The sequence below is a fragment of the Neolamprologus multifasciatus genome, chromosome 9 (genome assembly GCF_963576455.1).
Source record: "Neolamprologus multifasciatus chromosome 9, fNeoMul1.2, whole genome shotgun sequence".
NCBI classification, from domain to species: Eukaryota; Metazoa; Chordata; class Actinopteri; order Cichliformes; family Cichlidae; genus Neolamprologus; species Neolamprologus multifasciatus.
In genome coordinates, this window is record NC_140447.1 from 24,261,728 (window position 1) to 24,375,028 (window position 113,301).

At 39.9% G+C, this 113,301-nt stretch overlaps 3 protein-coding genes across 12 annotated transcripts; 1 reads left to right on the forward strand and 2 right to left on the reverse strand.

Moving 5' to 3' along the window:
• The first annotated feature begins 321 nt into the window (after positions 1 to 321).
• On the forward strand, positions 322 to 15,027 carry nell3 (NELL (neural EGFL like) family member 3). Of its 2 annotated transcripts, XM_085173562.1 has the most exons (5): positions 322 to 533; positions 700 to 1,372; positions 1,966 to 2,525; positions 2,856 to 2,922; positions 3,101 to 15,027. In XM_085173562.1, exons 2-5 carry the CDS (start codon positions 730 to 732, stop codon positions 4,630 to 4,632), a joined length of 2,802 nt encoding a protein of 933 aa, XP_085029688.1. In that variant the 5' UTR covers positions 322 to 533; positions 700 to 729; the 3' UTR covers positions 4,633 to 15,027. The 2 variants fall into 2 exon arrangements, with proteins under 2 accessions (XP_085029688.1, XP_085029689.1); XM_085173563.1 differs by lacking the exon at positions 322 to 533 and having other exon boundaries at positions 562 to 1,372.
• Positions 15,028 to 22,210: 7,183 nt separating this feature from the next.
• Positions 22,211 to 42,070, reverse strand: gad2 (glutamate decarboxylase 2). 2 transcript variants are annotated; one of them, XM_085173576.1, is made up of 16 exons: positions 41,900 to 42,070; positions 40,744 to 40,806; positions 40,454 to 40,597; positions 39,584 to 39,817; positions 38,222 to 38,312; positions 37,158 to 37,270; positions 36,445 to 36,560; positions 35,939 to 36,018; positions 34,706 to 34,760; positions 34,417 to 34,533; positions 32,542 to 32,606; positions 32,346 to 32,424; positions 32,107 to 32,256; positions 30,839 to 30,946; positions 29,467 to 29,556; positions 22,211 to 26,722 (listed from the first exon to the last, which is right to left on the reverse strand). In XM_085173576.1, the coding sequence occupies exons 1-16, from the start codon at positions 41,904 to 41,906 to the stop codon at positions 26,549 to 26,551; spliced, it is 1,686 nt and encodes a 561-aa protein (XP_085029702.1). In that variant the 5' UTR covers positions 41,907 to 42,070; the 3' UTR covers positions 22,211 to 26,548. The 2 variants fall into 2 exon arrangements, with proteins under 2 accessions (XP_085029702.1, XP_085029701.1); XM_085173575.1 differs by lacking the exon at positions 41,900 to 42,070 and adding an exon at positions 41,115 to 41,893.
• A 598-nt stretch (positions 42,071 to 42,668) lies between these two features.
• On the reverse strand, positions 42,669 to 110,478 carry myo3a (myosin IIIA). 8 transcript variants are annotated; one of them, XM_085173555.1, is made up of 38 exons: positions 110,360 to 110,478; positions 107,722 to 107,905; positions 104,105 to 104,239; positions 93,581 to 93,685; positions 93,372 to 93,471; positions 87,006 to 87,082; positions 83,641 to 83,786; positions 79,779 to 79,844; positions 79,486 to 79,641; positions 79,071 to 79,112; positions 77,463 to 77,556; positions 75,672 to 75,788; positions 75,152 to 75,256; positions 74,180 to 74,263; positions 73,534 to 73,736; positions 72,322 to 72,420; positions 72,101 to 72,215; positions 69,919 to 70,045; positions 69,265 to 69,472; positions 66,920 to 67,067; positions 65,192 to 65,345; positions 64,602 to 64,690; positions 64,382 to 64,511; positions 63,762 to 63,844; positions 63,451 to 63,492; positions 61,390 to 61,431; positions 61,089 to 61,169; positions 60,422 to 60,627; positions 60,216 to 60,327; positions 58,874 to 59,036; positions 58,697 to 58,783; positions 58,488 to 58,611; positions 57,194 to 58,400; positions 56,951 to 57,101; positions 53,537 to 53,628; positions 51,901 to 51,941; positions 46,934 to 47,245; positions 42,669 to 43,881 (listed from the first exon to the last, which is right to left on the reverse strand). In XM_085173555.1, the coding sequence occupies exons 2-38, from the start codon at positions 107,887 to 107,889 to the stop codon at positions 43,767 to 43,769; spliced, it is 5,526 nt and encodes a 1,841-aa protein (XP_085029681.1). In that variant the 5' UTR covers positions 107,890 to 107,905; positions 110,360 to 110,478; the 3' UTR covers positions 42,669 to 43,766. The 8 variants fall into 8 exon arrangements, with proteins under 8 accessions (XP_085029681.1, XP_085029687.1, XP_085029679.1 ...); XM_085173553.1 differs by lacking the exon at positions 110,360 to 110,478 and adding an exon at positions 108,833 to 109,084 and having other exon boundaries at positions 42,670 to 43,881; XM_085173557.1 differs by lacking the exons at positions 79,071 to 79,112; positions 110,360 to 110,478 and adding an exon at positions 108,833 to 109,084 and having other exon boundaries at positions 42,670 to 43,881.
• Between the last annotated feature and the right edge of the window lie 2,823 nt (positions 110,479 to 113,301).

Below are 113,301 nucleotides of genomic sequence, written 5' to 3' on the forward strand. Positions count from 1 at the left end.
TTTGTCTATAAAAAGGGTTGACAAGGCCAGCGCTAAAGCATGAAGGACGCTGGGTTGAGGACCAGCAGCTGTCTCAACATTCAGGGTGTGCTAAACAAAAAGTACTGTATGTTTTTGCAACTCAGAGGGCCACAGGGTCAAAGAAAAGTCAACAGTGAGCAAAGTGAAAAGTGAAAAGATGAGATGTAATTAAAATGCATGTCATTTTTTCCCCCTTTCGTTTATTTGTTTCAGGTTGAAATTAAGGATGTTTCAGTTTCAGGCATCAAAAATGTTATTTTATTCTTGTTCTTTCAAAACCTTTTAGTTCAGAGGGGAACTCAAGGGAGAGGAGAGGGTGAAGGGTTAATTTGTAGCTGGGGAAACCTGATGCTAATTAAGTCTCAGGAATGCCACATACACTGACATTATAGTGCAGAAGCCCTCAGAGTGGATCAGGCATGGAGAGAGCCGGCAGTAATGCGTGAGTCCAGTGTTTTTACTCCTTTGTGACGGTCGGGAAAAGCCAGCCTCACCAAACCCTGGAGCTGAAGGTAATGTGCACAGATGAGCTGCCAAGTCTGTAAAGTTTGTTTCAGTTGTGTGAGAGGTGGGTTTAATCCAAAAGGAGATCGGTGATGGCTTGAGTTATCACCTTTGAGGTTTTTTCCTCCAGGTTTTCCATTTGGGACTCTTACCTCGCGTTTCCTTCTTTTGCAGGCAGAGTAAGCCCACATATTAGATGCGAAAATGCTTTTACTGGCATCTCTGCTGTTGCTGCAACTCTCCTGGGCATCGCTGCACAACGCCGCGCAAGCTGTAGCGGAGATTTGCCGGGGGACGCACTGCTATGGCGGAGACACCGGCGATCCAAGACCGTGCACCGGGGCGCACTGTCCGGGGAGCCGATCTTCCAGACCCCCGCGGCAGTTTAACCCGTCAACGCAGGGGAAAACGGCTCATGTAGCCGCCAGCCAACACCGCGTGTACCCGAGCTCTCCAAGAGCGGCATCGGAGACTTTTCCAGGCGCCCAGCTGCTACTGCGCGGGCGGCACAGCGACGGCAGCACTCGGAGGAGTGCGCCTGAAGTTTTACCTGCAGGATGCACCGATGCGGAGTGCGCTGTTCATGTGAGGCAATTTCAACCCAGCAATGACACCAGAGACTGTAAAGGGATCGAGTGCAGACTGCCGCTGAGGATACGGCCAAAAGCTCGAGCAGTGGCTTGTGTGGGAGAAGGATGTCTGGCCGGTTCAGAGGAGAGCGTGCCTCCTGTACATCTGTCGGACAGAGCCGCGCAGTTTCTGGGGGATTTTCCGGAGTTTGGATATCCATCGTCGGAACTTGGCGCAGCGCCTTTAGGTGTCCAGCTTACATGTGATATCAAGCCAGGTCTGCTATGTTCATCAACATTATTATATATTATTTATTTATTTATTTATTTATTTATCTATTTAACATTATATTATAAGTTCCTGCATGCCACCAACTAAAAAAAAAAAAGCAGACTGTGCACATTGTGACTCTTGACAATTTCCTTAAAAGTGATATGCCGTTACTAAAAGGTGGGTGTATATAAATAACTCAAATGCATGCTGCCCTTTACTGACTTACAATCTCTCACTAATGATCAGCACAAGAGTGTTCTGGAGACAAATGACAACTTTGTTGACCTTCAGCCTCCCCCCACAAAAAAGAAAGAAAGAAAAAAAGATACCTGCAGGGCAAAGAGTAGCTGGACTGGAAAAATGTCTCAGAGTCAATTGCCCAGAAAATTTTGAATGCTTTGATGTGGCTCCATACAGGAAACTTTTAGTAGGCTACACTTGGCCGTGGCTGGCTCTGCAGCTGGAGTCACAGGCTGTTCACACTTACTGTCAGCACTGTTTGGAGAAGTCACACCTCAGCACAAGGCTTAACGACATCTAATCGATTTCTTCTCCCTGTTTTTTTTCCCCCTTCACTGTGCATTTATTTCATGACAGGGGAGAATGAAGTTCCTTCAGAAGATGCCCTCATCTTGCACCTCCAGCTGTCCAAGGGGCAGGAGAAGCTTGTGGAGGCCCTGAGAGCCCAGCAGATTATCATCCGCGATCTGCAGCAGAAGCTCGCTGACCAACAGGAGGCCCTGCTGTCACAGCAGCGTGAAATCCTGGAGCAGCAGCAGCGAATGTATGAGCAAATGGATGTGGTGAAGGCCCAGTACGGTCTCCTCTCAGACACCTTCAAACAGGTTTCCTTCCAGGGCCTGAAGGGCGAGCTGCAGAGCTACTTCGAGAGCCAGCTGGCTGGACTGCAAAGCCAAGCCCGCAGCCACCTGCAGAAATCCTACGCCGTCCACAAAGTGGACATCAACTCTAAGGTGATGGATGTGGTCGGGGAGGCTCACTTTCCTCAGCCTCTCCTGGACTGTCCTTCATCCTGTGGATCAGAGGAGTACTGTGACTTTCAAAAGGACCCAGCTCGGTGTGAAAAGTGCACCATGTGTCCACCAGGTTTCTTCCTCATCTCACAGTGCTCTCCAACTGCGGACAGAATGTGCCAGGTATGCCGTCATCTGATGTGTCAAAACAAACTGAGAGCAAAACAGGGAAAAAAAGGAAACAAACTAAAAAAAGTGTGAAGCGGTTTTAGCTGATAGTTGAGGTTTCACGTGGTGGTTTCCAGTTAGTGGTTCCCAAGCATATGCCAGCATATGCCAAAATCTAAATATAGCTAATGTGGAGGTGAGAATGTTTATACCTTTGAGCTTAAATGGCTCATCTTATCTATTTCCTGATCAAGCATAAATGCTTTAAAGAATGCGTCAGTTAAACCCAGTTATTGATGTACAGGATACACTCATGGTGATACTTTTAATTTGCATGACTTGCAGGACAGAGACGAATGCCTTGAATTACCAAATATTTGTGGAGAGCGAGTGAAGTGCCTCAATACTCCAGGTGAGTTTGCAGTGCTTATTTTGCTGATAATTAATGAATCCTTATTTTCACTCTGATATAGAAAATTTTTCCCACCAGTTTATCTAAAACTTTATTTGCGCTGAGAAAACAGCCATACTTTACTGAGCTACGTGTCTATGCAGCTGTCAGAGCCTGTTTGGGCCTTTTTATTTTGCAGGGGGATTCAGGTGTCTGGGCATTTCTGAGAGAGACGCAATAATGGGCTTGTGCGGTCATGAATATTTCTACAACCAGGAGCTGCAGGAGTGCCAGGCCTGCTCTGACTGTGACGGAGAGCCTGTCACTGTTCCCTGTACAGCAGTCAGTGACACCATCTGTGGCCAGCTTTCGGAGACCCGGCTCTCTGAGTCTTGGATGGCGAATGTGGCAGTTCCCCCCGCCAGATCATCTGGCACCCACATCTTTCCTGGGCTTCAGCTAAACATACGAAGCAAAGAAAAAAGCGATTTGCTGTCCAACCAGGTGGGCCAGTTGACCTTCCAGCAGCACGGGCTGGTGTGGTTGGATCATAACTTTGCAATAAAGCACAGTTGCAGGAACTTCCTCCAGTTGGGGATGAGGCTAAATGAGAGCCAGGAAGAGGAGGGTAAGGACCTCAGCGGTGTTCGCATCGAACAACCGGATGGGAAGTATTTCCAGGGGGTCAGCGTCAGTACCGGGGTGGAGGTGGAGCCTAACCACAGCTTCACACTGCTGTTGAGGAGTCCAAATCAACATTGCAATCAGAGCAAAGATCTTCACGTGTATGATGCTGCAGGGCCCTCTTTCAGTCTGCTCTGGTTGTCTCATGATACTGGTGCTGTAGCTATGACAGCTCAGATGTCCCTGCTGATGCACTACCAGACCAGCTACCGCCCAACTTTCCGCATAACCTCAGTTTCAGACCCCTACATGATCAGCCTGACTCATGACAACCGTGGGGTGCGCTTCACCGAGCGCGGAGTGGTCAAGTTTGTCCTTCAGCAAGCACTTTACTCCATGGGGCACACCTGCGTTCGAGAGGGTTTCTCCTTGATTGCCTATATAAACCGCAACGGAACCGGCCAAGAGGTGATGCAGGCTTTTAAGACTGGCGTTAATTACAGGGACACTTCCATTACACTCTCAGGTGCTGTGAGCGTGGACAGTGGAGACATGCTCAACTTTGAGATCACATCCCCGTCTCAGTGCAACGTCCGCTATTTTGGGGACAGCACTGGAATCAGTATTTTGAGTCTTATCTGGATTCCTTCAGCAGTGTCGTCAGCCTTTACGGCTACTGTGTCCAGGACCGGTCTTCCCTTTGGAGCGGTGAGGAATAAACCTCTATTGTTCCAGCAGATCAGCCCAGATACACCACAGGTCCACTTGGCCCGCTCTGGGGAGCCAAACAGCCGGAAGAACTTTATATTCCGTGAGAAAGGAACAGTGAACATAGCTCTCAACCTCAAGCTGATCCACTCTTGTAATATAGTAAAACTCACTCTGCAGCGGGTAGGGGGTCAGGGCAAGCAGGCTGGTCCTGTGGCTCAGCAGGTGTCAGGATCTATGCCTGAAGGAAGCGAGTGGGCCAGTGTAGGGCTGAGAGCCTCATTTCAAGTCCAGAATGGCACGGCTCTGTACGTCACGCTGGACTGCATCCGTGGACGAATTAACCAGATAGCACACGAGGGCGGCACTAACATTTCAATTCTTTGGGTGGCAGTGTGATCCAAGAAGGGGCTGAGCTTTTCTCATCATCATTTTGTGGAAAAAGACAGTTTTGCACATGTTGAATTTTAGAGCAGTTTCAAAATTCACCAAAAGACAAATACGGGCTAATAAAATGTAGTCTTCTTTTCCACATATCCTGTCACATTATCTTTAATGTATATTTCTGCACCTGTATAGACGTTTATGATTATTGTTTTTGTAGGGTGTAACACTTAGATGCTAAAAGTACTGCTTTTTGCTTGAAGTACTTCGGCTGGTTGAGCAGTGACCAATTCTACATCAAATGTCTGAATGTGTGAGTGTGTGTTTGTCTGTATGTGTAAATGGTGTGGATACTTGGAAATGGTGCTTATGTATGTCTGTGCGTATGTACACACACATTGGCATGTCTACTTTTGCATATGAATCATTTAATATGTATATATTAATACTTAACATCCATATTGTATTAAACCTTTTTGTATTGAATTATGAGGTTGTTAAAGCAGTATTTTAACATTTGGGGAAATGCAGTGAACCATTTTCTGGAGGGCAGTTTCATGAGTGGACCAGTGCAAACCTAGTGGTTAGTTAGCTTAGCACAAAATCCTCAAACAGGGGAAACAGCTGACCTGGAATTAGCCAACAGTATGGAAATGTATTAGCATCTCTAATACACAGCAGCATTTAACCCAATGAACATTCCCTGCTTCATCCATCTGTGTCTACAGAAACCTGCAGGACCACCTCCAAGGGGACACCACTGCAGCAGTTAAATATCTGTGACTCTCCATCAGTTTTTAGAACCGACGAAGCCACTTAAATGAAAGTTAAAATGTCTTCTTTCATCAGAAAGAAGTCCTGTTGCCTTTATTTCAAGCGCTTTAGGCATTGTAACCGTGTGAACCTTTGCATCCTCAGAGACACAGAAACTGTAACACCTTTAACCTATCAAATGTGTTAAGTCACAGCATTGCGTTGGGGGGCACCCACACTTTGGCAGTTCTGTGGGCTAGCACAGAAAACCTGGAAGCATATAAATACGCTTCAGTTCCAAATAAAATGCAGGTTGTGGAGGTGTTCTTAGCTTTGATTGGTAACTTCTTGGCTTGTGGAACTCACTAGTCAAAATCACTTGGCAAATGCTCAGAGTTAGGAAATAACCCCTCGTAAAGCAGCTAAATTACACATTAGCTTTTGCTGAGTTGCTCCGTTAAGATGGATGTCGTCGTCTTGATGTCATCAAATGAACTTTTTAACTCTTGTTTCATAGGCTTTTTTTTGTAGGGTCTTGGCACCGTTGTGTTGGGGAAGTCCGGTTCAGTCACTTCTAGCTAGCAGAGATAAACCGCTAATAGCTCCAGCTGCCTGTGTTGGCATTCACCTGTAGCAATTCAGTCAGCATTACACAGACATCATGAAGAGGCACCAAGTTAGGATGTTATTAGTCTGTTTAAAGGACATCAAAGAAAACCAGTTTTTGCATGAGGCTGTGAACATCTCTACTGTGAATAAGTGTTTTAAGTGGGGAGTTGAAGCTAGCCTCGAGGCTAACTTGAGGATCTGGAGTTTCTGGCACTTCTACAGTAGCTTCATTTTCTCAGCCCTTGACGGCTCTGCTTTTTTGTAGTACAGATTAAACAAACACAATTTAACTTGCAAATTGTTGAGCTTTGACAATACTGGCAGGCTGTTTTTTTTTAAACTACTGCACAAAACCAAGCCAGCTGTTTCCCTCTGTTTCAGTCTCTGTGTGTAGCTAAACTAAGCTAATTTCATAGATAACACACCGATATGAGAATGCTATCATTGTTCTCATCTAACTTCCTTTCAAAATATGGTAATTTGCTGAAATATATGAAAAATAGTCTTGCCAAATCTATTGTAGTACCATTTAAAAGAGCAGGGATTTAAAAAAAATGTTGTTTTTGGTATTTATTTTACGAAACAGGACCTTTGTATTTTGCTGTGGAATGCATATGAATAAAACAGTAAAAATATGTATAGTATGGAGTAAAGCACTGAGTAGACATGTAGTGGTAGTGTCTACTTGTACACATATAGTTTTGCGTAGTATTATGGAATATGCAAACATCTTCCTTTGTTATTCTTTTGCCTAAACGCTGTGCCTCTGTAAAGAGCTGCCCATGCATATCCCTCCTAATTGCCTCTGTGTGTGTTCTGTCCTCTGAACAATTAGGCATAATTAAGTGTTTCAGAGAGCTGGCAGCAAAGGCGCCACTGAAATTCTTCACCTTTTTTCTCACTTCTTTGCACGCGGTGATATTTTTGAGGTGCTTTTAGACTCCCTGCAAGTTTCTTGTGGAACGTCAGTGTATTTACAGTATTCTGGTTCAACACCAAATAAAATATACATATATTTTGCCATAAAAGGAATTTCTTTTTTCTTTTGGGAAAAAAAAAGTTACTTTGCTGGTTTTATTCCAAAAATATTGACTTGTGGATGAAAAACAGTTTCACTGCTAATCCTCACCAGACGAGAAAGGTATTTTACAGAGTTATTGGATCATTGTAGTATATGTGAATGCGTAATGTGCCTCTAATGGATTCCTGTGTAGCCACATCATTGGACCTTTATTCTCTCAACCCGAGAGTGATTTTATATTTTGGAACCACGTATCATGACAATCAACATTTCACAGTGAACAGCTATCAATTTCCATTAAATTGGCGGGTAAAAGTTTGACCTTCCGACAGTGTTCACTCAGCTCAACCTCAAACATACTGAAACTATTTTTAAAGCAGCTTTATTCGGCAGCAAAGGTGCCAAAACACCTGAAAAATCATACACTGTATTTTCCTCACAATTGGTCTTAATCAGCTTCATATTATTCTTCCATCTATTACTACCTATGGAAGGCCAGTTCTTTGACTTAAATTTAACAAATAGCCTATGAGTCAAAGAAGGGAGAGAGCAAGAGACGGGGGTGGGGGTGAGGGGGAGTCTGCATGCGAGAAACAATCAAATGTTTCTGTCGGCTGCCTGAATTGGAAACAGGTGTTCGGGCGCAGCACTGCTCCAGATGTTTGACGCTGTAGATCAAATGAGACTCTTAGCACATGAAGAGTTTCAGAGACATCAGAGAGAGAAACAGGGACAGAGAAACATAACAGGAAAGGGAAAACACAAAGGAGAGAGAGCTATGTGTGGATATTAAAAAACCCAAACAGTTCTTCCACTTCTATATTAGCAATGAATTTAAAAAAGAAGTACGAAGTGATGAAACTCTTGTTCCCTATATTGCTTCTTTTTGTTCCTCATAGAATTGTGTTTTTGTGGTTTTGTTTTCACTGTAGCGCTAACAAATTCCCCTTCAATCAACTTCCAGGGGTCGACTGATAAAAAGCTCTGAAAAACCCACTTTATGGTACCTGTCTGGACCAAATGGAAGGCAGAGAAATGTAGCGATTAGCTGGGGAAGCTGCTAAATCAAATAAAGAGGCAGATTTTTTCCCCCTTGAATGGATAGGAGCTAAAAAACTAAGACTATAGGCTTACATTCATCAAGAGTCCAGATTGTGGGAGATGGCACAGTGATTGTTGTGAGACTTAATGCCCAAAGGTGATCCATCACAGTAGCACTTAAATATGAAGTTTAGCCAACAGTTTAGGAACTACCTGCACCACAGTCTATGCGTAGCAGGCATTTTTTTCCTTTATTAGAGGAATTATGTGACTTGGATGTCAATTCTGTGAACATTAATACAATATTATCATATTGCTTGCTAACCCTCAGTAAGGCTGAATCTAAAAAACAAGATAATGTGTCAGCTGTAATTAAAACAGATCAAGACACACAAAAAAGATGAGGTCAATATCAAATTGTGTTTTTTTTTTCTTTTTTGTGTAATTGGTGGCAGTAGAACGAGGTTAATAATGAATAAAGTAATCACATTGTAAGTACTAGGGGCTAAACTGTCTGCCTGCGTAGGTCTGTGACTGTGCAGAGTGAATGATTTTGGGTATGGCTCATCTCCAGCCAACCAAGCCTTCTGCTCAACCATCTCCGACTTGCACAAAAATTTTACGGTAGACAATTTGAACATTTAGAATGAGTGCTGTGAAATTTACTGAAATTTATTGATTATTACCGATAAAAGCCTAGAATTTTCACTGGTATTTTTTACCATCAAAATGAACCAGGATCTATAATTTGGGAGAAGTGCATCAAACATTGTCAAGTATTGGCTTGTTAAAATATGGAAAAAACACCCAGCGCTCCTGCTAAGTTCCATATTTGAACACACATTGCAAAAACTTCATGTTGCAAAAAGACAGCTGATCACAGTTTTTTAATAGCATCTAGTTACATTCTACAATAAAACCCAAAATAATCTTAACATAAAATTGTGGCAAAATAAAGACAATTAAATTCGCATTCAATTTGAAGTATTTTTTCTAGTGTGTGCTTAAATATGGGGCTTTGCGGGAGTGATGGACTAGACAAAATGAAGGCATTTTTAAATGTTTTTGCATTTGACAGGCTGTTCCACACATTTTTATTTTGTCACTGCCCCAGGTTACAGCAAACTGCTGTAACATGTAGGTGAAGATCTGCAAAGCTGTGTGCAGGTTCTGCATATGACCAACAAACAATATGATATTTATACATAACAACCAAATGCTAGTCTTAATGAGCAAGTATTAGCAATTGAGGGTCTTAATTAGCATTTACAGGGATCGGGACGGAGTAAACACCAAAGATCAGTATAGAAAAATACCAGAGAGAAACAAGCAAGATTCTTTGAAGAAGAGCAGGATTGGAATATGATGTTGCATCTGGAAAAATGGAAGGGAGAAGAAGCAGAGGCAGAAGAAAACAAACCATTATTGACAGAATGAAAGACTAAATGAAAAAAAAACACCAAACTGTTTAGAGAATCTTGGAGTAACACAATCGCCATTTGGCACAGCACTTAAGAAGAAGAAGCGGGTAGAAAAACAGTAAAACCACTGACAGGTAAATAACTCTGATACAGTGTTACAAAGTACTGTTCTGCTCGGAAACCTTCGGTCCTGGTATTCATGTGGATGTTTGCTCATGATTTGGGTTGCCACCCACCCAAACATTGGTGCAGAACAAGCACACCAAAGAAGGCAATGGCATTTTGACAGCAGTGGTCTCCCCAAGCAGGACAAGTACGCCCCTCCACACCACAAAAACTGTTTAGGAATGACAGGAGACACACTTCAAAGAGCCCCAATTTCCCAAGTCCCAATTTAAAACCCCCAGAGTTCTCCCATTCATGCCCCAACTGTTTTGTCAGAACGGTTTTAGCAGCACAAGAAGGACCTCTTTACTATTAGGCAGGCAGTTTAGCTGGTTTTGATCTTGCAGCTGACGGAGATGTGACGTAATTCTAGGCAAAGCAATTGTTCATCTGTTAAACGCTCCACTACGTTCAGAACTTTTCACTCCTGGAAACTCTGATGCAGATGCAATAAATATGAACAGAAATTGTAACATTACAGCCTGAACAATCAGTTGAGAAGCAAGATGGTATAAAGCTGCAGGAAACTGCAAAGGATGTTTGGTTAATCAACCAAAAGAATAAAAAATGGTAAAATTCATAAATGTTGTCATTTCAACAACATAAAAGGTGCTATGCCTTTTAATGGGCTGCAGACTTGCATGTTAGTATTTTTGTGGCTAAACAGAGAGACATCATTTATCACCACAATGCATCTGTTGTGAGTTTATTTGCTTTCCTAGGGTTTTTGTTGTTTGTGGTTCGCTCAGTCGATGACATGCGAGCTACTTTGACAAAAATCACTGATTATTCCAAAGGCAGCAGTGTTGCAGCAACCAAACCATCCGGCAAAGTCTAATATTACCCCTTCTCGTGTTTAGAAAGTGTTTAGCTTAATATTCTAAATGTGAATCAGCATCATTTGTTTATGTTTGGAGCAAAAATACAACATGGTGTCAGTTCAATAGACACATCAGTCACAGTGATTTGTAGTCGAGGTGAACACCCTCCTAACTGAAACCTGGCCCCAGTCTGCTCCGATGTTGACTTAAAAAGGACAAAGCCGGAGACAGGCTTGCTTTAATCACAAGCGGATGTCACTGTATGAGCCAAGGTCTCTTGTCTACGGGGAAATGTTTAGACCATGTGGTCACGTTAGACACTGTAAACCTCCACAAAGTGCGTTACACTAGTGCACTATGGTGAATTTATGGGGTGCGAAGAAAATTTGTATTGGTGTTGTTGATGTTTTACATCCAGATTTTTCATTTCTTTTGAGAATTAAAGCAAATAGTCAAAATGGGGAAATTAAAGCCGCCGCAAAGCCTGTAATGTCTTCATTGTAAAGTTTTTACCAGACACTTGAGTTATAGCCATTAAAATCACTTTCTTATTATACAGCACACCGGCCAGATGACTGTAGCTCACTTTGCATTTTCTTATAGATCTTTTTATGATGTAAACCTGTAAGTTTTTCTGTTTTTTAAAATATGCACTGACTAGTTGGATGGCTCTCAGTGGATACAATCCTTTAGACAGGAAACTGAAAGCCATCGTATAGGGCTACATCTTTCAGCTATGGTGACATTCCAGATAATATCCCCTCTGAGAGGTTTTTAAATTGCTATTTGGGGTTGTGAAGCATATGTTTTAATGTACACATTGGCTCCTTTTGCTTCAAAATTGTATGGGACAACTTATTTTAATAAATGGAAAAAGTCATAGTGACTTGTTGGTGAGAGACGCTTAGCCAGTGAGCATAATAAGAAAAAAGAATCAAGAAGAAAGAATTTTATGGTCGGGGATGATAAAACTGAAAGACAAGACGTATGCATTATGGCACCACTGTTTTGAGAGACAGGTAGATGCTGACTAGTTTGGTAGATGTCTGCCAGGTATCAAACCAGCTAAGTTGGATTGTCTAAAATCAATGAAGTTTTAATCAAATTATGACTTTAACTCTGCTTATGCTGTTCTGTGACATATTTTAGTCTATGATAAAGCACACTGTGTAACTGCCATGCACTCAAGGACAGATCTGCTGCATCTATATCTTTGACTGGTTGTCTCTCAGTCTTCATTTCATCACGAATTCTCCATCCTCCTCCTCTTTTATGCATCCAGTCATCTGTTGCAGTTTCCTCCCCTCCTTCGTCCATCTGTGCTGGTGTTTCTCACCTCATTAGAGAGGTTACTGATGCATGAGGGAATGAGCTGGCAGGTCAGTAGCCACAGTGAGATTCATATATTCATAACAGCTTGTGAAAAGTTTGTAGTCTCACAAAAAAGGAAAAAGTTCACCACCGAGCTCCTTTAAATTGAATTTTTTATTTAAATGTCACTGGATAGATTTTGTTCTATCAAGAAAAAAAACACTTAGAAAGAAAAAAGCTATTCTGCAGAAAAATTACGAAACTTGTTTCTATTGGATATTGTCACTAGGCGAAAACTATACTGGCACTGAAAATAATCAGGCTGGACATTCTCTATCTCCCTTTTCCAGACTTGGCAAAGGCTGTGCATAGTTCCCTCCAGTGTCTGGTAAATTCCCAGATCGCTAGGAATGCAGCATTTAATTTTCTTGTTCTTTAGCTGACCTTAATCATTTCTGCGTCAAGGGCAACTGAAACTCCAGAGCCATGGGGATCAGTCAGCCTGGCTGTGGAAGTGAATGTGTGTGTGTGGGGAGTATACACATGTATACGTAAAAGGGAGTGAGGCCTGTCTTGCTGTCTTCATGAAGAGGCCATTTAATGCGCTGATGATGAATAATAGCTTGGATGAATGTGAGCGCGCGAGCCCCTCTGGTGTATATTTAAACGGCGGAGAGATGCTCCCTCACTCGTATCAACTCCCCGGTGGTCGGTGAGGTTAATTGCTTTCTCCGGCAGGAGCTTACAGATTCACTATCTCACAGAATGCATCCATACAAATGACTCTGCGCATACCACAATAAGTTAAGCAGAGTGAGTGCTGTGTGTGTGTAAGGTTGGTATGCTCTGCAGCAGAACATCATGTATGCTTAGGTAGCAGACACGGTGCACAGTGAGGTCATACAAGCTAATGAGGACAACTGACTCTGACTAATGAAGTTGGCTTAACAGACTCGCAGAAAACAAGACAGAGGTGATGCTGTATTCAGAGTATACTATACTCACATGCATATGGACTTGAGTGACATCCCATACTTAATGCATAAGGTTGGCCTACCCTTTGCAGCTATAACACCTTCAACTCTTCTGGGAAGTCTTTCCACAATTTTGTTGGAATTTTTGACCATTCTTCCAGAGAGCCTTTGTGAGGTCAGACACTGATGTTGGACAAGAAAGCCTGGCTCACAGTCTAAATCATCCCAAAGGTGTTATAACGCATTGAGGTCAGGGCTCTGTGCAGGCCAGTCAAATTCTTCCACACCAAACTCACTCATCCATGTCTTTATGGACCTGGCTTTGTGCATTGGTGCGCAGACATGTTGGAACAGGAAGGGGTGAACCCCAAACTGTTCTCACAAACGTGGGGCAATAAAACTGTCCAAAATGTCATGGTTACTTTCACTGGAACTAAAAGATCAAGCCCATCTCCTGAAAAACAACCCTGCACCAGATTCACCTTGCCACCGAAATTTACACTTGGCACAATGTAGTAAGACAGGTATTGCCAAACCTAGATTCGTCCATTGGCTGATTGCCTGACTGAGAAGTGTGATTCATCACTCCAGAGAACAACCCCCCCCCCCCCCCCCACTAATCTAGAGTCCACTGGCAGTGTGCTTTGCACCACTGCATCTAATACTTTGCATCGCTCTTGATGATTTAAGGCTTGGATGCAGCTGCTCAGCCATAGAAATCCATTCTATGAAGCTCTCTACACACTGTTCTTGAGGTAATGTGAAGGCCACGTGAAGTTTGGCGGTCTGTAGTGACTGACTCTGCAGAGTTGTGGCTGAGCTACTGTCATTCTTGACTGTGGAATATTTAGTAGCAAGGAAATTTCCCAAATGGACTTGTTGCACAGACGGCATCCTATCACGGTACCATGACGGAATTTGCTGAGCTCCTGAAAGCGAATTATTTTTACACACCTGTGGCCATGGATGTGATTGGAACACCTTTGGATGGGTGAGTGAATACATTTGGCAAAACAGTGTAAGGAAATAGTGCCTATAATTAAATATGGCAAGTTGGAGAGGTTTGTAACTGCTAAACAGTCAGTTGTTTTCACACGAAATGCAGCTTATATGAATCCTTGATGTCTTGTTCCATCTTTTCTTTGGTGTCTCTCTGCACAGTCATCTGGCCTCGTAGCTGATGTGTGTATAATATAAGAGATTACATGATTAGTCATGCTGTAAACAAGTGTTTGCCAAGATTCTCTGAACCACATCATGTCAAGGTGAAACATGAAACTGAGCACCGCTGAAATGTCGAATTCCAGTCCTGAGTAGGGAATTGATAAATGAAAACAGGTAGAGTAGGGTTCATGGGTTAAAGCAAAATTTTAAAGTCAGCCATGAAACTATAATAAACAACACAATTCTTTTTGGTTTCATCAGACTGTGTTTTTTCTATTAAGTTGTGTTAACTGATTTCTGTAGTGAATTTAGTAGAAAAATACCCCAGGCTGAATTGTACAGAGGCTGAAACTAATGCAATGAGGAATAAAAACAACACTGATGTGTCATCACGTTAAAAAGTCCGTACGGCAAACATTTACACTTTCACACATTTATATTTTCACATACACCAGTAACATTTTAGGTCTATAAAAAGAGCAGACTGAAGGAGGAACTGATAGGGAAACCCTGAGGGAACTAAACACACTCTGAATAAACTCTAAACAGGAAGTGAAGCTCCATAAAGACCAAGAATTCAAAACTAACCCTACTTAATTGATGCGTGAGTTCAAATAAACAAGAAAACTAAATGTTGTTTAGTCATGGCTTTTTCATTACTAGCATGAAAAAGCCATCAGAACTCAACAAACATAAAAATTCAACAATCTGACTTCCAGCACAAGAATAACAGCACAACATAAACATAAATAACACAAATACAGCAAATAAAACAAAACCAGAGGACTGTAAAAAACCTTTAAATACCAGCCAAGCAGTGTCACAGAAAAATAACAGCAAGCAAACAAACGTCCATATCTCTAAGGCTGAGATAAACACATGCAAACTCCACCCCGCCTAAAACAAAAACATAAAGCTCAGTAACTTCTTGCAATTAGTAGACACAATAAACATTACGCTAAACAGGTTGCAACCACAAGTCTGGCAATTTCAAAACAACAACAACAAACACAGTGCAGAAGTGCTATTACGCTCACATAAAGTGCATTACCAGTACCTGGATGGTGTGCTGCTCAGTGGAGCCAACAACCATCCAGTTTTCAATCAATAGGCAGAGGATACTTTTACAGTGCCAGTAGTGACGCTAATGCTAGCTGCCTAAATAATAGCATCAGACCTTTTCATATTATTATTATTTTTTGACATTAAAGCTACATTTGTTTGAGCATAAATGTACAACGAAGTTGTAATGATGTTATAAATATGAAGGATTGTCATTTTCTTTATGAAAACAAGTAATATTTTATGTTGCTAAAGCTAATCTTAGCAACCAGTTGACTGGCACAGCATTAGCACCTGATGTTAGCATACCCAGAAAAATTGCATAACTTGCAGGATCTGACCAATTCTAACTTTGTAAAATTAACTTACTAAGCAATTAAATCGATTTTTAATGGGGGGAATTGTAAACTCCATTAAAAAGAAAAGGTCAAAAACTACCTAACTTTAATTCAGCCTCCCCTCCAAACTTATCTCCTGCTCACCCGTACTGTCTTTAGCTCATGTTTGTCTTCAATGAACTGACTGTTGTCTCGTTGATAAGGGACCTAAGATACTATTTTAATCTACTCCTGGCTTTCAGAGTTGGCTGATCATCTGACAAGTAAAGCTACACGTTGAGAAACAAATGCATGCTTTGTTTTTTTTTTGTTGCTGTCAACAAAACCCTCTTTCATAAGCTGACAAGGCTTTCATCCGAGCAAATCCAAACACTAGGTATTACCTTACAGATTCTAGGTTAACATAGAGGCAGAGGGAGAATTTAAGCAACGTAGACTGCATAATGAGTGCCACCAACTTCAGCAGACATCAACATCTGGCTTGGCTTAGTCATTGTACACACACGCTTGTACACGCACACACTTGATTTGTTTTCAGGAAAGACTTCAGTCGTTTAAAAGAGAGTCTGTGAACCCTTTTGCCCTTTTTTTTTTGCCTTTTCTGTCAGCTACCCTGATTTTACCATCTGCTGGTTCGCTCATAAATCACCGGAAAGTTTCAGAAAGGAGTAATGTCGCCATCTTAAACTTTATGACATGTTTGCTACATTTCTCCTACCTGCAGCCTGTGTGTTTGGAACGAGCAGCTTGTCTCCTCTTTGTGTAACAGCATGTAGGATTATACAGTGTCGGGACTTTACAAGGCCTGTGACACGGTCAAGGCTGCTGCAAACACTGAGCAGATCATCCAGGTGATAAACTGCTCATGTGGGAACATCTCTGATCACTCAGCGGAAGGAAGCTCGCAGAGTAAATCCTTGAGAATTGCCAGACCTGGTCAGGTAATCGTTGCGCTTTGAGGTAACTTTTAATCTGTAAAAGCAGCGATGAAAATGTTTTGACTCTGGGGAAGACTGAACTGCCCGTCTGGAAGATAGCAGTGGCAGAGAATCTACAGAGGCAGCACATCAGAGTTGATTGAAATTAATTTGGAAGTCTCATGACACAAGAATTTAAAATGTGATGGCGAGAATACACATAGGTAATTCCTTGATGATAATTAATGGAGAATGAGCTGACAAGCCACTTTGTCTCTGTGGAAGATGTAAAACTCCCACTGTGGAAGGGAGGCTAGCTCTCATAATGACTTTTCAGATAGTGAGGAGATAGAGATTAGATTTCATTTGAACTTTTAATGTTTTACTTGAAAGTAGTTATTATAACATTATATTTTATTAGTTTAGTTTTAATTAGATTTTTAAGAATCTGTTGAGTTTATAACTTTATAACTTCAGGGTTGAAAAAGTGCTCTACTCTTCATTAGCTCATAAAGGCTCAGCTGTGATACCTCCCTCCTACTGACAAATCTCATTTAGGGCACAGTGCTTCAGAAATGAGTCAGAAAATGAATTTACATTTTATAGTCTGGATTTCCTTGACACAATGTCATTGGGCTTTTGGAAAAGTTAGATACCAGAAGTTGTTAATACGACCTAATACATTGCTTCTCTTCTTCTACATGAAATCCCAGAAAGTTGATTTTGTTCATCTGGACAAACTTTTAACTTCCCTACCTGGATGATTGAGCATGCATCAGTATCTTCATGAAATGTTTAGTAAATACTATCCTTGTTGCATGCCCTGGTGAAAGTTGCGAAGAAGCCACTAAATAAATCTCAACCATTGTTGATGACATTCAGTGTCTTAATACCAAAGGCGGGAGTTTAGTGGTGGTGATATTGGCATTGGTGTTGTTGGTTTGTAGCATAAAATTTGTGTTTTATTCAAATTGATTGCATTCAAAATCACAAAAACGGCATAAATCTGTGGTGATTCTTATTGAACAAAAGCAAGAGCGTCATAAAGATTTATTTTTCACATTGGAATTGAGGTTTCTCATAGATGTCATGCTCACATTGTCCACCATTTTGGATGCGATGAAACCAACTGTTGAGAGGGAGAAATCTGTGTTCTGGTTGGCAGTGGTTGTTGGAGGTTGCTGGGCCTTGAGGGATGAAATTGGTTGCACAGCCTCCTAATGATTGCTTTGGTTGCTAGCAGATTTCCTTGGTAACCTGTAGTTATTCATCTTTGTCTGAAAATACTTGCTAACAACTAGCCTTGTGGTAGTAAAACTTGTAAACAGTTCACGGTGCCCCAGCGCTGTAGCTAACATGTTTCACAGGGCACAACTTTTAATTTGGCGGCAAACAGTTTTCATTTGTGGTTTGTGTTGCACTTTTTGCTGTTTCACTTGAGCTCGGAGAGTAACTGGACAACTTTGTGCGCATGTTTGTCACTTCTATTTAAACTATGACTGCAACAATATGCGACCAAACGAGTCACAAGGAGCTTTTTGCCAACTGGTTAGGGAATATACATTTTTCTTAGCAGACCGGCTGTTGCTAGGGAAGACTGTGCATTGGGGATAACTGATAGAGGAAATACTGAAATGCTATAACTGGGTGGTCTGAAGGGTCTGTGTCTGGGACTTTAGCAATAATTTGGTCAGCAATCACTTTCAACCTAAGTGGATGGGCAAGGATGCCCCCCAAAATAGAGGCTCGCCATTAAATACAAATCACTGAAGATGGACAGAAGAATACATTTTGGTTATAAAGTGATTCTAACTGAAATGCTGAGGACTCTTAATCTGATAATTAAGAGGTAACAGATAATATAGAATGAGAGAGATGTGTACATGTAACGCATATCTTCAGCTATAACTGAACCAGGACCACTTCAGTCTTGTGGCATGGGCTATAACCATCTGGCTACTAGACCTCTCCAACAAATTTTCCAGATCTGATAAGACATAAAGGCAGGATTTCTCCTGTTGGAACAAGAATATCAAAAGCTAATGTCTGGATTTCCAAAAAGCTTTTCTGAGGAAAATGTGTGTCTAATAACACCTTTGGCCTCGGGCTCTTTTCTGAATCTAATGTTTTCAAGAAGTAAGTTAAGTAAGGTAGCTCTGTTCTCTCACAAACCCTCTGGTTGTATGTGCTATCCTTGATGCTATGTTTGTCAGTTCTGTTCGACCATGGTGTCAAAATCCATCCATTCAGAGTCACAGCAGGGGTCGGAGCCTTTCCCAGCTCCCACTAGGCCAGAGGAGAGGACCATCCAATCAGTCCCTTTTTTCAAGCTCTTCAAATTCACTGTAACGTTTGCTTCACCAACCAATGGCAACCAGACTGATGACTCCAGTTGCTATCTATTACCTTCAGCTTCACCCCTGCTATATGAAACTGCTACTCAGTGAAGTCTGTCCAAAAAATATTTGTAAAAAAATGTACATTTTGAAACCCCGTGTGTTTGCAATCACTAGACAAGCTGTTATTTTCCAAATTATCACTTTTTATAGAACTTTAATGAACTTTTGATTGCCTACACGAAACATCAAATTCACTGCACACATGTAAATGAGATCTTAAAAACGATTAAAACAATATTTATTTGACTTCTGGCCACAGTAACAAATGAAGTTACTGTGTACGTGCTCAGAAGAGGAACCCGTTTCACTTCGAGAACTTCTGCTACTCTTAAATTAGAACTTCAAAAAAACACATAGAAGTCGAACATTTCCATTAGTGCAATCATGAAAACAAACAGCATGTTGTTTTTGTTATATTATATGCTCTTAATGATAATTATTGCAGCCCTTGAGGCTATTTTTTAAACAGAATTAATCTGGATACATCTCCTGCATTTGGCTACTATAAGCAAACAAGAGAGAACCACTAAACATTAAGAAATACAACCCAGATGTGCTAATAATGATTTTGCTGTGGTATAGGAAACACAATAACACGGTCGCCAGCTTAAACTATGAACAGCGTAGCTATACAGGAAGAAGATTCGACACAACTGATTATCTGTTAAAATCAGGTCCACAGAAGGTTCAAGAGTAAGATATTGATCAAGTCTGAAGCTACAAAGATGCAAAATATAATCTATCTTACTCATCTACATCTTGGGGAATAATCAGGTGTTGGAGACAGATCAGTGGCTGCGCTGAACTGTCTTGACCCGCTGTGTGGAAACAGTTAACTAACTGAATGATTCCAGTTTTTATTTGTAATGTTAAAACCATCCATTTCCTCTGAGTGCTGTCAGCGGAGCCAGCTGATAGTGAGCTCCCCAGATGTTTTGTTTAAATCATGCATCTCTGTCTTATCGGGCCTTTAATTCACTCGAATAAACAAAGTGTGATTCTGTGTCTGGTTGTGAGGTGAAAATTGGTCAGAGAGAGACATCAGTCAATACAATTTATCATTTTTTTAAAAAAAAAACCGTCTGTGACGCAAAGCATCTGGCAATCCTTCGCATTACATGGGATGTCTTTTTAAATCTTTTCTTCTTTTCTTTGGACTCAAAAGGAAGCTGTAATCAGAAATGAATGAGCGCAAATGTAAAAATAACAACTCGTGGGGACAACATAGGAAAAATAATTTTTATTTGCCAAAAAAAAAAAAAAAAAGAATTTCCATCCACATTTGCTGGACACGCCTGCTTTGGTGGCAGAAACAAACTCCCTGTGGCGTCCTTGTGATGGAAATCGTGAGGCGGCAGTGACACCTAGAGGGACGAGAGCAACCTGCCAGTGAAGATGCTCAGAAATACTTTTTTTTTTTTTTTTTGCTTATTCAAAACTTACCAAGCCAATTTTCATGGACCACAGTAGCGATGTGGAGCACATGTAGTGCCAAATAGAGCAATGGCCTTGGAGAGAGATCTGCTGTTGTAGACTGAAACTGTGACAGTGCTGCTTTGCATTATTATTAGAGGGTGTTCATATTTGCACTATAGTTTTTGGTGTTTAAATCTATTGGATAAGATTATTTTTATTATGCACATTTGATTATTAAAAGGGATTTTAATCTGCTCTTACTGCTTGTTAATGTATTTATACACGTGGAGATACATCTAACACTCTAATTCTAAATTCCTCTTTTACCTCTTGTGTATGTTTTAGAGTTAATTATCGGAATGTATTATAAATTCAATGGGAATGCTGCCTTGTGGATTCATCTGATGTCTGAAAACTGAGTCCATGCACTGCATTTTGACTTTATAACTCAAGAGGCAATAAAAACCATGACTGTAAAGGTCTGAAAGAGATTACATAAATGCCAACAGTCCTCCACTCACACTGCAGATCCATTTTTATTTTGTAGTGCTGTAAAAGTGCCGCTTATTATGTCCCACTTAACCATTCAAGGACTTTCCCCCCAGTTTATGTAACACGTTAAATGTTTTCTGTTCATGTAACACTGTGCTTTGGCCAATATGAGTCCGAAATAAACTTTTATCAAGCATAAGGTGGTGAGTGAAAAGGTAGCTCTGAAAACTCTAGGTTTGGATCAGAAATTTCTAATTTTGCAAACGTCATGCCATGTTGGTATTGTTCCTGCAGTATCATGATAATGGTACACAGAGTTGCAACTGATGTGATGACATAGCTTTGCTCTGCATGGAAAAAACAAAAGATATGCCTTTGTTCATGGTAATCATTTTGATTATTTTCTTTATCAATGTATCTAATGAAATAAATAGATTATCAAGTTAGGTTTGCTGTCAGCCAGATTTACTTTACTCATGTCAGTTTGCTAAGGATAGGTTTTAATAGCGTTAAATTCTTTTTGATTTAAATTCTTTGCTAATGCTAACTGACTGCTAAGTCTAAGGAGCTTGGAAAGAAAAGCGTCTGGACTTCTCTGAGTTGCTTGGAGATGTTTCACCTCTCATCCGAGAAACTTTTTCAGTTCTAAGGTCAAATTTTGCCTCCTCGACGGGACAAGACTTGGCTGTCCATTTGCATCTAAAGGACAAAGGTCACTCTTTTGAGGACACCAGTGTTCACAAGACAGATGGCTTGAAAGAGGAGTGAAAGAAGCCATCTATGTCCACTGTGAATGACCATCTTTGAACAGAGGCGGTGGTTTACGACACCAAGTGTCTGTCATCTATAATCCAGTTTTGAGATCCTTTTCCAGATGCCTTAATGCCCACTCACATCCTGGGCCATCTGACCTCAGGAAATCACATGATAGGGTAGGGCTAGGTTTCACAATGAGCTCACCTGAAACCTTGTCTGATTGTGACCTACACCCATTTTCACACCTTGGCTCGTGAGGTACACTCCCACAGGGCTTAAATCTGGGCCTCTCCACCATTTGACCTTAGAACTGAAGATGCTTCTCAGATGAGAGGTGAACCATCTTCAAGCAAAGAAGTCCAGATGCTTTTCTTTCCAAGCTCCTTAAACTACGAACCTTCACAGACTGTTCAGAGAAAGTCATTGGTTACTTGTAATGCTGATCCTGGACGATCATTATTAGGATGATTTAGGAACAACACTAGCACGGGATTATAATAGTCCAAGGTTGCATCAATGTGTTCATATTCTCATCTTACTACCAAGAAATCGAGACTCATCAGAGCAGACGATGGTTTTTAGCTGACCAGAGGAACCCAGCGTGGTCTTCTGCTGCTATATGGCATTTTCACCCAGAGAACTTCAGATGATGGCATATTTGCTGAAATCTGGGAAAATCCCAGTAGATCAGCAGTTTCTGAAATACACCAACTGTGTGACATTCAGAGTTGCTGCCACAGAGTGTTGCTAATGAAGTGGCCCTGAGTGTATACTGTAAAATTTTACAGCTTTTTGTCTGAAAGCAGGTTTAGATGTTTTAGCCATTTGGCTCCATTCACTAGTGTTTGAGGACTCATTAGTGCTGCAGGCTACAATGGCAGTGAGAATACTCGTAAAACTGTAGGTTTGAGTAAAAATAACAGGAACTCACACTTTTTTGTTTGTTTTGGCAATATTTATTTCTATTTTCCCAAGAGCAACATATAGTTCAGGACAAATGAACGTTTGATAAAGCCAGCACAGCAGTTTGCAGAATGTATGATTCAAAATTGCACCATATTCAGTGAAATGATCTGCACTCTGAATACTGGGAGTTTTAACTGTTCTTATAAACAAACAATATTTCTCATAAGCAAGAAACTAGGGTCTATTTTTTCCTTATATATTTGTTAAAGTCTAAGTTAAATTTATTTCGCATACATCCCACAGAGTCAAGGGCCTTTGTGAAACAAACATCAGAAACGGTGACACTGTGGGCACCATGACACAAGCCAACACACCGTCTCAGACACGGGAACAGAACGACAGCGGGCAGCCGAGAAACGTCAGAGGAAAGCGCGAGGATACGTTGTCACTGCTACCAGAGGGCGAAGCGGAAGAGAAAGAGAGAAAAAGGTCGTACAGGCGCAGAGCAGAGAGGAGCTTTCAGAAAGACATGCTGAGGGACTACACATATAGATATAATACGCTACGTTCAGAGCTGCGACAGTCTTCAAGCAGAAAGACAGAGGATAGAGAAAGTCAGATCAAGCGCGGAGAGGAGTACAATGCTAGGCGAGGTTAGCATGCTGGCGGCACAAAGAAACTTTACAGGAAGCTCAAGACACAGAGATCACATGTAAAGGCTAGAGCGACAGCACTAATCTACAAGCTAAGCTATACATCGGACACTAAAGCTAATTACAGGAGCTACACAAACTGTATATATGTATATATAGAGAGAGAGATAGATATAAATAGATATATAGGAGACTGTATATCAAACAAGCTGGATAGGCAAGGCATCGCATGCATGTCGTGCAAAGGAAGCAAGTCTAGCAGCAGCAGCAAGAGAAACAAAGTGTCTGGCTTTCCGAGACTACCAAAGTGAGATTTTATTGTCGCTGTAATAAATCAGATGCTGTCTGTGTCACAGTGTGGAAGCCAATTTTGGTTTGGGGCGAAACAGAAAGTAAAAATTTGAAACTTTAGGCAACTCTCCGTTGAGATGTAAAACATTTAAAGGAGAAGCTTTACAATATCTACAAACTGAGAAAAAATTAAATCCTTTCATTTCTGGCAGACCCTCGATTCAGTGCACATTCAGACCAAAGAGCTTAAATTACATATCTTGAGTAGTAGATTTTTTTTTTAAACATCAACTTATGGACAACCATCGGACATTGCACGTTATTTGATCATGTGTATACTCTAAAGTGCACAACCTCCCATTTTGGAGGAAAACTAGACAATACTGAAAAATTCATACTAAGGCAACACACTTACAAACACACTAAGGTACACAGTTGGCACATACCGTCAAGTATCACTTGTGCACGAAAAACACGGCGCTTCAGAGTCAAAATGGCTTTGCATATTCATTGAAAATCCAAACACCCGAGTCTCTGAGTAAGACTTGGAAGTATTTCAAAGTAAAATCGATCAGTTTCTTTAAAGCCAGTCCCTGAAACACATCTTTGAAATAGCTAGAAGTCACAAATCAAGTATCGAACATACATACATACATACACACAAGGAAAAAAGCCTTTTGGACAAACCGGATGAAAATACAGGCAATCTATATTGGAGATAGAGAAAATATGAAGAACTTTACCTCACAAATAGTCTCTGGTTAAATGTCTTATATACACGTATGTATACACAAAGATATGTACTTAGGACATCTTGAAATACTATTTACAGTCTATGATCAAAAGTGATTGTTCACTGACCGACCATGTTGAGCTATAATTGTGCTTTTCTAACTTGTTCTAATGAAAATGCTACAGAACCTCTGCCTGATAAATCAGGGTTCGCATTCCAACTAACCCACCTACGATAAGCCTGCTTTTACTTCAGGTTTCTTTTTTTGTTCTTGTTTTTTGCAAACTACCATGGGTTTGGTCTGGAAACTTGATTATCATTTACTATTGATCCTTTTGATATTATGCAGGATACATATATGCGTATGTATATATATATAGATATCTATATTGGACCCATACTCAAATATTGCTTGTGAATGCAGAAAGACAAAATCTCAGTTGCAATGCAAAGGGATGCGGCTCCTCCCAACAGTGATTTAGTGCAAGTAATGTCAGGTATACAGTAGCTGCAAATCTGGTTAAGATCCTATATCCCAACAATACCCCATTATTGCCCAATTCTTGGTTTCTTAAGATCCACAACCTTTCAGTAAGTGCTCGTTCAAAAGCGTGACTACAAAAAGAAAATCTTTTCTTTCATATTTAAAGTTATAATCCTTAAGATTTCTGTCCTGTTTTGTTTGGCAGGCTAGCCAATTCGGTGCCACACAGCTTTGGGAGCAGTGCCCAGAGATGGTACTGGAATTAAAGAACCTGATGGGGCGAAAAAAGGGGATATGACTTAAACTGCCACCTGGGCAATGCACCATGTACCCTGTAACATCCAAGTTCCAGTAGGTTCACTGCAACCAGCACTAAAAAGCAATTCATTTGTAACATTTTAAATAAAACAAAATATATAGGCATTTTTGCCAAACGTTGACATAGGCTCTCTGTACAAGGCATATCCACAAAGTTAGATAACAGATCCATTCATAGCGAATCTTTAGTACTGCAAATTCCCTGTATATAAATGGCAGTGAGCATGCAGTGAAGCCAGGGCTATGATGCCCTTTGGGGCACCTTGGTAGCACTTTGCCTAAATGATCAATTGGTCATACTTCCCATATACTGTTGTGCAAAAGAAACAAGGCAAGGACTTAATTTCAACATGCTTCCTTGTGTGTCTTCGCCTTTTCAAGTCTCAAAGAGGTGAATTAATGATGCAGGCCGGCAGGAAGTTGTTCGTTCGGATGGAGTGGGTAATCCTACATATTTGGGGTATACCTCTACTGAGCAATGAATTTAATTTGGGAGCTGTATTGGAACATCAGGGTTGTGATCAAATAGTCAAACAATTACCTAATTTGTCCTCCTTTAAAATGAAAATGTCAAGCGGTCAAGAAGAATTCTAAGAGAATCTGAAGTAATTTACATTAGACTCATTATGTTGTTTGGACTAAACTAATGTTTCCAACACAGCCTACATAAAGCAAACTGTAGACCCTTGGACATGTCTGGTCATGTGCACAGTTGGTATCCTTTCCAAGAAGAGAAAAAAAGTCTACTCAACTACTACCTTGGTGTGCTACTCAGTGCAAGGAAATTGATACATGTATGTAATGGCCCCTGGAGGCAGCAGATTGGCTTTCAGCAGTTAGTCTGTCAAATATGCAATGAAAAAATAAGGTTGTTAGGTGAAATGCTTTGGAAAACAACTGGTACTGGTACCACACATAGCAACAGTAACAGGAGACAAATACAGTTGATGACTACTGCAGAAAATCTGAAATCTATTCAATGCAGTTCAATACACTGGAAACTTAAGGATTATAGCTCAAGGGCTGATCTTCATTCTAACATATGGAGCAAAGCTAATTATACAGCAAGGATGGAAATGGATCCCATTTTGATGGATTCATGTAGCAAGCCAACAATGTCCAGCGACATGGGTTTTACAAGCCTTTATCGCCTAAACACATTAGAAAGAGAGTAAAAAAGCCTTAATAATCAATAAGCAGAGCAGCATCATGAGCTGCAGGTTGAACTGTCAAAGGCAGAGGTGATGGGTGGTGAACTGGTTTGATTGTAAATGCTTTGAACTGCTCTGTTTTCACATTTTCATCATGCAGTCTGCTCTGGTTGGGTTATGTCTTTAACATGTGCTGGCACTGCGTAACAACACCAGGTAAGAGAAGGAGTTCTGTCCTGCTTTGAGTAGAATGTGCAGATGTAAAGGCAGTTGATTAAGCTGAGGTAAGGTGAAGTGCTATTTTTGTTTTAAACGAGAAGTTTAAAATGCTTTAAAGTTACAATAGAACACAACCACGTTTGGCACTTAACAACGGACTCGGCAAATGAGAAATGATTGAGAAATAAACTCTTTCTCATCGACTTATTGCACAAGCATTTCATATCACAAAAATTACATATAAAGTTACGTCACTTACACTACTCTGGGATCTACTACACTACAGGAGAAGCAGACAGAAGCACTTTTACATAGCTTTGGACCAAGTCAGCCCACGGCAAAGCTACAATACGTAATATATGGATATATCTGCAGATCTTTTTTCTCAAATATACTCTTAAATATGAGACTTTGGAGGAAAGATTGAGAGAAAAGAAAATAAGTTTACCAGTACATTCACGACAAACAATTCATCCGTCAAGGGGAAAAGTACAAGAGGATTTGGAGAGATGTGTCTTATAGATCCTGGCCAAGTCGTTCAATCTCCTCAATAAGAAAGTCGATGTCCTCAAAGGTAGCAGCAGGATTTGAGATCACCATGCGAAAGAAGTTGACCTTGTCCCCTTGTGGCTGGTAGCTCACCATAGTTGTCCCGTACTCCATCATTCTGGCTTTTATGACGGGAGCCACCTGACAACATGCAACAAATACAGCATGAATTGCTGTTCCTTCAGGAAGAAAAAATAAAATATGTGAAAGATACACAGAAGGTTAGGGCAGAGACAAAATGGGCCATTGGGCGCAAATGAAAAAGTCTCCCAACCGTACCTCACAAACAAGCTATACAGCTAGATGCTTTGCAAAGTTAAGCATGTTAAGAAAGAATAGGTAAGCAGGTAAGCATCCTGTGAATTCACAGCGTTACGTGTCTTACCTCCTGCGTGCTCTAAGCCAGCGGTCCCCAACCCCCGGGCCTTGGACCGGTACCGGTCCGTGAGTTGTTTGGTACTGGGCCGCGAGAGTAGAGGCTCAGGTGTGAAATGTATGGTTTTCAGGGTTTTTATCGGTTTTCAGCATTATTTTGTTATCGTTTTTATCGTTAACTCGGTTTTCCTGGGTCTTTTCACGTGTGTTATGAATAAATCTTCTTTTTTTCGGTACCGGTACTAGTTTTATTTTGTTGTATTTATCCGCAACACCTTAAAGGCCGGTCCGTGAAAATATTGTCGGGCATAAACCAGTCCGTGGCGCAAAAAAGGTTGGAGACCGCTGCTCTAAGCAAGAAACACCCAGACCAGCACACAGTATTTTCAATAAATAGAGCGGGCCTGAAGCGGACTGTCCTCGATTTAGTGTTAAATGTGAGAAAGGATATCCTCAGACTAAATCCTGACCTTGTGTTTGTTTTGCTTTGAGTTTGTTTATGGTCATTTTGTGTCCTTCTTCTATTTACGTCAACTCATACTCATTTTGTGCAGATTACTACAGCAGTTTATTAATTTTCTAACGAGGCTGAAGGGGAAATAAAACTAAATGCAAAACACAGGAGACAAACAACCACAAAACGAAAACAGGAAATATACTCAAATAAGGACAAACAGAACTTGAGTGAACAGAAGAGATGGGACGAGATGAGGAGATGAAGGGAAATACCAATGGGGCAAATAAAGCTGCAATAATGCATACAGTAAACAGAACTCAAATATGATAACACCTAAAGGCTAAAAATGCTCAAGAGCAAAACAAAACCTAAACAAAACTAAAAAAAAATAAATTTTGTGTGCATATAATAAAAGTAATCACTGTTCACTTGCATTTTTAAAATTTTAAAATAAAAATGTAGGAAAATAATATTTTATTCTCAGTACTTTAAATGATTTGATTGCAGAACTACTTTTTTTCACAGATAATATCCCATTTTATTAGCTTTAGTTCGTGTTTTTACATTTTACATGGTTGTTAACTGTCGTCTAACTCAAATTGCACGAACAGTTTGGGAGAGTATTGCCTGACTACCTCTCTTTCTGTGTAATCGGATCTAAATGGGTGGTTGTTTGTTTATACAAGTCTAAGTTCTTCCCAGGTTCATCAGACCTACAGACCATGTAGGTCATTTACCCCCCATCGGTCTGACAGCTAAATGTAACAGCAGCTGGGTGCACAGCCCCATGACTGCTACTCCTGCCACGCTGAGAGGTTATCTCTAAGAGCAAAGCGAGGGGTGATGCTCATTTATTTTGTACTCAGCAGAGTCACGATGCTGGTGTAGATTCTTTGCAGTGATGTGCGGCGACAGATTCAATTTCATGTCTGAAACTCTCAGTGCTCGTTTTGACCGACGCTCGGCCTGTTAGACGGCTCACTGAGAGAAAACTCCTCAGCGTCTGTGTCTCTGGAATATCATTTTTAGGGCTTGGTTGGTTAGAGGATTTGTATAAAAAGGTTTCATCGTGACCAACTTCAGGATATGCAGATGAGATCCAGCAAGTTCAAGTGACAGTTTGAGTGCAGCTTTAGCTTAAGGGCTTAAGTTAACCGTGGCTCATATGACCCAGAATAATCGTGCAGGAATTTTAATAAATCTGTGGGTATTACCAAAACAGGCTTTAACACTCAGCTAACTTCTCGAGGAAGTTGGCTTCAGTTTCAGATTACTGCCTGCTAGATTAGTTAGTTGTTTCCATACAGCTCTCATCACATAATCAGTCATTTTTTTCCTAATGTCTTGCAGGTGTCTCACTGCAGTTGGCGTGCTTGCTGCAAAATAATTTACTGTGTGCTGATTTCCCTCAAATCAATCTTTTAACAGTTCCTCCCATTCTCCTCATCCATTAGAGGATGTCATTAAGACACGTGGAAACTGATGAGGGCTCCTTCAGTTCTTAGCTCTTCCTCAAAGTGCTAATCTGGCAGCATTACATCACCCCTCAGGCTCATAGTCAGAGTGTGGAAAAGCTGTCCAGTCAGTCTGTCTACTCGGTGAAGCATGACCATGGTGTTTTTTTCAAGTAATCTTTCAAAGAAAACAAAGGGAAACATCTGCATTTGCAGAGCAATGATGAAGCTGGTAACGATTTTAGTCAATGGGAAGAGAGAGAAGAGAGAGAAGTTGGTTTTGCATGGCAGACACGAACGCCATCTGTTTGTCCTGATTGTCAATTATGAGGCCCCTGCTGCTGTGGTATCCTCTGAATGGCCACCACATTAGCCAGCTGAAAAGCCTCACTTCTTTTTAACCCGTACTCTGTGTCCTGTTTAAGACCGCTGCCATTTTTTTCTCCTCATGTGCAGGGCAAAGTATTATTTTAATCCCAAGTATAAGCTGCCCCTAATTAGAAAGATGTGTGATGGTCGAGCTGGATATGAATGACGCGGCTCGTGAAAGTTGTGTTGGGGAGATACCACAGTGAGACTTCTTATCTGAGAGTACCCACCTTGTGCAGGTGTTTCTTTCTCTCCTCTTTGTCCTCCATGTAGCGGATGCCAGGCGGCAGGTACCAGAAGCAGACGTTGGTGTGCTGAGGCTGAGGGGACACACAGACGACAAGATATCAGAGGAATAAACTGAGGAAAAACAAACAGCGATTGAGTGCAGTTGTATAAAAAAATCAACGAGAGTAATGATTACTCATAAGCCCATTAAATTTTAGAGCAGGTCTTGGTTTGCACATCTTTAAAACTTCAAAATGACCCTGCTGTAGAATATGTTCTACTTTTTTATGTAATGACGAATTATGAATTTAATTACAGTATATATAGCAAAGTAAAAAAATATAGTAGGCAGGGCCAGACAGCAATAATTTAGCACTAACCAATTCTGAAAATTAAGGATTCAACATGGATGAGGCGGCTATGTCCATCTTTTATATACAGTCTGTGTGCATATTGCATATACCTACACCTTTAAACACGCAGTTTAAACATGGTATACAGCCGTTTTGTAGAATTCAAAGCTATTCATGCCTAAAATCCTGCAGAAATCTTATGACATTAAAATGCTCGTATCCTAAGTCAAACTGATTTTGAATGAAAATGCTGATTTGCATCCCAGAGCGACAATCCAATATGAGTTGACAGTATCGGACAGGTAGCGTGCCTTCTGTCACTAGATGTCTGAAAGCTCCTCACAGTGCTATTTTCTGGCACCCGAATCCCTGCAAGAACTCCCTGCCTGCCTGTCTGCATAAGAGCGGAAGGGCATTCATTACCAACAGCTGACTAACCATGCACACCAGCCTCATTTATACAGCTGGGCTGGTTTGGCTGTAGTATATTCAACATCAGATTGATGTAATGGCTCAATGGAAGGCACAGACAAGTGAGCACCTGGGCCATTGCCCAGAGGACTTGGCTTTTTCTCATCCCCCTCTGGGTTATGATGCTCATAGCCTTTTTGGGGCTCAGCAGGAAAACAATAAGGCTTGAAACATTAAAGAGCTTTCATAATAAATTACCCCATGTGTCCAAGCACCCCTTTCATAAGAGAGTTTTCTTCATACCCACATATGTTTGTGTTGTACTTCAGTTTAGTGCAGGATATTTCAGACACCACGCTATTCATATGCATATGAGCAATTATGGGCCGTTATGCTATTCATTAAACATAATAGCAGCACATTACACTGGCATCTGGAGGTAAAAATGGCATTCATCCAACTCAAAGCCAGAACACTCTGCATGGAAATCAAGTCAGCAATAATGACACTGAGGAAAAAGGAGCAACATGGGCTAATGTCAGCTACTTTTCCATGATTGTGTGACTGCAGATGATCCTTTAGAGAGAGTGAAAGATGAATGTGAGCATACTTTGCCATCAAAGACCATCTCGTATCCTTCCCTGTCTTTAATCTTGTTGTAGAGGTACTCGGACAGCTCCAGACACTTGTCAATCTGAGCCTCGAACCCAATGGTGCCCTGTCAAAGAAAAGATGTTTATCTGTAATTGCTCAAACTCCACAGCAGTAAAGAAATTTATTATATAGTATAGAGAACGTTTGGCTTCGGGCTTCATCAGGGTCAATCTAAAACGTGTTACATATGCAGCCAAATGCATTTTAGCCAATGAGGGACCAACAAGGATAGGTTGAATATTTGACCATGTGATTTAAATCTGGTCATCTGGTCCCTGGAAATGGGGCGTGTCCAGCAGAAAACCTGGGTGGCATCTTATTTGGTCCATAAAACTCAAAAGTGGTGTTTTTCCCCCACCTGATGTCACATATCCACACAAGACACTTTCAAACAATAAATAAATACTGAATTAATATATATTAGTATATAGATTAAAGTATAAAAGCAATTTTGAAATGACAACAAACAAATAAAAAGTATTTGGAAGTTGCTGTAGGATCTCAGAGTTTGTCCTCTTCCTCGAAGTTAAACTCAGTTTCCGTCATTTAATTTTTTGACATCCATAATTCAAAATTTCAGGTTTTTATTTTTAATTTTGACTCACAAAGTTTTTCTCTGAGTTTTGACACATTTTCTTAGAAGGGTGAATGACTGAAATTTTGAGAAGCTTTCATATACTGTACAATCTATGCATAAGCAATTTTAAAAATGTATTAATTTAATATAGCAAAGCCAAAATGAAAATGAAAAGTGAAACAAGTGGAAGCAGCTTAATTAACTGAAAAAAGAGAAAGCATTTGCAACAGTCTGACAACAGCTGGATTAGCTTAATGACAGCCAGCATCAGCTGATGGTTCATCTGATACTCTTCTAACCATTAGACTGACAAATCTTGCACAAGATGCACTTTTTAAATCTGCAAGCTGCTTTGCAACATATCTGGATCCACAGCTCTTCCTTTTCTAGCTGTATCTGACTAAATAGTACGGCTGTTGTTATTGATTTCTGCTCTGTAGCAGCATGCCATCACTTTATCAATCAAAGATGAGGTCTTGCTGCTGCTCTCCCTGCCTCTAGCTTTCCGTGTAACGATGCAGAAGGCCAAGGAGTTCCCAGAACAGACCCATGCTGCCAAATTGATTATAGTGTTCTAGCATATTATTATTTATACCCTATTAATAACTGCTTACAATCATAAAACTTTATATTTATATTTATATTACCTTAGCTCTCCACATGAGCCACAGCTTGAAGATGTCCACATGACGTCCACACTGCAGCGCCTTGTCTCCGGTGTCGTAAGAAAGATCGTAGTGTTTGTCCTGCTGGAATAGGTAGCAGGCGTGCATCTGGTTGCAGTTCTGCATAAGACCCTGTGAAGTGAGAGCCAGAGCATTTACAGAATCACCTCAATAAACAAAAGCAGGAACACGCAGCATGGGGCTGAGAAATTGAGGCCTACCTCCTCTCTGACCAGCAGGGCAGAACACTGCAGAGGGACGGACATCATTTTGTGTGGATTCCATGTGACTGAATTGGCCCTGCAGTTTAAAAAAACAAAACAAAAAGAACCAACCATCATTCAACGTTATATCAAATGCTCATTAGCTTGTAATATTTGCCCATTTGGGGCCAAACCGCATAAAACAGTTACTCGCCTCTCAACTCCATCCAGCTTCCACCTGTGTCTCCTGGACATGAGCAGACTTCCTCCCCATGCTCCCTGAAACACGAAGAGATGAAAGACATTAGCATCCACATTTAATAAACCATCCATGTATAAAACTGATGGTGAAATCCTGACATGTCTTAAGAAAAATTAACTGTCTCAGGCTTTCCACAATACAAAGATATACTGCTGTAGTAAATAAAAAAACCCCAGCACTGCTCCTTGCGGTTAAACTTTCAAAAATTAAGTCTAAGCACATAAATGACAGACATACTGGCAGCTCATTACCCGAACTTTGTGACATAAGTTAAAAAAAAAGAATTGCTGTTTTAATTAATAGAAAAAAAATTTTTTACTGTAAAAAAAAATTCTATCCGATTTCCTGTCATTTAATGGTTTGTGTACTACTGACTTCATCCGCTTACACAGTAAATACTACAACATGTATGCCAAGCTCCTCTGCATTTTTCCTATTTTGCAAAGCCATCTACAATGCCTGATTAGACACCTGGGTGGGCCAATTTTGGCCCCCTGGCCACATGTTTAACACTCCAGCACTAAAGCCTTTGATTTATGTAGAAGTTCTGCCAACTAGCCCAAACTCATTTAATATTTAAGATTTAAAAACACAACAGGGAGTATTTTTGTGACACACACATAGTACTAGTATTAGTACACTTTAATATCACTGTTTTGTCTATGAATATATACACTGCATCTGTTCAAGTGCTTCCTAATGAATATATCTAATCAGCCAATCACATGGCAACATCTGAGTGATGTGGTCATGGACACTGACATGGTCAAGACTACCTGCTGAAGCTCAAACTGAGCATAAAAATGGGGAAGAAAGGTGATTTAACTGATGTGGGATGGTTGTTGGAGTCAGACTGAGTAATTCAGAAACTGCTGTTTTATCAGGATTTTCTTACACAACCATTTCTAAGGTTTAAAGAGAATGGCCTGAAAAAGCAAAAATATCTGGTGTGTGGCTGTTGTCAGGGTGAAAATGTCGTACTGATGTCAGAGGTCTTAACGGAATGGCCACAATGCAGATACGAAGGCAAGAGTAACTCTAATAATTATTTGTTATAACCAAAGTATGAATCTCTGAATGCACAACTTTGACTTTTTGTCACCAGATCTCAATCTAATAGGGACCTCTGGGATGGAGTGAAATGGGAAATTAGCAGCATGGATGTCGAGACAACAAATCTGCTGCAACTGTGCAATGGTGTGATGTCAAAAGGGACCAACACCCCTGAGGAGCGTGTCCAGCGCCTCGCTAAATCTATGTTTGGAAGAATTAAGGCAGACCTGAGGGCAAAAAGGGGGCCAAAGGTGTACCACATAAAGTGCATTAATAAGTGAGTATATGTCTTTCTGGGAGCTGTAGCTAGAAAATTTAGCAGATAAACCAATGAAAATGATTAACAATCACAATGTGTGTGTGTGCGTGTGCTTTTTTTTTACCCATCTCAGCTAGTTGAGGGATGACAGACAAGGCCATTTATTGCTCTTAATAGAGGTGTCCCCCTGTCAGGACTAAATCACTTTCATTAAGAGATAGAGTTCCTTCAGTGAGACGGCCCATGATGGTAAAGTCAGGGGAGGAGATGATTTACAGCCTCTGTTCCAGTTTTTCTAATCTCCAGTGTTAGATAGGAAATGGCGCGCTCTCTATCTGGGTCAACCGCAAGCAGTTAGAGGCGAGACAGACATAATAGATTTGTCAAACTCAGAGGTGAGCTCTTTGCTTCTGTGTACGCCTCCATTAAAATCCCTCTCGTGCACAAACACTCCAAAAATCCCGCATGTGAAAGGTCAATGTGACACTTTAAATAAATCAGGAAGCTTTACTCACATCCACGTGCATCCAGATGTTGTACTTTTTGCAAATGTCAGAAATGGCAATGAGGGGGTCAAAAGCTCCGTACACTGTTGTCCCAGCAGTCGCACTTACGAAGAAAGGTACAAAACCCTGCACAAGAGCAACCAAAATACTGCATATGAGGCCGTTATGTTGTTACAATATGTTCCCAAATTTCCCTCATCATCTCTGCAGTTTCAGTCGAGCGCACCCCATAAAATCAAAACTGTATGAAGTCATATCTGTCTATTTATAGCAGGGTAATAAATGTACATCATCTTACCTTCTGTTTTGCCTCCAGTATTCGCCTCTCAAGGTCAGCTGGGATCAATTTACCGCTGCAAAGGGAAAACAAGCTTTAGTTGGCTTTAAAGTTGTTTGTCATACTGTCAGTGGGCAAAGAAGGCCTTCTACCTTAAAAACAAAAGGCAGCACAGGAACAGAAATACAGAAAATATAAGTGCAAGTATTGCATTTGAAATTCTACTTAAAGGGACAGGACAGGGTTGGCACCAGAGCACATGGAGTGGATGGGCAACTAACTTTGACAGGGAGGCTTGACTTGACTTACTCTGTTATTTAACCTAATAATTAACACTGGCGTGATTATTACTACAACATTTGAGGTATTAAACTTTTTTATTGCCAAATTTTATTGCTTAATTTTACTTTTGGTTCTAAATGCCAGTAGAATTCAGTTTAGGGGCACAGTGACCTTTATGGACGGGCTTGGACCCCCAGAGCCCGTCCATAATGCTCACACTGTGACTATACAAGCCAAAATCCACCCACTCATCCATTTTCTTCCAGGCACGCTGTAAACATTAATGTCACCTCTCTTGACTTTAATGTTTAATGTTAGCTTCTACTTCCGTTGGTTGGGGAATGTGAGCAATGGAAACAGTTTTGTAGGTTATTCGGTTGACCTATTCACGATTACTTGAAAGAGACAATGCTGATACTCTGTTTGATGCTCTTAACGCCTCGAGGAGAGTTCCATTAGATTCAAGAGGTGGACATCTCTCCAAAACTGAGCACAAAACAGATCAGATGGATAAAGCGAAACACAGATGAGAGGGAGAAAACAATGTAAATGTAATTTTGGGAGGAACTGTCCCTTTAAGTACAACTATAAGCAGTAATATATAAAGGATTTCATATCATATTATAAGGTTACAAATAGTCACGAGTCATTGTTAAGTATTGTAGTTACACATCATTGAGTGTTTTCCAGTCTAGGGTTTGGACTTCTTTTAAAGGGTCACAAGATGAAATATAAATTTGAATCCTAAGCTGAACAGGAGAGACACATTTTTACTGTTACTTGTGAACATTATCAGGTTTTTAGGCCTTATTGGTTTGGATAAAACCAGTTTGTGAAGATTAGAAGGCTGTAGTGTTTCTCCACAATAATACAATAATAACTGTTTCTATATCGAGTGTTTTTAACATCAAAAACAATGAATATGCCTCATGGTTTAACTGAAGTATGATGCACGACTGAAGCCAGCTTTACCTTTGATCTGCTTTGATGCAGATCACGCTTTCAGTCCCAATGCCGAGAGCTGCTGCACCTTTTTTGATTGAAAAATGGCTCTAAGAGTTGAAGACGAGGGGGAAAAAAAGATAATGAGTGACCGGATCCGTAAATATGTACTTCTTATGACAGATTTGTTTGTAATTTCATTGCTTTTTTCCTCACAGCATCTTTCAGCTGTCCTTTAAAGATGAAGGTGATAGGCACACCAGTCACCTCGTGTCCTTCTGCATGCGGCGTGCATAATGTCAGCTTTTTATCAGCAGCGGTGGAGTTAAAGTGACACGTAGTCACACATCAAGCACAGCCACAGTTACCATGAGATCTTTTTTGTGTTATTCTAGCGGCTGAAAGATACATTTTTCTGACATTTGACTTAAAGAAATGTCCAAATAGTGTTCAGTGTTCACCGTTTGAGCCAAGCAGACACACACTGACGATGCCGTGAGGAAATAATCGAGCGGATTTTAAACACGGATGCCTACATGTTCGGATGTGAAGGCCGCCAGTCTGGGAACGGATGACATTCCCTTCTCTTTCACCTCAGGGAACATCTTGAAGCGGGCCAGCAGCATGGCGTACATGTTAGAAATAGCACCACCTGGAGGACAGACAGGATTGAGTTAGGGAAGTGTCTCCAGGGAGTGATGCAGGGTTTCTAAACGATTGCTCCCTTATTCTCAAGGAGCTGCCACAGTAGATAGCTCTGCATGTTTACTGACACAACCCCAAAGGAATCTGTCTTCTCCTTGGATTGAACCACAAATCTTTTGCTTGTTAGGTAAATGTGTAAGCCAATAAATAAAAAAGTAGGCTGCTACATTGTTTCAAGATGTCCATGTTCATGTAAAACTAACTTTTGTTTATCAAGAGCATATCAAGAAATGACAAAGCATCCAAAATTGCATCTCGCTGTCTACAATGTCACAGCCAATCACAGGCTTTGTCAGTAAATTCTCCGATGATTGCCTCTCATTATGAAGTGCATGGGAGAAATTAAAGATTGGGGTGGGTGAGGGGGAGGGGGCTTAAACTGAAAATTATTTTATGCTAATTGGCTTTGAAACACGTTCCATTTATATCATCAAAATGCAAATTGACACGTTACAACACACACACACACACACACAGCCAGTTCCATCTCCAGTCAAACAGAGGGGTGTCAGAGCGCTCTGCGCCACCTTCCATGCAAACATACCAGGAGAAAAAATGCCATCTCCTCGCCCATCCGGCCAGCCAATGATCTCCCTCATCTTCTTCAGAGTGACGTACTCCAGCAGCACAAAGACAGGAGCTACCTCATAGGTGAACCTGCACGTTACACAAGACGCATCACATGGCGCTCGTTACAGGAGCACGGTGCCATCGTGACTCATCAACAAATAAAAAGCTGCCATTAAACTGACATTATTTTTTTTAAAAATCTGATAGTTTGGACGTTTCAGGAAAGGAGGGTTGTCGTTGGCCTGTGCGGAGGTGCATTTAAAAAATGCTCAGATTCTGAGGTTTTCTGGAGGTTTCTGGCTTCACTTTTGAAGAAGTGCAAGATTACTGTCAATCGTGTGTACACATTTTAACAGCTCTGATGCATTCTCAAGTTTTTTCCATTCATATAGAAACACTTAAATGCACATGAAAATATTTTTTTCAAGCCAAACACCCAAAATTTTACTGACAAAATGCACTCCTTTAATATTTTGAACTCCCACATTTTCATCATCCTGCTCCTATTTAAAACTTGCATCTCCGTTGTGTGCTCCCTAATATTTCTATATATATTTATAAATATATTTTTGTATTAAGATACTGGCTGTATATATTTGAACCTCCCTCCACTGTAAACAGCAGGTTTACTTTTCATTTCCTCACAGTTGCCAAAAGAGTTTATCTCCCCCAAAACACACATGTGAAATTAGCTCCAGATTAGTCTGAATTTAATTTCAGAGCTAATTTTCTCCTCTCGAATCCCCAGCAGGATCAGAGGTGAAGGGGAGGGATAAAAAGCTGAGGGGGGAGAGGGGGGAGCCTTGTGGGTGCAAGGGGGGGCTGAGGGGTGGGGGCCTGCCTTTCATTTCACCCCTTTTCATTTGCCATGACTGAGTGTGTGTGTGTGTGTGTGTGTGGGGGGGGGGGGGGGGGGGGGGGGGGGGCGCTATCAGGCCATGCAGACGCAGAGCAGACTGCAGATGGTCCGGAAATGGAATCCATTGTCATTATCGTTATCACCGCTTAAAATCGCGATGAAGCAGGCCACATACTTACATATTGGTGTTGGCGGTGGATGTTAGCCAATCGGCTGCAAGTCCGACCATGTCTAATCCCGTGGAGAGCTGATTGAAGTACCTGGGGTGGGCTGAAGGGAAAGGAGCAGAGGATGGAGAAGGCAAAGAGGAGGAGTGTGAGATGGCTGCATTTTTAAGGTTTTCCTTAGCGAGCAGAAGCTGTCATCTTCTGAGCGCTTTAATTGCGGGTTAGAATTGTAGCTGCGGAGTCAACTTAAAAAATAAACACCTGAATGAAAACACCAAATGATGAAAACGTTTGGTGTAATGTAAAAGGTAAACACACAAACCATGTTGCAGCACTGACACGTGATCAGATCTCAGTGTGCGTCATAAACACGGGCGTAAAAACTAAAGAGTAATTTATGGGGGTGCTCAAGCAAAAAAAAGAAAGAAAAAAAAACAAAGGAAAGAAGGAAGATATAACTGTACTTATAAATCTGGTGCAAGTCCTTCTCGACACCATATAATTCCTAAATAATAATAATAAACATTTTTCTCGTAGCAGAGGAAAATTGCTGATAAATGATTACAATAAATGATTGAAATCCTCACATCTTTGCTTATACCCGCATTACAGTGTGATTTTAATTGTTTTTAAGGTTGTTAAATATTCATCACCACCATAAACTATTTTAACTATTTTTTCAGTTTTTCTTTTTCTTTTTTTTTTTGGAGGCTGAAATCTGTCCTGTGGCGTTGCTGTAAATTCCCCCCCCCCCCCCCCCCCGCGTGTGTCACCCAGGGGAGAATAATGGACTTGGCCTATGAAGCCTGGTTATTAGCCTATTATCTCCTACTTGGTGAACCAGATTTACTGCGTCACTGCATTTATCGGTCTGGTGGTCAGGAGGAGGAAAAGGAGGACAACTGTGTTGATGCTTTATAGGCATCATTTATCATTTTATTTATCTATTTATTAAACCCGGAACACGTTAAAGACGTTTTCTTTGTTTGCCTCTCTCTTTCCGGGTCGGTTTTTTAAGCTTACCGCTTTCGTGTTTCCAGTTTAGTTTTGCAGTAACTCGAGTTTTAAATAATTTGTAGGGTGTAACATAATTGTCACAGTGGCTCTCTGTAATTTATATAGCTTTTCTTTTAATTTTATTGTTAAAACGTGTTTTTAATTTGCCATTTATATGCGTGAATATTGGAATGTTGGCAGATTTCACAGAAAGATGAGCGAAAGGCCGGGATTCAGGCCTGCGTGTGATGATACAGCCTGGGGGAAAATTTTTTCCAACACTCCGAAGCATCTATTTTTAAAAAATAAACATATATGTATATTAAAAAGTGAATTTATTGTTTTGCATGCATGCAATAAAATCAGACCCAGGCCTACCTGTTTTGATGGCGTATTTCAATGTAGCGCGACAGCTGATCAAGATGTCGTCCAGAGTCGCAGGTTCGTCCTGCAGCTCCCAGTTGTTCATCTGAAGCAGCTCGTTCGGATAATGAAAATCAATAACTTTCGTTTCCCGGTCGAAAGACTCCACTATGTAGGCCAGTAAAATGTCCACAACTTCCTGCAGGAAGGTCATCGTTTTGGTGTCACCGTCCGTGGCCGGTAACAGGTCTGCGAGAGGGGGGAGTGGATTACAGTGGAGACATTTTGTGATTTTTATTTGAGGACGGAGGAATGTGTGCAAAAAATGCTCCCACGCAATATTAAGATTCACATTTACACGAGTCAAAGTTTTATTTATTTTTTTGTCTTTGAATTTTTCCTCCATAAAAACAAATAAATATTTTATATTGTTTCCACGTCCGAACACTGATTCTGCTTTATACGAAAATCTCGTGTTTTGCGCTCAACGCCTCAAAACACACGATTCTGGTGAAGGTGACCTCTCGGAAATAGCCCCTCTCTGAGGAGAACAGACCAACATAACTCCTCTCTCAGAATGTGGTAAAAATGAAAATGATGCACAAAACTATTCATCCAATACACAATGTGTTATTTTATAAATTGAGATTAAAGCGGATTACTTCATTTCGCAGGAGTTTGTGCGATCAGATGCAAATATTTGATACGCATTTTGAGATTATTTCCTTTTATAGTTAAGATGATTATATACAAATATTGCATATAAACAATGTCTATTTTCTAGCTTACTTCGCACAATGAAAACTGCTCAATGCAAAGCCAAGTTTGGACTCGGAAGAAAATAAATCTTTAAAATTAATCCAGCTTCATAGTGCACTTTAGTACCTGTTGAATAGAGGTCGGAGAAGCCCACAGCAGCTTTGGTGCAGTTGCAGGATTTGTTGCAGCCGCAGGTTCCTGCATCCGTCTGGGGCGGCTGCTTGGCGCCCGGCTCGGCGGGTTTCTCCACCTCCCCGACATTTAGCAGCGCTTTGGAAACCCACAAAAAAGAGCATCGAAATATATATTTTTATTACTCTAGGGCCAGACAGTTATGATGGAAATAGCTGGCACGTTTGCCTAAAAATAGCTTCCCCTCCGTCTCCACCCCCACCCCCGCTCCTTCCCCAACATACCACATAATTTCGATCCAATTCCTCCGGATAATTTCTGGGCCGCTGCTTGGCACCAAGCCCTGGCTGAAAGAGAGAAGTGGGATAAATGAGATAAGGGATGTGTTGGCTTCAGCTTCAGTCCAAGTTTAGGGAAACACAAAAGGCGCCATGCAACTTGGAATAAAACAGCTCTTTAGATACACGAAAAAAATGTCTCATGTGGAGAAAAAGAAGAAAAAAAGAAGCAAAAATAAAAAAAGAAAGCAGGATTGTTGCCTATTATAAGGCCTGTCTGGTGGTTCGGTGAATGCAGGGCACTGGCTTGAGACAACGCTCAGGAATTACTGCGCCCGGTCCATCAGGAGGTGGTTTGAAGACAAAAAGCCACTCACGCGTACTTGGGCTCTGACTCCCGGTATTGGCCCCCGCATTATCTCCGCCAAGAGACCAGAACCCGTGTGATGCCATTGTTGCCGGTAGTTAGGAGCTGCAGGAGGCGCGGAGACCGACAGAGCCCATCCACACGCGACGACCGGGAGCTGTTCAGAGCCGATGTGGTGCTGAATCTGACCAGACCTTTCAGACTGCTTGAAATACAGCCGTGCATCCGACAGACGCTTTAATTTGCTGGAAAGACACTACAAATAAACCGACCCTCGTATGTGCGTGTGTGAGCGTGGGGTGGGTAAAAAAAAAAAAAAGAAATCACAAAAGGCGTCCTCGCTTTCTCCTTTGCAGGCGTCCACAGGTGCACGAAGCATGAAGCGCCGTGTCCAGAAAAAAATCCGCAAACACTTGACCGGCGCAGAGCAGCCACGCTCTTTATTTAATAGGGAGAAAAATGCAATACAGCGCAAGATAGTTTGCGCAAGTTCCGGATGTAGTGAAATGTCTTTTGATGCAAAGCTGCTACATTATATAAAAATGACTCAGAGAAAAACAATAAGCAAAAAGAAAATGGTGATGAAAATGGTGGAGGGGGAAAAAAAGCAGCTATGGCTACAGCTGCTGGTAAATATGCGGCGCACAAGCCATGCCTAATTGCAGCCAACCTAAATTTCACGTCACTAAAGCAATCCCGTGGTGATTCACTTCAGGTCATGACGAGCCGCGCTGCGTCGTGCGTCGTGACTCCATACATCCCCGACATTTTTGGCCCCCTGCGCACAGAACTTACCCTCCATACAGGCACTGAACGCCAACTAATTCATCTGCCCAGCAATCGCAGACCTATTTCTTCAGACCTCTAATTGCCCGCCTCCGGTGGAGGAGACAGCGGGGCGGAGAGGGGACTCGGTTCAAATGCACAGAGTGCTCGTGGGTCCCTCCTCTCTCCGCTCACTCCAGGGGCGCGTTACTCCGAAAATATTTATTACTGAGAGAGGGGCTTGCTTTACTTTCTTTACTCACAAAGTGTTTTTTTCCTCTTATTTTGAGACCCCCCCCCCCCCCCTCCACCCACCCCATCCAAAATAAAGTTAAGCCGGTAAATCTGTAGTTTAACTGCGTCACAATATCCGGATACAAGGAGGAAAACAAATGGGAATAGTTAAAAACAACATTAACTCTGTTTTTCTTTGCTCTGGTATTGTGTTGTGAAGCAGTGTGTGTTTGTCTGCAAAGGTGCTACAGAAATAACATTTTATTTTACTTACAATATCTAGTTACAAATCACCACGTGGAAGTCCAACACTGTCACCTTCTGTGTCTCCACGAATTAGTGTAAATTAACCCTGCAGGCATCAAAGCGACACTGAGCCTCATCTGATTTATGAATTTATAAATCATGATTTATAAATGCACTGGTCAACAGTTATCTGATACCCAAAAAGACTCATTAACATAAACTGAACCCTTTAAAATATGTGTGTGTGTGTGTGTGTGTATATATATATATATATATATATATATATATATATATATATATGTATGTATACACACACACACACTCAGTGTATTATGAGATCACTCTATTGTGTCATTTCTGAGTTTTTTTCTTTGTTCAAACTTGGTGTAACATTTTGTAATATTTCTTTATTTTAAATCATTCGTCTGTGAATCCTGTGTGTGGAGGAAGCTGTAACAGTTTTTCTCCAGTAGTCTGCATTTTGTCAGGATTTCTTCAGCCCTACGTGTTTTTGTGCCACTGTGCACTGTGTGTAGTCAACATGTAGCTGGGGATTCACTATCAGCCCCCAAGGGGGGCTTCTCTTTCCAAAAATGTCACATAAAGGTCAGAGGTTGAATCTGGCATCAATATTCAAATAAATACATAAATAAAAAACATTCTGTCCTTTTTACTTTTCCACCAAATATTCACAAGAATCAAAGGCTGTCATTTGAGTGAATGCTATTTCAAATGTAGTGATTATTGCGCACAAAGCAACAATAACGCGGGATGGGGGATAATGTGAGGAATTGATGTACTTTATATACACAGGCAATGAAACACTGAATGTCTTTCAATTTTTCCTTCTACGTTATTCATTTTGCACGGTTATGACAAGCTTGCGATTTCGGCTAATTTGAGAGCAGCGAACTGGAAATAATGAAATGGGACGAGGAATTTAATATATTTTTTTGTTTAAGTGAACAAACTGAACATTTGAGCAGATAAAATAATGTACATTCTTCACAATAGGAAGCTGATTAGACTTCGGAATGACTTGATATGCAAAGTTTTAAGAGAACAACCTGCAAATTTTTTGAAAGAAAATAAAGATATCGAAGAAAAAATACCAGTAACTAGACTGTTGGTCTCATAAATAAAACCTTATTTTACAGCAAGTTTAAAAGTATGACATCTTGTTATTTACATTGACTGTACTCTGTGTTCACTGTATGCATGGAAATCAATAAGTCTGTCCAGTTAAGTCCAGAGGAGTTTCATTTCCTACCCAAACTGTTGTACAATGTGTCTGAAGATCAATAAAATAAATGAAACATGTGCCGCTGTTAGCAGGACACCAGAACAAACTGCCACATGGTGCGATCAGCGATCCCGACCGATCAAGTCCCGAATAGCCAAAAGTCACTTCCTGTATTCAGTAATGTTTGATCAGCCTTTGTCGCTGCGAGGTCTTCCTCAGTAGATGTCTGAAGTCGTACGGATTCTCTTCAGTCCGGCTCTCTGTGGAGGCCATTCTGGGAACAGAGCGTCTGTCGATTACACAAAGGAGACAAATTTCAGCACAAATAGATAAAAACAGAAATGTTGAACACAAGGTAGGACGTGGGGATGTAAACAAACAAACAAAATTAAATGGAAAGGAGATGAAAAGATTCATGTTCAGGGTTCAAGGTTTTCATACTGGTTATCATATTTGGGCCATTTATCATGAGCTGTCCAAGGGAGCGGCTAAGCTGAAGGGAAAATAGATTAAATTCATACATGAATTTATCCTTCGAGCAAGTGAAAACTAAAATTCAAAAACCAGACTCATAAACAGAGGTGCTGGTACCTCACAAGTCCTATTATTGAGTAAGGATGTGGCCAGACTAAAACTACAAATCAAGTAGCTGATTTGTAGTCCTGATCTGAAGAATCTTTAATAATATCTTTTAGTGACAGGCAGCTGAATAGCACTAAAAAAATAAAAGAAAGTTGAAGTGCCAAAAGCTGCAGTTCCTCAAACAGCCACTTGAGGCAGACTGCAGTAAGTTCATGTTAAACTGAACAACTTTCTGTAAAAATAAACATGTTTACAGCCCAGTTGTTAGCTCTGCAGATAATTTACCTCTTCACAAAAACTTTATTGTGGAGTGAAATTTTTATTATGAATCATCAGCAATTTAAATTTAGTCAAGGCTTAAAATTATGCATTATTATGGGTGAGACTGGTTTGAGTGACAGGTGGATGCAGGCTAGGCTGCTAATCTGTCTGCTAGGCTTCACCTCAGCTAATTAAAGTCACTGAACTGGAAGTCTTGACTGTGTTTGTGGTGTTTCTGCCTTTTGTAGCCTTTATGATGAAATTATTTGACCAGCTAAGTGATACAAACTCTCCAAGTCTACACTTGTGATGAGTTAAAGTCTGGTATTTTATTTGCATGTTACAAAGCGCTAATTAGTTGATATCTGTGCACTGTGCCTATACAATCAAGCACAACGTTAGAATTAAAGACAAGAGACAACTACATCACTATTTGAAAAGGAATTTCAGAATTTCTGTCTTATATCTGTGAGGTTCTGACTGGACTGTGAATATAAGTAATTTATGTGAACGTCTGTTGAATGTGTAGACTGCAACAGATTAGCAACAAATGACAGCAATTTTCCTTATTATCATAAGCACACTGCGTGTAATTATTTACTTAACCTTATTCAGCAGACTGACTTCAACTTATTGCCATTTTATCACCAACTGTAAAGCAGCAAAGTCACTTTGAAGAAAACAATTGACTGAGTTTTCATAGACTTGCTGTGAAGACTTTCAAAACTACAAAGTTTACTGTACACAGTTGCAATAAAATTGTAGCATGCCATGGTCTCTAACCACAATTGTCCTTACTGTAACTATAGCCTTACCAGCTAGCCAACATTAGCTGCTAGCTTAGCACTCCAGCTTCATTAAAATACGATCAGATCTGTCTCTTAAATCCAAGATGGAGCCAAAATGCTTCAGAAGTGGCTTCAGTGGGTGATATCATGGTGAGAACGTCCATCTTTCATATACAGCCTGTATAGCTTTGTCTTATTATGGTTATGTAGATAATGCTTTTCCCTCTTTCTGTAAACTAAGGTCTGACTTTACAAATCATCCAAATTCACTGAGATTACATTTATTTTTAAACAGTAGCAACTAGAGATGGGTATTGATAAGATTTTCACGATTCCGATTCTATTTTCGATTCTGTTTAACGATTCGATTCTCTTATCGATTCTTTTTTTAAAAAAAAGGAGAACACTAAGTTTGATTAGCTTAAAACTTTGTCTTATATCTTCTCTTTGAACAAGATAGAAATTTAGGAGTAACATGGCCTTACGATCCCAACAGTCACATATTAAGAGATCCACAGCCTACGGCTCTTCAATGGGGTGTCACAGGGTCCCCAGGAAAGAAAATTGTAAAAAATTGTAGACTGCAGCGAGAACTGCCAGCATCTGAGCCAGACTCTGTCTCTCATCATGGTCACCTAAATGCAGTGCACAGTAATGGCAGGTTTTGTAATAAGGCAGATCGCGCTAACATAATATGCACTGTTAGTTGATTATTTACCTGCCGCATTAACGGGAGAGGACGTGCAAACGTTACCGCTGCTGCTGGGTTGAGATTCACGAGTCCGGAGCGGAATTAAAAACACGACATTCATTTAAGGTTATCGCGTGTTTTGTGAGCAAATGCTTTTGCATATTCGTAGTGTTTCCTTCCTTAAATGAAATATCTACTTTGCAAGTATTGCAAGTTGCCCTGTTGTCATCTGTTCTCGTAAAGTATAACCAAACTTTTGAGCAGCTTACGCGCCATGTTTCCTGCCAGGTAAATGACGCTCCGCAACGTGGTGACGTCATTCGGGGCGACTGGAATCGATAAGGGAATCGTTTGCAAAAACGGCAAACAATTCCAAGGAATTGAAACAGTGGGAACCGGTTCTCAACAAGAACCGGTTTTCGATACCCATCCCTAGTAGCAACAGTAGTATCATTATTATGCTGAAGTAGAAACATAACAAATTCAGTTAGCAAACATTAATAATGTAACTTGTGACTATATTTGTGAATCAGTAAAGCTGAACTGCAATAAAGTGTACGTGCAGACGGTAACAAAGCGGTCAGCTGGACAAAAATCCTGAAGGCCATTACCTATCTTTCATCTGTTTCACATAATGCAAGTCGATGGAAATGATGACGAGATGGTTGGAAAAACAATCCCAAAAATGTCATAATAGGACCTCGTGGTTGGTATTGACAAAGATTAAAATGGCATCATAAAAAGTGGAAACGGATTTCCAGCTTAAAAGTGGTTCCACCTTGTTGAAGCTTATTGATGGTGCTGATTACAACATAGCTGAAAGTTATCTCTCAGGTGCTTTGAATGGGGTTGGTTCATGTTGCAGCTGAAACCTAGCTGGAGGTCTACAGTTGTTATAATTAAAAAAGCAGAAACAAGTAATTAATGCAGTCATGCACAGTTTCACAAAAATACAGGGACACTTTATAGGACATGTACTTATTGCCAGAGACACTATGAAGAGGACTAAAAAGACACACCTGTTTTCTTTGGCAGATTTGGGACGCTCCGGTTCAGTGGCGGCCCTCTCTCGGATCTGTCGACTGGGAGCAGTCAGTCTCTGCTCTACAGACTGCCTCCTGTCCCCAAACTGCCTTCTATCCATAGATCGTCTCCTGTCCATGGACTGCTTCCTCTCTACGGACCGCCTCCTTTCCATTGACCGCCTCCTCCCTATAGATTGCTTCCTCTCAGGCATGGATGATGTGTTCTCTTTGGACATGGAGGGTTCAGAACGGCTGGTAGAGAGGGCTGGGTAGTAGTGGTCATCCACATCCAACAGTTTCCCTGAGCTACAGCAAAAATAAGAGGAGGACGGGGTCAGACAGACATTAGACTGTCATCAAACAGTCTTTAAACAGGTTCTCTGGATGCAAATAGAGCACAGGTGTGACTGAAACCAGACGCAAATGCTGTAAAAATTAATGCAACACATTTCTCATAAACACAACAACCTCAATAAGAGATTTTGATTGAAGTTAAGTGCTTTCCCTCTCATTATGTTTTTCTTACTTTACACTCAAAACTGATTATAAAGTCATTTGTTTAAGGTCAGATAAAACTCTTTTCAAGTTTTTATTTTAAAATTAGGAGCAAGCGCAGGTTGGCTATATGGACTTCAGTGCAGCTACCTCAGCAACTCTTTAAAGGGGACCATATGTGCTCATTTCATACTCAAATTTTTATTTTTGACTCGACTGAAGTTGCTCTGCATGAATCAGACTTCAGAATAATACTTGTTTTTCTTATACTTGATTGTTGTGAAGCCCTTCGCTTCCTGTCTAAAACAAGTCAAAACATCTCCTTAAAGGCCACTCCCCTTTAGGCTAACTTTCCTTTGATTGGTTGCCCCTCATAAACAGAGGGTTTAGCTATTCTACTCACGCGCAGAGCTATTCTTTTTTCTAACTTTCTTTGTCTATAAGCTACGGAGCCCCGCAGGGAACATGGGAGAAAAAAAAAATTAAGACGGACTTTTGCGAGATCTCGCAAAACAAACTTGGGATCTCGCAAAAGTTTTGCGAGATCTCGCAAAAGTTTTAGCCGCATTCTTCGGAGGCCGCCAGCTCGAAGCCGACCGGGAGGTTGAGGCACGATGTGCCGGGAAAGCGGTGTTCCTCCCGGCTGTAGTAGGTCTCGACCTCCCGTTAGCTTTGAGATGGTGGGTGTCAGATCTCCGAAAACGTCGGAGCACTTTTGCAAATATGTGATGTCTTGTAAACCGAGCAGGTATCTGACGTTTACACAACTACATTCACGCCTCAAAATATCTTAAAAGTGTATTTTGTGACCCAGAAAGAGTAATATTACAACTAAGTAGCTGCCGCCATTGTTGGAATTCAACTATGCGAGATCTCGCAAAAGTCCGTCTTAATCTTTTTTTCTCCCATGTCCCCTGCGGGGCTCCGTAATAAGCAGGTGTTTGAGATACTCATGATCTTCTGCTTTTTGTGATTTTCTTTCTTTTAGAAGCCACTAAATGCTGGCACCAATATAACTATTTCTTTATTGTAGAAAAGGAGAAAAATATTTTCCCCAAATTAATTCACCGGCTGATTTAACATCTTTAAAATTTGTCTCTGTGATGGCAGTGACTATAAAATTAACTGAGCAGCAGAAAGAAGCCAAATCTTATTGAGAAGAGGATAATTATCAAGTCCTCATCATCCAGGTATCTGCTCACCAGACTGTGCAAACTGTCCATCTGCACTGTGCAGCCCTTCTCTCAGCCGTCACTTTGACCTCCATTTGAACAGAAGTGTGAAAAGGACAGTTTCAATGTGCAGATCAATATGTCTCACACATTATTAACATAAGGTAATAACCACTATCAGAATATATAGTCAGTACTGCTCAGTACACCGATCTCATTCTTACATTGTGATGTGTTTGAAGCTTGACCTGAACTTATCACTGTACTTTTGGAGGCGGGGTTGGCACACAATTATCCCACTGATGAATTACAATAAATGTGCTATTCTAAAGCTGAAATACATTCTTTCTCCTTGATTATAATTACCTCTCCTGTCTTCTAAACTATTAGCTCAATTATGTGATTGACACAGCACAGACAAAGAAAAACCACAATGACAATGGCTAGCATAAGATTTTGATCTATTATATAAGAGCTATTAATTTTTTTAAAAGTTTTTGTAGCACTAGATACAAATAATTCACAGAGGAATGCAGATGTTCAGTTTGTTTGTTAAGATGGCTCTGTGACAAAGACTTCAGGTTATACCTGGTCGTGTTTTAACTAGCTGAAGTATTGCCATTTCCTACAACATCCACTGATTTTTCTTTTTTTATGCCATATACCAGCGGTACCTCGGTACCGGTCCGAGGCCCGTCTGTGAAAATATTGTCGGGCATAAACCGATCCGTGGCGCAAAAAAGGTTGGGGACCACAGCCATATACAACTCAAACATTACTAACATGACAACATAAATTGATTGAATATCTCAAGGCACTTGCCACATTGAACTAACCAGATATGGCACATTTAACCAGCCCTTCTGAACCCCTTATTGACCTTGGAGTGGCAGTGCATGAGTCTTATTCAGGCATACCCGATAAAGGTATACCTGGGTTGGGGGTTGGCTTAGACCAGCCATTATTGGTAAAGTACAGCATATAGTCTTCACTGTTGTTTTATACTGCATCATCTCAATTTTTAACTATGATTTTTCAGTAATCTAAAGCTCTGAAATCACTCTTCATTTTTTGTACTGGCTAATGAGCCAGGTCGGAAAATAAATGGGGGCTCGTCCGGGATCTTCTGGATTCTTCTGGTTGACTAAACATTTGAGTTTCTTTAATAAGGTGAGAGAAGCTTTGAGGAGTGACTGAGCAAACTTTCTTTTCTTTTTTTAAAGCTAGGTGGCTATTTTGCCATTTTACAAGGCACTCCAAAATAAAGAAGTGGTTTATAAGCTGGGTCAGAACAAAAAAGGGGGACTTATCTGGGATCTTTTGAATTCTTCTGGGTAGACTAAAAATTATTTTTTCTTTAATTTTTGGGAAGGTTGCCTTTATATTTCTGACTTTCTACACTTGATTTTACTCATATAATTTACATAGACATGAAGTACATAAATGCATTACCACATTTCAGAGATTACTTTTAATTACTGTTGTCATTACTAATTTATGTAGCCATGCATGGCTATAGGGACAGCAACAGCCATATATCACTCCAGACTGAAAGTGAAATTGTTTTAGAAAGTTATTTTAGACAAATTATTCATTTGATTGAAGTGAAGTACCTTGATATGCACACGGAAGCATTTTTGGATGACTTCCCAGCATTGTATGCTTGATGAGCAAGATGAATGCAACTTGTGGGGTATCTAATTTCAGACCAAAATCAACATGGTGGCTTTTTTTGTAAACATTCTCTTACACTGAGAAGTAAAGCTACTGAGGTAGGAAATAGCCAATGTCTAAATCTGGCCTCATTTTAGAACACAAAAGGTTAGATCACAGTTAGCTTTTTATGAGTTGTCTGTGGTGTAGTGGTTAACACATTTGCCATTTACACAAAAGATCCTTGGTTTATTTCTGGCAGGAGATCCAACCGCAGTGTGTCATATGTTACTGTAGTCCTGGAAAAATGGGACGTTTGCTTCAGGAAGATGTGGTGTAAAATGTAAAATGTTATCACCCCTTGGGAAAAAAAGCAGATGGAAGACTATTTCATACCAACAAGAAGCAGGCAAATCTAAATGTCCTTCTAATTACTTTCTAATAGTTCTAATAACTTAGATAACAACTTTTTCTTAAAAATAGGGTTACAGGCCTTTTTAATGCTCTAAGCAAATATTACCAGAGATCAACATTTTAGTATTTAGCTTAAAGTAGCAATATATCATTAGCCACAAGCATACATTAACCTATAGCCGCAGACTTGTTTGAAATGTCCCAAATAATATGACAGAATTAATTATGCACTGAATGCACAACGATTGCAGACATATTTTTGAAATGCAGTGTGGTGAGAAGCCTATAAGGTTTCATAAGCTTGAAATAGGCTGAATAACCAACCAACTTGTAGATTTCAGAGTGCTGATGGTGGTACTAAAATATAGATATCTGTGCTATGCAATGACACTTTCCCTCCCCATTTCTCATGTATTCACTCTCATTTACTATCATCACATCAGTATACTCTCCAGCTTTCTATCCCTACCACCCACGTTTTCCCATTTCCCAAGCCCAATAGCTGTCAGCTTCAGCCAGAGACACTATTGTTCCTGCTGACCTTCTCATCCTTAATGATGCATGTAAACTGCTCCTGTCCATCGCTGGCTTTATTTATTTGCTAACAAATTATTACCCTTGATGTTTAGCACTGTGTTGTATTGTGTGTGTCCACATCAAGGTGGCTCAGTGTGTGTGTGTGCATGTCTGTGTCTCCTCAGACTGCTGTGATAAAGTACCCAGGCCCCTGCTTGTTCAGCCAGCCCTATCGGTCTATCTTCAACCCCTCACTCTGTGCGGGATGCTCACCTTGTGGCCTGTACAGCACATACATATGCATGACTGCACACATCCACAGATACTTTCTGGTTTCATTTTCTTTTCTTTAACAAAAATGCTGAAAACATTTACCAGTATATTCGAAACATGTCACATAATGCAGAAACCCACAGAACAACTCCTATAAATTATACCAAACCACCAATTTGGGATTCCTTACGTTAGATTTCTCTAAGAATATGGTATTCGGCCAATGTAAAGAGGTAAAAGATGAGGGCAATTAATTTAACTGTGGATGTGTGTATCACTGTGGATCATTAAGTTTGGACCCTATGCCCTTGCACTGTCCCTATGTCGGCACAAGGCTGTAGTTGTTACTATGGCCCAGGAGTAGCAAGCAAGGAGGCAGCATGCCAACCTCATAAAACAGTAGCTAATAGGTTGTTAAAATAAGAGTGGGACACTTACCCCTCTTTCCTGGGTTTGCGTTTATCATCTTGGACAGACCGCTGAATGAAGAGAGATGGAGAACTGATTATTAAATGTCAAACAGCCAACAGTAATATCTGGATGGATTTACCCACAAACACTCTATATTCATGGTTTCTAGATGACATATCTTGTTGTATAAGATGGTGACATATCATCTTATAGGAGAGCATTACCACTAATCACAATCAACTAATCTAGAGAAAAACACAACAATTTGGAAATAATGCGTTAAACTGAAGCATGATGGTCACTGATGTCTATGAGAGGCATTTCAGTCACGCAGTGAGAAACGTCAGATAAAAGACCCCCACTAGTCACTTCGTTAGCCAAACTGCACATTAATGCAAGTATCTAATTAGCCAATTTGATTGCACTATATAGACACAACCTGCTGAAGTCCATACTGATCATCGGAATGGGCCAGAAAGTAATTTAAGTGACTTTGAATGTGGCATGGTTCTCTATCATATCGAGACTATCTCTCCACTAGATAGTCTCTCACTCAGAGAGCCAAGGAGCCAGACAGACTGGTCTGATTATTTCAGAAACTGTTGATCTGCTGGGATTTTCCCACACAACTATCAAGCAGGCAACAGTAACTCAAATACCAATTTGCTGCAATCAAGGTATGCAGAAGAGCATCTGTTAAAGCACAACATGTTGAAACTTGAAGAACGTGGGCTACAGCAGCAGAAGAAAAAACATTTTCTGGTCTAATGATTTCTGATGCATTATTCAGATGGCAGGGTCAAATCTGGGTGTAAACAACATGAAAGCATCTCTCCATCCACCATAGTATAATGGTGTCACTGTACATTTTCTTGGCACACTTTGGGCCTTGTAGTACTAAGCCTCATTTAAACTCAGTAGTTGGCTTTGCTATGAAGAATTTAGGTTATTCTGAAGGTAAAAGAGGGTCCAACCTCATAGTAGCTAATAAAGGGTCCAGCGAGTGAATTTTTTTCCCCTTAGCCATAGGTTTTCTGTGACATGTCTCTTTTTAATGGGATGCGCCACCATTTTAGTGGCTGTTCTCTCATATTTTCAACAATGCAAAATGAAACATTGTTTAAATATTAATTCCACTAAAGTTTAACAGAATTCTTCTGTTTTAAAACTACTTGAGCAAATGTGAAAGCACAGTAAACGATTTAGTAAAAGTCTGCTGCTTTGAGTGTTGAATGCCTAAATGTCTAAAGAGATCGTCAGTCTAATTATCGACTAGATCGATTGTATCTGCAGTGTTAACTACACTACAGAACAAACAGAACAGTAAACAGCAATCAGGTGCTATTGTGCACCAAAATGATTAAAAGATTTCTAACAATAAACACTGAATAAAAAGGGACTACTTTTAGTACAAAAGGGAAACTTCTGAAGAAAATCACTCCATTGACAAAAATACTTTTCCAGACAGCTTCATAATAGTCTGATATTTCTCACCTAGGCAACATACGGTGTGTGGTAAAGAGCTCTACTACAGGGTAAAATTTGACAATCAATAGTGCATTATTAAAGCTAGATGCTGGGAAGGCGGTTACAGGTGCAGCTGACGGCAAAGCTTTGTTGTAGAAAATATCTGAAATCGTTCGTCGCCTTCTCTTAGACTTACATGAATCAGGTTGTAATAGGTGGAGTCCTCTGGTGTATTCAGGGTCTTTGGCTGCTGGTTCCTGCGGGGGGTTCTCGACAATCTTTTGTCAGCTGAAAAGTAACACGGACAATTTAATGCATCCGGCACTGGTTTTGCTGATGATAATAGGGCAACTGAGGCTGACAAAAATGCACAACTTTACTTCCTGATAAACTCTCAAAATATCTTCAACACATGATCAGTTTGCATTTTTTTAAGTGTCAGTTTGTTTTCATGGCATGCCCACCACTGCTGCAGCCTCTTATTTCACAAAAGTACTCTTAGCTGAAGTATTTTGGGGCATTTTCTTCCCTTCTTAAAGAGCAAACATGGCAGATGAGATGGGGGATGGTGAGACAGAGACGACTGCCCAGAAATTGCTGCCTTCAAATCAGTTTGTATTTCCATCTTTTTACTTCCTACTTTTCACAGAATACGTTTCTGCAGCTTTAATAACAAAGAGTGCTGCTGTAAAATGCAGATTTCTGGAAATATATAAGGATTTATGTTAGCATTATGGTCAATTGGAGAGGAGGGAGGTATTTCTACTCTGTGATGGATTTCTACATCTGGATGTTAGCCTCAGCAATTCATAATATTTTTCTCCTGCAAGATGCCAAATAAATTACAGTAGAAAACTGAACATATAACATGCACATAATGTGTTTTTGCATTATGTTATATATATATATATATATATATATATATATATATATACTGTATATATATATTTTTTTTTTACTTTTGACAGATGACTTTAGAGAGAAGTCGTGAAATGAAAGATGACTGGATTCAAAGCAAGAACCACCAGTGCAGTCCAGATTAATGACACAGGTATAAACATTTGATGTTATATATTTCAGTTATATCTTACTCAAGATTATTGTGTCATTTTTATGAGGCTCAGGAATATTTTTTAGTGTATATTTTCTAAGGCACTTGTGGAAGTGCAATGTTTGATAACTTTGTAATGATCCACGTTTAATTCCGAGTACGGTATTTGAACATGTAGTGATTGGGTGGGCAGCTTTCATGCCTGACATCTCCCACCTTGCAGCGGCTGTACTGCAATCTATCATGTTTGTCATACATGATGTACTGTATCAACAACCCTCATCTATGTTATTGCAATTATAAATATATTACAGTGACCTTTGTTTGATGCTCATTATTAATCGCTGTTCACATACGGGGAAAAAACAATCCATCACGTACAGAAACTCTCAGGTGAAGAAGGTAAAAAGTTTGTAACATTATTGAACAACTCCATCCAAAGGTCATTCTGAATTGCAAACAACTAAAGCCAATTTTACGTACCTACTTATTACTTCTTGCCATAATTGTTGGAAATGCTAACTCACAAAACATGATTAACATCTGATGACCTTTCCTGAAGAACAATGTGACTGGGATTCCTCTGCTCTCTCTCTCTCTCTCTCTCTCTCTCTCTCTCTCTCTGTGTGTGTGTGTGTGTATTGCAAATGATTTTGATTTATTATGTCAGTGAAATTCATGAGGACAGATTAGCGCCGTCAATAGAGAAATGACTTTGTGAAGCTGAAAATGATAATTTCATAGGAGTTGCACTAGCCCCTGGAAATAACACTGATAATTCATTCTGCTTTACCTCAGGCAATGCACTGTGCTGGAGAAGAGTTTGTAAAGGGCAAACATGCCTGGATTAAAGGAAGACTGTTATCTATATAGCTCACTCTGTGATACCACTCTTTTGTCTGCAGATCTGTACACTGCCGCAAGGTAGCTTAGCCTAGCATAAAGACTGGAAACAAAAACATCTATTCGGGCTATTTCTGAAAGAAAATAAACTGAGTAAGAGTCATTAAATGCTCTCTAGTTAACACACTCTTACTGGCCATTGTATTAGGTACTTCTTTTTAGCTGCTTGCTTATGTAAATAGCAGAAGTGGGACGTGTAGCCAACAAATCAGCAACTGTGTAGTGTCAACGTGGACCAAATATCTGAGAAATGTATTCTGCACCTTGACGAATTCATGTCACAAAGAAGAAAAATTACTTGGAAAGACCAATGAGGATATAACCCAGTGCTATTGAGTAGTTCCAGGTTATCAACTGAGTTAGCTAGTTTTCTCTTTGTGGTAAGGCTTTAAGACTAGCTAAGCTTTATGTTCCATTATGGATTATTATTTTTTACTATATCTTTTTTATATTAAATATAGCATGGTTAAGGATCAAAAAGTATTATGTTCAGGACAGAAACACCATAAAATTACATTACGTTACGTTATTCATTTGTCTGTGGGCAGTATCCTTTTGTGGCTGGCTTTTGGTTTTGTCTTCTCCCTTTAGATTACTACTTTCATATTACTCTTTAGGGTACTAGTCAAAGAATGAATATGTATTCATAATACAAAATTAATTAAAATGTGGGCTTTTGTGGTGACAGGTGAAAGTTAAATGCTAGTCTTACTGAAGGAACCCTGGTGTACTGTTACAACTTCCAAAACAAAAGTGATTATTCAAAATGTTGACTGCTAAAACAGTTAAAACTGAATTTACAAACAGAGCATTACAAGGCTATCACACAAGATTAAAAAGGTACTGCAAATGCAATGCCCTTGTAATAAAACTCAAAAAGACTCTAAAGCTTGATAAAAAGCAAAATAATTGAGATTGTGGTCAAATATGACCCTTCATTACATAAATATTAGATTGTTTACTTGAGACACCTGAATGTACAATGACAGCTGTCATCTTTATTTTTGCAAAGTGAACTTTTCAAATTGCTGCCTCTCATCATTGACCACCCCAAAAGCAATTACAGATATCACCCATGCAAATCAAATGTTATCTTTGATGACACATGAAGAAGAGAAATGCTTCCTGTTTTGGCACTTGACCTTCTCAGGTTTCCTAATCTAAAAGAGCTGCAGGACACAGAAAGAAGATACTGTCCATCAGTAACATGGTCATCTACTGGAAGTCAGCAATAAAATTGCAATCTCCTTGTTTTTTTTGTTTTGTTTTTTATCGATCAAAATTAAAGAACAGGGAGAAAATAGCTGGAATTTATTATCCTTGAAAATGAGCACCCACTCCTGGCCCAGATTGTTGTTTTCAGTCAGTTTGAATAAAACTAATAGCTCAGTCGCATTTGACATCTTTCGGTCAATGGTTCTGAGCGCAGTTGGGCACCATATCCATTATCTTCAGTTCAGCCGACTGAAAAAGACTAGAGAAGCTGAGAAGACAGTGAGAATGGACAGACTGTCTTTCTTAATTATCTAAAGGTCCAGTGCATCAAAAGCTGAACCAGAACTTCAAATTAACTTTGGGTCAATCCATGACAGCATTATGAATTGTTTTTATTGCTTTATAATCTGTTTTTCACCTAGCCAACCTCACTTATCTTACTTGAATGGCGACGCTGGGGAGTGAAGCTACCATTGATTGCGTTTCCTCTCACAAACAACATGCCATTGTTCTCAGGGTCTGATTGATGGGCCTGGATGATCTCATTCAGCTTCTGCTGCAGAGTCAGAAAGTCCTCAGACGTCTTTGCGATCTGTTGGATAGATTAGAAGGAAAAAGAACATAAGACTGGTGAGAAAATGACAAGATAGTGAGTTTTCAATAAAATCTGTTTGAGGCTATAACCTGTCTGGAGAAGCTCTCCAGCCTTCTTGTCTCTTTCTGTGCAGCTTCCTTGTTGGCCTTCAGGTTCTTCCTGTCCTTGTACCCTCTGAAGTTACTCTGGATCTTCACTGCAGCGTGTTCTTCCTCCAGTCTTTGTTTTTCAACGTCTGTCTCATCTTTACGTTCAATTACCACATCAGTGATGTCCACAGCCTCCTCCTGTTCTGCATCAGTTGGAGTCCCAGATTCCTCCTTAGCTCTCAATTGCGCTTCCCTCTCAGCTTTCATTTTCTTTCGGTCCCGGTGGCCTCTGAAGTTACTCTGGATGACAGTAGCTGCTTTCTCTTCATCCAGCCCTTCTCGGTTCTCACTAGAAGTGTTCTCCTGGGGTTCTGGAAGAGATTCCTCTGTCTCTTCCTCCTTTGGAGGCTCTGGAGGAACATCATTCTCCTTCTGCCTTTTCTTGGGAAGCTTTCCCTCCTCTTCGAGTCGTTTGCGCTCCTTGTGGCCTCTGAAATTGCTCTGAAGCACTACAGCCGCTTTGGTCTCATCTGCATTTTCAGCTGTTGTCGAGGCTTCTTTTTCTGCCTCGTCACTACCTGGTTCCTTTTCCAGCACTTCGTCCCCTGCAGGACTTTTTGCTTTCTGTTTCCTAGCTGGGATTTTGCCTTCTTCCTCTAATTTCTTCCGCTCTTTGTAACCCCTGAAGTTACTCTGGAGAACAGTGGCTGCCTTGGTTTCCTCTTCTAAATCAGCAGCTTCCTCACCTGCAGTTTTTTTCTGTCCACCATCCTCCTGCTCTTCTTTTTTAGCCTCAACATCCTGAATCAGTGCTTCCTCTGCCACTTCTGTGTGCTCATCTTCTGGCACCTGAGTATTATCACTGTCATCATTCTCCTCTGCTTTATAAGTACTTTCTTCATCTTCCTCATTCTCCTCTTGTTTATCAGCTGACTTTTCACCTTCTCCTTCTTTGTTAGCCAACTCTTGGACATCTTTTTCCTGTCCCTCTTCCGCTGTTGCATTTGGCAATTCCAGCTCTGCTCCAGCCATCGTCTTTTTTCTCTCCTTAAACTTTTTTCTCTCTTTGTAGCCCCTATAGTTGCTTTGAAGAACCACTGCAGCTTTAGTTTCCTCCTCCTCGTTCTTTGCATCATTTTCTGGTTTTGCTATCTGTTCCTCATTTTCTTTCGAAGCAGTCTCTGCTTTCTCTTTCTCTCTGGCTTCCCTGGAAGCAAAATAGACACATTTATGTTAAAAAGAAGAAAAGAAAAAAAAAAACATTTCACTGCTGCTTTGTGCATATCTCTCTTACAGCTTTCTTTTAAAGCTCTTCCTTTCTTTATGCCCTCTGTAGCGAGCCTGAATCTTGGTTGCCGCTTTATTCTTCTCATCTACCATCTCTTTGTAGCTCTTTTTTGCGAGATAGCCTCGGCAAACTGAAGAAGAAAATGGAACAAGGGTAAGCCAATATAATACGCACCACATATAGATAATGTAACTAATTTAATATCAGACTCCTACCAGCCTGAAACTGGATGATGAAGGCCTCCAACTTTACTTTGCTTTTCTCATCAGCTACCCTCTTCCGAGCTTGATGGCCTCTGTATGCTGCAGCACAAAAAAAAAAAAAAAAATTCTATGCCTCCTCTATAACTTGTTGACATTGTGGTACACAACTAGCGTGCACAGTTTACTAACCTGACTGCAGCACCAGGGCACTTTGTTCTCGCTCTTTTAATATCCGCCGGTACCGCTTGGCTCCAAGCCAGCCTCGAACACAAGCCTGGACCAGGATGATTCGCTGTGTTGTCTGCTGTACCATCAGATTCAGATGTTCAACGTGGTAATACTTGAGAAACACCTAAGCCCAGAGAGATAAAAACAACTGTTAGTTATTCAAATACAAACTTAACACTGTAGGTTTAGCCTCAAATGCAGAATCACGCAAGCACTGTTGGATTCCCTTTTCAGGCACAACAGTGCAGAAGTTATTGTTCTTTCACAGCAGGAGATTTCTGGGTTCAACAATTTAAGGTACCTTTTTATGTGGCATTTGCATGTGCGCGTCAGTGCAATATGAATGCATATGAGTCTCAAGTGTTTTAAGTTGTTATCAAGATTAGAAAAGTAATAAATGAATGCTAATCCATAAAGCAGCAGAAGATAAAGCATTACAAAGAAAGTAGCCTTCACTAAACTGGCTTCAGTTTGCATTAATATTTACCCTAACCCTAGGTAATCAGAGTATGTAAAAATACTGGCAGCTGTCAGTGCTACCCCTTAGCCTCCTAGTTAATGCACCTAAGGTATAAATTTGAAAATCTGACCTCTGACCTTGAGATCACGTCATCAGGATTCAAACTCCAAGATTTTCAGGAGCTGTACATACTGGATGAAAACCTGACCTTTGACCATAACCTTGAGAAAGAGGTCACGGAGATTCATCTATGGTATAAATGTCAAAATCTTATGTTGCTTTGTTCTCGAACTATTTCAATACAGAAACTTGAGGGTCCATGCCACCCAACCACCTGACCGCTTGGCAGGGTGACGACCACACCCCATCAGCCTTTTACAGTTGTGGGATAATCACTGTTGTTCACTCAAATCTATGAAATTAGATGATGATGATCTTTGAAATGCTCTTTGGTTATAGATTTAAAAAAAAAAAAAAAAAAAATCAGAAGCACATTCTTTTATTTTCATGCCTTGTTTAACCTAAATGGTTTGGGTGTATGAGCCTTCATCTGGAGTCCTTTATTAACTTGATTTGAATCTATTTATGACCATAACGTGTGGAAAAAAGCTTTATTTAGTATTGAAGTTTTAAATTGGCCTCTGGCAAAGGAGACTCAAAAAAATCAGCACAACTCTGAACTCAATGTGCTACATTTGGATGTTTGTTCCGTATGTTTGAGATTCCTGCTGGAACATGAAGGGATGCAACAATAAAAAGGTGGAAAATTTATTTTAATTTCTTGCCTCAACTTAACCAAACAGTGACAAACAACAGTGAACACCAAATTAAATCTCTCCTTACCTTTGTCTTTCCCATAGCCCAGTTTTCCAGCTTGGCCTTCTCCAGTATTGCAGCACATGTTTCTGGAGTCGCAGCGGGCTCCTCGTTAGCATGGTAAGCCAATAAGTAGTACCTGCAGCAATCAATGTAATTATCTGGACACTAATATCAAGGGTCTACACGCTGATTTTGTAATCACTTCATAAGCTCTGCTTTTCACCACTGACCTCTTAATGAAGTTAGCAAACAGGATGCGGTGAGAGTAACCCTGGCGTCTGATCTTGGCAGTCTCCAGAACACCAGTGTATCGAAGCTGGACCAGAACCTTTTCACGGTCAAACTTGTTGGCATGGCGATCGTTGTTAGGCTTGATGCAGCGCACAAAGTGAGGCTGACCTGCCACCATCTTGGACAGAAGGTCCATCAAAGAGTACTAGAAGGAGCAGAAGAAGAAGATTAGGGGTAGTTGTGGTAAATATATGGTAGTTATAATGTCTCTGGTGAGAGAAGGCACTCAAAGAAAACCAGCTAGAAATTTATGGTACAATTCTATAATGGTAGATGGTGGTTATCCAGCCCCTGGCCCTAAAAGAGTATCTATATATCTGAGTTTGTATGTATAATTTCTATGTTTGTATTTATAATTCTGACCCTGTGTAGAAAATTCAAAATAAATGCATAAATCTTTAAGATCTTTGCTGTACAATCATTCCACCCTGGAAACAAAACACACACAAGCTCAAAATTACTATGAAATCATGCTCATGATGAGTGTATGTGAACTACTGAGTACACCGGTATTTGTTTGTTAATTTGTGGCTCTCTCTAAAAACCTCCCAAATAACTGATCCAAGCAAATAAAATAAAATAATAAAAAAAATGTTCAAATCTTACTCTGAAGTAGGAGGCCACTGTCTGTGTTCTCATGTTGGTGGTTTCTCTAGGGTGGCAAGGCATGTCTCCAGAGTCACCTGGCTAAAAAAACCAAAAAAACCCATAAAACATATCAAAAAGGCCAATAATACCGGGTATATATTATAATACTACTCTCTATATTTTCTGCTTGTACAATATGGATATCTGACTAAATAATGACACATGTATGCGGTTTATCTTTTTTCTCCTGTGCAAATTTTACTCCAAACATTTGATTGTGTTTTTGAAAAACCCCCAATCACCGTTTTCATTTGCTTACATCAAGCAAGAATTTTTTTGCAGGCTTTAATTCCAGAGAACGCTGCAAAAGAGACGCATAAAGTGGATAAACAAGTAGTGCCAAATCAAGAATATGGTCTACTTATATACAACAGTGTTACACTCAAATCAGTCACATGTCAATGACTCAATGCTTAAAAACTGCTTAGAAAAAAACAAAACAAACAACCCCCCCAAAAAAGACAGCTAAATAAAAATAAAAAAAACCCCACTTAATTGTCCTTTACCACATATTTGGTAACATTTTAATAAGCTCTACATCTAATTCTCAACACAAACACAATGGGGAGAAGACCACCTTTATAGCACGCCATCAGCCTAATGCTGTTTTTTAGCATTTAAATCGCTCATCATGGCTTCTCAAGAGCAAAACCTTTGATGAGCTTTTTCCCTAAAATATGCAGATGAATGGAAATAAATTCAAGAACTAATCAAACAGTTCTTGTAAATGTAGCCGCTGTCGATTGGTTTTAGGTGAGCAAATGGCTTTGAGGCTTACATTTAGCAATGGTGTACGGCTGCAATCTAAACTAATTCACACCGGCACGTAAAGCAACGCAATTGAGTTGCCAAGAGGAGTTTTATTTGGATACTGGCACCTGAAAGAGTCAGGCTGATTACGGAATGCTTGGAGTGCAAAATTTAAAGTTTTAACACTGTTTTAAAAGCATTTTAAAAAAATGGATTGACTATGTAAGCCATTTTTCTGAAATTGCTTAGCAGAATTAGGCATGGTGCTATAAACGCAAATCCACCACAGTGATATATGAACAAGTCTAGTATTAGCACAACATAAGTGATACATCAGAAGGAAGTAAGGGATGTTTTTAGGTGCATTTAGTATTTTGCAAAGCAAGGCTGCAAATACACATAATGATCTGCACAGAGACTTAATGCAGGAAAATACTTTTAAGTAGACCTTTTATGCTCATTTCCAGCTTTATATTTTTATGCTTGGAGTCCATTAAAATAGCTTTGAGTGATTCCCGTCAAATCACTCTCTGCTTCAGCTCTTTTCCCTCTTCCTTTAAGCCAACTATCATCTGATTGGCTGCCTCTCACAAACACAGTATTTCAACAGCAGGTAGGCGGGGCCTCTGTTCAGACAGAGCTGTGTGCCTGAGATAACCACATTAGGGATACCTGCTCTCCTTGGCATCATAACAAGCTTTTGGCTCATTAGGGGCTCATGCTGAACTGATACTTTAGAACTTTTGTCATGTTAAACATGAGGAGCTATGCAAAGTTGTATATGATGACATATAAAATATTTCATTTCATTTCATTTTCATTTTCATTTTCATTTTCATTTATTTATTTATTTCACACTTGGTACAACAATTCAAACAAACCAACCACACTTTCTATCAAAGAAGAAGAAAATATTCTTATTAAACCCTGCCCCCTATCTGCAATCCAATTTATATTACAAGTGGGCACCAAAAATCAGGGAACAAACTAACATTAACATTTATCTCCGGTCCTAACCCAAACCAATAATATCATCATATCTTTGTTTTAAAACTGATTACTGTGCATTTTTAATCTTTTAAAAACCCCAAACACGTTGATTAGCTTTCAGTTCTGGTTTTAGTTAATGGAACTACTATTTTGTTAACACAGGAGGCACGGAGGTGTTGTTTGCACATCCAGAGGAGGCCATTCTGCAGGTTAAAAGTCTTGTATATACACATACATATACACACATATATATATATATATATATATATATATATATATATATATATATACACACACACACATATATATATATATATATATATATATATATATATATATACTATATATATACTATTTATATACTATTTATAACTATATGATAGTTATGTTACTTGTGTATATCAAAGTATATCAAATAGAAAATAAGGAAATGCATAATAGGTCGCTTTTCACTTTGTTGAACTAAGTAACTTTAACTGTAACTATCTCAAACCAAGCTACAGGCCACTATATCGGGATTGGTTGTTATAAGAATATCTAGAGTGAGGAAAGGGTATAGTTATACACACATCTTTATTACCTCGCTAAAAGAAAAAGAACTGTATAAACTTAGCACTCCCATCTTTTGAAACAGAAATGCAGCGAAAGGGAAAAAGAAAAACGAAAGAAAGGTGAGAAAATAAATAAAATAAGCAGTAATTACAGTTGGGTAAAAACAGAGAGAGACTGAATGAAAAACACAGTAGACGCAAGTATCTGAACTTTAATTCAGCAGCAGGTCACGACTGGAGTAGTGAGAGTAATATGGAGAAAATAAATTGAACAACTTTTCAGAGGAAGTTCTTTACGTGGGAGATAATACAGTGATAATGCAGACAGTGCTGTAAGTACCTTGGCGAGGGTGATGGTGCGTGTCGGGGTCCGTGGGCTCCGCATTGTGTTTATGCCTTTACCCTTGGTGTGGGCAAGGTTGCCTGTGAAATGAATAGTGGATTAGAGAGCGAGTCAGTGAACAAACTGCCCTCAACAGAGAAAAGAGACTTAGTCACACATCCAGAAACCATCTGAAGAAACAGAGCAGTGCACGTTATTTTAATCAGGTGGGATAATTACTGAGGTTACTTTAAGTCTAAACAGTAGGCTGCTGTCATGCTGAGAGTTACTGCTGATCAGGTCAGTGAACGTGACGTCAGGTTATGAAGCATCACTGCTAAAAACAGCCCCTTTAAAAATGCTTTTAAAGAGCAATAAGCAGATTATTATTTCTGTGATTAGATTTTGACATTGCTGACAAAGAATGCATGCTGGTAAAGAATACTGCTTATTACAAAACACGTCTGCCAGACGAGAGGACGAAGCTAAACAGGCTAAGAATGGCCTGTCATTTTATTTTAAGTGCTTCTGCATTGTTTTCAAATAATTAAAGCAAAAGTTAGAGCTTTTCACCTTCTACCTTTCTTTCTTAACTTGATTTTAACTTCATTCACAAAGAGCGGTTGTGTCTGCTTCACCTGTTCTGGTGAGGGGATGAGTGACAAGTTTGCGAATGAGCTCATTCTCCGACGACCGCAGCAGCAGGATAATGTCAGCTGGAAGGGTTTCTCTGTTCTTGGCCAAGAAGCCCGCGGCATTGTAAATCACCTTAAGGTTTGGTAGAGAGGTATAAAGAAAGATATGAATAGCAAATGTCAAACAGCTTCAGTTTATGATTAGAATTAAATGTTAAATTACCTTTCCAGCATAGTGGTGAATCCCAAAGCCCAGGTCAACCCTCATTGGCCTCCAGAAGCTTTTTGTCTTGAGATTACCTTCAAATTTCTCTAAAATATCAGACTGCATGAGTTAATTATCCAAACACCCAAGGCCATCCGAAGGTCCCTACACACCCTAGATTCAAGTTATAATATTATATAAATATCTTATAAATCTATAGTATAGTATATGTAGGGCACAGCAGCAGCCAGGCTTGTGAGAGGGTCAACCTAAATTTCTGATATATATCACAATTTTGTTGCAAGCTATATTTGATCGTGAAACAGTCACAGCAGCCAACTTTAAACATCTGTCACTGTGTGGTCATCGTTTTGGAGCCACAACCTAAATGATCACCACAACTCAACCACACTTGTTATCTTGCTCTGGGACAAAGCAAAATATCAGAGTGTATAGTTGGAGAAAATTTACATTAACACCTCATATGTAATCAGCCCCTGCACTAACAGGATGTTGTGGTTACCGAGGTTACCAAACTCAAAACATGATAACATAAATAATAAAGCAAATAAAACAAACATTTCTCTATTGAAATCTGAGCAGCTCACCTACGAGTGTCTGGTCAGTGGCCTGCGGGAAGCGGCTCTCTTCATCCAGAAGTGACAGCATCCCCATGGGCTTCTGCAAGAACAGGTCCAGGAGTGGCCGGTTGTCCTCGTACTCGATCATCCGGGCATCAACTTCTTCATTCAGGTACTCATCCTGCACAGGAGTGGAAATAAGCTCTCGTGATGTAATGTCTTTAATGGACTCCTTTCGTGGGTCAAAACACCTTCCAACAGCTTGAGGAAAGCCTGAATTTCAATCGATTTCAATGTTACCAAATAAAAAGGTCCAAATAAGATGTCAAATCAACTTCTTTGTGTGTTTGGGATTCCTTTAGCTAACCCTAATATATGATAACATGTTAGAATGAATCATGAACAAGAGAATAACCTTTCATGGAATACTGATCTCTCCAGTTGGCTCTAAATATCAAATTAATTCCAAGGTTAATCTCCTAATCCTAGCAAGACACTGTAGCTTTTCTGGTCTCTGGTTAATGACACATATTCACTGTTACAGGACAGCCTTTAGGACTGGGTTACTATACATGGTCAATAGTCATTACTCCTTGATCTCCTTGATACTAAGATGCTATTAATGCTGCTGCCTTAATAATAAAGCCATATTTCTGCATGAGTGAAATCTTGTCTTACAATATCAAATGCACTTTAAGATCCATTAAACAGCAGTACAGTTTTATATCCTTGGTTTTATTTCTTCACGCTTTAGCGTTCACAAAGGCTTGACCTTTCAAAATAAAAGCGTCTAGAAATTTACCTACATAAATTGTCCCAAAGCAGCTGTTTATGGACAGGACGATATTAAATCAACGATGTTGATTTGTTGTCTTTTATCTCCTCTTAACTCGACTCTGATGAATCTGATCTGCAGGGCAAAGTGAGCAAACCTGATCACATCAGGCTGACTCAGAGCTGCTACTATGACTCAGCAACATCAGCAGGGACTTCTACTCCACGGAGAACAAGTCAAAATGGGAACAAACAATAACAAATCAATCTGCTTATTCGAGCATGAAGTGCCACTGTGAAGAAAATGAAGTAAAGCAGAAAAAAAATCTGCATGGATGCAGATAGATTGGGACAATATGCAACCACACGCATAAACATACATGAAAACATGAGGGCAGCGGAGTAAATGCACTGCTGATAAAACCTTACCATACAGCAATCCTTTAATTCTGCCTTATTTATGTAGAACTATCAATCTCACAGCACCGTACATTTCCCTTATGCTCTGGATATACATATGATGGCTGCATAGGACAATATATTTCTGGGCCTGGTTCCAACAATACCCAAGAGTGAATTTAAGTCCAGCACTAAGTGTCTTCAACTCCTAATTGACCCTCGTTTAGAATGATTTATAACACCTCCCAATGGGTGACTCCAAATCATTTAACATTGGCAAACCATTCTCTGACCCCCCCCAAAGGCAAAACCCTCTCACGAGACTGCACGAGGGGAGAACAGAGAACCTCATTCTGCCATGAATAAAAACGGCAGCATATTTTACCCTTGCCATCTCTTTTAAAATGCAGACTGACAAACGATGACATGTTATCTCAATTTAGATGGAAATGAGTTAGAACCAAGGTGAAAACTGCACACAGAGAGCTGTTCAGGAGGGATTCACGTTCTGAGAAAGTGTTATTTGAATCCAGTGACAGGCTGGCGGGCATGCTGGTGTGAGGTTCGTGGGCTGAACTTTACCTGTTCCCACGCAAAGATGTGCTGGTTGAAGTAAAACTGGATCTGCTCGTTGGCAATGTTGATGCAGAGCTGCTCGAAGGAGTTCTTCTTGAAGTTTTCAAAACCAAATATGTCCAAGATGCCGATGTTAAGGCCCTTGTCGTCCTCTCTGGAGAAGACGAGGATAAAATGTTAAATCTTTAAATGAATTTATAGAATAGCTAACCGTGTGGTGCTAGGGATGGCTATGTTGTTCTGGTAGCTTGCCACTTAAATGGTAAGTGGACTGGTTCTTATTTTGCACTTCTCTACTCTTGCTGAGCACTCACATACTTTTCTTATTTTTAAGTTATGTTCTTACTTGTGTAAAAAGCAAAAGGTCTTGGATATTTAGTTGGAAGCTTATCTGCCACTGATTTTTTTCCCATCCATACAGCAAGTCAAAATTTCAGATTATTTTTTGTCGAAATTTTAACTTACTCATTCAGACCTTTGAGAAAATAATTCAAAATGGACGAAATAATGTAAAAAGTAAAATTTAAAGCCTTAAAATATTTTATTATTTGAGTTTTTTTTTTTTTAATTTACCAACATACATCTGTCATAAAGGTGTAAATTAGCTAGAAATAGCAAAAGAGAATTTTGTAGCAGGCTGCAGAAATGTTTATTTCTGCTTGAAAACTGCGCATGGAGTGTATGACTCTAGAGCAGGGGTGTCAAACTCAAATATACAGTGGGCCAAAATTCAAAACTGGATCAAAGTCGCGGGCTAACATTAATATTCATTGAAAAAAAATCTTCCTTCAAATATAACAAGGAATCTTTTCTTATGGACTCAAACAAGTTTTGCTGAAAAACTGAATATGGAACAAGCAAAGCTTAATACTAAACAATATATATAACTTACATAAACGTATATATAACTTAATATTGCACACATGCAAAATCAAAATCAAAAGCAAAATCAAAATTCCAATTAAATAACATATCAGTGGAATTCATTTCTTAAATAAAAAATGTATTTGCAGCCTTCTGAATTAAATTTTTATCATTTTATCATTTATCAAATTTTCATTATATTCTCCCACCTGTCCAGAAAGCTCCTGTTTTCTGCCTTTCTTTTTGCCATTTTGGGATAGGTAGCATGGCAGTATTTGCATGGTTGCTATGACTATGGTCAACAGAGGAGAGGGTGCTAATGGGTCCTGTCATGACTGACGTGCCAAAACACCAACAGAGCATTCTGGGAATTGTAGTATTAGCAGTACATGCACTGTATAATACTGGCAGGCCAGCTATAATATTAATTCTGTATGGCTTCGCCGGCCAAATGTAATTAGGCTGCGGGCCAAATTTGGCCCGTGGGCCAGAGTTTGACACCTATGCTCTAGAGGCTTCTAGAATGAGCCTCTAGTGGCCATTAGCGGAAGTGCAATTTTTAGCACTTCAGCTGAGAGGATGTTAGTAGACAGACATCATTTAAACGTTAGAAAGAATTTATTGTCTTTTTATGTTTAAAACTATGGAACCCCTCTGATGACATGGTCCAAAAAATAAATAAATTGTGCCCACGAAATACTATTTCGAGGGCACGAAATAGGTATAACACGCGCACGAAATGCTAATTTGTGGGCACGAAACACTTGACCGATAACCGTGATCTTTCCCAGGCCCTTGCAGTTGGTTGACAATAAAATCTATCCCAACGTCTGTAAAGCAACTAAGCTCTCAATATCCTGTTTAAATGTCTCTCCGTAATAATGGTTCCTTGCATTGCCAGGCTTTTCAAAATGCATTTGTAGCTCATTCCCAGCCTAAAATAAAATTCAATCATACTGTCTCTGTCCATGATGTATAGGTTTAGCCTACTCTTATGCTTATGTCTCTACGCAGCTGTCCAGCCCACAAATTAGCATTTCATGCGCACATTAAACCTATTTTGTGCCCTCAAAATAGTATTTCGTGGCCACAAATAAGTATTTTGTGGACATGTTATACTGTTTCGAGGGCACAAAGTAGTATTTTGTGGCCTCAATTTATTTATTTTTTGGACCATGTCATCAGAGGGGCTCCGTATAAAACTGTTAAACTGTTGGTTTTAACATCTCAAATGTACAGTTTTTTTTGTGTTTTGACACTTCATTAATTATTTTACAACTTAAACCAGTATAGTGATGCTCACGAGTATAGTGAATATACTCGATGCAATATGTACGCAAGTAGATTTTAAAGTATATTCTGCAGTTTTAAAGACTTGGCAGTGAATCTAGTTGTGTATCTATTTTAATCCAAAAGCAGGAACTTTGTCAGACGACCTCATTCGTGACAACCAAACACACCGTTACACTCTCTGCCCCCCATCTTACCCTTGGCTGTCAGGCCGCAGCAGCGCGTTGATTCGGTTGACAATCCAGCTGAAGAGGCGGCTGTAGAGAGCTTTACCCATGGCGTCCCTCACCTCCACCGCTTTTTCCACTGTGTTGGGTCTGACGATCGTCTCTCCGCGGGCCACAACACAGTGGGAGGTCAGGGCTTCCTGCAGCTCGTCTGAGCGGATACGAAGCAGAGATCCCACTGAGGTGACATGAGATAAGGAAGGGGATAAAAGTTAGCATTTATAGTGTGGAGTTTACTCAAAGCAGCACATCTTATGCAATATGTAGCCTCATTCTGACTGAGCAGGAGAATATTCATTCAATTAATAGGCCGCATCTATGTTGTTTTCTAAATTACCATTCAGAACAGGTGTTTGAATTCAGAAAATATAATGCAAAGCATGCACTATAATATCTAACCATTACAAATGTATGCTTCTTAATGATTTTTATGTACTAACGCAGTCTTGGGTAATTGATTTAACCAAATCATTTCCTGTATTTATCTAAACATGGAGGACTCCTGCAGAGTTAATGATGGTTAGCAAAAGAGGGAGGCAGATGAAGGGGGTGTAGCAGAAGAAATTCAGAGTCATATCTGGTTTTCTGTCATCAATCACTGTGCTTCTTTCTCTTTTTTCTTACCGTTCTCCAAGACAGACATGTTGCAGATGTTGCTCTTGTCTGTTTGGTGCTCTGAGGCAACTGGAGAAAACTCAATGTTCCCAGAGTTGAGGATGGCAGCCAGTGTGCTGTAAACATTTCCGAGCTCCTGCAAAAATTAGAACAAATACAGTTTGTATGGAAACATGTATCAGTGTGTGCAACTATCCCTAATGTCTGTGAAGGTTCTCAGTCATCCAGGTCATCGTAGTCAAAGGAGCTTGCAAAGAAAAGCGTCTGGACTTCTTTAAGTTACTTGAAGACGTTTCACCTCTCATCCGAGAAGCTTCTTCAGTTCTAAGGTCAAATGGTGGAGAGTCCCAGATATAACCCTAGTGGGAGTGTCCCCCCACAGAGGGACAAAAGGACCCCCTGATGATCCTCTAATCGCCTGAGCCAAGGTGTGGAACTGGGTGTGCGTCCCAATCAGCCAGAGTTTCGGGTGAGTTCATTGTTCATTTTACCGGAAGCCCACACACACGGACCAGTACCTCCTGTTTGACTCCCATCACCCTCTGGAACACAAACTTGGAGTAATTAGGACCCTACACCACCGGGCAGAACATGTTCCCTCTAAGCCTGAAGGGAAAAAGAAAGAACACACACATGTAAAGGAAGCACTCAAAACGTGCGGCTATCCTAAATGGGCGTTTTTAAAGTCAGCAAAGAGGCACAGAAAAGAAGATCAGACACCAGCGAGGGAGGATAAGAAGGACAGGCGCAACAACATTGTCATCCCCTATGTAGCCGGTGTATCAGAGAAACTCAGGAGGGTTTTCTCCAAGCATGACATCCCGGTGTACTTCAGACCCAGCAACACACTCAGACAAAAACTGGTTCACCCGAAAGACAAAACGCCAAAACACAGACTTAACAATGTGGTGTATGCCGTACAGTGCAGCGAGGAATGTCCAGACCTCTACATTGGAGAGACCAAACAGCCACTTCACAAGCGCATGGCACAACACAGAAGAGCCACCTCCACAGGACAAGATTCAGCTGTCCATCTGCATCTTAAGGATAAAGGACACTCTTTCGAGGATGCCAATGTTCACATTTTGGACAGAGAGGACAGATGGTTTGAAAGAGGAGTGAAAGAAGCCATCTATGTCCACTGTGAGCAACCATCTTTGAACAGAGGCGGTGGTTTACGACACCAACTCTCTGCCATCTATAATCCAGTTTTGAGATCCCTTCCCAGACGCCTTAACGCCCACTCACACCCTGGGCCATCTGACCTCAGGAATTCGCATGATAAGGTGGGGCCAGGTTTCACAATGAGCTGAAACTCTGGCTGATTGGGACCCACACCCAGTTCCACACCTTGGCTCAGGCGATTAGAGGATCATCAGGGGGTCCTTTTGTCCCTCTGTGGGGGGACACTCCCACTAGGGTTATATCTGGGACTCTCCACCATTTGACCTTAGAACTGAAGAAGCCTCTCGGATGAGAGGTGAAACGTCTTCAAGTAACTTAAAGAAGTCCAGACGCTTTTCTTTGCAAGCTCCTTTGACAACTATCCCTAATATGGTCACCTCAGACTCATAGCTCTAGCTTTGAGCACAGAAGCTCCGCCCACCTGCTGTTTAAATCTTCTGTTTGCGAGGAGTAGCCAATCCGAGAACAGGTCGCTCAATTATTATTTTGAACTATGAAAGCAGTTCAAATAGACCAAAAAAGGGCACAGTTTGTTAAAATCTTAAATCTACAAACAATACAGATTTGAAAAAACAAACAAAAAAAACACTAATTCACCTGCAGCACATATATTAAGGGATCAGCTTGAAGTGCATTTCATGGACGACAAAACGACACAGTAAAATAGCACTGCCAAGTGATTATAACATAAGTACTATTGATGTGGAGATCCCAAGAGCAATCAGTACTTTGAGCCTCATTAGGTTTTCACAATGTCAAGAACTGACTGCCTACATGTGCCTGCAGCTTTATGTTCCATCACAAGCCATATATACAAGACGAGAGGGCCGGCATGATCATACTGATTCTGAAGCAATACTGGTGCTATAGCTAGTAAGATTGTTTACATGTTATTTTTACATAGAGTGACTTTAATGGGGGCGAGTGAGAACAAGTCAGTGTGAACACTGGGATCAAGGTTATACTGCTAAACCTGTGGCCCAGTAATGAATACATCAGTTTATACCTCCAGGGTGAATCCAATGACTTTGAAACACTGCTCGACTGCATCAAACTGCTCCTTGTAGGAAGCGTTGTTCACTATGTCAGGCCCAAGTTTAATGTTCTCGTGGTACAGATACCTGCAAAACAAAAAGGAACCACTGGGGTCTCTGGAAGTTGGGAGTTTGCAGCATGGGACGCAGATAACAGTGTTTTGGGAAAATTGCTAAGGAATGTCAAACCTACTTAGGTGTTTTGCTGTCAGAGAGCTTGTAGTGGGCTAGCTTCTTCCTGTCAGCTAGACCAGCATAAATGTAGTAAAAGATGTGGAAGTTCCTCTCCCCCCTGTGGAAACGCGCACATATACTGGAAATCAAATTCTTGAAAAGGAGACATGCTAGGTAAATGTTCTCGCCACATGATTAACATGACTCCAGTTTTGTTTTCTTAAGAAAATTTATAACAAAAATAAACATGATCAATGCTAAAATATGCACAGGAATAGTTAGTTAACATGTTTCCAGCTTTTTAAAAACCTGGTGTATCTGATATCTCCATGTTGGTGTTACTCCTGCATCATGTTAATAGTGTCCAGGATCAACTTTATGAAAGAAATTACAAGCATAGATGAATGATGATGAACACTGAATGCCTTTGGTTGTTTATTATGAATAAAATTTAAGCTTAAATTTATATTAATCATGAATATGGTGAAGGAAAACCTGTCTAATCTTTTGCTAAACCCATTAGTAAATAACCATTTTTGTTTCAACAGGATAATCAAACTAAATTTGATTCAGGATACTGTCACCAAATCCCATCGGAAAGCATCAACAATCATTTCAGGTGTGTGTGTGTCATTAAAATATACCCATAATGAAGCAATTGAAAATTATCTTGCAGGGGTAACAAAACATGCAACATGTGAATAAAGATTTATTCATAAGTTCACCCTGTTTTCTATTAACCCAAATACGACACCCATTAACAGACTAAATATTCATACAATGTACGGCCTAATCGAGCCCTCTCTGACGTGTGTCTGTTTTCCAATGCAGTACTTGAGTGTGTCTTTGAAGTTCCCTTAAAGACACACGCAAGACCACAATCTTTGATCCAACAGGAAATAAGCTAGCCCTTCCACTTGACCTGGTCTGCTCCCCAGACACACGATAAGAAGAAATGATGGACCGAGTGAAATGCAGGTGAAAGCAAATGCCACCAGTTTCAAATGAAAAAGCAGATGTGAAAGAGAGCAAGAAAAAGAGACAATCTATTATCCGCTGATCCGGAAAGCGGGCAGAACAATAACCTTCACGGCAATGTTCTTTCAGAAAATGAACAGAGAGATTATTTGTATTTTTCTATGAATGGCACTCTCAAATGAAGGTGATAACAGTCACCTTCATTTGACTGTTAAAACCGAGACCAACACAAGAAACAGGAAGTGATATTTACATCGCCTGGTGGACAACTCTGGATTTTTCCAGCAGATACTCGGATATCTGTGCTCCGACCACTGTTCCACCACCGTTGAACTTCATTTCCAGGTACTTGCCGAAGCGGCTGGAGTTGTCATTGATGACAGTGCAGGCATTTCCAAATGCCTCCACCAAGCTGTTGACCAGCAGGATCTTCTCCTGGAGCGTCCTATTATTGGCCTAAACAAAATATCATTCTACTTTAGTTTGGGGGACTAATTAAAAAAAAAAAGAAAGTGTTACACTGTGACAAGTAGCACTACCACTTTCTATAAGTGAGTGATATGTTTTTATTGATTAGCATTCAAATATCTCAGTGAAGACAGAACAAAGATTTACCACAAAGCAAGAAAGCATGAGACAAGGCTAATCAAAAGGTATTGGCTGAAGCATTTGCTTATTACGCCAACCCTTTTAACAAAAGATCTTTTAGCATGCAGCTCCTGCATAATCTGCTCATATGAATACAAAAAAGAGAAATGAAATTTCCTGTTTAGTTAGCCTTCATATCATGACTGGCACTAACTGCAGCACCAACGAACCCATTACAAGATCTTCAAACTGCGTTAACAGAATATCTACCAAACGATCAAGCGTTGTGCTGGTTGGATTTCATGACTCACCTTCCCGAGAACCGTTAGCTGCTGCACCAGCAGATGAGCACTCTCTGTTTTCCCTGCTCCACTTTCCCCACTGATCACAATACACTGCACACAAGAAGTCACTTGAGTCACATTTAATTGTATATGCACTCTGACTCCTGTGGTGTCAGCAAAAAAGGCTTTGAGGCTGAGACACGAATAATATTAATAACGTTATTAACAGCTTAACTACCATTGTCACTAAAATATGTCACTGAATGCAGACAGTGGAGAGAGAATCAACATACTGGCTTTCTTTTACAAAGAAAATTCAAATACAGAGTCCATATCGGACAGGCATATTATATTAGCTTTATTAACAATAAAATCATATTGCAAGACAATGATCCCAAGCACACTAGCAAATCTACAGAATGCCTGAAAAAGAAAATAATCAGTTTTTGAAATGAACCAGATTGCAAAGCTGTAACAGGATATTAAGCGAACTGTGTATAAATGAATGCCCACAAACCTCAATGAACTGAAACAACACTGTAAAGAAGAGTGGGCTAAAGTTCGTCCACAGCAACTGGCTCTGCAAGCTATTGAATCGTGGGGTGAACTTAATTTCTCACAGTACTGTTCAGAGTCTTGTGCAAACTTTCTTTCTTAGAAAGGATGTACTTGAATTTCCCCAAAGACGATCCAATCAAAAGGCCTTAATTCACTTGCCAATTCTCCAATATCGAATACTAGACACACCATGCTAACCATCCTAGCAAACTAGATTTAGCATTATTAGCATCACACAAAATCACACACAAAATCCCCCTAACCCTGCAAAAAATAAATAAATTTAAAAAATTTAAAAAAACAGAACCTGCTTTTGTTACCTGGTATCTGGTTTCTGTATTTTTTAGTGTCTGTGTTGTCAAACTGCTGCTCTGGCATCGTGTGGAACAGCACTTAAACAAGTAAACTCAACCAGTTTGTAATAACTGAAGAGCTTATTACCTGATCAGCATTGTATGACACCATAGATTGGTAGGCAGTATCAGCCACGGCGAAGATGTGTGGTGGGTTAGCTGTACGCTTAGCTCCTATGTACATCTTAGTGTGCTATGAAGAGAGGGAGAAAAGATAAAAGCTTGTTAAAGACGTGCTCAAGAGTGTAATGAATACAACAACATAGATATTTTTCGAAAACTAAATTAATGATTTTACAAAGCAGATTTGTAATATTCTCTCAGGACATAAATGAAAAATTAGCAACAAACTTGAGGCAAAAACTTGATAATTGAAAGGAAAATAGAGCCACTGAGTTATGGACGAGGCAGAAAAACAGCGGTAGTATCTGTGAAAATGTGTGTGCGCTGTTTGAAGCCAAATGGGATGCAGCAGACTGAAGAACTGCAGAGGCTCTAATGAGCTATGCCAGGTTACATTCACTGCATTATTGACCAAATGTAGAGATGCATGTACACGGAAAGAACACAGATCCAAATAAAACAAAGGTCTATTTATCTCCACTGACCTCAGGCGTGTATATCTCCATGTTATGGAAAGGATTGACTGCAATGAGGGTGTCTCCCACATATGTGTAAATTTGATCTTTTCCATAGCGATTCTGAAGCTGATCTGCGACAGTGTTCTGAAAAAAAAAAAAAATAAACAAAGACAATAAATATCAGTATGAGATGCTTGTTAAATGACAGTCAGAACTATATTTATATTAAAAAAAAAAAAACAACAACCCACAGAAGTTTAGTTTCTGCCAACGTTTCCATCAAACCAGCAGCCCATTTCAGCTTGAAGGATGGGTGGAAATATCCGCTGGCAACTCATTCAATATGTCAGTTCATCCCTCAGATTTGATAAATTGTTCCAAATGTTCTTTCTGTCAAAGATGCTGCTGTGTATTTTTGCTTTGTTTTGTTTTGGTTCTTGAAAGACCAGAATGGGTAATTAGGAAAAATGATGCTAAATGTCATAATGTGACATAGTGTACCTTCAACAGCACTTAAATACAAATATATCACAGTAGATGCAGTAAACGTCCAATCAATGTTCATTTTTGATTATGATTTCTAAACTAGTCGTTTAATCACTCAAGCGACTTTTTATATTGCACGACAATATATTTTGTCCAATGCAACAAGAGGACTTTTTACTTTTAATCTTAATATAAAAGTATTAGTATTGAATATAATAAACACAGAAACCCCATATCATAAAAAAATGTTCCTTTGCAAAAGGAAACAAAGCCATGTTCGTTTTGGAGTTTTTGTTTGTTTTTGTGGCAGATAGATGCTCCTCCCTGAGCTTGGTTCTGCCAGAGGTTTCTTCCTGTTAAAAGGGAGTTTGTCCTTCCCACTGTTACTTGCTCGCAGGGGCCCATCTAATTGTTCGGGTTTTCTCTATTACTGTAGGGTCTTTACCCTAAATATAGTGCCTTTAGGTGACTGCTGTTGTGGTTTGGTGCTATATAAATAAAACTAAATTAAACAGAATTGAAATAATATGTGGTGACTTTTCTTGGTTAATGTTAGAACAACATGTTGGCAGCTTTTTACAGTGTATATTTTAAATTTACCTGACTTGTTATAAGTAAAATACTTTTGTAACTCAATTTGGAACTTAAACGCATTAATCACTATCTATCAAATAAACCAAATATTTTTTTTTCTCCATCATATCGTACATGAAAATTTTAGCTGTTGTATTTGTTACCATCTAGAAGGGCAAAAATAAAAGAAATAATTTTTTCCATTTTATTCCAGCTAAGTGCGGTGCCAGGATTCCAATTTTGATTGGGACAGAGCAGTTTGGGCTTAGCAGGTAATTACCAAGTTAATATTTTATTAATACCACTTATCTGTGCGTACATACGGGTGTGTAAGTTAAGAAAACAGTACTTGATCTATCATTATTTTTGGTGTGGGTTGTGAAGGCCAGCACAAGTTATCCTTTCACTTAAACACCAAAGTGCAATTAAAAAATAGATGAAAGTGAAAGACTGAGAGAAAGAGGCTGTTGGGTGAGCTACATTAACTCTATCAGCAAAGAGAGAGAGAGAGAGCAGAGCACTCTGCTGTAAATTCATAAATGTATCTCAATAGAAACTACCTATGCTTTCAAGGAGAAAAATAAAACAGGCAGAGATTTTCAGCTCCCATCAATTCTCAGTTGTTTTTTTTCTTTCACCAGAAAATGTTTGCTGCATTCAGTGACTTCATCCTAACTCTAACTTGTTATCTAATGTTGTGCAGCCAGGAAGGGGGAAAAAAGAAATTCTGTGAAAAAGCCTAATTCAATTTTTTTTTACCTCATCTAGAACCTCAAGGGTGGCGAGGTCATCCACCTCGTCTGCGTCCTGTGTCTTCATGTGGCTTCCTTTTTTGGTATGAATACGTTCATGCCTGGAACACACCAATGACATCTCTTAGTGAGCATGCTCTGAAAAAATGAATGTTAAATTTTGCAGATTCTTCTAGAACTTGTGCTGCAAGCCCTGCTACTTTGCAGAGGCCAGGAAAGGTCATTCACAGTGGAGCTTTTACTGGGACGCACTGGTCTGACTACGACTCTAACCTCAGGGACCTGTCTCTATTCAAGCATCTTCTATTTTCATCAAGGAAAGAGTAGACACAGAGAGGGATAAAATAAAATGAAAATAGTCCCACAGGGAGGATAAACTTCAGAAGTGGGTGACTTAAGTTTAGTAAACATATCTTCTCTAGTTAAGTAAATGTGTCTTTCAAGAGATTAAATCTGCACAAGGGAATAAAATAATCCCACAAGATTCCAATTACCCATTGTAGGAATTGCAACATCATCTTATTACCACAAGTCAGTTCATTTACTGTCAAGTGATATCAGGAAGCCAGCAAATTTAGTGCTGAACATAATTTACTGAACAAGCTTTTAGCTTTATTGTTATTTAACTTTTAGAAAGACAACATGACTCTTATGTTTCCTGATACTTACGTGTTGTTGATGGGGTTCAAGTAATTTTGTAATTTGGTGGTTTGTATGCATAACGGTCATTCCATGTCAGCTGACCACATGCTTCCAGCCTGACCATCCCAGATATCCTTAAATAATTCCAAGATGATCCACTTTTAATAGGAAAACTGTCACATTTTAGCTTTCTGTGCCATTTTCAAAGAGCTATAGAACTACTTAAGCTAGGTCGCTCAAATGTTCATGTCAAATATTAGTTACTATATTATGATTTCAACAACATACAGTTTTAAGAGTGTAGCTGAAGGCTGTGGATGCTGCCTGTAAACAAAAATATCAATATTAAAATAATTATTTTGGGGAAAGTGAGGCAGAACACATCATGATGTTACTGTCAGACACCAACTCTTTTAAGAAAAGTTGGTTGTTACTTCATGTGCATGAATTAGTTTTCCTCTATTTTCAAGCTCTAACATTTTTTCATGGTATGAAGTACACCTCATATATGGGATTCTGTGTTATACAATTTTGAATATTGGCCTTTCTACAGGTTAAGCTGCTGCTCAGGTGGTAGAGCGCGTCATCTATAAATCGGGAGGTGAGAGGCTCAATCCCTGAAAACGTTCCAGGGTCAAGTTCCAGGAATCCTATTTCACTGTGTCTTTACGGAAGCATCATTTATCTGATAGGTAATGCTGAACTCAAGTGAGCTTTTAAGCTCCCGTAGTTGATTTACAGTAAATATCATAACCACTGACAGCATCAAATGACATTACAGTATTATAAATGAAAACTCATAAAACAGAACAAACAGTGACAATAACATGATTTGAACATTACAACAGACAACAATGTATGAAGGGCAGGGTGGCAGTTGATGGCAAATACGCGTGCAATCACAACTACAACAAGAGCTTTGACTGAATTATAAAAGCTCCTACTGCGTCACAAAAGCATCCTCTATAGTTACCTGTCATTACTGTCTGAGCTTCTGTCTGTCTTTCCATGATGGCTTAAATGACAGAAACGGGATCGACATGTTATCACTGTACAGGGAGAAACTCACTTTAAAGGGCAACATTTTAACTCATGCTAAGGAGCCTACAGCTCAAGTGCAGCCGGCGCAGGATTGACCTGTTTTTTGTGGGAGGGTGACAGGGCTTGTAAAACATCCAGCAAGGAGGGTAATTTGGATTATACTGTCGGCAAAAGCTAAGCAACAGCCTAGCATATAACAACCGCTGACAGGAAGGGCGTTATGTTTTAAGTTTTTCATGGGCTTTGTATCAAAATCGATCAAACACTTTACGGTGCGGGCGTATTTGGCTCATACAGCGAGATATCGGGACAAAAACATAGAGACAAAAGCCATAAGGACACAATACCTTGTTTTTTCAATCACTCCAATTTGCTGGTTGAGATCAATGAGCTCAATCAATTGTTTTTGCAGGATTTTCTCTCTGCCGACAGTCTGTTTGATGAACACATGCTGGAGCAGGTCTTGCACATTCGGTCTCAGCTCAAAGTCCTTAATCAGACATCTGTGAGGTGGGAGAACAAGCATGAGGCAGAAAGAGGAGTGCAGTGCATTTGTCAGATTCATATTCAAAGCAGCGGGTTATCTGTGTAAATATTTATTATTCACACAGGAAGGATAAACACTAGTAGCCACACTCACTTGCAGATGAAGTCATTAAACTCATCTGACCAGAGCTCCGGCTGGTGGAGAGTAGGCGGCGGGTTTCTGTTATGGGAAGAAATGGAAAAGATAAATGGAAAGATAAGATGAGATAGGATTTAAGCGGGCAGGGCGGAGAACAGAAGGCTGGGACGATTCGTCACTGAGGGCATCCAGAGGTGTTTCTCTGGTGTCAAAAAGTGGTAGCTTTCAGCCATCAGAGCAGTGTAGCTGGATGGTATCGTTACAGCTGATTTTAGGAAACTTGTGTATAGACTCAAACCAGAACTTCTTAAATACTTTACCCTGAAAACATACACACATTGTTGTGGGGTTAAACTTAACAAGGCCTCACAGCAGAAAAACAACTCGGCTAATTGGATTCCCTGTTCGGCTTTAAGTACCTCTTTACGAGAGGGTTCCAGGTACTCGGCAGCGAAGTCACGGCTGCCTGTTAATGCATGGAGGCCTTTTGCACGTTGGCTCTGACAGCAAATAATTGGTCTAATGAGAGGACATTCGTCTCCTTTTTATCACACAACACAACCAATATAGAGAGCAAATGCATCAGGCCTTTATTTTCAGGCTGTTCAGCTAATACTCTGATCATTAAAGTGTTTTCTTACCCGAAAGACAAAGAGAGCCCTGCAGAGATAACTTGGGGTAGTTGCATTGGGCTACCTGAATAATAAAGCTACTTTTTAAAGCTCTATAAAGGCTACAAGGACTTGGACTGTTTAAAATATAATTTCTTGTTTGTACCCCAGTTCGCTAAAGCAATTTGTTCAGTTTCGCCTGCCAAAAGTTCACTTAGTAAAGTATTGGAAGCAAGTTTAAATCCTCTCTGTTACACATAATGAAAATGAAAGCTTAGCTATTAACACCTGAGCACAATTATAATAGCACTTTAAATCTTTTATCCACTCCAGAGACCGAAGCTTTGAGCGCAGATTTGACTTCCATACATATACTGTTGTCTTAGTCCTTCTCTGCATTCCTCATTTTCTCTTCCTATTTAAATTCAAGGTTCAAGTTTCAAGGTGACAAATAAAGAAACTTGAACCTTGAAATATAAGGCAATGAGGAAACAACATAAAAGACTACTGGACTTGTTCCTCTGTATGTTTGCTCTTTATCTTTTTGGATTCAGCTCCATGTGTTGAAATATGATACAATGTATCCATTGCACACTCCTTTCAGTGTGGACCTATGTTTTTTCATAATTCATGATACATTGGTAAAATATAACAATCATGTTGAAAATAAGCCATCAGTACGTAATGAAAGTAGTCTGGTCCGTAGGACTTAAAGTTAGATAAATACAACCACATATGAAGAGCAACACATGACATATTACACTATTTACACAAAAGTGAAATCAAACATGCAGAAACATTGTGTGTGCTAAGTACAGCCTTCCATAGGAACAAATAGGAAACGTATCAGCCAGGTGCTGCTTATCAAATGCACTTAGTTAAATGATCATCAGCAAGTCTGATCTTCTCTATGAAAGCAGAAGATTTGTTAGTTTGCAGGTCTGGAGGATTCAGGTCTGTGTTAACACAATACCAAGGAGGAAAGAAACAATTACTTCTGCGCATCAATTCAACACAGTTACCAACCTTCCTAAATGGGAACAACCTTCCTAGAACAATGTTCTTGGACAGACAGGACCAATGTGGAGATGTTTCACAGCTCCACATTTGGCAAAACACAAACATAGCATAACTGTCAAGCACGGTGGTGGAGGGGTGATGGGCTGATTTGCACCTTGCAGCCGTTGAGTCAACCATGTATACCAACTGCTTTGTTTACCAAAGCAATCTAGAGTTAAAATTTGCGACTTCTTAAGTGTGTTAGCTTACTTACTTACTTAAGGCAAACATTCTCCATTTCTGGTTTGTGTTTGGTTTCCGAGAGTTTTTAGACAAGTAAGCGCCGTCCATACAAACTACAGGGAGCTGCAGCAACCGTAGTAAACACAAGGAGGCTTTTGATTCAGTGCCAGCTTTGCAATCCATTTCACTCAGCAACAGCCAGCAATCGTCAAGAAACAACTTGCCAACTAGCAGATTTTATGCATTTTCCCTCACAACTGTTGGTTGCATCACATCCAATATGGCAGACAATTCTCAAGAAATGTCAATAGAGAAACTGTATGGGCTTGTATGGCATCACTGTATATAAAATACATTATAGTATTATATGTTTGCATGCATTGTGTCAAGCTCTTGTGTGCTGCAATTAGTAGGTAAAACTGTACTGATAAAAATAACCATACTAGTTACTGATAGAAAAATCAGGATTATACCAATCATAATAAAAATGAGGAATGGCTTCGGTGGTCTGCTGTTTGGGGGGGGGGCAGGGGGAGGGCAAATGTGTACTAAATAAGAGAGAGTGGATGAACTAATGCCCTCAGTGTGGCTTTTTCCAAGACTGCTTGACAAATGAAGCCAGAGTAGTGAGCAGAGGGAAGTGAGGAGTGTGAAGAGGGAGCCCGGAGCTCTGGCTGCAGCAGTCACATAGATTGTGAGAAAGCTGTGTGATGGCTCCGTCGGAGCACGACCCCCAGAGCAAACACACAGGACAGCCGTGACACAGCAGCACTCTGTGTGTGTAGGCGTGTGCGTGTTTCAGGGCAGTGATGGACAAAGAGCTGTGCTGCGATGGTTAAATGCTCTCACACTGAAATCAGGTGAAGATAAACAATTAGAAAATCAGCTTCAGCTCACAGTAGAAACAAAGAGAAAGAGAGGCTTTGCCCGCAGCCTCCTCCCAGCAGGATCATTGGGATGAGTGCCAGGGAGGGAGTATGTAATGGATAAAACCCTGCAAGCAGAAAAAAGCCAATTGAACTAAAAAGACTGTACTTAGTGTGGTGACAGTCTGTATAGAGGCACAAATCACTATGTTGGAAGTAGGAGAGGACTTTTCTTTATTGCAGTGCAAGTGCTATACATTATGCTATCTTTACAAGCCGAGGAGTCAGATAATGAAAACATGCCCAGTCTTGTGAGATGGTCCGTATCAGGGTAGTGAAGAAAATATCATCTCGTTTTACTTCTGCCTGGGGTGAGCTGTATCTTAAGGCAAAGGCTATTTGCATGCATGGTTCCAGCTTTAAAAATGAAAACAGAGTGGTTATAATTTTGTAGTTTCCGATTAAATTTTATCTTTATTTTCTTTCAGAGTGTATTTGACGGTTTCTGTTTAGTTACTTTAGTTTTTAAGACTATTTTAGGTTCTAAAACCTACAGAAAAAAATATCCATAAACTCATATTGAGTACTATCTATGTATTTACTGATATAGACTGAAAGCTTAATATTGTTCATGCCTGTATTCACATTTTCAAAATGAGCTGTGTTTTCTCAGCTGTAATTAAAAAGTCATGAAAAGTGTTTCAGAGGACAAAACAAGAAAAAAAAAAGATGCACAACAGGGTCGAATTAAAAGGGTAGTCATTATTTTATCACTCTGACAAAGTCATAACTCAGCTCTATCAAATCCAAGGATGGCAAAACAGCATAATAATAGCTTTAATCTGTAATAGCACCTTTCAAGATATCAAAAATGTAAAAGCACATTACATAAACAAAATGCGAACACAGTACAAATTAAATTAAGTAAATTATTTCTATGAGAACTTAATTATGTGCAGGAAAGCTGCCATTAGCCTTGAAGCAGAGTCCAGTTCGATAAAAAATAAAATATGTCTTATTGAGAATCAAACTCATTTTTGAAGAGAGCACAACATGATTTTGGTTTATTTGCAACCTTCAGCTCAGATTTGTCATAAGAACCGGATCATTTAAATTCATTCAGCACAGCAGAATATGATGCAATTATGGCAGGTTTACCTGGGTATTTTAAAAAGGGCTCTCATTGGGTGGAGGTCAGAGAGGGGTGGGTCTCCATCTCCTAGCTCTATAGCTGTGATGCCCAGGGACCAGACATCACAACGGGCGTCGTAGGTGGAGTCCAACTGCTGCTCACATGCTATTACCTGCAGGGATGATGAAATAAAGAACATATAACAGGTGGTCTAATGTCTGATTACAGATATCACGAGTAAAGCAATTAAATCAGGGTCTGCTTCCTTCTTTGAAAGTCAGTATTTAAGTTTTTTTTAATTTCTTCTTGTGCTTCTACACAAACAAATGTGAAAGAATATAAAATGTCATTAAAAAGTTGTGCACTAACAACAAAGCAACTAAACAAACTGCAGTAGCTCAGCCAAAACAACTTCCTCATTATCATTTGCTGTGAGCAGAACAGTGAACGCACACACCCACTCGCACACACACACACACACACACACACACACACACACACACACACACACACACACACACACACACACACACACACACACACACACACACACACACACACACACAGTCCATCATCACTGTCCTGCGGGCAGTATGGCACTCAATCAGCAGTATGAATCATTCAAGATTCATATTGTTATTACCACACACTCACATATAATACACACATTTAACAGTAATCAGTAATTTGTTTTTCTAGTTCTGCACAGGCAGAGTCTAATGCATGCAGACCAGACAAATCATTACCAGATAACCAATAAGACACACACTCCACAAAACCCCAAAACTTTCATTATTCCGTCATGTTGCTGGCAAACACACTTAATGAAAACTAAAAGAAATCAATGTTAAATCGGTCCTCAAGGAGACTAATTTGCAAAGACATGACAAACTGACTTTTAAACAGCAAAATTATTTCCAACCAACACACAAATATAGACACATAACGCGGCCAAAATCACAACTTGACAGCGACAACCAAACACAATTATTCTGGAAAAGAAAGCTCATCTACATAACATTGTGTATAACACGGTGCAGAAAAGATGCAGCTCACCTCCAAGTCAAACTTGCATAAGCAAATCCTCTTTAGAAGTAGACTTTATATAAAGCCAGCGCTGTATATTGTCCCCAAAGTGTATATTTAGAAAGAAGAAACCTCCGCTCTGTCAAGTGCTTCTTGTCTACTCAGTCCACTCAGATAAATGCCCTTTCTTAGACCTTTGTGAATAAATGTCTTAAACAAATAAGATTAAAATCCTTGAGCCTTAACGACAACACGTCATGCAGCATCCTGCATTTGCACGGCATGCAAACTTCATGTAAAAGCTATTTTGATTTAACAAGTGAACATGCAAGGTGATCTGGGGTGATCATGCTGAGTATAAGTTTACCCATCTCATCCCCACGAATTCCGCTAATGACTCATCTAATCTTGATCAGTGTTGAGGTTAAGCGTGCAAATGGGTGGTTAAGAGATTCCTCTACTTGTTGAGGGTTTCTAAAAGTGTTGCGGCTTCAAGTTCAATGAAAAATAAATGAATGGTGTCTGACTGAGAGGCTAAAAGTGCATCTCCTAACATTCAGGTTAGCTCTGTTTTCTGCTATGCCGTTGCTCCACCAGGGGTTGCCGAGCCTTTTTCACGATGAATCAATTCACTGCACAGTCCAAACGTCATCTGAAGTTTGTTTTCCAACGTTACGCAATCTGTTTTGTTCTGCAGTGTGTTTTGTTTGTTGTCCCTGTTTCATTCTAAGATCCATTTAAATGTCTTACTCCTTAAAAACCTACTGGGGGCTGCTGGCAGTTGCTCAGTAAAATTAGTTGGTATTTTTGGTAAACTGAGACCTCCTTGCGATTGCTTTGGTCATTAGCAGATTGTTGTGGTTGCCTGTGGTTTGTATGCTAAGTTCTGACTTGTCTGCAAACACTTGCCAACTATTTGCGGAGCAGTAGTGAAACAGCAAAGACTGCAGCACAAACTGAAAATGGAGACAGTTTTGCACATTATGAAATGTGTTAAATCGTACTGATCCATTAAAGGAACTAAGCTTGAATTTCATGCCTGCAGTGGATTGTTTCAGGAGCTGATTCCCCGAATGGTGAAGTCTCGACAGGAATGTCATTCTCACTGAAGCCTTTGGAAGTATGATGGGGTGTTAGACATATGGACAGCCTGGCTGCTTGTTAATAATGCAGAGACACACTATGTTCCCTTATCTGGAGAGCCAATTCGGAGGGGGAGTATGAAAGTCAAAATATACAGGAGACAAGACCAAATATGCTGGAACATGTATGTTCACCTGCTTTCCTTGATATTAAGGGATGTTTAGAGCCTGACAAGTATAGGAATTTCAGGACCAATAATATTCCAGTATGTCAGCTGATTCCTGCTGTTTTTTTAGACACATGATTTTCTGACTGCGTAGTAGTATGTCTAGTTATTTATTATTTATTACTCAGATCAGCAGGTTGCTGCTTTTCTGGTGCTCCAACCATGGTGCCGTCAGGGACGTTCCAAAGTGGCCTCTGTTGAATAAACTGTGCAGCATCCACATTCATAACATGGTAATGAGCACCTCTTCTTCGCTTTTAAAATTTTCATTAAGTTATGAATTATCTAAAAAAAATTACAATATTTTCTCAGTCAACTTAAAAAAAAAAATTAGATTACTTATTCTGAATTTGGACTTTTTACATTATTGAAAAACATTTTTTTATTCCATGCAAGTGCCAACACTTGAGGCAGTTTAACGGACTTCACACTGATCCCTCTGGAGGCACAGAAGGTGTTGCTGGACTTTTTTTTCAAATATGCAGTAGCACATCCTCAAGACCTGTAAACAGACTTTGATGTGCAAACTCTCACCTACCACCACTGAACTTCTAACTTGCAATATAAAGGAAGCACAGCTTCCAACGCTGTCAATAAACATTGACAGTAGTGGCCACAGATAACAGCATACAAAAACTGCAGCTTAGTCCCTAATGCATTACTGAAGCAAGAAAAACACTATCATATAGAAACAGCCTTTCAGTCGGTGTCAGAGATCGTTAAGAACCCCGAGCTGAGAGCCCAGCTCACAGCACAAAGTCACATTAACCTGCTATAAAAAGAATACGGTTCAAACACATACGACTGGTATAAAACGCTCAATTTTTGATGCAGCCACTTCTCTACACAAGCTATACATACTGTCAGTGCACTCAGCCATGATTATACAAGAGATGAACGATGGAGGCTGCCCATTTCACTTTTTCCATGCACATTGTATTTGACAGTGTTATCTCTTTGATGATTATTAACTGTGGTCCACTGGGATCTGCTCCAGGCTAATGTAGCAGAAAGAGACGAGGCTGCGGGAGCATTTATAGGCCACTTTTACCGTACCTCGGGAGCCATCCAGAAGGGGGTTCCCACTGAGGTGTTCCTCCTCAGACGGGTATTTGTCAGCTGGGCTGAAACACCTGCAGGGTAGAAAAAAAGACTCAGTGGAGACAATTCAAAATATGTCAATAACATGTTTTTATTTCAACAAAGATCACACTGGCAGGTAAAAGTGATGCTCTGTGAAAAGGGAAACAGTGCAGAGTAAACAGCAGGACACGGCTCAAATGATACAGAGCCCAACGGCTCTTGAAGCGTGCACTGATAGAGCCGTCGCTATAGTGACGAGGGAAAAAAGCAATACACACGCATAAACATCTGCAGTGCTTTTTTTCTTTATCCAAATGATAGACTGCCATGAATTACAAATTCTTATTTGACTGCAAGCGATTTTGGCATTTCAAGAACAACATTTGAATACAATTCAACTGTGAGCACGCTCTGGTGGCCGGAGACGTGTCACCTCCTCCCAGAACAAGACGCATCTGAGTGATTTATTGTCTGATGCTACAGAGGCCCGAGTCAAGTCAGAGGCAGATACGTTCAGCAGAAATGGGACTGCAGAGAGAAAAAGAGGACACGTGTGTCATTACGTGTGTGTGTGCACTGTGTTAATGTGCCTGACAAGGAACATGCTGACCCACAATCGTGACTTCGGTCCAGTCCAGACAAATCAGTGTTACGCCACACTGTGATGTATCCCAGGGCGGGCTCTGCTGAAGCAGCCGGCCAGATCAAGAGCAGCGACCGGGACAAAAGCAAAGCCTCGAGACAAAAGCGGCAACCCACAAACAAAAGGTGATGAAGTGATGCGCGACATGCTTCTGCAGAACCGCGTCTCTGTCTTCTACTTCATGTTTTTATATGAAGAATATGAGGCGCACAGATTCTGCAAAATGTGTTTTAGCAGCCAGACGTGCAACATAAAAGCTTTTAGGAAATGAAAGGGCAATTTGAGGAAATGTACCAACAAAACATCCAGATGGTGAACTGCATAAAAATCTGTTTAAAACATCAAAAGTGTGCAGACAGGCACGATCTCTAAGTAACAGAACAAAGCCATTTACACCACATGAATGTATTTCCAACCATGTCAGCAAATTTAGACACGGTGATGATCCTGCGCATCCATTTAAATGCTGTCACTGTTGGAGCTTGGGGGTTAAATCCAGGGGTGGAGAGAAATGCCGGGATGAGCAGTGTAAAGAAAAATGGTTCTGTGGCAAACATCAAAAGGGATTATAATCATGTGCAGGGCGGGGAGATGTAGGCATAAGGCGAACATACACACAGGGACAGTCACATCGTGTCATAAAACCACAAACACACTAACATCACCCCACATTAGTGAGGACAAACTCAGAGTTTTACAGGGATTCATCCTTATACACAAACTTGTATGTGTTTGTTATGATATATAAGGCGTGTGAGGAATATCAGCGCGTGAAAGTACAGGTACACAAAGAGCCCCCTATTAAAGCTCTCTCAACCCCTCTGTTTCCACTACATTAGCCCGGAGTGCAGCCTGGTGGGCCACACACTTAATAATCATCACAGAGATAATGCCGTCAATTAGAATATTCATGAGAGACTGATGAACGAGCAGCTCTACTCATTCTTCTGCTGCTCTTTTTTGGGTCCGTCTTTTTTTTTGCTGTTCTGTTTCTCCGCCGGTGATGAGTCACTGCGGGGGCTTTATCTCTTCAGCTGCTCAGTGTAGCATGAGCCCCTCCACACGAAAAACCATTAATCCCAGCGTGATGCAGTACCCGTGGAAGCTGGAGTCGGACCCCCCCCCCCCCCAACCCCGCCATTTTCGTCACTCTGAGAGTTTGTTTCTCCTCCTTCGTGACGTCACAGACCTCATTCAAATCTCAGCTGTCGGCAGCGTACAAGCTGGCAAGCGGGACGTCACAAAAGAAGTTGGAGCTACTTTTATAAATGAGATTCAACCCGGGTGCCTGCATACTCTTTGAATCCAGCCTGTTGTCATTGCACTAAAACATTTCACAGTGACCTTGCAGCTTGTTGTAATTGGAATGGAAACCGTACAGTTCACATTGTAGCTACTAATCAAATAGTCCTGTTTTTAATTGTCCGAAGAACAGAAGAAATAAATGAAAATGCTTTTTTAAGGTATTTTTGCAAAAACTGCCTGACCTCAGTTCATGTTGGAGAGAATGGGAGACAAAGATGGCGATGCACCCTGCTCTTATACTCTACATTACTTGAAATGGCATGAGCATGCAAAACAGGAAATAATTGCAACAGCAATTATTTCTTCATGGCAATGAACAGAAACTGTGCGCTTTTTCATGACAGTCAGCATGAATTTCTGACTATTTTCACAGGAAGTCCATTTTGTGTTTGCAGCACGTACGATTGAAATCAAGAAACCAGAGTATGTTTTATGTATTTGAAACCAAGCCACAAAGATTTTTCTCATCTTGACCACATAGTGTTTAATGCTCAACACTATGAAAGTAATAAAATATTTTAAAAAATAATACAAAGAATGTGTGATGTTTATGATGTTAACTTAAACCTCTAGTGTGTTCAGCAAAATGAGTCACTCCACCAGCAATCCCTCCACTCTCGAAATATACGCATTTTTTTCCTTTTTAAAAGTGAAAAATATTATTTTTGAGTACATGGCCATGAATCAATACATATGACATCATATTGGACCAGACAAATCATTTTTCAGGAAGACAAAATGAAAACGTCCTGTTCAGAAGCACAAATCAGTAGATTACAGGCTGTACTGGAGTACGTATGGAGTATATATATGTATAAAGTGCAAAACTGTAATGAGGCCGGAAGAAACTAACCACAGCCCACGCAACGTGTTACCGAGAACATGTCAAGTCAACGAAGGTTAGCAATGAAAAGCCTAACCCAGAGTGAAGATCAAGCAGCGACAAAGCAAGAAGTGTGATTTACAGGAGAGCTTGTAGTGGAGGACATGCTGCTGATTGAATAGTATGTAGACCTGCGTGGTGTCATGATATTATGGGAGATAAGGGTTTTTGCCGTAAAAGCAGATGTGTGAACCAGTCAACAAAGACTTTTCACCACAAACCACATTCACTGTTCACACACACATTCATATGGCTCTTGATTCTGGGACTTTAAGCCCTTCCTTACTACCACACACACACTTCAGCATGTAGATTAGAGCAGCGGTCCCCAACCCCCGGGCCTCGGACAGGTACCAGTCCGTGAGTCGTTTGGTTGTTTGGAGAGTTGAGGCTCAGGTGTGAAATGTATGGTTTTCAGGGGTTTTATCGGTTTTCAGCGTTATTTTGTTATCGTTTTGATCGTTAACTCGGTTTCCCTGGGTCTTTTCACGTGTGTTATGAATAAATCTTCTTTTTTTCGGTACCGGTACTAGTTTTATTTTGTTGTATTTATCCGCGACACCTTAAAGGCGGTCCATGAAAATATTGTCGGGCATAAACCGGTCCGTGGCGCAAAAAAGGTTGGAGACCGCTGGATTAGAGGACCAGGAGACTGACAGCTGTCTTTAAAATTGATAGACACAAATAGGAATACAGTGGTGTCCCTAGTTACAACTTTAAAAGTAAATGGACCTTTTAATTTAGACTAATCTAGTGGACTAAAATTAACAACATTTGTTTTTGTGGTCTTATTTATTTTCCATACAAATCCTATGAATCTCTGTGCTGAATGCATACAGCTTGTTTTACTTGAATGTGCTGCCTATGATGTGAACCCTTTATAGAATAATAAGAGAAAACTTGAAAGCAGACAGTTTTTTTAATCTGGCAAGAATATAAAAACTTAAAAACTATAAAAACGAATTATTATTTATGGAGCAAGGGGAGCAAAGTTTAATTATTGGGTAAACCCTGCTATTTACAGTGACTCTGACTTCCAACTAAGCTTTTCATTTTTTAGTTTTGTGGTTTTAAATACATATGTTAAAAGGGAATTTTTCCTTGCCACTGTCACCAAGTGCTTGCTCAAAGAGGATCGTCTGATTGTTGCCGTTTTCCCTGTATTATTGTAGGATCTTTACCTTACAAGATGAAGCGGCTTGAGGTGACTGTTGCGATCTGGCACTAAAATAAAACTGAATTGAATTGAAAGTTACAGGACAAATGACTGATTTGATCTGCTAGGGAATTAAAATAGATAAGACCTCAACCAGTGGGAACCATCCAGTAGATGTCGAGAGATTTCTGTCAGGAAAATCTGTGGCTCTTCTTCCTTTAAACCCACACTTCAATATAAACTTTATTTCCTGTTATAACACAGCTTCTTTTAACATCTTCCCTAAACTGATCCACATGCATTACTTCTAACCAGCAACCACAAATATGGTGCGAACAGATAACAGTCATTCACAGCGGCAAATATTTATTCATAGAAGATAAGCTGATCAGCGGTGCCACTGCTTTCTTATACCTTAAAGTGAATGCAGCAACAATTTACTGATGATAACGTGTCCCAACATTAAACATAATTACTTCCTGTGAGAGTTTCATGAGCTTAGCACTAAACACGGGGAATTGAAACCGGCTCTCTGGTCTAACCAACAATGTTTGTATGTAATAAATTCTTTTCAGAGATAGGGCATCCTTCCTATCTTGGACATTCATTACAAGTTGAGCCAGAGAAACATCAAACACTTGATAAGATGTTCTTATTGTAAATAAGCAAGAGATGATATATCGCGGAAATAATGGCTGGATGCTGCTGGAGATGCCAGGATTGCAATAACCTGATTAATAGCTTCAGACAATTTGTTTGATATCATCTGTGAGTGTTTATAGCATTTTAATTTAAATCAGAGTGAGGCAAAAGTTGCATAGACAGATACCATCTAGAACTGATTCTTTGCTAAGTTGTCTTTCGTGTGTAGACACAACACTGGTTCATCGCTTGAGTTAGGTGCTTTTTTATGCTTGAATGGTTCATAGGTCGGGCTTAAGTGGCTTAACACACAAAACAAAAACAAAAAAATCCTCTGAAAATGGTCAAAGAAAATCTTTGAAAGACCTTCAGAGAGAGATGGGAGAACTATTTGTCAAGTACAGAATTAGTAGAAGGCCTTACTCCTTGGAAACAAAATATAAAGGCATGAGGGGAGACTCAAGACTTTTGCACAAGACTGAAACGTTTTGTTTCACTTTAAAACTGAAACCAATAACAGGTTACTTTTTCTAGTCTATGAATACTCCAGCATTTCACAGTGTTGAAGATGTGACAGCTGATTTTCAGTGTGCACCAGCAAAAACTAAGAAAGCAACATGTGTGGTCTCGGCCAAACCACCAGATCATACAGAATAATTTGAGAAATTACAAATTACTTCTTTCAGCATAAATACTTTTGAATGAATCACACTAAACACAATTAATAAATTAAGTAGAAAGAGGTTTTAATGGGGGCTTTTAGCTAAATAAAGCAGTTTTCAAATGCAATAATAAGAGCCACTATTACTGACGCCATAGTTTTGACCGATTACGAGGGATGTTTTTCTGCCATTCCGTTCAGAATATGTTGTATTTGTAACTGTTTTTAGTTTTTAAAGCAAATATGTTCTGTATGCACAAATAAAACACACAACACACAACTGTTAAAAGAATCCAAGAATACCAGATCCTAGGATTCATCTCTTATCACCAGAAGCATTATCATATTTCTGTATAATTATATGAATTATGTGATGCTTCTGGGTGCAGAGTTTGGACATCTCGATCTACTTCATCAGTAAACATCAAACAAACAAACAGGTGCTGAGAATCTCCATGACAGCAGCGCGAGGAGAAAGAAGCTGCTCTGGCTCAGTATTAGCTACTTCCCATTCAAGTATCAAGTGTTTCCATTAATACCTCCCCACCCTCTTGTTCTTCTTCTGTAAAAGCAGTGCACTTTGCGCTTCATTGTTAGGAGAGGGCTTTTAAGAGAAGCCCGCAATTAGCAGGAGTAAATGCAAACCTACGCACAAATGGAGAGGGGGATTTTATTTGTAATGAAAACAGGCAGCTGGGGGGTTTTGGGGAGGGGTGAGTCATCTCCGGAAAACCATCAGAATCAATTTGCCTATCCTGATCCTTGAGCCCAGGAACTACAGCGAGCCTCATTTGGTTAAGAAATCGCAGTGGGAGCAGCAGCAATGTCTGCAGCTGTTTGTGGCAGAGTGGAAAAGTATAACCATCCACCACGTTGTTGGATCGTGTAAATGTATTCCAGCCCCTCAGGGAAACTAATTGTTGTCACAGTTTATTTGTAAGACAGCTGAAGGTAATTGATTTTGTTAAATAGAGCTATAACGTGTTTTTTGCTGATTAGAGGACAGTGATGCCAAAATTTTTTTTAAAAAGGCAAAAAGAGGCACCTACCAAAGTCAACGAGCTTGATCCCTCCCTGCGTCGTCAATAGGATGTTGTTGCCTTTGACGTCACGGTGGATGGTCTTGTTGATGTGCAGGTGTTGGAGGCCCTGCGAAACAAAGAGGTTAACAGCTTCTTTTATCCCGATGAGCACCTGCCTGTAAAATCACCCCGTTTACTCTGGGGTACATCATAGTCACCCCCCCTCCAATGCTTACCATGAGGGACTCGTGCAAGATGTAGGCAATAATGGATTCATCCATTCTGTCTCCTCTCTTCAGCATGCCCTTGGCCAGATCTGTCACAGAGCCACCATTGCAGAGCTGCAGCGTGGGGTGGGGGGTGTGGGGGGGGAGAGATCCACAAAGGAAAGAGGACAATGAGCAAAAACTCACCATGAGTCAGCACACGCTCTGCTTATACAATGTGTCAAACTCTGGGAAAGATATGCCGAATTTTCATGTGAGAACAGCACGGGGTGAAGCGTTTTGATCACAAGATTTCACAGCGAGAAAACAGGGCGATGATGCTGGAAGTAATTCTATCAATCTTTAGAGGCTTATCTTTCTCAGGCAGCTTAGCGGGAGAGAATGTACATTTTGTATGCAGGGTTTAATCTATGCGGTGATGACTAAGCGGGCTCAAATAAAGCAAATAATTGTATGCATTCAGACAAAAGCCAAGATTTATATTAGAAATTATACACCGTTTATGGGACATTCCTCACTGCGGCAGAACACCTCCTCCCCCGAAAAAATAGACTTTTGTGTTTGTAGGTGTTTCCTTGCAGCATACAGCATCTTGATATGGACTTCACCGTCAATAGCAATCCCTCCCGGAAAATTACAGAAAATTACCCAGTAGGTTGCCTTGGCAACACCAATAACCCTTAATTTGGGTCTTTCTTTGGGAGATGCCAGAAGTGCATAAAAAATAAAAAGCTCTAAGATGTCAATCAGTGACGCTGGGGGTTGGAAGTGGACTGAAATGGCGTCTCTTTGCATACGAACCCTGTTTGTAAACACAGACGCTGTTACTCTGTATGGTAAAAGATATCATCTACACATGCATCATTCAACTTTTTATGAGCAATTTTCCATCTTCACTCTTAACTGCATGCATAAAAAACATCCTTAACATTTTCTGGTAGACAGGAAATTTCCATTATAGCTTTTTGTAGTGATCTCTTGCTCTTTTATAACTACACTGATTTCCCTAACTTGTAAGTTTGTTGTTGTTCTGGTTTATGTGCTGAAAATGGTTTTTATTTGTGTATGTTCAATGTGTTAGACTTGTACATAGTTAACCATATATGATCAAATAATGTTGAATCCTGGATATGGATTTGTAAGCAATTAAATTTGAAATAAGGGGGTAGGAACAAGAAAAGTGTAAACTTCATCCTACTCCTTTTCGAGCACACGCATTCTGTAGACAAAGATATATACATGAAAACTTGATGATTTTTAAGTTTTGTTTTTTGTTTTTTTTTTCTCTGTTATTATATTTGCATGTTCGAAATAAAATTATATCTATCTTATAATTAGATCTATCTTTTTAAAAGCAAACCAGGCTATAAAATCAGCCTGTTTAAAATGTGTAACACGTGTGAGAAAATGTTAACACTACCATTCACAATTAATGCAACAAAAATTGTTTTTAACACGCATTTCAAATGGTAGGTTACTGCAAGTGGAAGCACACAATGAGGCTTACAGTGTAATATTTATTTTCTCAAGGAAAGGGATGTTTACCCACTGTGCTGTGTAGTTTGGGGTAAAGAAATAGCTCCTTATTAGATGGAAAATAATGATGCTAACTTGCAGTGTCATTACCTGCAGTCCTAAGAAAAAGGTACAGCATAGCTCAACAATAGCACCACAACAAAAAGAGTAAAGTAAACATCTGAGGGCCCAAATAGCCAAACAATGAGTCATCTCTTTATAATTCAACCTACAGGGCTTTAAAAAAGTTCCATTCCTTTATTTAAAGATCTCAGTGAATACTAACTAAATGTAGTTAATTCGAGGGTTACAAGTACATAGCATTGCAATTACTGATTTTATTGATTTATTTAGTCTATAAACTAACTGGAAGACAAAGATCTCATCTTCAAAATGCTTTTTAAAAATCCATCGAAGAGTCTAAAACATAATAAATATAGATGAGACGCTATTGGTATTCACATAAAATTGATATAAGCAGCAAATCATGGCATTTGGGAAGCTGGAAGTAATAAAAATTGGTCCATTTTCCAAAGCAGTAATTTTCTAGAGCTTGGTACAGAACTGAAGATGTAGACAAAGCTACTGATTTGCTGGCTGATCAACGTTCCTACTCTTGCTTATTGCTACAAACTGTAGTTGGTGGCCAAAAGAGTGAGATCACAAGGAGTAGGTAATTTGTAGAGCTGCTTTAAAGGATCGAGTTGGAATCTGACTATGGCAGATTGGCAGCCTTGGTGAGGATGTTTTGGGCTGGAGATGGTGACTCGGGAGACGGAGGTCTGGACATTCCTGCTTAGACTGCTGCCCCTGTGACCCAGACCAGATAAGCAGCAGATAATAGACTGATGGGTGGCATTTTAGCATTAACAGCTTTTTAAAACTGAGCTAGTTATTATCTTGTCCCAGAAAGTTCAATTTGTTCAACTGCAGGGGAAAAGTTTATCTAAGACTGAAATATGAGCAATGAAATGTTTCTCCTAGAGAGAGCACTGCGTCCAGATGAAAAGAAGCAACTTTCTGCAATTATTGTTATCTTATTTTGAAAATTCTGTACTGTAATCTTGCATTATACCTCAACAAGATAATGGTAAAAGGCCCTGGTGGTACCGGCGGAACAAGAGCCACTAAAGACAAAGTTACTTCTTTGTGTATCTTGCATTTCCATATCTCTTTGAAACACTTTGTCTTTCTTTCCTTGTGCATTTCAGGAATTACATATCACTGCAAATACATTTTATTTCTCGTTAGTAGTTTTGTGTCATGTTCATTTGACTTTGTATCCTGATATGTTAACCTCAAATTGAAATTCTGGCCCGAGGTTGGAATGGGAACCATGATCTGTAATCCTTCTACGACACTGAAGGTGAAGCAATTCTTTGACCTTGACGGAGCACTGGCATAAGTTTTCAATGATGTGCCTCTTGTCTGTTTTCTATCTGCCTATCAATCTGCCTATTCATCAGGAGCCCGGAGGACTGTTGCAGGATGGATGGCATGTATCTCAGCTGCCACATAGGAAGCTTAATCACTTCTCCTCTCGGCTATCAGACGTGCAGACAAACTGCAGTTAAGCAGAGAATACCGCAGAGGTTTTCACAGACAGCACAGCACTCTGACAATGAGCCGGGCCTGACGTCAGTCCACATCATTGCTGCCATATCACCTGTCATTATTAAATTACTCGAGGCAGACAAAGGAATCCATATTAATGAGAGGTCCGATGTCCTGGATTTAGGTGAGCTAAACGTTAGTGCTCTCACCTTAGCCACAGCGGCCACATCAACAAGTGATCCTGGACATGAACATTAATTATTAGAGATGTGGTGAAGACTTAAATCTCTGCAGAAAGGAAACGACATTGGGAATGTCATAGATGATTTAATTTAATTGTTTAACTGCTGAAATCACATTTACTAACCGTTCTATGAGCTTTAGCACAGATATTCAAACACCTCAAGATTACGGTTTCTTTTCAGAGGCAGAAATTTTAACACTGACAGGAAAACTTAGCCTTTAATGTCAATCATGGATCTTAATTTTAATCTATGACCTCTTTGGTGCTTGTTAAATCCTGTTTCATTTTGTAATCCCATGTTGTCATGCAAACTGGTCAGCTTTACTTTACTTTTGCACTTGCTGAGCATTATCTTGAATCTCTCATGTATGAACTGAGCTGCTTTGAACCATGGCTTTTGTCATCTTCCAGTTAATCTTTGACGTTGTTTAAGCTTTCAGCCTAGAGCCCAGTGTTCATGCCCAATTAGAGGCTATGTTTTCACACTCTTATTAGTTTTCACTTGCTTTTTATCTTTACTCTTATTCAGTCATTATGTTTAGGCATCACAAATAATTGGCAAGGTTTAAAGTACCACAAAATCCTTGGTACGGTTAATGCAACAAAAACTGTTTGTTGAACTCTCGTTGTACTCACTTTTCAAACACTTGTTCTTGTGTTATAAATGAAGTACATCCCTTTCCTTTAGCATTTCCACTCTTCCCTAAAAGTTCAGTACAAGATGATTGAAAGAGAGCCTTTTGTCAATCAGGAAGTAAAAAGAAGGAAGTAAAACTCTCACGCTTCAGCAGCTAAATCTGGTTAGCTATGAGACCAGCTAGTAACCCAGTGTACTGTATTTCCAGTGCCAAAGGACACCTTTTCTACATTTGCAAAACCCCAGCAGCTTTGAAAAAAGCATAGTATTTAACACACCGAGATCAGGAATGGGTTACTTGGTCAGTTTTTGTGGATGGCTTCTCATCTGCTCCTTTGCCTTATTGAGAAAAACCATGTTGAATGTTGCTCACTATTGAAGAATGTACCAGCAATGGGCTTCAAAATTCTTTTTCTTTCTGACACTCATAGAAATCATGAGTCATTTTTACAGTTAGAGACTGTAAATGGAGATTCAATGGAGTTTGATCTTTCCCTGTTACACATTTCACAGATTTGTAAGAGGAACTCACCGCATGAAAAGATTTGTTAAGATTTGCGCTCTGTCTTGCTCATCATGTCAAAGAATAAACAAAGGAACACACTGAATATTGAGCGGTCTAGTCTCCATTACAAATGAGGTCAGGTGCTTGTTTAGTCATGTAAATGCAAGTTTTGCATCAAAGACGAGCAAAGAAGTAGATAAAAGAAATGTAAAGATGAAACAAACGAAACACACAGGTGCTCGCTTTAGCCATCTTTCATTAACAGTGTGGTTGCATAAAAGTTTAAATTTACATTGTATTTTTTTAATTACCTCATTTATGGATGGATATACGGAGTTGCAAAAGGCTCGGAGAAACATGTTCCCTGTGTGTGTGTGTGTGTGTGTGTGTGTTTGTACTTGTTTAAATATCTGTGTGAGGACCAAGAACTGTCATTATACTTGTGGGGACCACCAATAAATGTGAGGCCCAAATGCCAGTCCTCGTGAATTTGAAGGCATATTTTGAGGCTCAAAATGTTGTTTTGAGTTTAGGGTTACAATTATGTTAGTTTAAGGTTAAGCATTCATTTCTGGGGGGTTAGTGTTCATGTTAGTGAAATCGAGGCATTGTATCTATTCAATGTCCTCATTAAGATCTGAAAACAAACGTGTGTGCGGCATGCTGGACCATCTCCAGAGAAGAGCACTCCCATTGTTACTGTGGCCTTATCGTTTACACGGGGCATAATAGCCGAGGTGTCCACTTTCTGGCACCGTTTATCCAAAGGTCTGATAGAGGGAAACCATTTCAAAACATCATTGTCAATTAACGAGTGCAAAGGTCAAGAGGATGAGCTTGGAGAGAGAAAATGGGTTGAAAAATCCAGGACAAATTGTTGACTTTGACAGGGTGTCCAAGTAGAATGAAGCCAGGAAAGCAAAAAAGGGACAAGCAAAAAGTTTTCATGTGTTTTCAGGCACTGATTCAATGACTAGGGAATTTGTGAACTGATTAAGGCTCACATCCTAACACATGTCCTAAAATGTGTAGGTTAGATTAGTTGGTGATTGTAAACTAACCATAGGTGTAGAGTTCAGAGTGTGTGATTTTCTGTCGCTCTGTGATAGACTGGCGACATGCCCAGGATGAGCCCTGATTAAGTTTCCCCTGAACCTTCGAGTCAAGTCCTCGAGCGATCCAGTTTTTGTGTTTTGTGCCACGCTGAAAGGGAAAGCTGTATAGGCTTACTAATGAGAAGCTTCGAGAGATTTATCTCTCTTTTCCACTAATCATTTATCTTTCCCCAGACAACAATGCTAATTATTGTTTTCTTCATGTGCAGACTCTTTATGCAATTTTGGTCCTGACAAAGAATCTTCATAAGCCAATTTCTCCTACCACTGCTGCTTGCTTTTGCTGTTCATTTCCTCTGTGATAGAAAATGATGGTGAAAAGGTTTGCGCTTCAATAGATTGAGTTATCTTTTTCTGCTTCTTCTCTGAGCTGCTCACTTTAGCGGTCGGGGTTTAATTTAATTAATTTGCACACATAGATGAATGACGAATGACATTTTTTTAGCAATCCCAATTTCTTTTTTAAAAAGCACATCCCCAGAGTGATGCAGTTTTGATTTAGAACTCCAACATTTTTTATTTTAGCTCGATAGAAGATGGTGAACATTTTTAAAAAATGACCTTTTAAAGTCTCACAAATGACATGCACATCTAAATTAGCTCCTTATTTCCAGTCAGAGAATAAAAGTCGCTCTAGCGTCACTTTCTTTGAAGTATTTTCAAGGTCTCTGGTAGCAATATTAGGCCTTTATACATGAAAGCGTGCTCATCTCTGCCCACATCTGCTGTGATAAAGGAGAACACTACAGAGGCAAAGCCAAAAGCTCGTAGACCCCAATGAAGGGCTAACAAAGTAGCGGATGCAATTTGTATGAATTCTGCTCATAATGAGCGGTCTGCTGCCAGTGCAGGGCAGAGAAAGGCTCCTCTCAGCAGAGCTAAAGGATGGAAAATTACAGTTTCGAAAGGAGGGCCAGTAACCATGGTGAATGACCACCTCACTCCCTGCTTTCCTGTCTTTTTTACTGCTAAAGCCCCATGTGCATGTACTTCAGAGCACAAAAACACACACACGCACAACACAGCCACTTATTAAACTGTCAGGCAGTGATTTCAGCCTCAGGATTAGCCACCAGATTTGGACTGCTGGTTGCAGATTTGCAAGGGAAATTTTGAGTGGATATGTAACCACGGGGAGTAAACAAAGATCACAGCAGATTTATAGTTTTACTCATAGGAATTAAGCCCTGGTAGATAATTTCACTGAACACTCATGTGAAACTATCTTAAAAAAACAAGAGCACTTCCTTTGTTTTCCTTCAAAAGGATGGTGCTGTCTGGTGGTTCAGCATCTTGATATCTGAGAGAAGTAAATGCAGGGTCCTCTGCAAAGGTCAGGAGAAAGGAGAGTGATGAAAGGAGAAGGAAACTCAAGATGGAGAGGTGAAAACTATCTATTGGGCTAGCATAACAGTGCTGCTGTTGATGTGAAGCCCACTGAGCTTGGATTACAGAAATATGGACACTCTGTTCTAGCACTGCTGTACCTGACAATGGAAAAATGTTCAGTGTGCAACAATAATCTCCTAACAGTGGAAAAAAAGGTAGCGTAATAGAAGAACAGGATGAGTATCTTAAATGCTTTTGTATTTGTTTTTTTAGCCTTAAGACTGAGACTGAGTTTGGATGTTTAGAAAGGGAAACTGGTTGCAGATGGCCTGGGGAAATGGGGCTTTTGGTTAAAGGTTAGCATAAATTTTTGTTGGGTAAACAGTGGTACTAAGAGGTTCATTTATCTATGCCACAAGCTTGTACGTGGTTTTGTTTCAAGCTAAGTACCAACATCAACTATTTAAGCACATTTAGATCTAAACCTTTTAAAAGATCTTTTCACAGAAATGACCCAGGAGGCCTTTTGTTTGTTAGGCAAATGTATAAAATACCACAGCATGGAGCCACTGAGATATCCAACATCAGTAAAAAAAATTATAAGCATTAAAAAGAGATTGAAAATCATTCTTTATATTCAACATCAGGCTCAATTTAAATAATGCTTTCCTAATTTCGTAAAAAGTAAAAGGTAACAAATAAACAGATACACCAATAATAACACTAGCTAGACTAGAAATTATTAGTAAGATGATAAGCAACAACAGCACAAAAGTACATAAAGATTTTAAAATTGCATTTATGTTATTTACTAAATTTATCTGCACTGGTCTCATATCATCTCATGTGAAGTGTGAATGTCACAGGCTGCTGCATACTGCTGTTATTTAGAGCCTAGCTGGCCTATTTTGTCCTACTCTCAGTCTGAGTGCACCTCCTTTTACTCCTCCTCACACAAAAACACTTAAATAATATTAATGGAGTTGGTGACAACATGTTCTTGTCATAGTTAAGTCTGAGAGTGACGTCAATATAGCTGTTCAGTCATCTCAGCTAACTTAATCACAGCATGCTGTTGAAATAAAATCCTGAGTTGCTGCTAATACACAGTGTGGTGAATAGTGAATACTGAAGTGAATCGACTGGCCTGTAGTCATCAATATCCAGTCTAGTATCCAATCCAAATATCAAATAGGTACGCCCCTACTCACAGTATGCAATATCGCGATACTGCATTTTGCCTGCAATGGTATTATGAGACAGTTATTGTCAGACTTTCGATACACTGCAAGACAATCATGTATGATGTCACAATGTCCAACAGAATTGGAGCCCTCAAAGAAAAATTTCTTCTTGTTCACTTGCTCACATTGATATCTTTAACCTGATTCATTTGCTTCATGAAGTAGTGACCCCTGAATCCAGGCAGGTCTCTGTTTGGAGATGATTGGAGATGAACTGGCAGCACTGGTTTGAATCCACCGATTCAAACCAGTGCTGCCAGTTCCACAGCTACAGCACATTTCATAAGTGTTCCAGAGGGGACTCTTCACTTAAAATGGTCTATTTGAATGCAAAATCCACCAAGCTGCACAGAGCAGATAAAGAGGGGAGGAAGTCAGATGTAGGAATAGCAGACAATCCTGTCAATTTTCAAAATAAAAGACCAATAAAGCGATAGGAACACTGTTTCTGAAAACCTCCCGGTGTGAAATTAACCTAATAAAAAGGCATCTTGATTTGGTTCATTGGAGATGCAACATCACAGACATGTTTAGACTTGTTTAGAGCACCTACATTTGCTTCAAAAGGGATCAATATCTTTCCCAATATTGTTTCTAAACACTAAACTAATGGGAACTTCATTCGGTTTTTCATTGATTTGGTCATGAGCTGTTGAACGAATAGACATTTTGACCTAATTATTGGGCAGCTACAAAAGATGAGCGACTTCTACAATGATAATATTTCGTTTATGAGCCACAATTGTCGCGGCCCGTGGCTCGGCATCGTGGGAGACTGCGGTGGCCACACCCTTGGGCTGGGCCGCCTCCAAACCACCTGCGTCTCATCTGAGGCAATCACCGGAGGACTACTTCAGCCAGCTGTGACGGCTTCTCCTCGCCAGTCCATAAGTCTCCTACCAGTGTGACCAGCATTCGGCGTGGAAGCCTGTGGCATGCCTGTCCTCCTGCCTGACTGCCTCCTTCCCTAGGATTCCTTTCACGGGCACCTCTCCCCTCCAAGCTCCACGGTCCTGCTCTACCTGTAAGCCTCGGCAACTAATGAAGTCTAGCTGTTCATTTCTTGGCAACCTGCGTGCTGTTAACTGTGTCTCCCCTTTCTGTTGCAGTTTCCCCATGGTCCCGATTACGGCGCTCCTGGGCTCCACGCTCCTCGTTTCCCCCCGTGGCATGAGCCTTAGTTTTTCGTTTCCTTAGCTTTGTTAAAATATTCCTCAGTTAAATAAAACTTGTACATAGTTCTGAGCTGCGGTGTGCTGAGTCTGCTTTTGGGGTCCTGTTACCTGAACACTCCGTGTTCTGTGACAACAATTTACAGCAATCTATCTTGCTATAAAAACATAAATTGTCAGTCATACAGAAAACAGTGGTTTACCAATGGCAGCAGGAAATGCTCTCTGGGGCTCGTGCATGTGTGTTTAAGGGATATCTCAGAAAAAAGTGATTAATTAACCTGCAGACCAACATTTCCATCCCTTGAGACACATTACATTATAGTCTATTCGACGCACACAGACACACAAAGAAACACATCAACCACCCTTTTGGACGATGGCTGTTTCATTTCTTATCAAACCTCCTTGAGATTGCTGACAGTGTTTTCCAGATATCTCCAGGTTTGTACTGCTCTCTATCAAAGCAGGAACACAAATTGCATGGTCCGACTGCCAAAAGGCAAAGAAAACCAATATCTGACACAGTGTTCGACCCCACAAACACTTTCTCTCCTCTGAGGTTGACCTCCATTACATGTTTGTCTGGAGCTTGACATTTCTAAAGGGCTACAGCAGAAAATGAAAAAAGGAGAAAGATGGAGAACGGGGGGGGGGGGGGGGGGGGGAGCTGACAGGAAGGATTTTGGAGGAGTACTGAAAGCAGCAGTAGCAAGGTCTCCTTGAACCTTCATGAAAATATCACGGCTGCATGTGGCTTTTCTCGTGCATCAGCAGGTGCAAACAAGGAAAGGCTAATTCAAAAAAGGCAATTTCAGTGTGTTGTATCTTCAGTTCTACAACAGAAATCAACTACAACAAGGAACATTTCAACCTGGGCTCCAACTTTATACAGAGGGTGTATAAACTAATACATGAAGACAGCTCCTGTTAACAGAAATCCCTGCTGTGCTGCTCTCAGCCATCGCTCACAACGCGATCTAACCCCCCCCCCCCTGGTACTAACTGGCCTGCGACCAAATCCCCCAGGTGCTCTATAAGTAAACTCCTAGACTGCCCATTGTGGCTAAAACTGTTACATAATCCCTGACCACTGCACATACCTGGCAAGACTTCCTGTTTGTAGTATAATAAGGCTTTTGCACCTACAGTATATGCTCTCTGAGATCCAAGTCAAATCTGCCTGTGACAAAAACACAGCCAATGCTGTGCTCTTACCTCTAGAACGAGCCACAGCTGATCCCCACATTTGATGTCCTTCTTGTAATACATCCCGTAAAACTTGACCACATTGGCATGGTCAGAAAGAGCTTTGAGGATGTTGTATTCAGCTTCAATTTCCTCATCGATATCCTGAAACACAAGAGCAAACATCAGCTAAGTGCGTACGACACACACATTTTAACACCTACAATCTCATCTTTAGCTATTTTTTTTTACCAGCCATATTTTATCGTTGAATGTTTAATGCCAAATAACAGAGTAATAGAGGCAATACTAATTACTACCTTGACTACTGTCTAGGCATGAGTTAAATAATATTAACTAATGCCTTTAAAAATAACAAGCCATGTTGTTTTTAAAGTGATCTATAAATAAAGTTGGATTGGATTGGCCGATTGACAAGTTGTTACATTTACAAAGCTATTTATTTCTTGTTACAGTGTTTATGCTAAGCAGAGCTAACCATCCACTGGATCCTGCTTCTCGGTCCTCTTAGTTTAACTCTAACCAAGAAAATAACAATATAAAGATCAGCTGAATGGATACTTGTTATTATTGCTTACATTTTTTCTTTCATTTATTTACCTTCTAGACTTTGTGGAGAAAACTGTGATTTATTTGCTTTCTCTCTCAACATTTTCTTTTCCTACACCAGTAGCGATGATGAGGATACTGTCAATAATCTTCATTCAAGAGAACAGTGACAGAGTTGTGGTGATATCACAGATACACAGCCAATGTAACGTCCATAAACCAGACTTTGAGAATGATTCATTTCTTTGTCCTGTCATTTTGAAGACATGTATCCGCAGCTCCCCATTTAACTGCTTTGCAACCTTTTTAAATATCAAGAACGTCATCGGTTGCCTGATTTGATCAAAGAAAAACAGAGCGACCGACCTTCGGACACTATGCAAAGTCTCCACCATTTATTCTGCAATTTAATGTGGGCGAAAGGACATATCCAGGACATGTTAAATACAGCAGTCATCGTGTACTCTTCTTCTGTATGTTGCACGGTTATTAAAGCCTAAAGACCGGGAACTTTTAGCATATAATGCAAATCGTGCTGGCAAAGATTCAAATCGCAATGGATGGTTTTGGAAAATGTGAAGGAGGGCATAATTTTTTAGACTTCCTACATTCATACTAAACCAAAGTAATTACATTTTTTTCACATTTTGTCTGTAAAAAACAACACAAAAATAGTTTTATAATTACAACAAAGACAGGGCAACAAACTACTTAACACTTTGTTGAAATTGCACCTTTGATATATAAAGATATCTTAGGGACTAAATGTGCAGTTAAACTTTTCTTTACACTGACAGAAATAAGAATTTCAAAGATCCAGGCCACTTAAGATCAAAGTGGCTATATGTGGCCCACAATGTAAAATGACTTTGCTTTATACATTTAATGTAGCTTAAGGTAGAAGGCAAAAGTACAGAAAATTACTGAACTACAAATCGCTTTTCATCAAAAAAAAGTAAAAAGAAAAAGATAAAGCTTTGAACTAAACATAACATACATTTAAAAAATCTGTACTGCGTCTTCTATATGTGAACAAAATGAGTGCAGTGATTAAGATTATGGTAATGATGCGCTTTGCGTTTCTTAATAATAAGAAACAAATCCCCTCCCAAATTAATGAGACTTGAAGAGTGTGTTTAATAGAAGAACCCTGCTGCTCATTAAATGCCTCTAAATAAACCATGCACTATAATGTAGACTCAAAATAGACAACACAATAGATGAAGAACGGTAACAAACAGACTACTCAAATATAGTAATGCTCAGAAATGTAACACATCTGAAGTAATCTTCTGTAATTATAAAAAATGTTGACTCTATAGTCCCACAATGTCAAGTTTAACATCATGTTTCTCTGCAGCATGACAAAGTCTTCTTCTCTTTAGGCCGTTTCTTTTTTTTCTTCTCCTTCTTTACACACTTCTGCTGTAATGCCAAATTTGTGTTTTGGCTCTGTGCTAAAGCACCCCACAAGAAAAGCAAGTCCAAAATGATCAGAGTGCTAAACTGATATCATCAGAGGCAATTTGCTGAGATAATTTGCTGATGGTTGTAGATGGGAAGAACAGTTACAAGAATCTCGCTTGAGGTGTTTCCAACCTGCTTGGCTTTATTCTCTTCACAGGCTGAGAACAAAGCAGAGCAGAGTGATGTTTATCTTACCGAGGGCAGAGCTAATGAGTCAGACTACACTGACGATTTGATTTTTTGTGCTTGCAAAGCCAGAGGTTTTTCACATCATAAAGGTTTTTCTTTCTTTGTGAGATGGCGGGGCTTTTACTGTTTACTTCTCAGTAAGTTTTCTACCCACCTATTTAGATTTCTTTTTAAATACCAGCTGGTATACATAGCCTGGTCATGCTTCAGATGAAATGAAAAATCATGACTTTTAACCTTGGAAGATCATGTGCACTCCCTGTTCCAGATATAAATCTCTAAAAAAAAAAAGGTAAAAATAATGAAACATATAAAATACACATTTTTAGTTTAAAAAGATACAATTCAATCACATTTAAGGTGTCATACAACAGGGAAAACTATACTAACAATCAACTAAAACTAAAGTAAAGATGTAGGAAAGTAAAAAACACCCAGAAATCGATGATGTAAATTAAACACTTGCCATGTCACAAGACATTAATGTGTACTTCTTGTGCCATCACTAAGAGCAAAACAATATGTATATATATATATATATATATATATATATATATATATATATATATACATATACACACATATACATATACACATACACCAATCAGGCATTAACATGACATTATGCTTAAAATTGTGTTGGTCCCCCTTTTGCTGTAGTTGGGGCCTCACACTTGTTTGACCAGCACAATCCACAGATGGTCGATTGTTGGCATCTTGTTGGCGCTTTTGGTGGCAAACAAGCCTCAGCACGGGCACGGTGACTGGTCTATAGCCCCATAAGCAACAAACTATAATGCACTGTGTATTCTGACACCTTTCTATCACAACCAGCATTGCATTTTTGCCGATTTGAGCTACTCTCATCTGCTCATATGTTGGATCAGACCTAAGGGTCAGCCTTTGCTCCCTGTGCACATCAATGAGCTTTGACTGTCCATGACACTGTTGCTGATTCATCTGTAGCTGCTCAGTGAGTCATCAGTGTTGGTAATTTTTACACACTGTGCACTTGGCACTGATCAATTTCGCTCTATAACTTCTTGGTCTGACATTTTGTGGCTGACTCACTGTGTTTTCTAAATGTCAGATGTGAAATACGTGGAATATTTAGGAGGGAAAAATTTCACAAATGCACCTGTTGCAATGGCGACATCCATTGCAGTGCCATACTGAAATTCAGTGAACTCTATAGAATGACCTATTCTAAGCACTGGATTTTTTCCCCCCCGTGGCAATGACTGAAAACACCTGAATTCAAAGATTAAGTGATATGATCCAGTACTTACAGAAACAAATTACAAAAACATATTACAATACCGAATTGTAGCCGTTACTTTCTTTGTTTCAGTCATAAAAAAATATTGAAGAAGTCTTAAAGCTCTTTCACAATTACTTCTTATGTAACAAACTCAACTTACATGGATCGGATCCAGTATCTTCACAGCTGCTTTACTTCCATCTATTTTATTAAGCACCTTATAGACTTTTCCATAGGTCCCTTTGCCAATTGTCTCGATGATTTCCCAGGTGTCGGTCGGATCTGGAAAGTTGTCAAAGACAATCGATTTCCCTGATCGTGGAAACATCTTTAGGAGATATCTCCTGCAGAATGGGAAAAACACATGTACATGTGGGTCAGTGATAGAGAAGGAGCAGGCGGTAAGTTGGGGGGGACATTGTGCTGTGTGTGACCTATATTATACATCAGTTAGTGCAGCTATACTGTTATTAATCCATGTCTGAACTGAGTAAACACATTAGTAAAGAGCTCAGATGAAGGGGATTTAAAGCTATTGTGCAAGTACATAATGTACAGTAGATCTTTTCCTTCAGATTCTAAATTCAACACCTGAAGCTTAATCAGTCGAGTGTTCAAAGTTCACGCTGGTTTGTTTGGGAATTAAACTGGAAGTGTTTTACTTGAGGATAATCCGGGCATGCAATATAGATGAGGGGTTAAATTGGGTCTTTAGGGGATTTAACACCAATCTATATCTGCAGTAAATATTAAATCTACAGGAAATAGCTTTGATTTTCAGCAGATTGAAGCTTTATAACATAACAATGCATAAAAATAAAGGCAACAACTGTGCTTTCCTTCATTAAGACTCTTCAGTCTCCTGTTACAGATAAATGGGATGTCTCAGCTTTAAGTCACAGCTTTTCTGTAAACACTCAGTGCTTCTTGCTTTTAGGTACAATCAGACACATTCCCAATTTTTAAGGCTGATATCATTCGACACCAAATTAATCAAGATATTCAGCAAGATACATCCAAGATGGCAAGGTGATAATATGTACATATATTTTAAAAAGCAAACAGCTATTAGTAAATAAACCCATATGTTGTCTTAATATATATATTGTCTTATAAATATGCAGAAGAAAGTTCAGGTTCTGCAGATTAATCAGATAATTACATGAAATGTGTATCCTTCAAAGGTGTCTGTCTGTCATCACAGAACTCAAAGAACCACATCCACAAAGCTAAAGCAAAGACAAAAGCACAACTCTCTAAATCAAACTTACATTATTCTCCGAATTCAATGCAGCACATTTTGGGGAGGAAAACAAAGCAATTAATCCATTTCTGTGCAAAAGGTTAGCAGTGGCAGGCCAGCCTGGCCCAGCAGTGAGTACCACAAACAGAGGAGGAGCTAACGAAAGCTAATCTCACTAGCAATTCCCCTGCTGCAGGGCTGCCATTGGAAACTAGCTCTGAGAGATTGGAGATACAGTGGGATTAGCAGGAATTAGTCACTGTTGCAGCATGAGCCTTTCCCCATATAGATGCCCATTCACACACAAAAGAAAACTATCTCGAGTGGAAGTGCACAGTGATGCAAAATGCCGCCTTCTTCTTCTTTTTATTATCATTTTTCACTTTATTTTGGGGTGAGAGAAGACTGCCACCCAGGGTGCCATCTTATACTCAGCTCCTGCAGTTATTTTATCTGAACTAGTAAAGATGATTTAAATTGTACAGATTCCTGCACTCAGCAAGATAAAACTGGCAGGCAGGCACATTATTTTGCAGAGATATCATCAGCCATCGCCCATGCAGAGCAATTAGACTCCTATACATGTATCCTTGTGTAGGTAATTGCACTTGTAATGTACATTGCCCAAGTAATCCACAGACATCCTCAATAATACATCACTGCCTGTGTGTGTCAACATGCTGCGACACATGAGAGGGAAGGGCGAAACCTTAGGACTCACAGTGGACACCTCCAACAGGATCACAAGCTGCAAGGAAGTAACCCTTTAGAGGAGGCAGTGTGCGTGAGTTTGTGACTGCATGCATGTGGTTATTTAAGCTTGTGTGCCCCAGAATACTGGCTGCCTGTCACTTTTCATTAGCTGTTAAAGGTTGTGGCATTAACCATAGTCTGTGTGCACAAATAATGAAATACAGATGTGTAACTGAGCATGTATTTACTGCTTTGCTATTATTTGATAGAAATAATACAGTTTTGTTGCTGTTGTTTTGTGTCTTGTTTATGTGAAAATTAAATATAAATGTGTGGGGTTTTTTTAAGTCAAGTGAAGGCACACTCCTTGATCTGAGTGGCGTCTCATCAAGACGTCTGGCCACTTGAGGCTACTCTGTAACCCTGATGAATGAGTTAACGTTTCAACTTAACCTTGGCACATGAAGTTTGCCCGTCTACAAGCTGAGATAATCTGCTTCACTGGGCTCATCAAAGTCCAAAAAACACCAGCGCTCCCACTCAGACAGCATGAGCTTGGTAAAAGAATTCTGTGAAGCAAGTGGCTACGACCGGAAAGACACAGATAAAGATCCTCATAATATCAAGCCAAATAAGCCCATGTGAATAGACGAAACTTGAAAGCATCACCACAGAATTTGTTAGAAATAATATAAAAAGGGTTTTTTGGGAGTACAAACAATAAGGCATGTCAAATCTTGCAAACAGTTCATCGACAGCTGTAGCAGCTTAACTTCTCCACATAGTAAACATAAGTTACACTTTACAATCTTTACAGACTTAAATGTTGCCAAATTATTACAAGTGAACTAACTTTACTGACCTTTGATGGCTTGCAGTGAAAAGGCACAAAGCGAACAGAGACACATGGATGGTAAGGATAAAGCATAGATTACACTTTCACATATGCACGCGTACACACACACGGTATCCACACAGCCTGCACTGGGCTACTACTGAGCCACTCCCAAAGTTTGCAAATAAGAAATCCAAATGAAGCAGCCTGGACGTGTTTATGGTTGCAGTAAAAGATGCAAACATGTTTAGGTAAGTCAAGAAACTGGATCAGCTAGTATAAAAAGTTAGCATCATACTTACTCTTTCCTAAGTGCATTAACATGCTTGGGTATCAGTTGTGGATGGCAGCAGCAGCAGCAACAGACCAGAGCAGGATGTTGTTCCTGTGTGCCCCAGCCACCTCTGCTATGTATTATACATCAAGAATAAGAATCACTCGCTAAGTTATTATCCCCAAGTAATTGGTTTTAGTAATTATCTTAGGCATGAGGACATCCAGTAGCCAGCAGCCGATCAATTGATAGTGTCATAAATTAACCTGCAGAAGACGAGCTAACAACGGGCGAGTATACGGACGACAACAAGGAGCGAGTCAGGTGAAACAGGCCATGGCTGCTCTGGTGCTCCTCTCAGCATCATTCAGCAGTGTCCCATTACACGGGTGCTGCTGGGGAAAGAGTCCCAGCAGTGCCAGCAGAGCTCGGCTGAGAGTTCAGTTCAAAGGGCTCGAGTGATGTTATCTGAAACGTGCTTCACATAAAGTTTATTTAATGCAGTCATTTTACATCAGTAAATCCAACTCTTTATCGTTTTTGACGCGTAGAATAAAGTCAGAGAGTCAAATATTGTAAGGATGAACAAAACCTGAGAAAGAGATTATATTTATTTTCACTGCAAGTGAGCGCCTTGTTTGCACAGACTGTAAAAAAAAAGGCTAACGTGACATCATCTATTGATTAGCCCTATTATGAAAAACTGACCTTAATGTTTTCAGTGGTGCCGTCTTCGTGTTTTGAAAGCGAGGTGTGAGAAACCAAGGCACCACACCTCATTAGCCAATCAAGATATCCTGGAGGATCTTCCTTCTTGACTCTAATAATGACCATAATTTACCAACTGACTGTAATGGTTTATTTAATATGACATTGAAATAGTGACTGAGTCTGTAAAGCCATCGGGGAAGCGTTTTCAGAGGTCTCGGAATGAGGGAAAGACTGACTCAGCTGAGCTGGGGCTAGTAGTTGCTACAAAATCTGCGCCATGACCAGTCTGAATCATTGATACAAGGCAGTACAGAGCCATGCTTTCGTGTACTTTGACCCAAATTTTAACCCTACAGTCTGTATGTGGCAGCAGAAATCAAGACCCATCATAGCTTGGAACATTTTTCCAGTCTTCAGTTGTCTAATTCTGGCAAGCCCCTGTGATTGCAGCCTCAGTTTTCTGTTGTCAGGTGACAGGAGTGGCTTTCTGCTGCGTCAACATTTCATGTGCTGTTTGTTCAGAGATGCACTTTGGTAAACGTTGGTTATTCGAGTTACTCTTGGCACTTTTCCTCTGATGTCTGGCATCAACAAACCATTTTAACCCAAAGAACTGCCAGTCCATTAACGAGTAGCTGAACAAAAATAATAGTAAAGAGGCCATGGCTTTTAGAACTATATGACAGTCTTCTTAGAAATTTGCATCCATTACACACTAATAGCCTCTTAAGATGTAAAGCTGCAGACATGATGGCTGAAGAAAGCAAACTCTCATCACTCTTTATTAAAAGCTTCACAACACAGAGAAAAGCCAGTAAAAGACAAATCTATAACGACCTGTTTGTCTTCTTAATTTTGACAAAACCCGTCTCTATCAGTGCTAATGATGTGTGAAGCGAGCTATCATTTGCCTTTCAGTCATCTCGTTTGTTTACATTAATAGTACATTTGATTTGTCAGTGCACCAAACACTTAAAAACAATTAACAGTCCAGAGGAGAGAAGTGAGACTTCATGCAGCATAGTTTCCTTTGTAAATTATTATTATTGATTCTGCCAAAACTGTCAGAAAGTAATTGTTGTAGCAGTGAAGCTGATAATTTATCAAACACACTAACAGATGGCACGGCGATTATTTTCTCCTGAACACGCAGAGACGTGTCTTCATCGTGTCATGCAGTCGAGTCAGGAAGGATATTACATGTGTTTGGCTGATTGATCATAACCAATTCACCACTTTAATTGGAAAATTCTGGGTACTGTACAGCTGATTTGACACAGTCAGTCAAAGATCACACAGACTTGCATTAGCAATCACTTGTATACAGACAAACGCTTTCAGTATGACAGTTTCTTAAATAAAAGTCTGGATTTTCTTCTGTTTAACATGACACATGCCCTGTGTAGCTCCACATATGCTTCGATTCTTTCATTTCTGAAATGAATAAGGCTTTATGCTCTCCATGGATACTGTAATTCATAAACCATCAGGCGAGATGTGACCATTAGGGTCACTGTTATTTCCGTTCAGTAAAGGAAAACAACCCACTCTGCAAGATGACATGAAATAGGCAGTTAACTGATTTAGGTAACCTTACGCTTAAGCTGAAATATTCATGCAGCTTCTCAGGTATTATCTCACAGGAACACATGCATAAAGGCTCTTTAATGTTGTACTTTTGTCTTTTCTCTTTGCACAGGCAGTTACTTTATTGTTTGCATTTATTGGCTCTTTTTTAGGGAGCAAATTTGTGACTTGGGGAACTGCAAGCAATTACTCCTAGATAAACAGCATTATGAATAATGGAGGCATTTCCCTGATAACTAACACACACACAAAGGCTGAAATTATACTCTGATTATAGAAAAGTCCAGAGAAAGTTTGGTAGGATGGACTGGAAAAGACATAACAAGGAAATGGCAATTTCCAAGGAGAAAGAAAAATAAGACACCCTCCAAAAACTAATTTCAAATGGCTCCAGTCT

What these genes read in the sequence shown, in the direction of transcription:
- myo3a (XM_085173553.1), bottom strand. An exon ending in CCCTTGAGGTTCTAGATGAG is followed by an intron (nt 75,789 to 77,462) that starts GTAAAAAAAAAT and finishes TTTTTTTTTCAG; the next exon opens with AACACTGTCGCAGATCAGCT. An exon ending in CATGTCTGTCTTGGAGAACG is followed by an intron (nt 69,473 to 69,918) that starts GTAAGAAAAAAG and finishes ATGTCACCTCAG; the next exon opens with TGGGATCTCTGCTTCGTATC.
- gad2 (XM_085173575.1), bottom strand. Translation starts at nt 41,190, where the DNA reads ATGGCATCACACGGGTTCTGGTCTCTTGGCGGAGATAATGCGGGGGCC. An exon ending in GAAATACGCCATCAAAACAG is followed by an intron (nt 38,313 to 39,583) that starts GTAGGCCTGGGT and finishes CTTTCCCTTCAG; the next exon opens with CCCACCCCAGGTACTTCAAT. An exon ending in AAGCTGGATGGAGTTGAGAG is followed by an intron (nt 32,425 to 32,541) that starts GCGAGTAACTGT and finishes TTTAAACTGCAG; the next exon opens with GGCCAATTCAGTCACATGGA.
- nell3 (XM_085173562.1), top strand. Translation starts at nt 730, where the DNA reads ATGCTTTTACTGGCATCTCTGCTGTTGCTGCAACTCTCCTGGGCATCG. An exon ending in TACATGTGATATCAAGCCAG is followed by an intron (nt 1,373 to 1,965) that starts GTCTGCTATGTT and finishes ATTTCATGACAG; the next exon opens with GGGAGAATGAAGTTCCTTCA. An exon ending in GAAGTGCCTCAATACTCCAG is followed by an intron (nt 2,923 to 3,100) that starts GTGAGTTTGCAG and finishes TTTATTTTGCAG; the next exon opens with GGGGATTCAGGTGTCTGGGC.